Source organism: Corvus cornix, chromosome 2 (assembly GCF_000738735.6).
Source record: "Corvus cornix cornix isolate S_Up_H32 chromosome 2, ASM73873v5, whole genome shotgun sequence".
Taxonomy (NCBI): domain Eukaryota; kingdom Metazoa; phylum Chordata; class Aves; order Passeriformes; family Corvidae; genus Corvus; species Corvus cornix.
The window spans coordinates 128,608,485-128,752,663 of NC_046333.1; the positions used below are offsets into that span (position 1 = coordinate 128,608,485).

At 38.4% G+C, this 144,179-nt stretch overlaps 4 protein-coding genes and 1 long non-coding RNA gene across 8 annotated transcripts; 2 read left to right on the top strand and 3 right to left on the bottom strand.

The window, feature by feature from the left end:
* Positions 1-17,152: 17,152 nt before the first annotated feature.
* On the bottom strand, positions 17,153-19,998 carry LOC104692766. The gene is made up of 3 exons (XR_005601383.1): positions 19,929-19,998; positions 18,772-18,915; positions 17,153-18,625 (listed from the first exon to the last, which is right to left on the bottom strand). It is a non-coding gene; the product is annotated as an uncharacterized LOC104692766 (long non-coding RNA).
* OSGIN2 (oxidative stress induced growth inhibitor family member 2) lies at positions 19,464-39,236 on the top strand. Its single transcript, XM_039548286.1, has 6 exons — positions 19,464-19,595; positions 22,504-22,658; positions 26,656-26,792; positions 28,441-28,632; positions 29,247-29,338; positions 31,256-39,236. The coding sequence occupies exons 1-6, from the start codon at positions 19,552-19,554 to the stop codon at positions 32,301-32,303; spliced, it is 1,668 nt and encodes a 555-aa protein (XP_039404220.1). The 5' UTR covers positions 19,464-19,551; the 3' UTR covers positions 32,304-39,236.
* Positions 39,237-41,927: 2,691 nt separating this feature from the next.
* On the bottom strand, positions 41,928-65,123 carry NBN (nibrin). Of its 2 annotated transcripts, XM_039548284.1 has the most exons (16): positions 64,957-65,122; positions 63,263-63,396; positions 60,432-60,577; positions 58,981-59,140; positions 58,492-58,595; positions 54,222-54,339; positions 53,749-53,939; positions 52,581-52,681; positions 50,793-50,928; positions 50,082-50,345; positions 49,338-49,806; positions 47,273-47,359; positions 45,960-46,115; positions 44,838-44,951; positions 43,775-43,824; positions 41,928-42,145 (listed from the first exon to the last, which is right to left on the bottom strand). In XM_039548284.1, exons 1-16 carry the CDS (start codon positions 64,985-64,987, stop codon positions 42,115-42,117), a joined length of 2,292 nt encoding a protein of 763 aa, XP_039404218.1. In that variant the 5' UTR covers positions 64,988-65,122; the 3' UTR covers positions 41,928-42,114. The 2 variants fall into 2 exon arrangements, with proteins under 2 accessions (XP_039404218.1, XP_039404219.1); XM_039548285.1 differs by lacking the exon at positions 47,273-47,359 and having other exon boundaries at positions 64,957-65,123.
* A 615-nt stretch (positions 65,124-65,738) lies between these two features.
* DECR1 (2,4-dienoyl-CoA reductase 1) lies at positions 65,739-83,783 on the top strand. Of its 3 annotated transcripts, none has more exons than XM_010405002.3 (10): positions 65,739-65,789; positions 73,395-73,597; positions 74,500-74,557; positions 74,714-74,800; positions 77,155-77,302; positions 79,612-79,711; positions 80,944-81,016; positions 82,962-83,108; positions 83,425-83,487; positions 83,581-83,783. In XM_010405002.3, the coding sequence occupies exons 1-10, from the start codon at positions 65,754-65,756 to the stop codon at positions 83,638-83,640; spliced, it is 975 nt and encodes a 324-aa protein (XP_010403304.2). In that variant the 5' UTR covers positions 65,739-65,753; the 3' UTR covers positions 83,641-83,783. The 3 variants fall into 3 exon arrangements, with proteins under 3 accessions (XP_010403304.2, XP_039404617.1, XP_039404618.1); XM_039548683.1 differs by lacking the exon at positions 65,739-65,789 and adding an exon at positions 70,122-70,200; XM_039548684.1 differs by lacking the exons at positions 65,739-65,789; positions 83,581-83,783 and adding an exon at positions 70,122-70,200 and having other exon boundaries at positions 82,962-83,153.
* Positions 83,784-88,999: 5,216 nt separating this feature from the next.
* CALB1 (calbindin 1) lies at positions 89,000-107,589 on the bottom strand. The gene is made up of 11 exons (XM_039548685.1): positions 107,407-107,589; positions 107,034-107,110; positions 102,242-102,316; positions 97,529-97,612; positions 97,394-97,450; positions 94,352-94,429; positions 91,891-91,946; positions 91,753-91,792; positions 91,612-91,665; positions 91,408-91,479; positions 89,000-90,995 (listed from the first exon to the last, which is right to left on the bottom strand). Exons 1-11 carry the CDS (start codon positions 107,486-107,488, stop codon positions 90,882-90,884), a joined length of 789 nt encoding a protein of 262 aa, XP_039404619.1. The 5' UTR covers positions 107,489-107,589; the 3' UTR covers positions 89,000-90,881.
* Between the last annotated feature and the right edge of the window lie 36,590 nt (positions 107,590-144,179).

The following is a 144,179-nucleotide window of genomic DNA, read 5'->3' on the forward strand; positions in this document are numbered from 1 at the left end:
TATTATTTTATTTTCCGACGGAGAAGTGCTATCTTTCACAAAACTCATGGTCTGCCTGAATGTCACCCCTCCTTTCCACTCTTTTTAACCAATGAACCCTCAGAAGAGGTTCTGCCCCAACTGGATGTTCCTAGGATACTTCTCTCAGATGGGACACAGTGAGATCATTTTCACTGCCCTTTGCCAAATAATTACAAGCTGTTTTCTCTGGTGCTCCACTAAGGAATATGATATGTGGAAGTTCTCCTGCAAAGCACTGTCATCTCCAAACCCTGAAGAATTACAAGTGCTCATAGCACCACTTCAGTACATCTTCCAAGGTTTAATACTAAATAATATTGCTGATATTAATCGCTGTAATATTCATGTTACAAGCATCACAAAGGCCAATTACCCATCTGTACTATGTACTTGAAACTCTAGAGATTTCCCTCTTGTGGAGCACTTGGTCAGGTAGGGAGAGAATATATACCTGGAGCTTCGGGGAACAAGGATTAGAGGAAAATATTTGGTTGAAAGAGAAGGTATCATAAGAGAGATTTATGGGAAACCAGGGAGAAGTGGATTATAAATCATTACCCAAGTGGAGGAGGCACAGTTGTCTGGTTATTTAGACACAGACTGGATTCCCTACAGTGAACAGGACATTGTAGGCTGTTCACCTAGACAGTATGGACACTATTTCAGCATTGTCACCAAGAAAGACCATTGGTAGCAGAAGTGAAAAAGGTCAATGAAGATGAGGTTAACAAATGTTAGCAATGCTCATACACACTGATCATCATGTTGGGCTCCTACCTAAACAAAAATATTTAGGGAAAAGGTTAAATGCAACACCAGTAGCAAATCCTCCCCCACATAGTGATTCATAAGTGTTGTTTTAACTACAGTGCAATCAACATTCTTGACACATGGTGATGCAGACTGTACAAAAGCTAATCTTGACATCACTTATCCTCATTTTTTGATGTTAGGATCTGCTTTTTTAAAAAGCAAGGGTGTATTTTTAAGGGTTTCTATGTATTAATAATATATTTTATCAGACCAACTGCTATGAGTAGAAAAACAGGTCAGACTGTTGGACATGCACAATGTTGAAATAGCGTAGCCCTTATACATCCTTCCCACTTGCAATTTCATGTGCTGGAACACGCATTGAAAGATTTATTAGAAAAACAATCCTGTTTTGAAACAGGGCTCTCCAGATCCTCTCTTCTAATTACACAGGCCCCAGCCTCACTAAACCCACTAGGAGAGGCAAGTTGCCTGTGGCCAAAACAAACTAAATGTATTTAGGCCCTTCACAAGTACAAAACTCAACCAACATCTCTCCACTACCAGCACAATAAATATGCCTTAACACAGAACAATCTACTCCTACGCCTGTAATTCTGGGGACCTTTTGTCAGGTGCATTGAGTGCTCTCAGGGTAACCCTGCAGGTGAAACTAAGAAACTACTGGGCACCAGAGAGAATGAACACACACAAGTAAAGGACAGAAGTTCCCCAGTTATCAGGGAGAGAGTATTTCTCAGAAAATAATCACTGCATTTCGAAAATCTTAGGCCAGACCCTCAAGGATTCCTACAACATTTTCCAAAGAAAAACGTGGCTGCTTTCACAAATCTGCTGGCTAGAAAAACCCTTGAATTCAGAGACAGTGCTTTTGTGACAGAAAAACCTCCCACCTTCCCCTTGATGTATCTTTTCTTCAAACTCCTCTTTCTCTCACTGTTTCTTCCACTAACTTTCCCTTTGAGATGGTCTGAGCACAACTAATGAGATAAGACAATGCACTCAGCTTGTACTTAGCTTTGAAGTCTTCTGCTTCTATTTCACACCTGAAAAAGGACTCACATGCCCAAAAACTTGTCTAATTTTGACAGTGATACAAGCTGGTCTAATAAAAGATACTGCTTTCACCAAGAAAATCTGTCTTGATTACGTCTTTAGGCTGTCATAACAGCAGCACCACCACCATTATTCCTCATGTGACACAGTCAATCAGTAGATATTTTTTGTCTTTCCATAAGTGATCCATAAAGCTAAAATAAACCAGGCAGTGCATTTTTTTTAGACTGATGGCTCAGAGAGACAACTACAAATAGTACTCCAACCAGCAGAGCCATAATTCAGACAGAAAGTGTGTGTGGGAAAGGAGGGGGCGGGGTGGGGGAATTTGTGACTTCAGAAGACATATATAACCACCTGAATTAAAAAATTAAATTCAGAACCAGAGTAAGGTGATAACAGACAGATATGTTCAACTGATGACATCTAAAGGTCAAATAAACTCATTAACTAAATCACTGTTATTTGTGGGAAACTTCTAGTGTTGAATTAAACTGGTCATTATTCTTAATCAAACATTGAGGTTGAATACTTTTGCTTCCAGGTTTCTTTTTATTCCTTTTAAAGATTCACATCTATCGGGAGTGTCATTTTGAGAAGAAACAGAAGAGAAAAACAGATGTAACAAGAGAAGGAGATCATTTGCCAAACAAATACAGGGCTGAATACAAGCATAGAGTGAAAAAGGGCATAAGCAAAATAAGGCTGACAAGAGAGGCAGCCTGTCAGGAGTGTTTGAATAAGTACACTGGGGGAAAAGAAAATGGAGGAAATAAAAAACATGCAAATATTTTTAATAGATGTCCAAAAAGGCAAAAATTGGTGACTCTTAGAAACATGATGTAGATCAAAAGTGCCTGTGAAGAGACAGAGGGGAATGACGCACAGCTTGATCAACAAGAGATGAAGATGATTTCTGTGGCAGCATTGTAATCTCCATAAAAGTCCATACAGCAAAAAGAAACAGAACCAATAACTTTACTAATTTTGCATCAGAAACAGAAAATCAAGAAAGCTGATTTTGGCCCACTGTTTTCACATAATTTCTGTTATAAAACGTTAAAATTTAATCTCAAACTACAGCACATTATAAACCTCCATTTCTTCTAAAACTGATAACTGTTTCATATATTCAGATTAGTTTATTAAATTCCTGATCTGCTAAAGGTAAAGCAAACACTGCCACATCAAACTTCTTTCATTGACTTTTTCAGGGAGTAACAGCAACCTGTTTCCCAAGTATCTATTTCCTTGAAAAAGATGCCTATTTAAAGAAATGCGTGGGGTGATCTTCACATGTATTTTCAGACTTCCAGCTTGGATCCCTCAGAGTTTTAGTCATACAATCATTCTTCAGCCTTCTCTAAGGACAGTCATAACAACCAAACATCTGAATTCCAGCATAAGAATGTATCTCTACTGAGCATCATCTCCTACCCAGGTGCAATTGTACTCAATTGTCAGTGTTATAAAACTTGGATAAGTCAAGAATGCCTGTTACAGTGCTCCACTCCAGGAAGACATGGAACTCACAACAAAAGCTTTGAGATGTGCATTACCTATTGTATCTAATCTGTGCTCTTGCTCAGGGTATTTGAGACATGAGTCCTGAGCTCCCCAACACCATCTGAGCAGCAGAGAGGGTGTTTTGAAATAGACACTGAACTGAGCAGTGAGAACATAGTGTGGTGACAAAATTTTCTGCATTGGTTTTCCTCTGCAAGACAATGCTCCTCAGCTTCCCTGTTGGGGTTTCCTCTCACTGTTTCAGGTACAGTGACCTTTGTCTTTGATCTTGCTCCTTCTCACATATTACAAACTATGAGGAGCTTTTTCTTTTCTCATTTATATTTCTAAATTATTATTATTTTCTCATTTATATTTCCAAATACAAATCAGGCTTACTAACTCTCTTGCATCTCATTTACTTTTTAAAAGTTTACATTTTTCCTGTTAAAAAAACCCCACACATAAAAAGCATACAAAATACCTCAATCTTAATGTCACTAGACCAATTCCCCTGGGGACTGGATAATCATCAGGAAAGGTGCTGCTGAAATGTACAGAACTGAGCTAACCACACCAGGGGGTTAGTACAAACCACTCAGTTTTTCTCTCAAGAGGCTCAGCAATTGCTAAAGATACTGGCATGTTGCAGAGAAACATCTAATTTCCTAAAATAATGCTGTTATTTCTTGCATTCTGGTCTTTCTCTACTAATACTCTGCTTATGTGAGTATTTTCCATTAGAATTCCTGTTGGATTTTCTGGTCATGCTTTTAATTTTCTGTTCATGTAATCATATTAATGAACTACTTGGGCAGAAGCTTTCCTTCTCAAGAATGAGGTGTCAACTGAGTTCATTTGTAATCTGAAGTATGTCCACCTAGCAACCAAGCTTAAAATATGCTGCATTCAAATTCCAAACCTTGTATTCAAAATTCTGGAATTCGGCAATCACATCAGCTTATTACAGAAATGGTAAGTCTGATTGCATGATGTCAATCTAAAACTAAACTATTTTGGTAGATTTTGTATTCAAATTCAGACAATTTTTTACAAATATTTCATTTAAGTACTTTCAAAAAAAAAAGAAAAAAGAAAAGAAAATACCAGTTTTTTGCTTTTTAGTATCTCTGTTAATGCTGAGCATCTACATGTTGAACAGTCTTGTAATTTAATATTTATAGAAATTAAAGTAAAATTTAATAGTTCTGCCAATATAGTAAACTTTGTACTGTGCAACATTTATTTTTGTGATCATTTATGTCTTTAAACTGTGACATAAGACCTAAATAATTCAGGTCAGGCAACATGATAAAATCCTTTGTTAGCTAAAATTTGTTTATGTATGAGCTCTTTCTTGATTGACACACATTAAAACAACTAATGTATATACTTGCTCACTGAAATGCTCGTTTGTAGTGAGACTACTATGCTTAGGTCAGCATAAACAAGCACAAGCATAAACTAGCATAACAAAACCACAATAATGAATTCCCCATTTTTACCAAAAAAAAAGGTGAAGGTTTTGGGGTTCTTTTGCAAGTAGTGTCTGTTCAAACAGTCATAATGTGGCCTCTGATGAAAAGACCATTACACTAAGTCTGTGATTTGCAGTGGACACCTACTGCAAATACAAGAAAAAGGTAGCATGCAGTGGAATATGCCCTCGACCTCAAAATTCATCACTTTCTGTTCTAGGCTGAATTATTAGTAATACTTGCAGAAGAGACTTCTAAGTTACAGCTTTTCTACCTTCATTTTGATGAATTTATTGGCATGAACAGGAGTCTTAAATAAGATTTGTGGGCTAGAATCTGAAAACATTTGCACCACCAGCATATTTAGGTATTAACATTTGCACAGTTGCCATCTCATTCCTGTTTCTAAGCATGAGCAAACCTTGCAAGAATGCATTCACCAATTAGATTATATTTCTTATTTGAAATATAACTTATGATTGGGCTCTGTTGATGGGTGCAGACAGTTCACCGTTATCGAGTTCCTACCTAGCTGTGTCTGACTTTTCCACTAAAAGAGTGCTGTGCTTCTGCTAATAAAGTCTTCTGGAGAGCAGTGCTTAGACACAGTCATTATCCAACTGTTCTGCTTTCAGACCAGAGCAGAATTAAAATCTGGCCACAGAGACTATGAGCACAGTAAACACACACTGGTTACCACCTGCCTATCTGGAGATACCATTTTATTTTTCTACAGTGACAGGAGATGCCTTACGCAATATTCATGTTTGGGCTTTTTTTTCCCCCACATATTTGGCAAAACATTAAAACTGAGAATCAGCAAAATAATATTTTAAGTATAAAAGTAAAATAATAGGAAAATAGGAAAATAATACTGTAACTTCAATAAGGGCATCTTGTGCAAGCATAATAAAAAGGAAGGCTCATGAGGCCAATGAGGCTGATAAGAGGGAGAATCCTGGCAAAAAATGTAGTTGCTTAGACTAGCAAATCTGATATGGACATAGTTTTTATAACACTGCTCAAGTTTACACAAATAAATGAAGTTCTGGCAATATTTTTCACCTAGCCAAGGGTGACTTTCCACCTTCAGCCCACACCTTGTATTATGTATACTTATCATTTGATTGACTAAACAGTTTAAGTTATATATTAGTGGTAGTAAGTTTTGGTATGAAGCTATAATTTACCACTAAACTAAGCCTGAATGTAATTTTTTTGCCATTGATCTCTGCTCCAATTTGATAGCTCTTTTCAGCAGATGGCGTTTTTAGAAAACAACCAGATTCCAACTGTTTCTACCAAAAGAAGGTCTGGATTCAAGGGGGGAAAAAAAAAGGGTTGGCTAAATGCCAGTTACTACCAGCTCCATATCTGGTAATTTAAGCTGAACTCCATTGACTTGGATGAAGCAACAAATTGATTTACAGGGAAGAAAGAATTCTCACAACCCCCTGCTCCTCAGCTGGCCATTAGCTGCTAAAGTAGGGTCAAGGGTTTGGTGAATGGTTCTCCACAGGAGGGAGAGGGAAGTAAAATGAGAAAGAATTATATAAATTTTTTAGCAAAAAACAACAACAAAAAAAAAAAAAAACAAAAAACAAACAAACAAAAAAACCCCTGAAATTTAACATACAGAGGAATAATGGTTGGAGCAAAGTATGCTAAAATTTATTTGTAAAGTACTTCAGACAATAGCAGTGTGAACCTAGACTTAATAACAATGTCAACACACTGAAAACACAGGTGTGCTGACTGACATGAGGAAATGGAAGGACTTAACATTGTAATAAAAAGTACACAAAATACAAATGAGGATGTATGTTCTGCAGTAGCAACTCCACTGCAAGTAAGATGCTTCAATATGTCCCAAAACCCCTGTAAATTAACAAAGTTTCCTCTGCATAAAAATTATCTATTCGTTTTGCAGTAAGTGTTTTGTGCTTATTTTGCTAAAGAAATTAATTGAGCATTTAATCAAGTATGTGAAGTGTTAAAATGCTATATTAAGAACACTTTTTATTGGCAATTTGAGCAGCATGTATTACTTTGGTTTTCTGTTTCTGGGCTAAACACTATTTTACTTACAAGGTGAATGAGTGGTATTTGTGAACCCGTCAGTTGAATAGCCCTGTGATCATAAGATCAGAGATTTTCCAGTTATTTGAGTCACATTAGTAACAGCTCAGCTAATTAGCAATTTTAAAAGGATCAACTCACTAACAAATTAAAAGAAGTATCTGTATACAAAGAGAGATTGTTCGATTTGGCTCCAGTCTTGATAGTAATAAATAAAAGCATCTATTGTGTGAAAGCGGGGAAACGTCTCATCTGTAGTGATAGGGATTCATTTTGGAATGACACAGTCACAGTTTCTATTTTCTCAGTGTTTTGTGGGGTATGTTTTGGTTTCTGCTTATTGAGAGCGAAATTTAAGGTCAGAGGCTAAATGATGTCAAAATGCCTTCCAGTCATTTGATGTGACAAGGCAGCTGAGATGTTCAGGATGTGTCCCAAACGCCACAAATATGTGGCAATGTTTAATGGAACAGTGTTGGTGGACTTACTGTTTCTGCTTGCAGATAATTTTTCAAAAGTAAAGTTAACAAGGACATCTTTGAAAATATTGTCATGCCCCTCTAAAAGTGGAAATGCTTTTATTCTAAAACAAAGAGACTGCAAGAGAAAAAGTGATTCTAGAGGCATTGGCTGAATGCCCTGTTGCCCCAAGCACTGTGATGTCTTTTATGGATGCTATGAAACATCTCAGTTTGCCTTGGATTAGGACACTGGCAGTACAGAGCATGTGATCCCATCCTCAGCAAAGCATTCTTTCTCTTTGGGATACAGCTATGGAGTGATTTTTCCTAGGAGATTAGATGAATCTAGCCTGGGCATCTGCAATACTTTTTTCTCTTACATAATGGAAAGCTTTTAATCAGAAACGCGACACAAGCCAATAACAGAAGCCCTCTTGGTTTTCTCAAAGCAAAAGCAAAGACATCAAACAAAATAAAAAAAATCCAATGACCTTAAACTAGTAGCCTAAATATGCAGCAGAGAACTCTTATTACTCGGAGAAAACAAGGAACCATGTGTTCCAAAGTGTTCTAAAGCAAGTTCCTTGCTGGCATAACATTATCCTTGTATCGCAAATGAAAAAAATTGTTAAAATTACTTCAGAATTGCTAGTTTGAACATATCAGGAGTACTATGAACACAGTGCTCTGACTTCCAGGGCACTAGTATCAGGCACTGTGGAAAGAATAGATGGTCAAAGCCACAGGGCTTTAGTCTGTGACTATGAAGTCAATAGATTTTCTAAGTGAATGCCAGGACAAGTTGCATAGACTATAGCTCAGCAATTTCTGAGAGAAAGATCATGAAAATACATTGATTTTAATGTATTAAAAGCTCTAGTGATCTTTCATTCAAAAATCTCTGTCATGATCTGCCATCTCCTGAGATGAGATTTTCTGTCGTTGTTTCATACTGAGCACAGTAATCCACTGCTGCCATAAGAAACATCACACTAGAAAAGGTAAAATTTTGGCTGGTGGACTGTGGATGCTAAAAGGCAGGAGCAGAGAAATTTTCCAGCTCTGTAGCATTTGTGAAGTTTTTCCTTTCTCATGCTTTAGCTGAGAAACAGAGAAATCCAGCTTCTCACAGCTTCTCTGTGAAAGCTTTCGTTCTCATGAGAACTGGATGGATAACAGTTTGTAAGAATGTAAACCATTTCCACACCTGCAAGTTGTTGTGGGAACTGCAGAATTGTTTTCAGTCTTGTGAGAATAATATTTGGAAATGGGTGTCTTACTGCTCAGCCTATCAGCTTGAGAGGTGGTGAGTGAATAAGCCAATCATGTAATTTCTTTATTGTGAACTACACTATAAAAGCTGAGCTATTCATTAAATGAGGTCTTAGCTCTGCTTTGGCCGTATCATTTGACCTGGACCTATGTCGGGATTTCACCATTCTCTGGGAATAACAGCGACAGTGGATCTCCAAGGATTGATTTTAAACTTCCCAGGAAGAGTCCTAAGGAGAAATTAAAAAGAGTCCTGTAGGTCTGGATTGCAGTTGAAATGATATATAGTTATATATATATTCTGCTAAGATAGTCCCTTAAAGTGATGGAGTTTTGCTGTTCTCAGTTGAAGCATTGCTAAACAATATGTTAAATAAATCACAACAAATAAAAGCAAATAAAGGAACGGTATTAGCACAAAGAAAAGTCCTGTAAGAAAAGTAAGAGTTTAATAGAAGCAACCTGAATACTGATGTTCATATGGTGGTGGTCTGAGAGATGAAGGGTCAGAGAAAGGGTTTGGAGAAATTAAAATAGTTTTAAAGGAAGAGAAGAAGGAAAGTATATCTGACATTTAAAATAAAAACAGTGTCATAAGTATCTTCAAGTATTTAAACCAAAGTCATGAACAACTGAAGCTAAGTGGAACTTTTTTTTTTTTTTTGATAAATAACATAAGAGTGAAAATAAATTAGTGCATACCAGAAAAAGCAAAATCATATAATAATCATATAATAACCATGCAATCAAGAAACTAAAGGCAACCAAAACCATCTGGTTTTCATACCAAAAATTATCAAGAGGAATAATTTTAATTGTAACTAGTGACTCATACTCAGGAAAAAAAATCACAAAAATTAAATTCAAAACATATGAAACATTGCTTTTCTCCTTCCCCTGTCTCGAATTTATTTTACACCAACTTTTAAATGTAGAATTTACAAGCATGGGTACGTCAAGGACCCAAAAGGACAAGTGCAAATAAACAGACTACACTATTTACATCACAATTTGCTAGAAATCCTTTGCTCATTTATCAATGCCTTTGCACACCAGAAGAGCTGCATAAGTCTACACTAAATAGGAAAGATGATGCTTTTCCCTAAACCATCTGATACAGCTGTGGCAAGCACAACTGACTGGCTCCAGCTGATGCAGGCTGCACCTGACTGGGCTCTGCCGGCAGCAGCTAGAAGTCATTCCTGATTCCAGTGGGTGGAACCAGGTGGGTTACTGGAGTCTCATACCTTCCTTGCCCTGCCATATCAGTGTAAAGTGAGCAAGCCTAAATTCTGTCCTACAGTCCCTGGAGTTTCAGAAAATTTAAAACAACGTCTTCACTTTCATCTGAATATGTGACAGCAAAATTGAATTGTATATAACACATAGTTTTCCAAAGATGAGGTCCCCAGTACCGATTGCTTGGCAGCACGATTGCTTCAGGGCTAAGTATTCAGAGCCCACATTCCCAAGTAGTTCGGCTGTATGTGTACTGAAATGCTAAATGCTTGCAATTGTTTTCTGTAATATGCAAGGGCCAGTTGGCTGGCATGTAGAACAGTTAAGCCTTTATTGTTGCTAGGCTTAACATTTTCAGCAAGGTTGAATAAAGCTATTATCAGTGAGACTTCCATCTGTTGTTTCAGGAATATAGCATGGGGCTTTTCAAGCAAGTGCAGAGACCTATGCACATTACTGAGGCTGAGCCCAAAACAAAGGTACCAGAAACACTAAGCCACTTAAGAACATGCAAAATTAAGGGTCTTGTCTGCTGCTGTGCCAATTGCAACTTGACCCCATGGATTTTCATGCAATCCCAGCAAGGAGCTAGATGACTTTATTTCCATCAGACATTCATCAAAAAATACTCCTTGAAGATGCAAATCAGTAACATCTGGTCACCAGAAAAGTATATTTGACTACTGAGATAAATACTTCAGTGAGGTATAATAGCATCTGCTTTTACCTGGTACTGAACACTGCCTATTTATTTAAAATAGAATTATAAATATGCCTTTATATTGTAGTATTCCCAATGATTCCAATCCAGACTAAGTTATAACAGCACTGCATGATGTAGAAATGAAAAAAAAACATTACTTTTCCCTCAGATTCTGTAGAATTCAGTACTGTAGTGACAAAACAAAGGACAGAGTGATGAAGATCATCCTATAAACACTAAAGAAATAGAAACATTTGTCATAAGCATTTCAAAGCATTATTATTGTTATTAAATAGCCCTTAGATTTTGTTTCCCTACTTTTCTCCTCAAAGTAATTGCTGTTGTTTTCCTTCAGACATAGCTAAAGTGTTACTGTTGAGTGCAGGTAATGTGTCATGGTTCACTTTGATGGTTTGGATTTTCTTATCTAATTTCACCATCACTGTGTTACTCATGCAGATTTAATGAAAAAATCAGATAACCCCTTTAGGGTGGGGTTGCTTTTACCTGTTTCACTTTTTCCAAAGTGATTTGCTCTTCCCTAACTCCATAAAAAGTACACACGTTTCAACCGTAAAACATGTAAGAGGTGGCCAAATGGTTAACTTTGTTTTACAGCTTGCTGGAAAAAAAAAAAAGATTTGCAGTGTTGAGGCTGCTAATTTTGACAGACTGAACTGCTCTTCGAGGAATTAATGTTCTTATATAATACTGACCTTAAAGTATCTAAAGAGCAGTTTCTTTTAAGCTTTCTTTTTGGAATTCATCACAGCTAGGTGGTCTGTGACATGGTCAGTCATCTGTTTCAGAAACAGGTGAGCTTAGCAAATATTTCCTACTATTCTATTGTATCAAGGAATTGGACTTGATCCTGATAGGTCCCTTCCAACTCATTATATTCCATATTTTTGTCTTTGTCATATGGATTCTCTAGTTTAAAAGCATTTGCCACTCTTTACCTTTGATTTTAAATGCCCTTTGATGTAAAAAAACGTAACAATATTGGGTCAGGTAATTTGCTTGGTTTTTAACAGCTGTTTTAAAACATGAAGATTTTGAAATACAGTTTTAAGATAAAATTTTATAAAATTAAATTAAAATATTTCAAAACCACATCTATATCACACCACATCAGATGTACACATTACTTATACACACACAGACATATATATATATATATATGAATTCTCTTTTAGAAATTGTGATGGAAAATTTTACTATGTAAATCTAAGAGGGGAAACTGACAATATTTGGATCCAAATTTTGATATTTCCCAAGGAGCAAAACCACATGAAAAAAAATATGGCTCTTAGCATTTCACACCAAGAGGTCTGTGTCTACTCTCAAAATGTGTCCTTGAAGTTGTGATACATTCTGCATTTTCTCTAACATAAGTAAAGAGGAACAATCACATTGGAATCCATCACGTCTTATGCAAACTGCTGCTGAATTTATAGCAATGAGAGAGGCATAATCACACATTCAGGCAAATTATCCTTTAGCCCATGTGCAAAGAAATCAGAGAGAGAGAGAGACTTAAAGGAAAAGATTGTGGAATAATCCATTTACTCTCAGGAAAACATATAGTAAGTACCTATTTATTTATGTGCCTCAAATTGGTCCTTAAAAATGCACATCTAGTACAATACATACTTTCTTTAGAAAAACAAACAAGCTATGAGTACAGTTATTACTGGCAAATGCTTCCAAAACTTTCGCCAAGAAAAATGCCATTCTATCCTCAAGCAAATGTAAAACCAAATGCAAGCTGAACACCATTCCTGTGGTCTGTAAAAACAAGACAGAACGCAAAACAAAAGACTGGGTCACAAAAGAGTGAGAAAAGTTATGGTAGGCAGGTTTATAAGAGGCTTGATAATATATTTGGTACAGAGCAGAAAATCCTGTTGTTTCTAGAGCTTTCTCCAATACTTGTTAATGGGATGGTTTGCTTTTTGGACTGGATTTTGTTATTTTTCAGGACACCTATGTGTAGTTAAAGCACACACAGAGGCACATGGATGATGTGAACATGCTTTTGGTTCCCTTTCCTGTAACCTGCAGTCTCTGCTTTCCACCCACTTACCTCGTTACAGACTGGTCACACCTTATTTCATTCTTTAAATTCCAGGGTCCGTGCAGTCTTATGCCTTTTACAGACAGGAAGCAGTTAAGAGATGTGACAATTAAAATAGTGTGACTTAAAACAATGAGGCATGTTCATATGAACTGCAAAGTGCGGTGGAAGTGTTGTTGCTATGGAGGTGCAGCTATAACCAAGCTGTAAATGGTATTGGGCACCTAGAATACAGAAATCTAGAATTTAAAGAGAGAAAAATTTTGTATGGCTGTTCTTTTGTTTCCTTTTGTACCCAATGGAAGGGAAGGCAGAACATTTGAAATAAGCATGTGGTAGATGTTGGATACTGTGAGAAGTGACTTCCCTTGATTTTCAGCAACTGCATCTCCCATTCTGTGACAAAACTTCAAATCGCTGGCAATAGAGGAAAAAAATTCCAACACTTGTCACTTTTAATTATTATTGGTCAACTTTAGAAAATGAGAGTATTAGAATAAAAGCAGACACTAGTATTTTGATCATCTTGCAGCAGAATCAAAAAAGTACTGACAGTCTTAGCTACACTAAAAGTGAGATTGACCGCTACATAAGGCTTAGTGAAATTTCGTATCAGCAGTAACTGTAATTTTCACCAAAATATTTTCATAATCTCCTATTTTGTGGGATTTTCGTTCATTCTCACTTACTGAATTTGGTTTACTGCCCTAAGTTGAAAGCCCTAATTAGAAACAAGGCTCCAGGACAGAAGTGCCCAGCCAAGCACACACTGCTCTCTTAAGAATGCAATTAGAAATAAAACACTACAAATAGATGTGGCAGATACTAGGAAAAACAGGAAAGAAAAAACAGCTGTTATTCTAAGACCCAACAAGTAATCACATCATCCAGTTCAGTAATGAAAGCCTTTCTTTTCCTTTTTAATTAAATATCTTTAAGAGCTATTTTTTAATGCTCCATCTTTCACTACTTGATATCCTCTCTCCCATAATCTCCTTCACTCCCCCCTTGGGCAATACAACCCAAGTGTGATTTAAAGAAATGTATGAAGTAGCAAAAGCAATAGGATGTTTATGACAGCTGGATTTTGAATAGATTAAAAAAGGGAGTCATGCAGAAGTCACAACAAAAACCCCTCAGTAGGTTGGAGTGCAATGAACTTCAACCTACAGCAACTGAATAATTTCAGGTCTTTCAACCCCTGGTGTTTTGTCCTTGTTTTGAAAACTATTGTTATCATTCTTTATATTATTCTTCAAAACCCTTGGGCCTTTGTATATGCCAGCCTTGACCAGTTTGCTCGGCACACAATCTTCTCACCTTTTTCAAACACCTATGCAAGTACACGAAGCTTCCCCATGGATTTGGCACTATCCCTAAGAGATGCAACCTGACTTTCATAACAGGCAGCTTCAGCAGTGGCTGGGAACCATGTGTGTTTCAAAACAGAAGAACTGAGAAACATGAAATTAACATGAATCCAATTGCAATTTTGACACTTCTAGAACTATGTTAGCCTTCTTCCAACATCTCCTGTGAAATCTCACTCCTCTACTCAGTGAGAAGGCAGCACGACTCATGCACTGGACACTGTCAGGAACAAGCTGTACATTCTCACATTCATATAAAAATGCTGTTACTATCACAGTGCTACATTTAAAAGAAATCAAAGCAACACAATAGAGATAGGCCCACCTATTGAAGAAATTATAAATCAGACTTACAAAAATCTGGATTTTACATTAATTTATAGTTAAGGAGTTACTTCTGATTAAGTTTTTGCATAATCAGAAATATGATTATGTTTGATTAGTGAGACATTTTGCAGATTTCTGGGGGATAGAGGGCTAGACGTAGCCTATATAATAATTTATCTCGAGGAGCTGTACATTAGCAAAATAACAAGCACAAAGACATATCTGGCAGAAATCAGGAGGGGAAAATTCTATTCTTCTAAAAAAGTTCTTTTTATAAATATATAGAGAAAAAATCTGAGGTAATAGGAAGTCTTTCCTGATTAAAAATTGAAGAATGGCTTCCCTAGAAATTAATGTGTTCCTTGATAGTTACATGTGATATAAAGTAGAATTATTAATTGCTAGCATCAATATTGCAGTGATCTTAGATGGGATTATTTACAGAATAAGACATTAGGCCACTGCTCGGGAACTGGCTTGGCACTGGAGAGCAGATGGTGAACCGCTGCATTGTGCATCACTTTTGTATGTGTTTTTATAGTTATTATTATTTTCCTTTCCTTATCTGTCCTATGAAAGCGGACTTATCTGAACCTATGAGTTCTACCTTTTTGCTGATTCTCTCCCCCATTCCACTGGGGGCAGTGAGTAAGTGGTTATGTGGTGTTTTAGCTTCCAGACCAAGTTAAACCAATGGCAGAATTCTTTGTCTCTTCTTTAATCACAGAATACTACTACTAATAGACACCTTTTGGTATGTTCAGGCAAATTGCTCCCTGGGGTGCAAAAGGCCCATAAAACCCTCCTGTCAAAACTTCTATACTGTTAAGATAATTCTTTGACACAGAAATTGTTGCATCTTTATTCTCAAGCAAGTATTATTTCATTAGCACTTTGTAACATCTGAAGAGAACCACTGAAAACAATTTTATTCACAGATGATAAAAAGATCCCAGGAACCTTACAGACCTGCTCCTTTAAGCTTGTTTTATAAGTATCTTTTCTTGGTCCCTCTTGACAAGCATCTTGACTTTCTGGCAGGATATGTTACAACTGCAACAGAACTTCTTGACTGAGGTTCCCCCACTTTTACAATTTGAAAACAATTACAATTTTGCCTTGGCCAGGCAGAAACTTGTTCTGCAGCTAGGCTTCCTAGCTGCTGTCTTGCTTAACAGTATTGAGAGCAAATAAACTCAAGCCTTCCTAATCTCTCCTGGCCTTTCTTCAGTACCTTGTGCTTTGGGCTGAGTGCCACAGGCTTGTGGCAAACTTTCTATTTGCTCATCTCAGAAAATGTTACATTACACTGTCACTTGCTGGGCCTTGCAGTTCACACATCTTTTGGAGTCATTTAATGTTACAGGGAACAAGTTCACTCTTGATGAGACATCTGTCCTGGGTAAGCTCCAGAACTGAGATACTGCATTATTCATTCAGACAGAGTTGATCATATTCCTGTAGTGACATTTGAAGCCTTGCAGGTCTATTTTCTACTTAGTTTGCGCTTTAATCTCATATTGCAGTGGGTGGGGGCCTGGGAATCTTACCAGAATGTTGCAGTCACTTTCCTTGTTTCCCATGCTGTATTACAACGAGCAGGTTGTGCTCAGCACACAGTTGGTGTCATTCTCCAGCTACTCACTGACCATGCCACTTCTACAGAAGAGGATGAAGCCCTTTTTTTCCATGCTGTGTGTCATGGTTTGAGGCAACACTCTCCTCTTCTGATGCTCCACCTCACACAGGATTTTTGAGAATTCTGCAGCATTATGTCAGTATTAAACATATTCAGCTACCAGTCAGTTGATTGGGAGAAGCTACAAATTTTGTTTAAAATACCCTTGTGCTTAACAAAAAGCTGTTTAATGCATTTTCCAACATCATTGGTTGAGATAATAACTTCCTGAACATGTGGGGAAGTGTGAGAGATTGGTTACGTGAAAAGGGACGTATAGATTCAGGATATACAGATTCTTTGCAGCTTACTGATCTGAGAAGCTGGCTACGTGAGAACGGGCACATAGGCCCTTGCAGCTAGCTGAGCAAGGTCTCATAAGACAATGCACCACACATCCTGTGTAACAACTGAAGTTACAGAATATTACATGTTTCTTGCTCAGTAACTGAACCACCATTGAGCCTTACTGCTGAACTATGGGTTTATTTGCAGAGCCAGCAAGGTTAGGTTTTGGCAGCAAAACAATGGACATCTGTGGTTAGAAGGCCAGGGAAAAAGGCAGAACTGCTGACCACGAAAGGGGGTCTAAGGAGGGGTTTAGAATCAGCTTAGTCGACGTGAACCACTTAGAATGCGCTGTTACAAATATGCATAAAGCCTATTATTGTTAGTATATAAGGAGTTCTGGTACAATCAATAAATCGTATTCCTGCTGATCACTCATATTGAGCGTCTGGGTTTCCCCTCTATCGCGACAGGGAAGAAATATTTTCAAATTAAATTGATTTTGAAAAAAGATAATTCTTGAACAAATGCACCATTTTATTACCTAAATTAGTATAGTGAGTGTTAGCAAAAGACAGGAGATTTAAATCAGCTAATTGGCTAGCATGATTTAAAATGTAAAGATTTGGAATAAAGCTAACAGCCAATAACTGCCTGAATCTCTTTACAAAAATGAACTCAACAGGAAAAATACATCCCTTTAAAATGTGAGGAAATGTTTGCTGTGGCTTGGTGTTTTTTAGTCTCTTCCCATGTGTTCCAACTTTAGTGACAAGCAACTAATACAAAGGTACATCTAAAGAAAATACATTTTATTCTGAGACACGGATTTGAAATAAATCCCAACCAAAAAACGAAGACATTTGAAAAATCCAGGTTAACATGTAGAATTTAAAGGGAACAGAAAATTGTACTTCTGGAAGAAACATATAACTAATTGTAAATCAGGACATCTATGCACAACATCATTTCCAGAGAACTACTTAAGTACTTCTAAAGTACTTTTTCCAAACTACCTTTTTATATCACAAACATAAGGTCCAATATAATCTTTTAATTTTAAATGTGAAAGCATGCTGGGGAAAGACATGTCCCAATCTTAGAAGTGGACACAGGTGTGTTTGCTTTTCTCCTCAATTGTATGTACATGAAGATAAGAACACAAACTAGTAATAGTACCAGTATAGCTGAGGTTCTGTGTCATATTCTAGATAGCCAGGTTTATTTATGGAAGGAAATAAGGGCGGTACTTAAAGCCAAATATGTCCTTAATACGTTGATTTTTAAGTCAATGTCATCTGATGATGCCACCAAGTAGCTGGTGAAACCCCAAAAACTTTCGCTTGGTTATAGCTAGTTTCCTTGAAATGTGAGGTCCTGCAGACTTGGGAGTTTTGTATATGGGAGGAGGTTGTCCTATGAGCAAACTATTATGTGAAAAAAAATTAATATTTTCTGTTGTAGCTTTCTGCAACTCATTGAAAAGCAGAACATAACTTTAATAAAACAGTATGAATATTCAAATAGTATGAGTTATCTGATCAACATAAAAATCATTCACATAGTTTCCTGGACTAAAGGCAGTATTTTTGAGGACAGGGCAAGCTAAATGCAGCTTCATGTGGTTAATTCTGGTCTAAAGACATATTGGACCTGGTGCTTCACTTGAAGAACAATGTGTTTAACTGAACATGTTTCATCCTTTCAAAATACAGATTTTATATCAATATTCTGTATTTCCTCAGTGGTACAGCTCAGCTCCTGTGTTCTTTTGCCTTAAGCTTTTACAGAGCACATGTCTAACAAAGTCATCCTTTGTACTGGAACCAGACCAGATCTATTAAATAGTAATTATTCTCTGACTACAGACATGACAGTCTGTTGAATGAACAACCTTGAGGTGAACTGGACTGTCAGCTACCAACAGCCACCTCAGACCGTAACTCCTCAGCTTTGTGAGCTCTTGGTGTTGTGGATTTATAGAACAGATTCACAGAAAAGACATTTCTAATTGTCAAGCTTAACTCTGTGGGAAAGGCTATAACTGTTTAATAAACAGTCATAAATTTATTGGCATTCACTCATTGTTTGGTAGGCTTTGAGAGAGAAAAGCACTGTAAGACATGGGTGTCTCAGATAGCACACTGTCTATGAGCAGATGCTGAGAAAGCTGGGACTGTTCAGCCTGTGGAACAGAAGGGCTGGAGGGATCCTTAATCCATAAATACCTGACGGGAGGGGATGAAGAAGACTTCGTCAGAAGATGGGAGGGAACTCAGTGGTTCCCTGGGAAAGGCTGAGTCCATGTACACAAACAGAAAAGACAAGAAAATCCACCAAACATAAGGAAACATGTTTTCATTGTGAGAATTTTAAAAATACCTGAGCAGGTTGCTCAGGGAGGTCACGAATTCTCCATCCTTGAAGATACTCAAAACTCACCTGGCCATGCTTTTGGGCAGCTGGCTCAGGGTGGCCCTGCCCGGGCACGGGGTTGGACTGGGTGACCTCCTGAGGTTCTGCCACCCACAGTCACTGACCCGGGTGTGACTAGGGAAGGAATGCCTTCTCTCCAAATAAGCAGCCCTGCAAAATATTTATGATAAGACACAACTCAAAGCAACTAACTAATCATATATGAAGCGTTGTTCCGGAATAGGTGGCTGTTAGTCAAAAGGTGCGTCAAAAATTTTTTTAATTGTTTGATTTCTGTTAATTTCTTCATGTGCATCTCACGAGAAACCCGATGGGGCAGAGCAGGACGCTGCAGGCCGGGAGCCTCCCGCGACAGCTCCGCAGCCTGGTGTGAGTCTCCTCGGGGACGGCAGCCCCTCACGGGGCCGCGGAGCTGCCTCGTGCCGCTGCACCGCCCTCCCTCTCACCCTGCGCCGGTGCCAGGCCGGGGCTGCCCGGGGGAGGCGGCGCATCCCGCATCCTCCTGCGGGAGCGGGCCCGCGGGGCCGCGGCAGCGCCGGCAGGAGGAAGGCGCACTCTCCGCTCCTCTTCGCTTCTCTCCATCTCCTCCTCTCAGCTCATCCCGCTCGTCCCTCCTCCCTCCCGGTGTGGCGGCGGCTCCTCCTCCCGCGTGTGACCCGGTGCCGCATGTGAGCGGGGAGGAGGGACCGCGCGGCGCGGGCCCCACTGTGGCGGCAGGAGGAGGAGCGGGAGCCGGCGTGCGGTGTCCCCCCGCAGCCTCATCGCTGGGCCCCGCCGGCACTCCCCATGCCCGTGTGGTGCTGCCGCTGCTCCCTGGCCGGTCACTTCAGGTGAGGCGGCAGCGGGGAGCGGCGGGGCGGCGCGGGAGCCGGGCCGCGGGGCGGCGGGCGGGGGCGGTGCGGGCAGGACGGGGACACCGGCGGGGCTGCGGCCTCCGCGGGGCTGCGGCGGCGAGCGCGGCGCTTACCCGGCCCCGCACGGCTCCGCCGGGGAAGGGATGGCAGTGGCGGGGCCCGGGCGGGCGCGTCATGACCTTGGGCAGCGCCGAGGCGCAGCCGAGCCGGGGGCAGCCCGCGCCCGCTGATGCTCGGTGTTGCTCCGGGGTTCGCAGCGCTGCACCGCCCGGGATGCCGGCCCCAAGGGGCACCGCTCTGCCCGCTTACCTGGAGAAAATCCAGCAGTCTGGCAGTGTTAAATTCGCTTCTCGAAGTGTCAGCTTGAGACCAAATTCAGATTCCTTTTATATAACGAGTTTTCTGTTAACCGCCCACCACAGTCCGTTTCTTTATTTTTTTTTTTTTTCTTCTTAAAGTACGTAATGTATTCTAGAATCTTTCAAAACTGCTACCTGGAAAAGGTACCGTTTGTTTTAATAACCTGCAGCAAATTAGGTATTAGTTATTATCAAATTATTATTATTAGCTTTTTCAAATGGGAGAAAAATGTTACATGTACATTGTGTTTTTTCTCTTAATGGGTTTTTTACATTAAAAAAAAGCAAAGCCGTGGATGCACACGTCGGCACATGTTTAGAATCTGGGCTATTGACAGAATGTAGTTCTCCAGCTTATTTGGTGTGACCAGTATAAGATAGATTAAGCACTAGTGTTGTAACTGACTCATCTTGTGCCCACTTGCACGTCTGCAGGACTAGAGCCGTAAGTAATTGTGCCAAATCCCCACCACTGTGAAGCTGTCTACCGTGAGTTTTATCAAGATAAAAACTTCTAGTAATTGGTGGCTTTCAGTGTTGTTCAGGGGTTATGAAGATGGTGGCCCCTAACTTCAGATCTTGCTGGGTGCTGGTATGATGTTCTTGCAAAGGAAGAGCATGCTCCTGACAACAGTCCTGCATATGCACTGCACTTTGTGTGTGGATGTTCCTGTGCAAAGAACAAGAAACTGCACATTGTGTGCAGATGTTCCTGGGCAAAATCACCGGTTTGGTAGTTTGTGATACACTAAGCTACACAGAAGCAACGTTTTTATTGTTAAAAGATCCTTTTGTAGCCTACAGCATTGTGCATATAGCCGTTAAAAGAAGTTTTGAAATGTTTCTTTCAGTTTTATGTACCACCAAGCCCAGCAAGTGTAATAAAACCACACTAAAGCATGCATGCTGCCTTTAAGACTGTCTTTTGCAAAACATAAGGTAGTATTGCCTTAGTCAAGTTTGAGCAAAGGCTGGAAAATAAAACAGTCTACCTGTTCCTTTCTAAAAGCAGAGGTGAAAAAATTAGGACGATAATTAGATATCCCCTCTCTGACTCTTCATCTAACTCATGCTGTTTGTATATTAGGTGTCTGCAAGAGTTAATGGGCAGCAGTAATCAAACAGTAAGCGTGTAATTTTGTTATTGTTGTTGTACTGCAGGGAATAGTGGTATCAAGTACTTTCCAAAATAAATACAGCCTCAGAATTGCTCCCCACCTTTTTTAACAATGCCATCAGAGAGATGTGTTACAGAGTTTCCTAATGCTGTTGTTACTGCCCAGCTCTGTCTCCGGTTTACTTCAGACTTCCCCATTGAGGAAAGGCTTTTGAAAGAGAATCTTGGGTGCTGTGGGAGTTGAGGCAGTACATAGTGTACGTGGCTTCTTGAAGGCCCTGGGAATTGTATCAGTGTCTTACGGTTTTGGTCCTGTGTAGAAAATAATTGCTGAAACACTAGAATAGCTTTAAGATATGCAAATTCTTAGGAAATATATAAGAGTACTTTTATTTATTGTTAATAATTAACTATATTTGTAAAGAGAAACATTTTTAGAACTGTTGGTAGGGGTATTTTTAATTAAAAATTGGTTGTCCTGACTTTACAAAAGACTTGACAAAATATCTGCAGTAACAGACTATTCTTAATTTGACTCTGTCTTTCTAGCTCGACTGATAGTGTGTGCTTCTTCAATGACCTGGAAAGGCTTCAGAAAGGGCTCCTAAATAATTAAACAGAAAACATTATAAAGCAAGTCTTTGTATTCTAGAAGCACATCTAGATGGTGAAGAGTTACAAGAGAAACTTAAGTAGACTTTGCAGACAAAGAACTGAGAAATCTAGAAAAATGGCTCATCATGAAAGCAGTCTGCTGTGCAGGAGCTGATCTGACTGCATGGCAGTTCCTTCTGTAAAAACTTTTAACAGTGGTAGGATGGGTTATGTCTAGGGCTTAAAGGGATCACTTCACAAGGATCCATCCTCACACCACTGCCGACTTTAGCTGGCCTCACTTCTGTCTGAATGGGAATTTGTTGAGGTGAAGTCTTGTGTGCAGCTCAGCCAGCAGGAAGGGATATAAATGCTGCTGTTGTACCTTAGCTGCTCCTTCAGGATTTTTCTGGCCTTAATGTTGTTAATTGGCTAGGCAGTGTGTATCTCCTCATTTGATAAGGATAATGAGGAATGAGATCTACTGTGTGTGGGATCAAAATAATGCTTTGGTTATACTTTGGCTTTGTATAAACTGAGATTAGAAATCTGCATTTCTGCAGAGCCATCTGTGCCTTTTTGTTATCCTTCTGTAGACTTGCTAGGAGAAAGTGGACTTTTAAAAATCTTCTGTTAGAAAAGCTGTGCTGAAGAGTAAAATTGTGTAGATTGGATAAAACGTATTTGTTTTGGTCTTGATTTTGCCAGTTTCTAACTCTTGAAGTAAAACATCAAAAGCGATTTTTGAAGAGACTGTTCTGACAACAGTTCACTGTTTCATTTTAGTTTTCTCCCATCTGTCCTTCTTAATTAGAACTTACAGCGGCACTGAAACTGAAGGACAGCTTTTGAATTCCTTTGTTCAGTACTTTGGTGACAGCCTTGGGAGGAAGATTAAAAGAATGCCTTTAATTGAAGAAACTGTTCTGCCTGGGGACTCCCTTCTTACTCTGCCTGTAGTAATAATAGGTGAGTTTTTTCACTTTTTTAAAGATTCACTGTCACTGTCATTGCCTTTATAGACCTGCTGCATGAAATAATTTATTATTAAGTATCTAATGCTTAGGATCCTTAAAATGAAGATGTTTATTAGAGTAATACAGTTGTTATAATTAACAACAGTAGCATGAAATTATACTAAGGGACTGGTTGGAGTATATTTGAATTCAAATTATGCTTTGAGAAAATGAGCTGCAATATTTGGCAGCAGATACGGGAGTATTAACGGAAGAACTGTATTGATTCTAGTGTTGATGACATGGGGTTCGATTAATGTGATATGTCTATTTCAGGATGCGTGGAGGTTATCGATGGTACACTGGTAGAAATCTGTGGGGTCATCTGTGGGGAGACTGAAAAGCATAATGTAAAGTGTGTGTACTGTATGTTGGTTAGGTGCTAACCTCTCATTAATTGCCTTTTTCTCTGTTGCATCCATCATTAATGTCTAAATATTCTCCCATCTTTTCCAAAATGAATCCAAGTCAATTCAGCTAGTTTAAAACAATAAACTCTAGTCTTGACTGAACACTTAAAGGCTTGTATCTGTAAAATGTTGCTGAATGACAGGATAACAGAGGGAGGAGGCTCCATCGGTACACAACTTAATTTAGAGTGCCAGCATGATGTGTATTGGGCCAAGGTTTTTCAACAACAGCTGGTCACCAGCTCATTATCACCATGACTTCATGAGGGGATAAAGAAAAGATCTGAAGTAAAGAAGGTTTTCAATAATCTAGTCCAAAGCTGTTGGGACTAGAGCAAGTACCTGCAAACAAGCAGAGATTTTGGAGATTGATGTTGCAATATAATTGTGTTCGCAGTAAGTCTCCACAACTTTGAAAGACTGGTGTTTGTACAGGGCCTGTTCACAAACCTCTCTTTATGATAGTTTAAAATAGTGCTCATGTAACAGACTTACGTGTATGTGACAGACGTGAATCATTTGATGATTTCTGCATCACAGTTGAAGAGAACAGTTTTCTAGCATTTTGTCAGCCTTAGTATAGCTTTGCCATATGAGTTAATGACTCATAAACTGAGTTAATGACTCAGTTTCCAATGTTTAGTTTTGCAAATATGCATTATGCAAATACCTGTGCTCAATACTTATTTTGTCTAGAGAGCCTTTCTAGGTGCTGACACCAAACGCAGCTGCCTTGACCACTTCTCTCTCCATCGTCCAAATGCTTTTTCACGGATATATTTGAGACACCTTGCAAGCTGATCTTCTCCACTGGCAGCCTACTATCACTGAAGAGCCTTTGAAGGGATCTAAAATGATTTGATAATGTAGTAGAAGAGTATGAAAATAATTGTCATCCTCCCCCATATATAAACACTGTTTTCTACTTGTTTAATAACTTCTGTGCAGTACCTGTGTTGGGAAGAAACGGATACATTCCATTGGGGTTGAACAATTTCATGCTGAAACTCTTAAGTTTAGAGCGTGTTCTGTGCTAAACATTTTTATCTTCTGCACTAGTTTTGATCATTACTGTGTAGACAGTGTTGTCACTTCTCATCCAAACGACAAGGTTGTTATGATACTTGAAGTTGAATATTTGCTTTAAATTTAGACACGTAGTGTAAAGGTGGTTGTACTATAGTTTGCTGTTGATCAGAAGAAGATTTTGCTGATATTCAAACTTCTAACTGCTTCTTAAATGAACAGGGCCATGGGGTTTTCAATTATATTGATTGTACAACTAAAGTTTGTATAATAGTAATATCTCTTAATTGCAGTCAGAGCTGTTATTGGAGGTACTGTGTGTAAATAAAGAACAAACCTCTCAGGTATTAATTTCTCATTTCAAAACGATTTTTTTCTCTTTTTCCCAAGAATTTCTGAGAAAATTATAGCAAGTCTAATTGCAAACCTTGCAGCTGAATCTTCGTCTTGTGTGTTCTTGACAGCATATCCTCAAGGGAATTCCTTTCCCTTGGACTTAGTCTGCTTAAAGAATCGGAACTGGGTTTGGATCAGCTCTCTGGATGGTCCCAGAAAAGTTCAGGGAGCTCAGTGACAGTAATTCACCTTAACGTAATCCCATCCTCAGTAATCTCCTTGGCCCTTGCCAGCCTTTGTTTGGGCAACATTTGTTACCCATTAAGTTCTTTACGGCTTATCCAGTAGGAATGAACTTTAGCATGGCATCCTTGGCCAAGGCACACATTTTCCCCTTCCTATTGTGGACTAACTTTGTTTATACTCCAGCAGGAAAAAAAAGCTAGCTGTGCACTTGTAAAAAGATAGAAAATTCTTTACTGTGTTCAAGTTAAAATTCTAAAAACAGTTAAGAATTTACTCAGCCGTGGGAATGCCTGTGAGCTATTGGTATAATTAAAGTGTTTTCATAATTTCATTTGATTTTGATGTGGCTAGTTTCTCTGTATTGGTACAGGTCTCTCACATCCATTTCATGGCAAATGGGTGACAGGAGGAGCTTGCATCTTTAAGCTTTAAATTCCTGGACTGTAGCATATCCAGCTATCTTGTGTTGATCAGTTTGTGGGAGGGCAGAACAGTGTGAGAGTAAGGAAGAACTTTTTCACTGTCTTTAGATTCTTTAGATGATTTTCTTGTAGTCTATGGTTGTGACCAGTCTATGTGCACAGCATTGTAATAAAGTATGAGATACCCTGCCACTGAGGACCAGGTGAGTATAGCCTGCTGAAAGAGGAAAAAGAGATCCAATGTATGAGGAGACTGGGAATGAACAGGATCTCAGCGAAGTAATGGGGGATTTAGGGACTGAGGAACTGGAAAAGGGAGAAGAGACAGGCATTGGAGAAGTGGGATTGTTAACGCGTGATGAAAACAGTGTGTGCAAAGGCGATGGGGAAAAGTAAATGGTCTGTGAACTCCTGACATCAAGAGCTGAAATGGTTAGAAGTAAGAACAAACACTCTGCTATATAAAAGTATGAATAAATTTGTAACTTGAGCCCAGAATTTGCATAGGGTGTGTGCTAAATACCATGTGTGCAAAAAAAGACAAAGTACTCACAAGTGCCTCATTAGGAGAACACTGTGCTTTTCATTCAGTTTATGAGGAAGAGGAGCCATAGAAATAACAATACATAGCCACATATTTAAATTCTGTATCCTAGCACATACTTTTCTGATTTAGTTTTTGATATCTGACTATGCGACATGAATGTTACTTCTGTATTTGCATGTGATAAATATGGTCCCCTACTTTGTTTAATACTAGTCAAATAAATAGAAATGTTTACCTTACGGTAATGGTTTGGTCTCATCTATCTCATACCTTTAATAACATTTTAAAAATGTCTATTAAAATTGCAGCAATTCCCATATACAAATTGAAAATGCTACAAAACCGATAAAAGTGTTGGACTTGATACTCTTGCTGAACAATGAATGTGGTCTTACATGAGTTTCTTGTACTTTACCACTTACCTACAGGAGGTCTGTGTTCACTTAGCTTCTATGTTGCTGTTTTGCTGTGCCTGTAACTTTTCATCTAACTTTCAGCCTTAAGCTTTCTGCTTGTCTCTTTCGTCCTTTTATTTTATGGACAGACCTGAAGATCATGTATTCCAGATTGTCTTTCTGCTCTGTGTTGTACAGTGCCTATGGGAATGCAGTAATATTCAGATATCACCATGACTGACAGGCAGACCATTATCTGTCAGGACATTTTTACACAAGAATAGTGAATTTGACATACTAAATTAGGGAATTTCTTTATATGCATTTAGTTTCCTGGTGTAAAAGTCACAGATATGTTTCTTTTTACCTGAAAAAAATTTTGCTTTGTTTATTTGGAGGATGGCCCTATAAAAAGCTCTATTTTACTGCAAAGTTTATAAGTTGCTTTGAGTCAAAACAGACTGGCATTATACTACTTCAGTACTATTTTGTCACTGTATATTTAGTGATTAACAAACTGTAGATTATAAACATTTTTACTAAAGCAGTAATTTTTTTTCTTTAATAGGAAATGGACCTTCAGGAATTTGCCTTTCTTACCTGCTCTCTGGATACAGGCCATATTTGTCTCCTGAAGCTATACACCCAAACCCCATTCTACATACAAAATTAGAAGAAGCTCGACATCTTTCCATTGTTGATCAAGTAAGCTTTGGTTGCCATCTTGTCTAGGTCTTTTCCTACTGCGAGCATTAATGCATTAATAAGTTATTTTGTTACTCTGTTAATTTAAATAGAATCAACTCATGACCATTGGATCCAAACCTGGGTTGTGTAGTGTTCTTTGTGGTTCTTGAAGGCTTTTAGTTTGTAGTGTTCTTCTGTTTTACAGTCTACTCTTTGTTGTGTTCTTACTACCTGCCAGGAGTGTCTAAAGCATGACTTGGTCAGTGGCTGATGCAGGACTTCCAGTTGCAGGACTTCCTGGATGTTTGGGCACTATCACCAAGGAACACATGCTACTAACATACTTAAAAGTACACATAGTTCAAGTTAAAATATTCGCAAATACTACAGTTTTTACTAAGATTTGATTTTTAGTTATGTGGGGAACATATATCCTCTATCAACACAACCCATTTTTCTTTTTGGAACAGTATGCATCCTTCAGTGTTTGTGTTGTATTGACAGTCGCTCTTGTGCTGTAGTTGTTATCCTTCTATGCATCCAAGTTTTCTGTCTGATTTGATTGGTTAAATCTTCTCCAGCATTTTTCTTTCCATTTGTCCATTTGTTTGCCATGTTAACACTGTTTTCCACTCACTGCACAGTACTCCTGATGGATTACTGACAATGCTATCACTGTATTGCCTTTGTGAGTAATTTATTTGAAATACAAACATGGATTTATGTTTGTAGGGGGTGAGTAGGGGTTTGTTTGGCTTTGGATTTTGGAGGGTGCTTTTGTTTCAGTGCTGTGCTATTTGCATGTAATGTTTACCCTAGGTCTCAAGGTCTTTTTCTTTTGCAGGAAAGTAAGCTGACTAAGTTTTGGCTACAGATGTTTCATGTATTTCATCCTCCCCTGACCCCCTGATATTTTGCCTAATTAGGAAGCTAAGCTGTACTGTCTTTGTCAGCAAAAATTGGTCTTATGTCCAATTCTTTCTTCAACTCTCTATTTTCTCTTCAAATATTTGCTATTGCATAATTTTTTCAATTATTGCAATTTTTAGAACAAGACTGGTTAATAGATGCTGAAATGCGAACATTTTATAAAGTTCTAGAAATTTTGCTCAACATTAACTGCTGTGTAAAATAATCCTAGTTTTAATTTTTAAAAATAATGCTTATAATATCTCCATTATTTCAAAATACAATACAGTTAGTGTTGGAACTAGCTAAAAGCTGTCAAAAGAGCCTTTTCTACTTGATGTTTAAAGCTTAATGTTTTTAGATTCCAATTTGGCTTTATCAAAATGGGGCTCCTAGAAATATTAGCAGTCCCTTGTTAAAAGCAATGTTCTTTCTATAAATACAGGTGTTACTAAGTTGCTCTGATCTCTATTTGTCTACATACTTCTTGTTCTACAATGAATTTTAAATAGTGACTTGCCCCAGAACTGCTGTTATTAACATGTAATTTTTAAATGAGTGAGGTGTATTATTCAGAGTTACACAGAACTGAATCATAGCAGTTATTTCTGAAAAGTGTTGTGATTGAATCTCTACATTAAGTACCTTTACCTAAAGTGCAATTTGAATTAATTTTGTTTTCTGTTGCAATTCAACTTCTGTACATCAGAATAGCATGATGCTGCATGAACATTTTTCAAAATTTGTCATCCTTCAGGATCTGGAGTACCTGTCAGAAGGCCTTGAAGGACGCTCCTCAAACCCAGTTGCAGTGCTTTTCGATACGTTGCTTCACCCTGATGCTGACTTTGGCTATGACTACCCACCTGTTCTGCACTGGAAGTTAGAACAGCATAATTATATTCCCCACATAGTGCTTGGAAAAGGACCACCTGGGGGGGCTTGGCATGTGAGTAAAAATTTCATCTCACTCCTAGGGTAAATTGATAACTCTGTGTTTTGGGATTTTTCTTACTACCTAGGGCTTTTAGATAGTAATGCCAGTTGCAGTTTCAACTGCTCACTTGCCAAAGCCCAGGTAAGTGGGGGATATGAGAAAGGAAGGAAGAAATTGCCCTCTATTTGGGTGTTTGTGACCATGACTGCTGTCTTATATTACCAGGTTTTTTGTTCGTTTAAATTTAATGAACTATTATGAAGAGTATTTTCTATAACTTTTTTTTTGTCTGCACTGTTTCCAGGTGCTTTTGTACAAAATCTTAAATCTCGATGTCTTTTTATGTCACTTTCACATGTTTTTCTTCCTCTTTTGTATTTTAAATAACTTGCTTTTAGTTTCACTTGCACATGCTCTCTCGTCACCTTCTTCTTTATTTGATCATATAGTTGCTTATTATCTACATGTAACACAAAAATGGTTCATCAGTTCTTCATGTAATGTCCTGGTCTTATGTTGTGTTCTGGTATTTTGTTGCTCTAAGTGAGTACAATAAGAAGACCTTCACTGGTTTTTATATAAATTTGAAATGTGTCTGGTCATGCATCTTCATGTTTTCTCCATAGTCCATGGAAGGCTCTATGCTAACCATCAGTTTTGGAGACTGGATGGAATTGCCTGGCCTCAGCTTTAAGGAGTGGGCAGCTAGCAAACGCAGGTAAAGATACTGCATAATCTGTTTGGGAATCCTAGTTGCTATAAAAATCCAGATAACTGGAAAATATTTAAACTTCACTGTTCACAGAAGGGCTTCTTGTTTTGTTTATTAAATTGCCTGATGGCACTGGAAAAAACTGGGCAATGGTCAGGAAGAATAATTGCTCGTGAGTGCACCAAAAGCAAACGTACAGGAAACGGTGTGTTCCAGTAGCATTTGACAAAGAGTCACTTACTGAAAGCAGTTCTGATTAGAGGTGAGGGAAGATGGAGGAAGGAATTTCAAATCAACCGAAGTATTGTAAATTCCTCTTTCAACACAGATGCAGCTGAAGTTGCTGCACACCCCAGCTTTCTTGTAATTCAGGAAGTTATGTAGTTCAGTATTTGCTTTTACAGGCAAAGCTGCAGCATCTTAAATCTATGAATTTTAAGAGAATAATTCAGTATTTCAGTGTTAGTTTGTAGCAGTAAGTTTCTTGAAAAACTTGAGAAGAAAAGTTACTTTTGTGCAAGCTCACTGTTTTTACTTCAGTTCATAAAGGTCTGTGTCAGCAGATGAATCTAGGAACACTCTACATGAGCTTTTTCTAAAATTTTAATTTTTTTGACTTTGCTCTAGCAAAATTAAAGGAAGTTGGTTTTGTACCATGTATGGGAAAAGAAGAAGTAGAGTTACTTGAGCATATGTCTTTAAGGGCGGACTGTTACTCATTTCAGGACAACCCTTGAAGTGAAGAAACTGTAGCTTTGTTCTTTAATCCTTTTCTTAGATAACCCCAGCAATCTTGCCTCCTTATTAACTGAAATCCCATAAGCTGCTTATTATCTGAAGCTATATATTATAGTTTTCAACAATGCTAAAACCAGAAATGCTGACCTGTTGTACTACAATTAAACAACCTTCTTTAAAAGGATTGATGATAATGTAAACTTCTAGTCATGTAGAACAGTTTCCTAAGTTTCCTTGTAAGAGGTGTCACAGTCACATTATCCTCTTCCAATAAATATCTCATGAGGATTTTCAGAGCCGTAACCTGAGCATTTAAAAGTACATATGCTATTATCTTGTTAATCTAAGAAAATGAATAGCCTGATTACTTGTAGATATGATTTTAAGTGTAATTTAGTGGCAATCCTGATGTTCAGTACTGTTTATTTTGCCTTCTTCCTAGAGCTTACTTCTAAAGAAGCAGCAAAATTCATGCAACTGTTCCAAATAATTACACTGTCAGCTATTTTTTCTTATGAGACTGCAATAATCACGAGAAAAGCACAGATGTAATAGCAGGGTTGCAGTGCAAAAATATTTTTTGTTGAACACTTGAACCTCACAATCCTATTTACATAGTTGCACTAACACTCTGTGTCATGTTTGCTTTGCTCACTCATGTGACATAGAACTACTTCATTTGATACTTAGTGAACTTAACTGTACCCAAGGGAGAGGTCTTTTGTAAAGTATAATGAATACTTGGTTCCAGTAACATTGAACCTGGAGTTTCAAAATTAGCACTTAACTATGACATTTAATTAATTAGATTGTAAGTAAGTGTATTCTCACTGAGTACAAGTTTAGCCAGTATTGTACTGCTGATAGCTGTGATGTTAAACTTTGTAAAATACTTCCATATGGAGCTGACGTGATACTCCAGAGCTTTGTTACACCTAATTTGTCAAACACCATAGCACTTTACATTGTATAAAGACTTAAACCTGTATTTTAAAAGTTAGCTTGTCTTGTGTATCAGAAAACAAGAGAAAAAATAAATGCCTTTAAAGATGATGAACTCAGTGTCGGTTACACTGAACAGATTCAGTCCTCTTAAATTTGATCTGTCATGTGATATTTCATATCTGATATTCAAATTACCAATAAGGTCTATTTATTAACTGGAACCATTTAATTTTGTTTCAGAAATATAAAGAGTGATCGAGTAATGCCAGAGGAAATAGCTTGTTATTATAAAAACTATGTTAAAGTCATGGGCCTCCAAAAGAATTTCAGAGACAATGTTTATATAACATCAGTGTCCAGGCTTTACCGAGAAAAGGATGATGAAGGTAGCAGTCAACAAAATGAAGATATTTCAACACAGCATTTGGAAATGGAAGATGGACAGAAATCACTTATTAAGAGAAACTGGGAAGTCAGAGGTTATCAGCGAGCAACAGATGGTTCTCATGTGCCCTTCTGCCTCTTTGCTGAGAATGTGGCTCTTGCAACTGGCACCTTTGATTCTCCTGGCCGACTGCAAGTTGAAGGAGAAGACTTTCCTTTTGTCCTCCATTCCATGTCTGACTTCGGAGCTGCAATCAGCAAAGGAAAGTTACGTGGGAGGGCAGACCCTGTGTTGATTGTGGGTGCTGGACTAACAGCAGCTGATGCAGTACTATGTGCCTATAACAACAACATCCCAGTAGTCCATGTGTTTCGTAGAAGAGTTACCGATACAAGCCTAATTTTCAAACAGTTACCTAAAAAGCTTTACCCTGAATACCATAAGGTCTATCATATGATGTGTACTCAGTCTCATACCGTGGACTCTAATCAACATTCTGCTTACACTAGTTTCCCTGAACACAATGTACTTTCCTTCAAGCCTGAAATGAAATGTGTTCTTCAGAGCGCCTCCGGACTGAAGAAAATTTTGAAGTTTTCTGTAGCCTTAGTTCTGATAGGTTCTCACCCAAATCTTTTCTTTTTAAAGGACCAAGGACATAGCATAGGTCATCACTCTAATCAGCCTATCACATGCAAGGGGAATCCTATAGAGATTGATCCATACACTTACGAATGCACTAAAGAAGCCAACCTCTTTGCTTTAGGGCCTCTGGTGGGAGACAACTTTGTACGGTTTTTAAAAGGAGGTGCACTGGGCATTGCACGATGCTTGGCAATAAGACAAAAGAAGAAACATGAATTGATTGAAAGTGAGGATGGAGGAGGTGATGGGGTACCATAAATGAGACATTAGAAACTCTCACATCCAGGATTACAGATGTAGTCTTAACAGAAAACTCACTGGCAGCAAAAGTTGATAGCAGTCACATTTCTGTTGTGTACAAGTAACCTGCGCTTGTATTGCTTGGTAAAGGATGCTGATACTACAATATTTCATTCTTTAGAAATACAAAAAATTGATCTGCTATTTCAACTGATTTCAACTGGAATTGCTTCCAGATAAACAGAAAATGAGACTAACTTATCTTGGCCTGCCTGCCTGTCATCTCTTGCTCAACTACAAGAGCAGACTTCGTCTGTGAAAAGCAATGCCTACCAGAGTGGCTTTACATTTTAGTGTCAAATGTGACAAAAATACTCTTACCATGAAATTTAAATAACTTCTAAAAGCAGAAAGCTTGTTTAGTACAAAATGATTCTTTGTCCCAAAGCAAATTTGGAGCCTTCTGCTTGAAGCGAGGATTTTATTTATTTGCCACAGTAATACTTGGAATGAGCACTTAGCAAAGTGGTTTCTACTGTAAGAAGGACTTCTGTAAGCAAGAAGTATTCCTTAACGGTTTTAAATTATCCTGGTAATTGGAATAAAAGAATAAGCATTCCCATTTAATCTTTAATAACGATTTGACACAATCCATTAATGTTTCTTCACACTATGCCTAGAGTTGGGTGAGTGCACAAAGACTAACATGAGATGTTCCCCTACAGTGATATGTACATTTCTGAGAATACGCATTAACATAAACAATAAAGTACGCATATAAGTGCTCTTATTACAGTGTCAATATAATGAGTATCTAGTGTACTTCTGAAAAATTAAGTACATGAGAAAATTAAGGGGTTTTTGCTTCCAAGCTCAGGAAGACTGAATGGGATCACTTGGCTGATGAAGGTGGGGTGGGTGATAGATATTCTCATCTCCCATTTGACCAAAAATTGGTTCTCTTTTTTTTCTAGAGCAGCACATGATAGTGAAATATATTGGCCTGCAATTTTTGAAACTTAAGAAAGGCTTGTATCTTACAGCCAGCTAAAAAATAAACCAATCTCAAAACAAACATGCAAAAGTTCCTTTAAATCTTAAAGCTTATGAAAGACAAAGACTTAACTTGTACCTACCTCTGAATCCAAGTTTCATCTTTCTGCTTCATAATGTAAGACCTAGATTTCATTTGCTGGGTTTTACAGTAGTTAGTTTACCTAAACACACTCATAGGTTTCGTACCATAGTGAGGTTAACTTAGGAAAGTGAACACCCTGAACTCTGAATAGACAAAAGTGATTGGTTTTAACTGGTTTTTTCCCAAATGTTTTAATTCAGGTCCAATGTGATGGAATAGATGTTATTTTTCTGTTTGGGTTTTTTTTATGTTAAAGAATGTCATGTTAATTTAAGGTATTGTGTTCACATGATTAAAAAATCTCCGTATTAGAACTTCAACAGATTTTAAAAAGGAAGTTAGGCTTTGTGAAACTGCTAGTGCTTGCTGGTTTCCCAGCTGTCTTAACTTTCCTAAGTTGTAGACAGCTGTATTCAATAAATGCCTGTTTTCTGTGCCTACTCAATTACAGGGTTCTGTGGCTACTGCAGGTCTTTATGCATCTGAGTAAGTTACTCAGACTTTGGACATAGAAGTTGAAAAGGTACAGTATGCAAGGATTAAAACTACTATTTTCAGTGGAAGTCCAAAATAATTTATGAAATTATGCTACATACAACTAATAATAAATTTTAGTCTAGAGCCACTTAATAGCATAAACACAAACAAAGGAGCATTTCTATCAATTTCTGCATTGCCCACATGGTTGGCTTCAGCCACACATTGTCAGTACCAGTTAAGATACTTTTTTATACTGATATTGAACTGATTTTAATTCCACTAAAGTCTAAGCTTGTTTTCTTCATATTTTAATTTGAGATTCTACAATTTACCTTCTCTGGCAGAAACTGTGTATATAGAAACCAATTCTAAACCTGTGATACCTAATAATTTTAACTGTTAAAAGTGCTAAATACTTCCTTATAGGACTTTATTGCAGTTAAGTTATTGGGAATACATCTGCACTGTGATCAAATTCCTGCAGTTTTGTATCAATATAAATGTCCAAATACAACATATGGCATGTTACTGCTTTTTCATTTGTCACAGGAGACTTTTAAAATGCCAGCAAAACAAAGATCTACTTAGCAGTTATTTTGCAAAAAGGGAAAAAAACCTTTAAATGGCTCCATTTCTAGCCTCAGCTGCTGCAGCTACTCGCAAGCTGTGTGTGTTGTAGTAACAATTTTGCAGCAGAGATCTTTGACCTATTATTACACAAGTATCTTTCACTGCAATCTTACAGCACCTTGAGGTTTAACTGCTTTTTTTTTATCAATCTTGCCAGTATTTTTGAGATAAAAAGTTGCATGCAAGACCCCCTAGTTGGGCAGAGACATTTCAGTGGTAATGTTTATTAAGCCAGTATAAAAATATTTTTTCAACCAAAGCTTTGCTAAAAGATCATCTTTTGTCTTCTAGGAAGTGCTAGATTTAAAGTTGTAGCTGGACTTTTTCACTTTTGCCTTTCTGATTTTGAGAGAAATTTCTGTTTCTCTCCTCTTACTTATTTTGAGGAACTAGGTGATAGAAAACTTCAGGCTTTGCCTTAAGATAGTTTTCCCTACAGCACTGCATTTATTGTGAATTAGATGTTGGCACTGAATAGTGTCTTTTGGGGAAACACGTTGTTTCTCAGATTAGAAAAAAACCAAGCATTTGAATTTCCTGTGTAATATAATAATTTGCAGAAGGGAGACTGCTTCTTTCAGCACTTCTTTCACTGAGAAGGGTAAACTTTTAAATATCATGGATTTTAAAAGGATACTTAGTACTTAAGATCTATTACTAAAATACAGACAGGAAGAACATAAATTTTAGCCTAAGTAATTTAATTTGGATTTACAGAATTTGTAAAGTTGTGTTAACCCATACTGTGTAGTTTCTAATACGCTAGTGGAAAAACATCTTTTACATTTGGATTTGGTTCTTAATGCTGTGAATGTGTCTCCTAGTTAAATTATGGCTAAGAGTATTTTAAGTAGTATCCAGATGCTGAACTGGGAGTTAAGATTTCTCCTAGTAGATTTCCATAACAATCTGCCTCTTTCCAGTGTCTCTTCTGACTGAATTGTGCTTAAAATTTTTTCCACAAAGGAGTAAGCCTGTTTCACCCAAGTGAGTTAACGCAGGACTCCTTTCTGCGAGTAATCCAGAGAGAGTGGTGATAACAACACCAGATTCTTCTCTCTCTCAGGAAAGTGCTTTGTTTTGGACTAGCAGCCTGGGTCTACCAGTGGCTGCATGAAAAGAGTATGGCTCCCAGAAACAGTGGTTATACACTGAGAAAGGGACACCAAAGTGTATCCCACAGCTCCAGGTCCCTAGTCCTCAGCACTTAGGGAATTGTTGAAATATTCTTGTATTTTACTTCTGGCCTGGGGGGTGTAGGCAACTTCTTTTTAATAATTTCATAGAATGATTTTTGCATAATGAAAAATACTAATTTTGTAGAAGGAGGTGGCTGTAGCTTCTCTCACAGCTCAAGAACTGAAAAGAAGGCTAGAGCTAGAAATCCAGAGTATTTACTCAAAGCTGTAGGAAACCAAACTAAAACCTCAACTTCTAGACAGGCCTGACCTGCACACCCAGTTGAAAGAAAAGGCCATTTTTAGACCAAGTGCTCTTGAAAGAGAATGAAAGGGAGTAAAATTTGCAAACTTGTAGTGAGTGTTCATTGCTGACAAGTGATGACTAGTGAGGAATGATGGGAGGAAAGCTGTGAAGAACGCGTGCAGTGTGAAGTGCAAACGTACAGGTGCTGAAGTGCCTCCGCGCAGCGTCAATAGGCCGGGGGTGTCCCCATCCTTTTGGGTCGAGATCTGGGTCTGTGGCAAGAGCTCTGCACAGGAGCTGTTCATCCAACACACTGCTGAGTATTTGTAACTGGCTGTTAAGTACACTGAATGCAACATGTACGAGAAATTGTCTTTGCTGACTAAGCTGTAGGACTGGATCAGCAACATGGTGTGCCAAGAGATAAGGCTTTGTTACTCTGCTACCATAATTTCTACTTCTGGAAAGCAAGCAGGTATCTTCATGTAATAGCAGGATCTGGGCTGTACAGTGTTCCCAGACATTTCTAAACTAGAAGAGGTAGCACACATATGCCTTAAAGGCAGCTGACTACTCAATTTTATTATCGTCCATATAGTAATGGTTTAATTTTGAGTAAGTTATGGAATCAAAAATGCCAAAAGGTTTATACTGTTATACCTTAATTTAGATAATGCATTAGGAGCCTTACAATAACAATGTTCTGTCATCATTTTTGGACTCTTATTTTAAGGTGAGAGCAAGACAGGAACACTCAATGGATTTGAGAGCTTTTTGTACAAATATTTCCCCCATTTCCCCTTGCCCAACCTGAAAGAAAAGTTTTGCTTTGTTTGAAATAACTGTAACACTTGATTCTACTTAGCAGAAAGAATGGAAATTGAAGCACCTTTGACAGAAAAAGAAAGGCTTTGGTGACACTAGGGGTAGAAATCTGAAGTAAGGATGTTGAATTATAAACAACTCTTTTCCTGAAACAATGTATTTTATATTCTAAATGGTACACTGGGAGTTTCAGTTTAGTTAATTTTTTGAACCTTGAATTACACAGAGAATTAATTGTGTGGTCAAGGATGAATTTGGTGTAAGGAACAAGGATTATGGGCAGGGAAAAAAAGCATTTCTAGTGTTACTTGGTAGCTATAGAGAAGCTAAGCTGTTTTAAAGATGGTTTTGTCATTGTAGACACTAGAACAATTCAGCTCAAGCAAACCTTGAACTTGAGTTCCCATTATACCTGTCTGCCTGTTAGCTCATTTTCTAACTGGCAGTTTTGTACGTTCAGGGCATAATAAACCAACTCTTAAAACCTAGTGGTAATCAGTAGTCATCAAACCAGGAAACAACTTGTTCTGGAGGCTAAGTAACTCTAATTTGCACTTTCCTCCTCCATCTCTTTATTCTGAGATCACTGGCAATGTGTAAGTACCAGCCTACAGTGGATGCTTCAGTAAACTAAAATGCAGCTTTATGTCCCTAGACACCCTCTGTAGACTTACATGCCAGCAGAAAGAAAATTACCAATTAGGTTTGCTATGTATTCACAAAATACTATAGAATCCTGGCATTTTTAGGTTGTTTTTTTAACTAGATATACAAATATTTTTCATCAGTTTGCATGCTAGGACCAGCTTCTATGTGAACAGTGAGCTATTGTTGTTCAAGAACTGATCCTGCTACCTTACATCTCCCTGGCACAATATACTGAGTCAATACTTTGACCTTGGCCATTTCTCTGTTAGACCTGGTATGCTGGTTGTATGCTGGAATTCCAGTTTGAAATAAGATAAAGGACTATATTCATCTACCTATGTGTTTGTTCACACACAATGCACCTGGACTTGGAGATTTTGTGTATAAATATAATTTCTTTGTGTGTGGCAGTGCCTGTTTCATCTTTTGCTGGAGTATGCTTGGGTCAAAACTTTCTTTTTTTCAGATAAGCAATGTAAACTAGTACAGAACATTTTGTGTAAGCAACTTGTGAGCTAAACCTCTGTTTTGATTAGATGATAAACATTCCTGAGGTTTGCATGCTAGGCTTGCTTTATCTTAATGTGTGAACACTTATTATAGACTGAAAGCAAAAAATTAAAATAGTGTCACCTAGAAGTCAGTTATTTTGGTTTTGAGAAGTAGGGAACTCAAGTCAAATGACAGATCAAACTGTGGAGGAAAAGGAATTCAGAGAGCTGCAGTGTTCAGAATGAGGAACGTGTTTTGCATGGATCTGGTGCTGAAACCAATGAATAACAAAGATTCCAGTAGTAAAATCTGCAGCAGAGCAGTACAGGCAGAGTGCTAAAGCCAAGTGGTAGAAAGAGTTGCTAGTCAGAGATATCTGATATTGTGTAGCATTTTGTAACTATCTCACTGGAATGTGGTGATGGCAATCAAAGACTGAAAGAGGAAGATGAGGAATAGTGGTAAGGAAGAGGGTTAATTTTTTGGCACATTTGGCTTGAATTATAAGGAGATACCAGAACAACCAGAACACAATTGGAATCTGGAAATCAAACAAAAACCAGTTTGTGAATTTGTGACTCCAACCAGATGTGGCCAAATGTAACTGAGGATTGATTCAAGAAACGGAAAAGAGCAAGAGAAGAGGGTGCAAGACTCCCTCCAGTTTTATGGGAGATGGAGAGAAAGGAAAAATATAGACTGAGAAATCATTTGTATAACATGGACTGGAGCAAGAGGGGGGAGGGGTTTAGGCATGGGTCTACAGTAGAGGCTTCAGCTACTGTATCAGGAATGAACATAGGGAATAGAGCTTATCACACATCAGGAATAAAGGCAATGGAAGGGGACTTGGCATTTCAGAGGAAGGAGATGGGGAGGATGGAGGAACATAAGCTGACTGCAAACACACTTTCTGCATATAGGTGCAATGACAAAGGAGAGGCCAGCCCTCACACATAACCCCCACCATTCTGGGAGAAGATGGGGGAGTAAGGGTAGGAGAAAAATGTACAGACTCATAGATATGAATGGACAGAAATAGAAATCACACTTCAACCATGAGAATATCTTGGCAGTCTTCCCAAAAAAAACCTGTGGCTTTCCCAGCTGATGTAGGAAATGGGAAGTCAGCTGAAACTGGTGTGAGTTAAACTGAAAATTAAGCATGTTTTCATGCAGGGATACAGCACCTATCCATGGTTTTAGTAGTACATAGAGTAATTCAATCTGCTTTAAACTGTTTTTGTCACCTAAGCTGCTGAATGCAAGACTGCCTGTTAAGAGCCTTGCTAATAAAAAGTATATTTAGTTTATATATTGTGTGCATCTCCTTCCTGTGAACAGTGTGAACAAAGATAATAAACGCTACAAAAAAAGCATCCCAAACAAACCCTCAAACTGTGTTATATACAAAAAAATGCAAGAAACACGATCTGAAGAGAAGTTTCTGCTTAGGTATTTTTAAGGTGAAGAGCATAATTTTGTCAAAAAGATGAGTATACTTGCAGACCGTGGGTGTGGCAGAGGAAAGAAACCTTAGATATCATCTCTGATTTACTGAACCTTCTAAAGAAAATCAGCACCACACAAGTTCTCCCAGAAATTGAACTTGCTGTTGAAACCACAGAGTACATGCTCTGCAGTGAAAATGGAGCACACAGCAAAATTTCTGAACTGCAGAATGCTAAGTTGATTGCCCTTGCTTGTGCTCACAGCTTTTGCTTTACCTATAAAAATGCCTCAACCCATGAGCTTTCCCCTCTTGCTCTTTTCTTATTCTGTAATTTTCCCATCCTGCTGGGGGAGAATGTGTGAGTGGGGCTTAGCTGCCTACTGGGGTTAGCCTGTAACAGTATGTTCTGTACAATAAAGGAAATACCAGGTGAAGTTAATGCACTAGCTCCAGGGATAAGGTAGATACTGATGCAATTTATCGAATGTTCAAATTTATTGGATCGTGTAATCATGTCCTTTATCATCTACCTCAAAAATTTCAGTAACAGAAGGCCAAACCAGTAAGCCAACAAGCATGTTTCCTCTAATGTCCTGAGTTGAAAATCATGGCGAAAATAAGTTAAAATGGAAGGAAGACTTCAGAATTATGAATGGGACATGTTACATGAATTTAGAGTTACAATTTAAGCCATAGCTAAGAGGTCTGTATGTCTAAACTTTTTAATGCAAGCATAATTTTATACTGAAATAGCAGAAGCTCAGGTGCACTAATGTGGCAGGCTTTTCATCAACTGGACAGCAGCTGAAACTGTATTACAAACCACACTGTATCACCTACTAGGGACCCTCAAGTTAGAATATTCTGAGCTGAAACTCTTAAACACTAAATTAAAAAAATAAAAGTATCAAAGCTGGTAAATTCAGCTGTCTGGGAAACTGGATTTGAAGAGCCCAAAATCATAAAACATGAACAAGAGTGCTCTCAGCTATATCAGCAGGGTTGCTTGAGCCCTAGCTGATTGCAGTCTGAGCAGCAAAGGACTCAGCCTTTACTTTCTTGTAGAAGGCCCCTATACATTTCATGTTTTGTCCTTTCACTTCAGAAATTATCCAGTTGCTTTTTACAAAAACAAGGCTTTAATTACAACCTTTCTGAAGAATCTTGTCCATTGATATTCTGCTATCCAAGCTATTTGCTTGAATTTAGTAACAACAATCAAAAACCTCAGCAGTCTACAAGAGCTCTGTTGGACCAGGTCTTCAGCCAGAAAACCTGGAAATTCTCAGTGATAGTAGAAAAACTCAACTGAGGGTGCAACAGTCAGTACATCTCCTCCAGAAAGAATTTTAACTGCTTAAGAACAGTCTTTTTAAAGGTATTTGGTGGGTAAGATTAGATGTACCCTCATGCAAACATTCTCACAGCTTTTGTGGAACTCAGAAGTATTGGGCTACAGTTTGTGTATCACTCTGGACATTGCTGATCAGCAAGAAGATGCCAAGACAGACATGAGAAAACACTGGCTTTGGAAGACCAAATATTTTCTGCATGGTTCAACCATGTTGACTTCAGCACATTTGCTATCTTGATATACACAGATCTCGCAATGCTGCTCTTTAGATCTGATACACAATGGAGCAGCTTCAAACAGTGCAGCTCATCTTCCTTATATGCTCAGAGGTCTTGGCAGAGGAAGAAATTTGGTTTGTGTCAATTCAATTACATCAACCAGATTACTTCCTCACATGAAGAAAGAGATCCTCCCTCTTGAAAGAGGATGCAATAAAGCTACTGTCCATCTTTATTGCTATGTGATGGCTTCATACAGCTGAGCAGGAGGTCCGGAAAGTTTTTTTCCCTGTACTTCCAGGGGAATCTCACAAATTGCAAGTTCTCAGATTACTAAAATGAGCTCTTCTAATCCACAAACAAGCAATTGTTTCCCTGTTAATTGACCTATTTTGAAGGCCATATTTTTACACAGTGATTGCAAAAAGTAAAGGCACGAAAAAAAGAAATAGGTCAAATAATTTAAAATCCCAAATTGGAGTGCAACAGCTCTTTGAAGACTTTGTCTGGCTTGGAAGTTCATTTAACAAATGAACATTCAACCACACTGATTTAAAGGTGTAAATGAAAGTATGTTTAAGCAAAAAACCAACAAAAAGCTGGGTTTTTTTAGTTCCAAGATCTTCTGTAACAGTAACAATAGTACATGCTCTACATAATGAACCACGGAGAAGTGATTCATTATGACTCATATCATGATCATATCATATCAACCATATCATATCATGATCAAATACCAGTTGCATCTCACCCTCAATAGATTTTCAATTCTTAATATAACACCCTTGAAAATACCCAGTTAACAAAGCCTTTCTGAAAAGAGAAAAAATAGCCTGATGCTAACTTCCTTTTTCTTTCCCAATACAGTAGTGATAAACAAACATTAGAAAGAGCCTAAAATGAAATCCTAAGTATCTATGGTATTTTACTAAGCATTACTCTGAAGTGAATAATGGGACGGTCTTGAAAATGTGCAACCTGTAAGTACCAAGCAGTGAAAGGAACTTCTCTTTTTCTTTAATAAAAGCAAGACTTAGAAAACATGTCTTACAATAATACATAGTTCAGATGGTCATATATAGGAACGTCATACACACTGTAACCAGGAAACCTAAGGAACAGAAAACAGGTTTTGCCAGAGAAACACTGTAAATCCAGGTCACAATTTATCTTCTTCTTTTCACGTTAGGATCGTATCTGCAACAAAAAAATAAAATTTTTCACTAATACGTAAAACAATGATATTCAAAGTTTATATAGATCTAGATATACAATGTGATGTAAATAGCTTTATTATATATTCATAACAAGAGAATGGCCAAGTGTTCAGTCCTTTCTCTGACTACACTCCTATCATTAACTGCAGTTACTACAAGTGGACTGAAGGATGCCTAAGGTAGAACCTGTGTATGAACTAGAGATAACCTTCAGTAAAATTTTCGTATTTCCTAACTACTTACAGCCTTTAAATCTGATGTATGAACAAGCTTCTCCAAGCCTTTAATGTCCCAACACTAAGTTCTTTACTGAGAAAGGACACCAAAAAAAACAAAGAGGAGGAAGGGGAAAGGGATCCTGTAAGTTTACATTTATGTACATTTGGCCACAACTCATTCAAAAACCTTTCTGCTGCTTCCTACTCCTACATAAAGCAGATCCTTGCCCTACCTTCCCCTTTATACAGCTTCTGATTGACTGTTAGAAATTTAGAGCTACTTTCTGGATATACTAAGTAGTTACCTGATTTACTGCAATATGCTTATAGTTTGACTCAAATTGACATTGCTATCCCTTGGCCATTTCCATTTGTGCTTTGTCTCCCAAAATCCTGTCACTTCTTTGGAATTCTGATGTGTTTTGTATTCATGCATGAATAACTTAGACACAGCTGAATGATCAGGCAGTTTTACTTTCACTAATTCTGCTCTTATTCATCAAGATTCTTCTCTTAGACAGGAAGATGTGACAACTTGTGAGCCAAATTACATCACCACACAGCTAGAAAGGTAGTAGAAATCACTGTTGTTACTATCCAACTCAGTCTTCAAAAATTTAATGTATACCCTTTGAAAGAAATGCTCTATTATTAACTGTTAATTAACAGAGCAAGTTGTTAATGCAATAGGATTTTCTGAATGGCTCTTACAGGTATTGATATGTAGTATCATGTTTGTTTGATAGTGATTCAGAAAAAAAAAATCCTTCACAATATACATTTTTCTACTGAAATGCGCAGCTTTTGCTGTTAGGCAAATTCATGACAGGTGAGAAGTCAAACACCGGTCACTTGCTTCTTCACATGAAAAATATAGAAAGTAGTGAAATTTTTGCTAAATAAAATGAGGCCCCTGTATTAACTCTCAAAACATCTATTTGATTTTATTGTTATAGCATTGTAACGCGTTCATTCTAATGCTTAAATGTGTTCTGGACAGCAAATTCTATGGAAGAGGGGGCAAGGGAGGAATGGGGAGATAAAGCAGATAGGAGCAGGGGATGATACATGATGGAAACCTCACACCAAAACAACAGCAGCTTCAACCCTGTCTGTGACTCGCTACAGAGATGCTGACACAGACAGTCATGAACATCTTTTCATGTTATCTCTTCCACCTCACCTCCACCCATTTTCCATGTTAAATGAAGCCTGGATAGAGTTTGTTTTCCAGAGAAATTACTGAATCACTTTGCCTATATTCTATACATGGGTATACATTAAATTTTGAAAAGAATAGTCAAAGTAGTCTTTTCCAAAATCAAAATTTGTCCAAAAAAAGATGTGATGCAAAAAATAAACGTTTCTAAGTACAAACATAGAACTCTTACCTAAAGAGGTCCTCAGCAAGTGATTCTTCTCTTGCATATCTGTCCTGTTCCTGAGAAAGTTTATTTAATATTTGATTGTTAAGGGTAATTCTAGTGAACAAACTAGAAAAACAATATTCCTGCACTAACAAAGTTTTACCAAGGAAATAAGTTTTCTCTAAGGACTCCATTTAGTGCATATTCACATTAGACAAGTTATTTCACTACTCGAATTTCGCTACTGATACCAACTAATTAAATGGAATATTTTGTGAAATATGTCAATTTTGGCCAGAAATGTGGGGTTTTGGGCTTTAAGCCCCATTACAGAAGTAGAGAAATTTTTATCTGATTATTTGTGTGTAAAGGGAATTTTAATTAGCATTATCTATATTCAGGGATTAAAAAAAAATGAGATAAGAAGTGTTGATGCAACTGGATCTCAATCAGGCTGTGGAAACAATATGAGTCATCAGCAAGTATTTTTAAGGATACTATCAGAAAATGAAAGTGCCAGAGAACTGCCACGATAAAATATTTTTTAGGACTTCTATAGATAAAGGTGAGGATTTGCACAAAACAAAAAATATTGAATTTATTCTTATTACATCTCTTCTATTGGAGTATACTCCAACAGAATTTTACTCATGCATTTTCTGTTCTATTCAAGAGTAGACTATCAACTGTACTGTACAAGTATTTAAACACAGCTAACCATAAAGAAATTATTTCTAGCTCCCTGTCACACTTTTACAAGTCACAAGTTTACACAGCACTTATTCCACTCATCAAAAGATCAATCTCATTTAGGTTATTGATTTCACTTTATATAAATATTTCTGACTAGATGAGTGTTGCATGCAAAATGAAATTAAATAACCAGATAAAGATGAGTGTTACCACTGACCTCTGACATTCAGTGACTTTACTACTGTACACGTTCCCATGAGCATGTGTGGATAACTAACTGAGGTTTTATTTAAAAAATAAAATCCTGAAGTATTTCCGTAATGATCACAGGTTGGTATGACCACTTACATTAGTCAAGTTTTTATTTGATCGTATTCAAAAAATAATTTCTTACCTCCATTTCTTGCCTTAACCAGTCTTCTAGCTCTGAATTCTTTTTAGCATGGTGGGCAATCAAATCTGATCCTCCAATAATGTGTGGAAGTTGTCCTGCCCCTGGGTAAGCTACCTGTTGGACAATAAATTCTTACAACTACAAGGCAAGCATAGTGCAAGTAAAAGATCCATTTTAACAAATTCAGAAAGTCTATTCAGATATCACAGAAGAAAGTAAGCCAGTCTTTCTTTGAATAACACTCAAAAATCATATTCAAAAGTGACTGAAATTAAAAAACCATTTACAGAAAGCTGTTAACTCCCTCCTTTTACAAAAAGAAAAACAAAAAATACATCTCATAAGTTAAATATGCTAAATAAATTTGATAGTGCATTAAATGGAGTTTGAAATATCGATTAAAAACTGTTTATATTTTATTGTCAGCCTGCATAAGCATCTGTTACAAAATGGTGGAAAATATTATCAGAAAATTAAAACATTATTTAAAAATGAGAGTATACTCCCAGGAACTCCCAGGAAGTAGTACTATGTAATCACATTCTAGTCACACTTATTTTACTAAAATGCCTTTCTAGTCGTATCATATGATTTTCATTTTTATTTTATTTTTAATATAAGCTGAAGTGGTACTTTTACACTGACCACTAAGAATCATTTTGCAATTGTCTTCCGGACCCAAGCAAGCAATCACCTTACTTTTGTATGATACAGATTTAGTTCTATGTAGAAATGCAAAATTTATTAGTTAAAATGGAAGGTTCTCAATCAGCCTACACTGTATGTATAGGTCTTTGGAGAAGTGGAATTGCTAGCTTTTGGAGGTACAACCAGAAGTTATGGTAGCCATCACTAAATGACTTATTCCAAGTAATAGCTTGGAATAAGCACTACAAGTATCTAAATAATGTAGCACAGGGTAAGCCTTTGTCAACCTGGTACTTCTTCAGTCAATTAACAAAATATCTGTTTACAGTATAATATGGTATTTAAATTGTTTCTTTCTTTAGTTATTATCAATTTATAAAAAATCTTTAGTAACATATTTCTACAATCTGAAGGCAACACTTTTTAATATTTTCAAATAGTGCCATCTTGTGACCATTTAAAATACACACTAACCTTTCTGAACATTTTGAAATTTTTCTTTCCCCCATAGTTGGTATTTCCAGTAAGACGACTGTTCTGTCTTGGATGGCTGACAACCAGAGATCTAAACTCAGTCAACAGAAGCCTGCTAGGGAGACTGCTGGAGTCATCTTGCAGGTTGCTGTGGTTCTTATGTGGGAAGAAAAAGGAAGAAGCATTCAAGTGTGCGAATAGACATACAGCGTATCTAACAGTACAAACTGTAAAGAAATTATTGTGAGCAGAGCTGAGCAAAAGTTAGGTTTAAGAAACAGTGAGGAGAAATAGCAGTAGTGCTAGAAGCTAAGAAGATGTATGAACTTCTCAGCTTTCTTATATACCATGAATAGAGTAAATTTGTTTCTCATGTATTTAAATACTTCACAAAAGACAAGGCTGAACATCTCAATTCTAGCCCACAGTTACCCGGCCAACTCTAGGGCTATAAGCTGAATTTGATCAATGCATCAAATTATTCTTGTCCATGAGAATGCTCATATGCGAGCAAGTCTGCATGAACACTTTGCTGCCTGGGACTACAACTATGCAGATTCAAAAGAAGTCTGGGTGCAGGATAAGCTCACAAGTAACATTAAACTATGTTCAAGGACAGCTCCAGCCCATATGCAGTACAGTGGTTTTATAGCAAAGTATAACTGTAAGTCCTTTAATCTCAGCTGACCCTGCACTGTGGTATACCTCTTCTTCTGCTGTTTTTTGTATGTAGATGAAAAAATATTATTGTGCCCCTTGTTGACTGGCTACACTTTAATATCTCTTCAGAATTTTTTTTTTCAATTTCATTCAGCCTAGTCTCCTTTGCCTCACTGCCACTGCAAGCAATTCTCTCCTTCCTTCATCTCACCTACAAAAAATTAGCACACTATCTAATGTTAATCACTGTATATCACATCCATTTTCCCAATGGTCCAACTCCTCCATTCTAGTTGTGATCTTAGAGCAGACAAAATTACATCCTTGGCAGGTCTTTAAGAAGTAATCTAAGAAAAACATCAGTACAAGTATTAACCACATTGAAGGCTTAATACAATTACCTGTAGTTTCAGTCACCTTAAGTATCCACCCAAAAGCCATTACAGAAGCACACAGATGAACTACAAATGCTCTTTTTTTCCCACGGTCTGTAAGTTAGACTGCACTATTCAAATTTACATATGATTACATTAACGAGTACAATCTTCCAAACCTCCTTTACCCTGAAATAGGATCCAGAAATACTATGTTCTTAAAATCAAAATTTTGATATATTTTTGTAATGCTTCTTAAAGTTCACTGTTCAAACTTACAATCAGCTCGCTCCTTAAGTCTGGTGACTCTTGCTTAATATTACTTCTCGTTTCTGAAGTTAGAACTGATCCAAGTTCATCTTCTTTCTATTTGATTAAAAATTATTTTAAATATAAAGCTCAAATGAAATGGAAATTTAATTACATAAAATTGTTTTCTGCTCTTTACGGTAGAGTAAACATATACAAATCAATATAAACATTTAGACAGAAGAGAAACTGCCCTGTACTTTAGATTTTTTATGATTTTACGCACACTGTAACAATGGTTGGAGGCTTTCTCTATTAAAAAATCACTATTATTTGCTCACTTGGTTTTTTTTCTTTCTTTATTATACACTAGGAAGTTTTGTCCATCTGTACAATCTTCAAAGTCCTGTCAGGTTCTGGAAAACTATAAAAGCTTTTGAATATAAAAAGTAGCATTTTCAATTTGATATTTGAAGTGTACATGTGTGCAGAAAGGACATTTCATTACTAGGACAAGAAAGTTCTGCAGGTTGATTCTGTCCTATAGTTTAAAACCAGATTGGCATTACAACAATTATTTTCAATAGTTGATAAAATATCAAATCAGCTTTATGCATCCTGTAGGTTTTGAGTCAACTGCTAACATTCTTTGTCTTGCCAGATACACAAGGCACATCTACACTTAGAGAAAATATTCATCAAATTTGCCTGGGGAGCTTTATCATGAAATCTCCTTCCTAGTCCACTGGAAATATATTTCACATTAATAAAGTAGGTCATTATTAAACTATTAGAAGACTGCTTTTCAGCAGAAACTTTAAGTGCATTATCTGCTAAAGTACTAGTTAAGTTGCACAGAAATTTTTTTTTGTCCTTCAGAACCCTGACAAGAAGTTAGACTAGAAAAACTTTCCAAGCCACAACAAAATTCAATAGACTATTCCAAGCACCAATTTTAGTCTGTCAGTATGGTCAGACCTAACAAAAAGTACCTACTCTCTGATAGTATAAAAAGCAAGAAACGTAATTCTCTAAATTATAGGACTTGTCTTTCAACGTGTGCCTCTTAGTCGCACACAACAAAAGAGCGTTATAATGAAGTTAAAGTTCACACTTCACCAGAAGCAAGCTCCAGTAAAGCATCAACAAAGTGTCAAGCTGGTTTGACCTAAGGATGCACAGACAATTACTAATTATCATGTGGTCCAAGGAATTTTGCAAATCCAGTTAATCATGCAATTAAACTTTTAAACATTTAAACACTGCCTACACTGTAAATGGACTGGACAGTAAGGTTTAATACATATATTTTAAATAAACCAAAAATAAACCTGTTCTTTTATTCCTATGGTATTTTTAATAGTCTAAATCTCTCAATATTGTTTTGCTTTACAAACCCGCTTTCCTTTTTTTTTTTTTCAACAAAGTAACCACTTTTGACTCAAGGGGTATTGTTTTCTTCATATCTCTTAGACAATTCCCTTAGTGTCAAAAACAAAACCAGAAAATTAATCACAAAAACACAAGCTGTGTTTTGGGTTTGCTGTTGTTTTGGGTTCTGTTTTAAAATTTCTCATACAGGAATTTTAACAATCTTTCACACAATATCAAAAGATTCTGACTTGGAAGATCTTGGACACTACTGTGGTTTTCAACAGAGGAGGTCAGCTAGAAGTTTCTTTAGAAAATTAATTACATAAAGATAATTTAGTAGTATCTTAGTATAAATAACACCATTATAATTAACACAGCAACAAGCAATATGAGAAGTTTTTCTTGGACCATTCTGCTGTTCTACTTACAGTATATAAAGCGGAAAAAAAAAAGAAAGCATTCAGAATACAAGCAGCTCTCAATTCACAAAGAAAAAATGTCCAGAAGAATGAAAAAACATTTAGGTATGTGTAAAACTGCAACGTTCACATGTAACAGGTTAGTCAGTCTGAACCACAATGGATGTATGAGATTTAAGCAAACAAATTTTACAAAGCCACTTCCTGTATGCCGGCAGCCTCCTCCTTAAAAAAGCTAACTGCATCCTCCTAAAAGAGTTGCAGATTTCAAGATCAGGCACACAAGAAGATATAAAACTTACCAATACTTTATTCTCCTCTCTCTGATTTACATTTACTTCTTGAATCCTGCTTCCTTTGGCTTCCAAACATTGTTTTTTTCGTGCATTACCTTGAGCTTCCTGGTCATGATCTGCCATTTGATCTTCCCAGTCTAGATCTCCACTAAACACAATTTCTAGTGCTTCTGTATCTTCAGATGTATCATCTAATTCCTTTCTCTTTTTTGGTGCATGATTTTCACTAGAAGTGGTTTTAGTGTCTGTTCTATCACTCGTTAGCTTGCCACTTTCCCTCATAAGCTTTACACCCATGTCTTCTACTGCAAAATTTGGGTTTGGGTCCAGGATGTTATTTTTCTTTTGATGCTGTTTTGCTTCACTGTTGCAGATTGATGAAGTTGTGGATTCAGTGCATTTGGAAAGAGGCAATGACCTTTCCTCCAATTTTGCTAGTTTGGGTACAGATGTCTCTTCTTCTTCAGCTCTTTCCCTTAGCCAGAAATAAATTACAAAAGAAAGAAATTACAAAAGCATTTTTGAGTATGATTAGCTGTACCCACAACATAACAGCTTCTGGGGTTTTAGAGACTGCATTGTGAAATTTAAAGTTCCCTCAAGGAAAACCTTTTCATTCTAGGAATTTGATCTAAAAATTACCTTTTTAAGTATGTGTCAGATTGAAAGTACATTGCTTGAGTTGAAATTTTCCAGAAACAGCACCAACATACCAACAAGGGAAGTAATGTCAAGAACACTTCAACGTACCTTTTTCTAGCTACCTGGAAGTAATTTGTAATTGAGTTCGACTGGTGACGTGAAGCACCCTCACGAGGTTTGCCAGCTTCTGCAATTTTAGATGGTGAGACAGGCTGACTTCTTTCACTTAACCCAGATGTTCTGTTCCCTCTAGGCATCGATGTTCCTGCACTTACACTGCCACTTGTGCTACTGGTTTTCTTTATGGCAGTTGTATCCTGGAAAGCCATTTTCCCTTGTCTATGCACCTGGGAAGTATTCTCTATCTCCATACTAGATTAGAGAGAAAAAAAAATACTAAATGACACAGAGGAAGTTACCAAAGACACATCAAATCAGAGACACACTTTTTAAAAAAGCTATACCTGTACTTTGAATAAACTTACAAACAATGTGCTAAAACAAACTGTAAAATCTGCTATGATCAATATATTTTTATGATTGTGAAATGGTTTGAAAATTTTTGACAGTTCAGAAAGTCAAGACAGATATGCAGCATCTACATTTGCATTTGAAAGAGTCATCGAAGTCCTATGGGATGGTTTCTGTAATCTAGCACTCAAAAGCAAAAATTATGTCACTGCAGACAAGTGACAACAATTTAGTAAATGCCATTTTTAACACTGTATATCTTTGCCCATGGCAATGATACAGTTCCTCTGCCACAAAAGATTGTTTTATTTGCAAGTATTAGCTTAGAAATTTCTATGAATACTTTACCATGTCTGCTCTTCTGTATCAGCTATGTAAAATGTGCTGCTATCTGCAGCAGTTGGCATTATGGTTTCATCCACAGCCAAACTGTGGGAAATGGTTTGGCCTACAACGGCTGATGCAGGAAAACTTTCAGATACAGCTGCAAGACCAACACAAGAGAAGAATTAGAAGGTTAATGTCAAAGCTGTGTTTCTTTGCACGTGATATCACACATTACTACCTGATCAGGTGAGATCTTTGTAAAATGGTCTTAAAGCAATTTTAATTTAAAAATAAGCAGATTTATTAATTAAAAAAAAAACCTGAAAAAATAGTTCTAAAGGACCATATTCTGTAATTCAGATTTAACTAAATATTCCACTGATTAAGTAATGGAATTATGCTTAAATAAAAATGAAGCATAAAGGGAAATCATATATCAGTATATACAAAATGTACTTAAAAAATCATGTGGTATACATTTCATGCAAAAAATAAAATATATATCCTGCGATATATAGTTTATGCAAAACTGTCAGAGCACAAAATTCCTTTTACTTACTCTTTTATGATCTCTAATGTGATTATTGTATCTGGGATACGAGTTTTTTCAACTGTAAACACAGCTCCCTTTAAAAGTCTGATATACAGTCTGTTTACGCAATTTCAGACAACTTTTATCCAACTGAATCGTTCAGACTGGAAATAAGAATCAGCATTTCTGATTCATGCAGTGTCTGAAGGATCAGAATCTTAAAACTTAATCTGACAACTAATATTGTGATATTTTCTAAACTAATTGGACAGGCAATAGATCATACGCAAGTTATTCATACAAGAATATCAGTCAACCAAAATATTTTTCAGGTCTCTGGAAGTACTGCGTGTATGTGTTTCTCTGTTCAAAATATATTTTTAAGTAAGTAATAGTCCTACATATAAAGACAAACTTATGGGTTTTTTCCTTTGCTTTTTAAAATAACGGTAGGATTTTCTACCTGATACAACATTTTGTAGAACAAAAACAATCTATAAAACATAATTCTGAAAATTTTATAGCAACAAAATATAGAACAACATGAAGAGGCATGAAAAGAGAATTAGACAAAAACCTTTTTCTGTCTCTCAAAATGTCTGTCTGACTTTTATTACTACTGCATTAGCAAATATAAGCTTCAAGTCAAGACTTGGAATGTCCACCCCCAAACTACTACTTCAGCAAATGCAGCAATCATGTCTCATTGCCTTAACTTCTTATGGAAAGATTATTTTTAGTTTTGAACTGTGTGGGAGGTAATTGTATTTTCCTAAAGCAAATTCTGTTTTGTGCAGAAGGAAAAAAAGAAAAAAAAGCAAGCCTTAATAAATTAATTCCATTCTTATTCTCTTGATTTCTAACTTTCACCTTTTACTTCCCTATTACCCCAGTCTTTTATGAAAAGACAGAATAGCATGGAATTCAAACTACCACATACATATGAATTCAGTGGTCACTAAAAATATGAACTTCAGATGTTTTTCAAGTACCTTTCCTTTCAAGGTCACTGTTCTATGTGTCTGCCTTTTAGGCTAGTTTTAGATCTACTTTTTTATTTACATCTAGGAGTCATATAATCTTCATTGCAATTTACTGCAAGACCATTAAAGACCAATTACCTCTTTGGAGTCCTATACATTTTTCATAGAATGTCACTCTTTTTTAGTGGTCTTGCAAAACAGAACAACTTTAACGTTAGTAATTGATGCTCCTACACAAAAAGAAATACTGCCTCTTTGAGGCTGTTAATTTATTACTACCCTTCTTCTAATTACCTTTGGAAGCAGGCTGCTTTTGAGGGTTGCAGTATTTTTCCGTAGACATGAAGATAACTGCCAATCCAATTTCTGCCTCTGGAACAGCCCTAAGATTCTTGCTGTCAATATAAAAATTAAAACAAAAAAGTTTTTCAGTACAGATTCAAAGACAAATAGGCACATGGGCACAGGTATGGCATAGTACAAAACTGTCCATTCCTCCTCCAAAAAAAAAAATCAGCCTACACTACAGTTTTTCCCAATACAGTAAGTCAGCACAATTATCCTTCATTATAGCCATGTTCTACATGTATGAACTCCCATGTTTCCTGCTGCTGTAGCCACTGTCTAGCTCCAGTAATCTGGCCAATACACTCTTCTTTCCAGATTTTTAGGAATTTAACCAATTATACTCTACCTCTAATTCAAAAATGTGTGAAAAGAGACTTGAGACCATTTCTTACAAGTCATGCACCCTGCCCACCACCCCCCATCTTCTGTACTACAGCCATGAGGAGAGATTGAGTACCATCTTCTCTACCCAGAAGGAAAATTGAGGGGAACTAGGTTTATGTGTTAAGGATTGAGATTTTGTTTCACTGTTTTAATAAAATGGCATCATGATAATCCTAACATCTATAATATATGCAGTCTGCCCTCTCAAACAAAACTTATCATCAAAACAAAAACTAATTTTCATTATACAGAAGCTGTTCTTCAAAAACACTGTATACAAATAATTACATAACAATGAACCACATGACCTCAAGGTGCCATCTCATCTCTTTTTGATGAAATACATATATTTAAAGCAATATCATAAATGATATATTTTGCATTCTTATAATATATTAATTTTAACTTATTTTAAATAGTAGAAGAGAAACTACTTGCTGTCTGTAATTTTTAAAGCAGTTTCATTACAATGAATTTTTGTAGAACTGAGTTCTACAAAAAAATAATAAAAAGAAAAGAAAACAGAAATTCCATCAAATCCTCACGAACTGCCAACTCCTTTCTTTCCCACTTCAGGAAGTTTTAGTTACTCTGCTAACTACTTAGAACAATGAAAAAATGTCCTCTTTATAATCAGTCTCCTGCTTAAATATGTACGCAAATACCACGACCAAGTCTCTGTAACAGTTCTGAAATTACTGCACTGCTGTACAAGAGAACAATGCTGTACCTTTCCAAGATAGTCAGAATGGAATCAGTCCAGTTTCTCAGAGAGTCAGATCCTGAGATCTGAGAGTTTGTCAAACCCACATCAACTACACAAACTTCAGGAGAAAGTAGTAAAGGCATTTCTTTTCTTCCTTCTGTCATCAACTTTACTTCTCCTCCTCCAAGAATAACTGCCGGACCCAGTTTCTTGTGCTAAAAAAAGAATGCAAATAAAAACAAAAATCTTAGAATGCAGTCAGTTTAGAAGTATCAGAATACAGAACTATCAGCACAGGGCTTCTCACTGAGGCATTACTGCAGATGTAATGTGTTCTGTTTCTCCTCTATATTTTATCTTGCTTAGGCCACTGTACTGTAGGATAAATACACAGAAATCCTTCTTTCCTGATGAACCCAGAATGAGTATGATTTCAGAGTGAACAAATCTGTGCTTAGCTAGCCCTGCAATATTTTTGCAATGTAAAGCCTGATTACCTGCTTGGCGGTTAGAAATACGAAAGTTTTTCCACTGAATATTTTTTTCCTTTCATGACGCTCAGATAAATCCAGGTTTTCAGTGCCAATGGAAGGCTCATCAACTGGAGGATAAAAGCTGCAAGAACAGAAAATGAAAGTTACAAAATTCACATTCACTTATCAGTACTGACTCATAGTCCTTTCTGGTTTAAAGTTCCGAAGTTAAAATACTGTGTTTCTCTCTTAAAACTACTTACAGAAATAATTTTCAAGAGATTATTAAGAAGAAACAGAGCCCCTAATTTCTCAACATCGAAGATAAGACCAAGACTTCAGTAACTTTGAAAACACTTTTAGGAATGTATTCAACCAAACTGCTGTACACATAGCCACATTCTTACAAACAATACTGACAAATGAGACTGCCACCTCATTTTGCACTTACTCCAGATAACAGTAAAACTCCACACAAAATTAGTCATCTTGCTTCCTCTACCCTCCACGTGGTGAGAGCAGTCACCCCTCATTCTCTTCTACTGTGTCAAGAAATTGTGTAACGCCACACTTGAGAACAGCCTATAGTATGACAGCAGACAAGTACGCTTGCTGGTGGGATAGAGAACTGAAGGGATTAATCATGCAGATTCTCTACTGCTTTGTCCAATACAGGCAAAATGAGAAGGAGTTTAGCTGGGAAACATTTTAGGCAAAAATCAAATTCTATCCTGAAGCTCTAAATTTTGTCACAGCCTGTGACCACAGCTGCAGTTAATGATGGCATGCCCAGAGCATGCAAAGCCTCTAGAGTCAGGATATGCATCTAACTGATAATTTCAAGATACTTACAGGATCGTTGAGCCACATATTCCCTACCACAGCAGTTCTGACAGAGCAAGGGGAAGGCACATATCAGGAAGGAGGGAAACTATAGGTCAATTTTAACCAAACTATACCATATCTGTGCCCAAATAACTGTTTATGTACATAGTTTGGCTGATCACAGAACTACTTATCTTTATTTTGACTGCTGATTATACATCCTTCTCATACTACTATGCAGGAAAAAAAAAAGATGCTGAAACACACCAATGAAATTCAGTTTAACAGCAAAGATTGGCAGATTCTAAGCAAGAAACATATTCCATGAAATGCTGAAATACTGAAGTTCTGGGAAAAAAAAAATCGAGTATCTGTAAATAAAAAGACATTCCTCAAACACTGCGAACATTCATATATTTCAAACTGAACACAAGAATAAGCACATAAATTTTCTCCTTCATCCAAATACCCAATTCAATTATGATAGGCTAAAATGTGCTATATAGTTACAGGCTTTTCAGTAATCTTCGTTCTTATGTCTTCTTCACAATCAGTTCTTGAAGCTTTATGTACACAATGAAAATTAAGCAACCTAAATCCACCAGATTTTGAAAGACGAGTATTTGATCAGTTTCAGCAGCTTGTTCAAAGCTGTTTACAAAAATATTGTTGCACTGAAATTGAATAGAAATGATAAAGCTTAGTAACTTAAGGTAGAAATAGGGCAATTCAGATTTTAGTTATTAAGCCAGAAGACTTCTGATACCAGATCCTATAGACAGTGATTAACCTAAGATAAATACAAGGGACAAAGTCATTGCTAAAGATGAAAGGATGAGTAAAAACAGAAAAACAGCAGTTTTCACTACTTTGAAACTGGAGTATAGTTTCTTTATAAATATATTTTAAAAGCTCCATTTTTCAATTTCAGAAAACAACTTTAACTGATGATTGTCTCCAAATAATACCCCAAAACATCAACCTTTGATTTTAATTATAAACTCTTATCCAACGCTGATCTAAGCTCAAAAGGCAATGGTCTTTTTCAGTCAGGATTCTGAAGTGCTCCTCATATTCTGGCCTCATAAGCTGTTAATAGTAACACTATCATCCAGAAAAGATCCTCTACAACCTTGAATCTCTCAGTGAATAGATTTTGATTCTTGGTGAATTTCTGTTAAAAACTCTGTTACTTTTCTTGTTTTTCAAAGCCCTGCACTATTGACACTGGACTGCAGTAATAAAACACGTTATTTCATACAGGACAGCACTTATGCAGCCGTTTGTGAAATCTTCAGTTACTGTTCTTCCTCGCATAGGTTGTCAGAGAGTACCAGAGGACTGGGGTAACACCGTAAAAAATTCCACATTCACATGGGAACTGCAGGTTTGCAATTACATGAAATCTTACTATAAACAAAAAAGATACTTTAATTGTTTTTTTCTTTTGAACTTTAAGACAATGTTTCCCTAGATTTTTTGGGAGGGACGAGCTCTACAGTAATAGTAAAGATTTAATTAATAGTGTCACCCAGTATTGCCATCTCAACATACTTTTCCTATTTCACACCCAAACTAGTATTGCTCCAAGCTGTCCGGGGCCCTGTGGATATACCAGCTCAGGTCAGCTCTAGCTACAATGCACAATATAGAGATTCCCTATCAAAATTAGAAGTATTTTTTGAAATTTAATGAAAACAGCTGATAAGTAAATTTTCAGTATCTTCCCACAAGCTACATCTCATAAAACATGACCTATTTAAAATACACCAATTGTTTTAAACATAGATCTGTGTATTACATCAGCTGTTTCATCTAGCTTGATGCAGAACTCTCTTTGAAAGCTACATAATGTATATACTGCTAGTGTCACTAACTTTTAGCCGGTTCAGCTCCTCTCAGGATCTTGAAAGTTAGCAAAAATATTTCAGAAATGTAAACATACCCATCTGCTTCTTTTTTAGGGAGAATTTAAAAGCTCAATTGTATTATCACTTCTGTATTAAATGGACACGCCCTGGTTTCAAGAGACAAAGACACAGTTTACTCGTTCCTGTAACAGACAGGAACAGCAGCATTACCATCAGGTAATATTCAACCAAACAAATTTCAAGTTGCACAACCAATCACTAGCTTTTGATGGCTTGTATGATCTGCTCTACAAAAGAAAAAAAATCTCCCAGGAAAGTATTTCAGAGAGTACTAAACAGTTTGTTTAGTTTTCTTACATCCTTAGAAAACAATGCAGAAGTAGAAGGGAAAGTTACAATTAATTCAGATTCTCCCTTTCTTCCAAAAATGAAGAACAAATGAGTTTTAAGCCACTCACAGATGACTGATTTGACATATTACATAAACCCTGCTAATGTAAAGTAGCATCTAGAAACTAAGGAGTATTTCCTTCCAATTGCTCCAGATTGGCATCTGTATTCTTCTAACAAGGTAGTGTCACATTCTGTGAAATATGTTTTACCACATAATAAGCACAGCTCACTGTGAATCCTCTCCAGTTTTGTTTCTATTTCCACATGTGCACCAGCAGTTTGTTTAGTATCCACCCAGCCTCAGTCTTCAAACTACTCTACCTATGGCTACCACCATACTCACTAAAGAAAATAAATTGCCATTTCCTAACATATATGCATATTTATGCACATATGAATGTATATACACAGCAGAAATTTCTTACCTGCATAAATCATGTGTTCGTACAATAAAAAACCAACAACCACAATCCCCAAGCAAAACACCACTGTCTCCTTTTCAAGGTAAAATGAGTAGTAATATGGGCTCAGATGAAACTGTCACATACAATATTCAGACTATTTCACACTTTCTTACATCAAGAAAATAACCAGAAGAGCTATTCTGCAGTATTTACTGATTCCAAATTAAGAATTCCCTTTTGAAGTTAATTTAACCATGAAAACAATAAATATTTTATTCTAATATTCTATTTATTCTAATGCATATTAGTATCGCTTCATCTCTTAACAGATAATTAAAAACCTCTTCTATTTCAGGGAATTCGAGGGTCAGGCTAACTCTGTCTGATCAAAGTTTACAGTAACTCAGTAAATAACTGCACTCTGGGAAAATACATCTGCTTAATGAAATAAACTTGATACAATTTCTTTTATAAAAGTGTAATTTCTTTATTTTTATGTATCAGTTCCCGGAAGTGTTTGAAGCAACATTTAAATACTAACAAAACAAGTTCCTTTTTAGAGACAGTAACATCTCTAAGCATATAGTCAATTCCAAGAGCTCATTTTATAATTCTAGGGATGAGAACAATAAAACTGCTAGAATATTAAAATGTCAATCATATTAAGCATTTCTCCACAAATAAAATTACTGTGAATCACATATTATGACAAAAATTATCAGATAAATGTGCAGTTATTTATCATCTAACTCCCATAAATTTCATCTGCAACACAGTAAATATGATCATTTGGCAACTTACCTTCCATGATTTGGCAACTGTTGCCTGGACTGAATAGCTCTGATTAATTCAGAAAAAAACTCTGGTTTTATAATTGGTCGAGCACAAATCAAAGCACATATAGTCTGAAAAACCAGAAAATACAAATTTACTGCATGGAAAAAGTTCAGATAGAATATGGTTCAACTGACATTAGCTTTTTAAGATCTGAGATGTGGAAAATGTCACAAACAAATGCACAATAGTTTATTTTTGCTTCTGGGATTGTTTTGCTTCTAACAGCCTAGCTTTTAATTGGTGTCTTGACTAAAGTTATGAAAACGTAGAAGGCAACTGATGAAAATCACTAAGTCTTCAAAACTGTTTTTTTTGTTTTCTTGCCCTTCAACTTCCCATTGACACACACATCTTCTGAACTTGGAAAAAGAAGAGTTTACCACCATTTTGTAGAGAAAAAACTTGAACAGGTCTAGAATTTAATTGGCATTAGTGGGAAAACTCTCAACATACCTTAACAGTAACTTTTACTGATACCATTACAAGGTGGGTACATTCTTTTGTCCATTCATTCACTATAAGACCTCCAAGCTGATGGATGGCTTGATTTAAAGCAGTTTTCTGAGCTACATCTAAACATGAGGAGCAGACAACCAGAGGTTCATATTCCACTCTGCAAAGAACAAGTAAAAGAGAACTGCTTAAGTTAATTCAACCAATCATTGTGATGAACAGAGCCGACTTAACTATCACATTTTTATCTCAGGGAAATCTGAAGGAAAAAAAATAAAAAGACCCATACTCTAATCTAGATTAAAGTAAAATCTTCCTGATTTAAATTTTCCTGAAGAAAGAAAATACTAATTTTTATTCAGAAAAATTAATGACAATTTGACCTGATGTCTGAAATATTTCTATGGACTTGTGGGTCTTTTACAGACTTCACACAGAATTAGCACTTCAATAGCACAAGGTCTAGGAATATCAAAAGAAATTTGAGTGTGTGTCCCCAAAAGCAAAAGTATGCTCAACAGGACAGTTCAGCAACAGATTAGTACTTAAAATATACATGTCATAGAATGCAATTTCAAGTAACATTTCCTAACATTGCCATTATCCCTGCCCATAAGCTTTACATATATTTTAGATCTTCCACATCAAATTCAAAACATATCAAATTCCATTATTTCATTTTTAGAATATTTAAATTTCTTTCTACTTTGTAGACTTCCTAGTACAACAGTCACGATGTATCTGGTCTCGTGGTATGATGCCTGTATCATATTTCAGTATGTTTACCTAAAATATTAAAAAATAGTTTTGTAGTAATTGGAAGAGAATGCCAAGCTTTTTATAACAATAAATAATACCAGAAGCAGTGATCAAACTGAATAAAATTTTAAGGCACAAAGTCACCTTCTGGTTACTTTAACATTGATTTTAATGGTCATTAGACTTTTTCTATTTATCTGTCACTTCATTTCCAGAACTGCTTCCCAAAAATAAGCAGACAGCACTGGCTACCATGTTAAATTTGGAAAAAAATAGCAGGTTGGGTTCACATTCTCCTGCAATGTCAGTTCTTTTCTCATTACATTACAAACAGCTAACAAGGGCTGAGACAGACTCTAAACCTTTCTCCCTTCTTCTCATCTGGTGTAGGACTTTGTTTTTTGCCTAAAGAGAGCCTGGAAATACTCACTGTACATGACACATTATCTTCTAAAATGCCACTGCTTTTCTAACTACAATTTTAACCTCCCAGTGTCAAAACAAATTATATAAAAATAAAATGGAAAAACTATTTCAGAAGCAGGTGTGGAACACAGGCAAAATACTAGTCACCTCCTTTGCTTTCTAAAATTTCATCATTGCTGTATCACTTGCAAAGTTGAATGATGTGCTAAAATACTCTTCTAAAAAGCCCATTTTTTTACTTGGTATTTTATAATCAAAGCACTTACCTAAACTTGCTCTCAAAAACTCCAAAGTTGATTCTGTCACCAGACTGCAAAGACTTTGAAGTACCATTGAGGTTTGATCCGTTAACAAAGGTACCATACTTAGATGTATCTCTTACTGTTAATATAGGTACTGAGAGAGACTGACTCTGAAAATAAACATAAATAAGCCATTATAGTTTATCAGAATGAGATAGCTTCATCAGAAACAAGTTACTATCACTGTGGATCAAAGCGATAGATAAATAAGAAGCAGCCCACAAAATACCATCTTAAATAAAGACTTTGGACAATGAGGCTTTCTATATGTAATTATTCATCTTCTGCTTTTCACTGTAAAGAAATGAGAGAAAAATACACATGTTTTTAGCTTTAGAACTTTTGTGCTTCTTACACTTGGTCTTTTTGGAGATTACACTTTGTCTTTCTGGAGACCGTGCATGGCAGCCCTTCATTGGCCCAAAGCCTGAGCTAGAGCGATTTAGCAAGGCTCTGAGATTTATTATTTATGTTTTTACCTACCACTCAGCCCTATCCTGGGCTTTGGGCTGAATGGTAAGTAAAAGCCTAAAGTCACCTGAGAGCAGTTTTTCGCATTTCCTTCCATGAGGAATGCTAGTCTACCCCAAATTGCAGGACATGGAGACACCAGCATCTCTGGTTAGACACTGATTTCCAAAGCAGTTCACAAGCCAGTGAGAACACTGTTAGTTTGTTTTTATGAAATTGTGCCATGCAGTTACATGCTATTTCACAGAATGGATAAGGTTGGAAGGGACCACTGGAGTGATCTAATCCAACCTGCCTGTTGAAGCAGGTTTCCTTACAACACATTACTCAGGATGGCCTCCAGGCTCCTTTGGAGTATCTCTAGAGATAGAGAATCCACAACCTCTCTGGGCAATCTGTTCCAATGCTGAGTGTCGTGGTTTTACACTGGCCTAATGACAGGCACCCATGGAAGTCGCTCACTCACCCTCCCCTGCCACAGCTGGGCAGAGGAGCAAAAAAAAATTAACAAAGGGTTCATGAGCTGAGATAAGGACTGGGATAAAACACTCCAAGGGCAAAACAGGCTCAGCTTAAAGGTACAAAGTAAATTTATTACTAACAAAATCAGAGGAGGATAATGAGAAGTAAAATAAGCCCTTAAAACACCTTTTCTTCCCCTAACCCCTCCCTCCTTCCCACCACCAGTACAGGGAGACAGGGCATGGGGGTTTGGGTCAGTTCGCCATCCTAGGTTTACTTTCACTGCTCAGGGAAAGGAGTCCTTCCCCATGTGAGACCAGTGGGGTCCCTCCCACCAGAGACAGCTCTACACTAACTTCTCTGGCAGGGCTCCAACCTCATGAGCAGCAGTCCTCCCAAAACTGCTGCAATGTGAATTACCTCCACAGGCAACAGTCCTCCAAACACTGCTGCACTGTGGGTCTCTCTTTCCACAGGGTGCAGTCCTCCAAGGACAGGCTGCTCCAGCCTGGAAGCAGGGCCCTCTCTCTCCACCGGGTCTCCCACTGGACCACAGCCTCCTCCAGGCATCCACCCGCTCTGGCACGGGCACCTCCCCCACGGGCTGCAGGTGGATCTCTGCAGCCCCGTGCACCCATGGGCTGCAGGGACACAGCTGCTGCACCATGGTCCTCACCACAGCCTGTAGAGGAATCTTGGCTCTGGCATCTGGAGCACCTCCTCTCCCTCCTTCTTCACTGACCTTGGTGTCTCCATGTTGTTTCCCTCACATGTTCTCACCTCCTCCTCTTCCCTGGCTAGAAAAACTGTGCCCCCTTTGTTTTGATTTTCTTCTTAAATATGCTATCACAGAGGCGTTACCAAACTCTCTAATTGGCCCAGCCTTGGCCAGTAGCATGTCCATCTTCAGAGCCATCAGGGATTGGCTCTACCAGACATAGTGGAAGCTTCCAGCAGCTTCTAACAGAAGCGACCTCTGTGGCTCCACTGCTACCAAAAACCAGGCCATGCAAAACCAACACACTCAGTTACCCTCACAGTAAAGTTCTTACTCATGTTCAGGTGGAACTTTCTGTGTTCCAGTTTCTGTCATTGCCTCTTGTCCTATTGCTTGGCACCACTGACAAGAGCCTGGCTCCATCCTCTTGACACCCTCCCTTCAGATACTGACAGACATTGATGAGGTCCCCTCTCATTCATCTCTTCTCGAGGCCTAGCAGGCCCAGATCCCTCAGGCTTTCCTCACAACTGAGGTGCTCCAGTCTCCTTATCATCTTCATAGCCCTCCACTGGACTCACTCAATATTTGCAGTATTAAAGGAAAAAATACATTTTACATATTTTATTTTACATACTATAGAAGGTTACATAAATGAAATTTCTGCCAACTGGCTTCAAAACATCCATAAATGTCATAACAATAAATTGCTGATTGTTAATTCTCCTTGGTACACTTTTCTGTGTCCTAAGCATATAGAGAATTAGTGATGTGAAATGAAACAGAAACTAAGTCTGCAGTAAAACAACTGAAGCACTTCCCAGAACCTAAAAGTAGCCTATGTAATAAAACTCAATTGCATAATTTTCCTGCAGTGATTATTTTAATACAAATTCGCAGTGAATCTTCACTCTGGGATAAAATAAAGCTTGGACCACTAAAATTATGCCTCTAAATTCCTCAACAAAAGCAAACAAACGTAAAGGAAATGAAATAAACTTCAAGATTTAAAAAAAAGACAGGTTATCAACGGTTCTACTCCAAGCATAAAACTGGTAAGAGCAAAATGAGAGTATGCATGGTCACAGCAGCCTGAATTATCCCCACAGTGCACTGATAATGCAGTAAAATGGTGGCTACTTACAGGACTTGTTTCAGGCTGACTTACGGTCAGAACTGCATGACTTCGACTGATAGACTGATCATCCTGAATTAAAATTGCGCAGTTTTTGCGTCCAACAACATATTCTACGCCACTTAAAAGCCGATATGGCTCTCCTGAAAATAAACAAAAACCAGAAAAATATCAATTTACAAAAAACACCGAAATACCTGAAGCACATAGGAGAGACACTGAGAAGTGAGTAGCACATCTGAGTCTTAGCTTTGCCATGCATCATTTATGCTCACAGCATGGTGCTAATAATGCCAAGGTTGTAGGTTTTATCCCCATCTGTGCCATTCACTTAAGAGCTGGACTCAGTGATCCTTGTGGGTCCCTTCGAACTCAGAATATTCTGTGACTGAATTCTGTGATGCTGATTAGGCTGATTAAAATTATGCATTTACCTTATAGAGAAAACCTCTTTCTTTCTTGCTCCCTTGCTCTGTCCACTATAAAAGGATAGATTTTACCATAAATAAAGCAGTTTCAAAAGTGGCATCGCACTTTCTTCAAGGACAATATATTTTTACCAATACTTTCTTGAAGATTAAGTGTGACATTTGGAAGAAAAAAAAACCACAACACAATGTAAGACAGGTTTTCTAAAACACCTTTGCAAGGGTACATAATTTTTTGAGGTTATATTATTTATTCACATAACAGATTAAGAGGTTCAGAGGAAAATGTCCTCCTAATGAATGTAAAGAAATATGCATGTAAATCAAATTGATACTTAGTAAGTTCAGCTTCTGACCAATCTTTATGCTTTAGCTTACGCTTTGTACCTGTCACCTGGACTCCATGGTAGCTTCCCAGTGAATGGCTTGACTCCCTCCCAAAGGTGTGCTACCACTGGTCAACAGAAACAAAAATGTTTCTTGATGAAAGTGAGTACATACAGATAAATTCCAGTTATCAACCCTGGGCAAATAACTTTCCAAATATGAACTGTGCAGAAATGATCATTCTGAATAGAATGACGAGTGTTTTGATTCATTCAAGAGCTCTCCAGGCAGTAAGTCAGTTCATTTCAACAAGATTAGGTGTTGTTGCCACCAGGAAATAAACATCCAAAATTTCCTCCCAGTGAACTAGGAAATACAGAGTGGACGCAGTTGTTTTGTGTCCTTATAAATACTTAGGAAAAAATGTATGTATTATATGATACCTATTACTAAAGCTCATATGAACAAGGAAACGTGAAGTATAGGGGCGACTTAGTTTCAAAACTCTGCACCCAAGAAACACCACGAAGCTCAACAGTTAAGTCTTTGAAACATCAGTACAATAGCTAAACATCGTTTCTGAGACTGACTGCTGCCTCAGAGCTCAACTCTCCAGGTATTACAATGCAGGACTCTGTAACCTGCAGCACCCTAAGACATCCCACACAGGTTCGAAAAGCCCAACTAGATTTAACAGGCGCTGCGGTCTGCAGTGCTCCAGGGAAATACGGACGATTCGCCGTGGACGAATGCCCAGGGCAACGAGGACTTAGATCACCACTGGCCCGAAGCAGCACGGACACGCAAGCCCGGCTGGAGCCAGCCCTGTGGAAGCCAACACGCCGGCACACCCGGGGAGCCGCGCAGGCGCCGGTCGGGGCGGGGAAGAGGCCCGCGGTGCCCGGGCCTAGCCCGCCGGAGCGGCGGCGGCATCTGGCGCTGCCTCACCTGTTCCCGAGGCGGGTACCAGTTTCCACATCCTGGAGCTCCGCCCGGCACCCCCCGGCGAGCCGGGACGAGGCCGGGCCAGGGAGAGAAAATCCCGGGAGCCGCTGCCGCCGCGATAACGCGCGCCGGGCCGGGCTAAGGGGAGGGACGCGGCGGAGGGCGCCGCCTACTGGCCTCGCGCAACCTCTGGAGCGGTGGATCGGCGCGCGTGCGCGGGGCGGGGCGGGGCCGAGGCGGGGCCGGGGGGGCCGGGGCGGGGCCGGGGCGGGGCCGGGGCGGGGCCGAAGCGGGGCCGGGGCGGGGCCGGGGCGGAGCCGAGAGTGGCCGAGGCGGGGCCGGGGCGGGGCCGAGGCGGGGCCGGGGGGGGGCTGAGGCGGGGCCGAGGCGGGGCCGAGGCGGGGCCGAGGCGGGGCCGGGGCTGAGGCGGGGCCGGGGCGGGGCCGGGGCGGGGCCGGGGCTGAGGCGGGGCCGCGCCGGGCCGGGGCCGGGCGCGCTGCCGTGGCTCACCCATGTGCCCCTGTCCCAGCCCGTCCCCTCCGCCCCGTGTCAGTGTGGGTCGGGGGTGGCATCTCCGACCCCGGGGGCAGCTGGGGACTCCTGTCCCTCTGTGCTGCCCTTCTCAGTGCGCTAATATGCCTAACAAAATGCATTGCATATGGAACAGGAGATGTTCTAGACGTTCATCTCTTAACAGGAAGTGACTTCTGGGTACAAGGAAGAAATAAATAGAATTTTAAATAAATGAAAAAACACTGGGAGTTCGAAGGCTATTCAGCAGCTTACCAGAGACTTGTCTTATGCTGAGTTTTCTGGAAAGGAACAGCAGACGACAGGTATGGGGAGGCCATACGTGTGTGACTGCATTCACACACATCTGAGGTATGGCTCAAAATACCCATTTCTGCTTGTGCTAGGCAGCTCAGAGGAAGCATTCCTGATGTCCATGATCACATCAGCCACAGCTGGAGAGCAAATTTCTTCCTACCAGGCAGTGGGCTTATTCTCAAGGAATGAATATTGGTAATTGTTTGCCCCCTAACTTTACAAAATAGTGAAATCTTTTGGAGTTATGTCCACAGTTAAGAAGTTTTAGCATCAAAAAACCTGTGGAGTTGAAATGGGCTGGAGAAACTCAGGATAACTTTTTTCTAATAGAAAATACTAATCTAAAACATACAGAAATGTAAATACGAGCTGCCAGAAATGTACTTTCTGTAGGATCATAATCTGTTTAATTTCCGTGTGTTCTATGACTTCCGTAAACGTTCACTTAGATATCTTTTTATATTTTCCTCCCTATGCTTCTAAGAAAAATGGTCAATCTCCTTAATCTCTTCTATTATCTATCTTCTTTGCTTCTTTTTTTTTAGTCCCTCATAATTTTGTCATTTCAGTTTTGAGCTAAGGTGACCAGAAGTATACAGTGTATCTTAAATTAGACTATTTCTTTATTTTATATAACTGTACTTAAATATTCTCTGTATTGTTGTCATTATTCTGTCTTATTTATCCTATTGGCTTGACTCATGTGATCAACTCACACGACAAATCATAATAATACGAAACTGTATGAATCATATAAACTTCTTTTTAATGTTTACATTATAAATTTTCTTGCATTCATCCAATTTTATTTTATTTTTCTAGAATTGTGGTTTACCATTCATTTACCTTCTAGACTTTGTGAGAGTGACTTGCTGTCTCTCTGATCCTGACTGACCTAGGTGTCTGTTCTCTAATACTTGTGGGTTTTCTACTTGTTCCCTTTTTCAGTTCAGAAATAAATGATTCATCAGAGTCCAAAACTTAGAGATTATCAGAACAGTAACAGTATCTAAACAAAATATCAAGGTGTTCTGTCACTAAACTTTTGCTCTTAACAGAAATTTACATGTGCGTTATGTTCATGTTTTATTCCTGACCTAGGATTTTTTGTTTTGTCTTAGTAATCTCTTGTATCAAAACTCTCTTGGAGTATTTTTAAATTTTATCATCAGGTGCTGTGTGTTTCTTTTGACAAAGTAGTTTGAGTGGCAGAAACAGCATCAGCATGCAAGTTTATGATGAGGACTCAGGCTGAGCTCTATGCTATGCCACCTGGCTAAATCCTTGAAAGTCAAATTATACCTGCCAGCTCTTATATATTCATTATCTCTTAGGCATTTCCATAAGAGATGATTAAGACATTATTACCTTTTCAGAAGACTAGCTCTAAGCAGACACTTTCAGATCTTTTCACCTTTTCTAGGTGTTTCATTTTTTAATTACTTTTTCCCCCACAGATATTACATTTACAGTCTTATAATTTCTCATGTTATCCCGGAAGATTTTTTTAAAAAACTCCAGATATTTCCTGCACTTTAAACCTCCTGACATACCTTGAACTAGAGACCGGACACTTCAATATTTCAGTTAGGCTGTTTTTAAACTCCCCCTAAGCTTGTAAATATGCACCACCCAAACTGAAGTGGGATTTTGTAAAGTGGAGTAATAGCCTATTAAGCCCATTATTTTCCTGTGCAAATGGGTGGGTATCAGTAAGATGTGGGTAGTCTGCCTTCAGTAGTATTTTTAGATTGTATGGCATTAAGGTGTTATTGCAGTTTTAAAAATTTGTCCACATCCCAATCTTGGAGACCATTTTCTTCATATTACTAAAAAGTAACAAGTATAGGATAGGAATTGCACCTCATAAATGAAAGCTGCTAGAAAACATTTTCTGAAATTTAGTTCAGTCATATCACCTTGTTCACTCTCACCATAGAAATATAATGATTGTTTCAGAGGTAGCTGTTTAGCCCATTTGTATTTTCCAATGTGTAGTTTGTACTTTGTTTCCTCTTGTTGCATAGTTCCAGTGAAGCTTTCTAAATTCTGTAGTATTTGGCATTTTAAAAGCTTCTCTTGAACAATATTCACTCTGTTTCTCCAACTTTCTTTTTTTTTTTTTTTTTTTTTTTTTTTTGGTGGTTATTTCCTGGGGTTCTTTGTTTGTTGTTGTTGTGTTTTGTTTTGTTTTTGTGTTAAGTGATTACAGATCCCTTGAGACTCTGTGTGTTTGAATTAAGTTATTGTAATGGAATGTTACTATATAAATCTTGGAGCAACTCTTTAACACCTACCAGATACTCCACGTGCTACTTTAATGATAAACGTGGCAACTATTGCCCAGCAGTGTGACACTATTGTTTCAATGCCTGCCAGACGGTGTGCAGAACTTATGAAGATGTTACCTACTCTGGAGCTTACTGTACCAAGAAAGCATCAACCATTTTTTTTTTTCCTAAATGTTGAACATGTAGAGAAAATGGCTGTTTGGTCATTTTTATACAGGGCAATGATGACTAAGCTGTAGGATTTAAATTCTGCTTCCTCTGAACTACCACAGCAGTGTGTAAGCAGTTTGCCTGGAATTCTAAATTCAAAAGTTGATAGTATAGACCCACTGATAGATTTGTTGTCTTTCATGCCTAGTTTTGTAACTGCATAGATTCATCAAGTATGGTGTCCTTCCTGGAAAACCTGCAGCTTTATTAAATCTGTAGGTTCTTACAGCTAGTATGCTGCTCCTCCACCCCCTTATCCTCTCCTTTCTTATGAGTAGATATGACTCTGCACGTTTCTTTGCCTTATTACAAAGGCTGTGCAAATGGGTGGGTATCAGTCAGTCATTACTTTTTCCATCAGCCAGTCTCTGGGCTCAACGCAGATAAATCAAGTGTCTTGTTATCTCAACATAATCTCCCGTAGCTGAATACGGTCTGATGTTCACAGACCACTTAGGCTTTTTCTGAACTCCATTAGCAGTGTTGAATTTGAAATGAGGACTCTTGATCTTTCTGGTAAACCTTGTTTCACGGCAGTCAGCCACTGTTGGTGTGCGTGGTGGAGCCAGCATGGAGCCTCTGTCTGCTGCGCAGGAGTGATCTGTGAATGCACAATTTCACCTCAAATCAGGCCCTGTGTTACCCATTCCATTTGAATTCCTATTTAGCAGACAGGTAATATTCTCAACAACCTCTTTTCTCATATTTCTTAAACAAATCCTCTCCCCCCAAAACACATGCCAAGAACTGGCCGCCATGCAATGAGTAAAGGGCACAGCAATTCCTGGGTGTAGATACCACAAGGGAAGCAAACAAACAAACAAAAACACCAAACCCCCCACCAAAGAACGTAGTTATTTAGTATCCTTTAAATATCATTTAGTGAATCATTTTCAGTAATAAAATTCCAACCCAGTGAAGCAGATAGACTGAACCAAGCATGTTCCAACCCTCGCAGCTGGAACTGGAGGTACCACGGGGGTGGCAGTGGGTGAGAAGGTACCCCTGTGTTGCTCCAAAATAGGTTCTTTCACCTGGTGTTCAAGAAGCCAATCCACATTTGATTTATTTACAGTTCTATGCAGAAAGGCATGTTGGGTGACAAACACACAAAGCCGGCACAAGGACAACCAGAACTTTTCATTATTTAAATGTTTTAGCAAAAAGGGCGTTCATGGTCATTGGCTACCAGTTACCTAGTTCTGTTATTAATTAGGATTCTATCTTCTATTAGTTAATGATTCTCTCACTTCTCAGGCTGTTTAGTCCATATGCTCAGTCGTTCTCTTCTTTTGGGTCAGTGGGCAATCTCGCCCTGTCAGAAATACCTTTTACCCAGTCAGAGCTGACTTGAGCGAAGTTGTTGTGTTGCCTTTATTAGTTTTTTCCTTATCTTGGGGATTCTGCCATATGCCCTTGTAGCCCATAAATTCTGCACTCTTTGTGTCCACTGTCAGTGGTACATCCTTCTTCCCAAGTTTTGTTAATCTCCCTCTAGGTCTGAGATCATTGAAACATGTCAAGCCCTAAACCTTAACAAGGCAATTCCATCAACAAATAATTTGTCTTTCACCTGGACATTCCTTAGAGCTGGTTTGCTCCTATCTTGTTGATTAGGCTTGAAAGTATACAACGATCAAACATCAAAGAATGGCCTTTCTCAGGAAAATTTTTACACATCCTATATTTTGCAACACCTGTGGGGGGGTGTGGTGGGGCGGTCTCGCCGGTTCCCCGCTCCCCACGGCTGCCGGTGCCGGTGCCGGGCGGTGCCGGTGCCCGTGCCCGCCCGGTGGCGTCCGGCGGCGGCCGCGCCTCCCCGCGGAGCAGGCGCAGAGCGCGGCGGGGGAAGATGGCGGCGGCGGTGGGGCTGTGGTGGCGCGGGGTTCGCGGCCCTCGCGTGTCCGGCGCCGGGCGGGTAAGGCGCTCCCTGTGCTGCCGGGGCTGAGGGCGGACGGACGGCACCGCGGGCGGTGTTCCGCCGCCTCCTGCCCCGCCGCCCCGGCTCTGCCCGGGCGCCGTTGTCGCGTCAGAGAGAGGGCACGGCGGGTCTCTGCAGTTCGGGCTGCCGGGACTGGGGAAACAGCCAGGAAGGGAACACCCCTCGGTTCTCCTCAGCTCCCGGCCCTGTCCGCCGCGGAGCCCCCGCAGAGGTGCGGGCTGACACGGTCTCCTGCCCCACCGCCGGGCGCTGCCGTGGCTTCCACTTGCGTGCTGTCGCCCTTTGGCCCCAATCGCACAGCTGCGCACGGCCCTTTAGGAATGTTGCTGTCCAAGCAGTGGTGTGGCTTGACTTGTGACCGAGTTGACCTTATTGCAGCCTTCCAGTACCTGAAGGGAGCCTACAAGAAATCTGGAGGGGAACTTTTTGCAAGGGCATGTAATGACAGGACAAGGGGGAATGGATTCAGACTGTAAGATGGTACTTTAGATTAGATATTCACATGTTGCCCAGAGAAGTTGTGGATGCCCCGTTTCTGGAGGTGTTCAAGGCCGGGTTGGATGATCTCTGGGCAACCTGTTGTAGTGGAAGGTGTCCCTGCCCATGGCAGGGGGCTTGGAACAAGATGATCTTTAAGATTCTTTCCAATCCAAATAATTCTATGATTCTGTGACTATGTGGATGTTGCTGGAGGTCATTTTTAGTGAGTTCTCCCCGAGCACGGTGCTTCTTGCCAGTGACTGCTTGTGTGTTTCTGAGACGGCTTTCTGCAGTAATTTGACAGTTCACTTCCACCCCCTGGGCGAGGGTTTGTTTTTTTGGTTTGTCAGTGATACGTGTGTTTGTTGTTTGACTGTTGGTTTTTTTAAAGCTGTTTACTGACTTTTTTATATCTCTATTTACACCCGAGATTTCATTTAAAACCTCAGCCTTAAGCAGTGGAATGATTAAATTGCATGGATGCTGTCATAGAAGCCTCTTGTGCAAGCCAGTAAGGAGACGATAGCAGTCTGACTAAAAGATTGCTCAATTATACCAACTGTACAGGCTGGTTATCATTATCGTACTTTATTAGTCTTGGTGCAGCCTTCTGCTCTGCTGTGGCATGTCCTAATCTTCCCTGCTCGAGTAGAAACACTGCTGCTTGCAGTGTTTCTTTCATGGAGAGCAAGAAGACAGAGCACCTGATCAGGGAGTTTCAGTAATCTCCATATCCTGAAAGAAGGGGGAGTCCAAATGCTGTCTTGATTTGCAGTCTCTGCCGTGAGCTGAAATTCTCCACAGGGAGCATTTCTCCTGAAGAGAGATGAGTAGGGGACTACTAAGAAAGTCCCAAAAGAGAACCTTCACATTTCCCTTTCCTGGAGGCTTAGTAGTATTCTGGTACTCCGTGAAAGTATGCAAATTTTATTTTCACTGGGGCAATTAAAAAGCAGCAGTGTTTTTACAGATGTGATAATTCCAGCTTTAGTTCAAGCTTTGTTTTTTCAGTTTTGTTCTATGTAGTGCCTCCAACTCTTCTTCAATTTTAGTTTTTCACAGAACATTCTGAGTTGGAAGGGACCCGCAAGGATCATCCAGTCCAGCTCCTAAGTGAATGTCCCATACACGGATTGAGCCCGTGACCCTGGTGATAATAGCACCATGCTTTAAGCTGCATTAAATTGTCAGTGTAATTCCATGATTGTTATCTCTGTTTTCACCTGAATTGCTTATGCATATGTATTGCCACACAGAAAGATTCACGTGCACACTTCTGCAAGCGAACTTTAAGCTCTGTGAAACCCCCTGCATTGTAACTGTGGGATGTACAGATTAATCATCTACCACTAAAAATGTTGTCTCTTAATTTTAGTGTTTAAAATGTGAATTAATAGTGTCCAAAATGTGAATTAACACAACATAATAATAAGTTGTAATATTTTTACTATTTTAAAACTACCTTTCTTCTTCATGTCAGTCTAGTGAACCATTGCATGGTTTTATTAACAGCATCATACAAGAGTGACTGTTCAGTCTTCTTTCACAAAATTATATTAGATTTTTTTTGGTATGAAAATAAACACATTAAAGGATCAAGTACAAGTTAAAATTGGAGAAAATAAGTATAGTTTACAGTCTTCTAATTTTTTTGCACATCAAAAATAACGCAAACCCAGTTTTGCCTTACTTGGAAGTGTTTGGAGCTTCAGGTTAAGGTAACTTTTGTATTTTAAATAAGGGAATTTCTGAATTATTAGTGTAATGCTGCTGTCCCAAGACATTTAATTCAGTATTTAGATTAGGGCTTGACTTAGTGTAGTGGATTAGGATGCTAGAAATATCCTGTTGGCTATTTTTGCTGCAACTTTCTTGGTGACATCACAAATTTCTCATTACATTAGTGGGGTGTTTTCTTACTAGCATAGTTTGCTAGATGTAATACTGAATTTTCTTCTTTTTTCATGCATGTTTTTAAACATGTTCCAAGCATGTGTGTTTTTGCAGGGACCAATCCTTCAGAGGCTAATTTACCGTAGATGGTACTTCTGCTGGGACAGAGTGTGATGCTGATAACATAACCTTGCCCAGTTTTGTCTGGGAGATGGCATTGATTTCCTTAGCAGTTTCTGTGGCCATTAGGGCAGGTCTTGTGAAGATTGGTTCTGTCCTGTTCTCCAGCAAAGAAGGTTTGGTTGGATGCAGTAGTAAAGGGTCAAAATCATGAATCTATTGCTGAAGATTTTAAATTTGTAAATACATATGTATATAACCTGAAATCACATGGTTTTGTTTATGCATTAATTACAGTGCATATATGAATATGAAGCCCAAGTCCTTCTCTCATTAGTTGTTAATGGTTTCTCACATGCTTTAGTAAAAGTGATAGATACAAAAATTGCACAAAGTAGCAAGAATCATGACTAAAGTATTTTTTCAGTAGTTCTTTAGTTGCAGTAGAGTATCTAAAAATATTTCAAGTGCTTTCCTAGTCCAGTGTTAGCATTTAAGTAAAGGCCCATGTGTGTTGCTATAACGCAATCTAGTCATTCTTATATTCATATATATTTACTTATAATAAGGCAGTTATGATTGTGATCTCCACTGTCATAGGAAAATCTGATCTTGCATAACAGTCCTGAATACAGAAAGGAGAAAAATCTAACTTTTCTGGGTTTTTTTTCTTTCAGTTTTTCAGCCGTGGGCCAAATGTGCTGCATCAAGACAACAGTGCACCACAAGCTGCATTCTTCTCACCTCTTCAAAAAGTGATGTTGCCACCAAATACCTTCCAAGGGAAAGTGGCCTTTATAACTGGGGGAGGTACTGGGATTGGCAAAGGGATGACAACAACTTTGTCCAGTTTAGGTGCCAAGTGTGTTATAGCAAGCCGGTAAATATTAATGAAGATGTTTTAGAATTTTCATTTATTTCTGACTGCTGATGAGAACTGTTTTCTTCTCTATAAAAAAGAAAAAAATTATTCTATTTATTCTGTTGCAGTACACTTTTAAATTACAATGTCATATTGTGGATTCTAGAAACTTGCAGATTTCTCTGCAAATGCTTAATGGTATAAAAATCAGTAGGAAGAAATAAACTAAGCACATTTTCATGAAATGTGGCAGCAAAATAAGCAACCTCAAATAGTAGACATTAATTCAACTAAAACCTTAAAGGGAACAAAAGTTTGCAGTGGGCATTATTGAACATTATTAATATGTTATTACAGGTGTTCTTGATACAGATTTGAATTACAATACAGAATTAAATCCGTTCCTCTTCTGACTTTGAACAAGAGCCTTGATTTTCCTTTAATGATGATTTTCTACAGCTCTCTTAAGTAGTGCAGTAGAATCTAGAAGCACTTCAATAAAGTCTAGAAAAACAATCACATTTTAAATCAAAATAAACAGAAGTGTTGTGATCCTAACAGTAGTTTAATTGTTTAGTTTTAAATGTGAATATGTATGTCTCTTATTAATTCTAGTAGAGTAGTAGCTAAAACTAAGTTTGTTATGATAGTGTGCTTTTTTCTGGCTTATCACATGTTGATTAGCTTTAGAGTCTCTTACCATTGTCACTTCTGAGATGTTTTAAAGTAGCACTAACCATAAATTACTTAGTTTTCTTTCAGAAAGTTAGTGGATAAACATAGTGTTAATCTTAAAGCTCAGTTTTCATGAAAACCAGCAACAGTTTTAGTTCATATTTGCTCAGAAAAAAAAGAGATTTTAGTAGTCTGAATTGTAATTGCATTTAACTGACATAAGGTGTGTTAATACTTATTTCTAGGAAGCTGGATGTTTTGAAGGGAACAGCGGACGAAATTTCTTCTAAAACAGGGAATAAGGTAATTTTTTGCAGAATTGTGAACATGTTATGTATTATACTCTACATTTTATTGGATTTTTTTTTTTTTTTTGCATTTGCGTGCTTCTATGGACTTGTTAAATTTTTGAATGATATAGTTTTTAAGTCTGACAACTGCTTTTCCATTATTATTTAGGTTCATGCCGTCCAGTGTGATGTGAGAGATCCAGTTTCAGTTAAGAATGCTGTTGCTGAAACAATCCAAATGGCAGGACATCCTGATGTAAGTCTTCTAGGGAAAGGAAAGAACTCATTCTTCATTACTGAAAATACTTTGCATAGTAGGTATGAAGAAAGTTACTAAGATAGAAAGTTAATGGAATCTAAAAAGACACTAGACAAAACAGTGGCAGTACTTCAAGGTAAAGCTAACAGTAAAGTTACTCTATTCCCGTAATTCTTAGAATATTTAGTGGCCAGGTAGACAAAACATTTTTATCCTTACTCTGAGGACTAACATCTTCTTTTAAATAGTGGGAGAATTCTGGAGGGATTGAATTAAGGGAAAGGAATATTGCCCTTAAATCATCCTGAAAAGGTGACTTACCTGTGTTTACTGAATTACATCTTAACACAAGGCCTCAAAAAATAGCAACGAAAGTAATAATAAATGTCTCCTTTGGTCCTTGCTTAGCTTATTAATATTCACAAAGAAGGTTCCAAACTGAAGATTAAGTTCTTATAAAATGAAGAAAAATCTTCAGTCAAACCAAGTATCTGTTTTTTATAGTTTGGCACAAAATAACAGCTCTTTACATCACATTGTGAGGGGGGTGATCTGGTGGAATCTGAAGGATGATAACCACCAAATTCTGATTTGTTTGTGAGATTTGGATTTGTGAGAACTTGGATTCTGCTAGCTGATAGGAAGTGTGATGATGTAGCATTGTTGTAAAGGACAGTCAGATTTAAAACTGTTTACTGTAAATTTAAAACTGTTGTATGTGTATTGAAGACAATTTGCACTCACCAAGAGCTTCCTACAGATGTGGTAGAGAACCTACTGAATTTTGAGTATCGTAAAAAGTAGACAAATTGTATGCTATGTAGCTGTATAGCTGTATGCTATAACAGTGGTAGAAATAAGACAACTCACTGTCCTGATTTGTTGACAAGATTCTCTGGATATTATTTTGACTATTTTTTAATGGAGTTTTTGACCAAAGTCAAAATCACGATCTTCAGGTTTTACATGTGTGCAGAGAGGGAGGAGATTTCTTCCTGTATAGTACATTTTTAGAACACGAATAATTTTCTGAATAAATGTTTCCCATGACTTGTTCTTTACAAGCATTTGCCTCCTCTTCAATTTCACATATTTTGTGTTTTTAAGATAGACTGCAGAGTAAATTGAATATTCAGTTCTTTTTGTCCAGCTTTTCTCTTAGTTGCAGACATGAGATGTCAGTTTATGAATCCTGGGTGTCACTCACTGCCACCCTGCATGTGAGGTGAGATCTCAAAGACGGAAGTTAATGGCAGTAGCTTGAAAGTCCTTCTGGCTTTGTTTTGTTCATTCCGTTCCCAAGCGTGTTACTCCCAATTAGAAAGCAATCATTCTTTTGTCATGGCTTATTTTGGCAGTCCTACATACCTCAAAGATCATACTGTGCAGTCCTTAGTTCACTAGTTTTATTATTGTGTCTTTCCTATATTTATTCAGTGATTCAAGTAACCTCAGTATCTCAAGGTGTTTGGATTTTTTTTTTCCTTCAGATTTCAGGGAGGCCTTTAAACTGAATTTGCTGTCTATAATTTATGGCTGTTGTGTATTATTAGTTTTACATTCATGTAATATGTACTGTGCTCTGTTTTGTTATTGAAAATTCTAATACCTTCATTAGAATTTAGCCCAGAAGTTCTTCAGGACAAAGAATTTGTCTTACGTGCGAACCTACATGAACTGAGGCGCCATTCCATAAACAGTACACCATTGTATTGCTTCAGCACATTATATTATTAAATATGCTAGATCTGGCTACATAATTTTTGGTTTAAGTACTGCTAATGTGATGCTTACTCCCCTTAAGAAAGTGAAAGTATCCTCTACCTGATTGTTGTTCATAGGAACTGACGGATGTACATCTATTCAACAAAAGTTTTGTAGTAGCTGTTTGCAGTACACTGTATCATAATATTCTCGTCACGAATTATTTGACTTCCTGTTATGCAACAGTCACTTCATCCAGACTTTAGTTATCAGGTTGCCTTCTTTTGCTTTTATTCCCATTATATTAAATATATTCCCAATATATTAAATATTATATTAAATTGGAATTTTGTGGGGACAAACTTTTCTGTTAGGATGCACTTGAGACACTATGGAAAATAGCCTCTACATTTTACAGTTCCTCAGTACAGTAGTTTGGAAATACAGCTCATTTTCTGTTACTGATACTTTATCTATGCTGCAGCTGCTAAAATTTCGGATGGATTATTCTCTCTCTTCCCCTACCCCCCATACCTCGTTTGATGAGGATATTTTTACTTTTGTCCCTGGAAACACTAAAAAGTTCCTTGTAAATTATTTACTTTTGTCTCTTATTTTTAGTTAACTCTTTCCTTTATATGTTTCAGGTTGTGATAAACAACGCAGCTGGAAACTTTATTTCCCCTTCTGAACGACTTTCTCCTAATGCCTGGAAAACAATAACTGATATTGTTCTTAATGGTACTGCTTTTGTAACTCTGGAAATTGGAAAGGAGCTCATTAAAGTAAAAAAAGGTATCTTAAGTATTGTGACATATTATTACTTGCTTTCCTTGCCTTACTGTTACTATAGTCAGTTTTGAGAGTTCATGTGAGAAGAGAAATACAATTTTTAACATTCTTCTAGAAAGGAAATTTTTCAGTGAAAGCTGTCCTTAAGTATCACACAGTAGATCTGGCTAATAATTACTTCATTGTAGCATCAGGCCTTACAATTGGGCCCAGAGACCAACTGAGGTTGAATATAAAAATCTAATTTCAGAGTTCTAATTGCAGAGACATTTTTAAAATTAAAAAAATAAGGTTTCGTGCTGATATTCCCACATTAAAAACACATCCCCAATTATGACTTACTATATCATTATGGCAGACCATTGAAATAGGTTGCCTTGTGGTCTTCTAGGTGCATGTATTGTACCCACAGAGTAATGTGAAATACTAACTCAAACATGCTTTTGTTTTTGCTATTGTCAAATGAAAAGCTACTTTCCTTACTTCCATCCTCAAATTTGGTAAAATCTAGATGCCATTCACCTTCATGTTGTCTCTCTTCCTTTCACTTCTAAGCTTCCAAAACATGTGAATTTCTTTTGCTGTTACTTGCATGTCTTCTTTCTAGGGGAGTCCATCTGTAAATAAGACTTTTTGTTTAAGGCTTCCTTTAAGACATGTTTTTGCAAGTAAGTCAAGTGTACCTGTTTGTCCTCTCACCTTCATTTTCTTTTTACTTACTTGATTTTTTTAGTTTGGGCAGAGACCTTAGTTTCTAAAGTGATTCTACCTAGTGCAAATATTTTAGAGCAGTCTGTGAGGATACTACAAATCTGTCAGTTTCTAGAACACTGAGACATCCTTTAGGTCTGCAGTGTGACCTACACTAAGTCTAATGTAGTAAATAATAAAAGTTCTCTGCTTTTAGACTGCAGGTTTGTGCTGGTATTTAAAAGGAAGTTGTAATCTGCTAGTGTGTTACTTATTTTCACAAAGTGAGAGGAGTTAATTGGTCAGTTATTGTCCATTTTATGAATAGGCTTTAGAAATAAAAGTTGTGTATGAGTGGAAGCGTTCTTTAAATACCAGAGCTGTCAATCTGTCAGTTACTCTTGCTTCCATGTTAGGTTCACCTAACTTGCCTGTATTAAAAAAAAAAAAAAAAAAAAAAATCAGTGGTTTAATTCTGCAAAATGTGTAATTAACAGTGACCTCTAGATAATTTCAGAGTTGTTCTATAGTTTTTTTGCCTGTGTAGATTTTTCCTTTCAAAGTGTGAAGACTCCTTTTTTATAAACAGGGCCCATGGTTTCTGGATATCTGCTGGCATTTCAATTAGTGCTTGTTTATGGTTCTCTTTTGTTTCTCTGTATAATATTACTGTAATTTTTTACCTGAGTCTCTACTTAAATCTATCAGTAGTGTACATTGTTTTAGAAATATCCCCTGGGCAGCTATTCTAATGAAATTATTTTAAAAATATAGTAAGTAGAACAGTTATTTTAGTTACTGTGATGTAAGCAGTGAACTGTCATCCCTTGTCCTTCGCTACCCAGCTACAATAAGCTCATGCCAGTCATTGATTAGACAGAATTTGCAGGATTCTATAGAAGAGAGATTAAATAAGCAGTTGCAGTTTCCATTATTTTTCAGAACATTTTTTGCTAAGTCTGTTATAAAATATAGGATATAAAAGAAAGTAGTTCTTTTATAATGGAGTTTGTTGTGATAATAATAGGAAAAGTTATGCAGGTTAACTCTGTAATAGGCTCTACTGCAGAAAAAGCTTCTGAAAATTTCTTAAAAATTTTTATTCTTCTGTGTAAACTTTAACTCAAGCCCTCAGCTGTTAGTTTATGCCAAACCTAACTGTTAATGCTGATTTTTTTCCTTGATTTTCTTTTTTTTCTGCTTAGGGATTGACGAATTTAGGGCAAAGTATCTGGTTAGTGACAACTAGACTAGGGCTTCTGAAAAAACACTGTAAGATCTTCAGCCTTCACTCCAGTTAGAGTAATTTATGCAGTCATTATCAGTAGAAGTCTGAGGGCTTAGACCTTCAGAGCCTAATCAATAGCTATTTGCACTTACCTGGAACAAGTCTTAACAGTCATGCAAAAGAGGGAACTGAAATAAAAAGGCTTGAAAAAGTTTCAAAGACTATATTTTTAAAATGCCTTTTCACTACCCAGAGTGAAAAGGTATCCCTAACACTTGAGCTGCAAACTTCTGTACCATTTAGCTTGCTTTTACCTTAAGTTGAGAGTTTGATCTTCAGGGTTGTTTGATTTGTTTGGTATGAGTGGTTTTTTAAATGTTTTTGCAACTTCTAGGAGCAGCATTCCTGGCTATTACAACAATTTATGCAGAGAGTGGTTCAGGATTTGTGTTGCCAAGTGCCTCTGCCAAAGCTGGTGTAGAAGCAATGAGCAAGTGAGTAATACAGCAAAACATGTGCTTTAGTTTTCACATCCTTAAGATGGAGCTTGTTAGTGTAGTCCACCTATTCCGCTGTACCACAAGAGTTCAATCCAGGCTCCAGTATCCTAGCAAGAAAATAGCATGCTGACAGCTTCTTATGGAGGGAAGCGTTAACTGTTACTGTTTTTATCACAAGACCAAGATAAGGACAAGTAGAACTACTTAGTTTGGCAATTACAAGTTCCAAAGTTTGTTGTATGGACTTTTGATAATCAGATTCACTTGCATTCTCATAGGTGAACCAGCACTTAAAGACAGCTATTAAGGGAACTGTTTGAGATCTGTAGCACCTTCCACATTCTTTTGTCTGAGGAAAATATGTGCTTGTTATTTGGGTACAGTATACTGTGGCTTCAGCTCTGTTTATATTAATCAACAAATTTGTTTCCTATCACTATTTAAAATTAAGTCTGCAGTTCTACTTAGTTCAGAACAATATCATGTTGATGTATCCATGCTGCTCAGCAAACAGAAGGATTTCTCTCATTTTTAACTTCAGGCTAGTCCTTAATAGCACTTAGATCTTCCTCTGCACTTCAGCAGAAAGAATTGAATAGTTTGGCAGCCTTTTAGTAACTAGAATTCTTTATCTGGAAAAAAATGAGGGACTGAGTAATGGTCTTGATTTCTGTTCTACAGAGCTGTAACGGAAATGTGTACTTTTCAGAGACTATGACTCAGCTTATTCATTCACCATAGTAGATCCGAAGTACTCATTATGCAGAGAAAATGTCATAAAGAAAAACTATTTTAGTGGTCCTATTTTAGAATGTATCCTCTGTTTTGTGTTACTTCAAAACATGTAATGTGAGAGCTATGCTGCAAATGTTAGAAATGTATACTTGTGGGATAGTCTAAATTGCCAGAGAAAGGAGGCCTAACAGTTGTTTGTTAAGGAGTTCAGGTGCCAACACCATCCGTGATTTGCAAAGGAGAAAGAATTGCTCCTTCATGCTGCTTTATCTATGATTCATCTATTAAATCAATATTCCTCTGTTTGTGAATGAGATTTTTTCTTGCTTCACTCAAATTATTTTGTTAAGCACAAAAAAACCCCATAAGCAAAAATGTCTGTTTCAGGATGTTCCAGTATTTACACATTTGACTAATTTTTTTTTTTTTTTCTGAATAGGATTAAAATACTGTGTTTAAAATATTGATGCACTCTGTTAATGAATTTTTAGGTCTCTTGCGGCTGAATGGGGTAGATATGGCATGAGATTCAATGTGATTCAACCAGGTCCAATAAAAACAAAGGTACATGGCATGAAGTGAAACACAGCCTTGATTATGCTTTGTAGTACAGACTTAACTTTACAACAGCCTAACCTTTCTGTAGCCGTAAATTCTAATATGATTTCCTTGGTAGTCAAGACTGCTGGAATATTGAACACACTTCCCTCTTAGTCTTTTTGTAAAACAGCATTTCTTGAACTTGTGAGACCTGCCACTGTCCCCTCTACTACACTTGATATAAAGACCTTTTTTTAGTGTTTCAAAGAATTGATATATTAAAGTACTTACTGCTGATTCTTATCTCTATGTACCTAGTTTGTCAAGTGGAGTGAATTCTTACACTTGGAGTAAAGTTCCTGTTTCTGCCTGAACCCCTAATTTTTAAACAAAACATCTCATCAGTTCCAAAATCTTAGAATCTCTTTTAGGGATATGAGAACAGAATCTCACTAGTTTTGTTGAAAATCTCAAAACTAGAAAGAGAAAAACTAAGTTGGCAAGGAAATGAGAAGCTTTGAAGTGAGTGAGAAGGAGGACTAGAGAGTTTGAAGGAAGTAATCCAGAGCAGCTGGAACAGGAAGAATAAAGAAAGCAGTCCTGCAAGAAGAGAAAGGAAGATCCATTTCCACTGAATCAAATTATTATGATTATGAGCACTAATAATGGTATTACTTCTTCCTGTAAAATATTTCACAGTTGGTTTTGCTGTTGTTTTGGGAACAGGGGTGCAGAGTTGTTTCTTTTTTACTTGTTTTTTTGTTTGTTTATTTACTATTTTTTCCTTGTTTCCTCTTGCCAGTTTTAGATGCTACACGGGAAAACTTAGTTTTAACTCTTTTTACTATAGAGAAAAATAAGTGGCAGAATTAGCAGAATTATAAGAATGTTGAAACAGCATTAGAGGATCACACCAAAAGTTCTACAGGCATTGTATCTTGTGTATTTTTAAGAGTAGAAGAAAAACATCTGGCAAGTTAAGGGATTTAAATGTCAATAGTGCTAGCTCCAGTTAATATTCCTTTTTTGAACTAATAGTGTATAACCTGCTTGAGATACTGTGTGTTCTTAATAAGATGCTACATTTGGTGTATGGTTCCAACTTAAAATTTCCCTGAAAGCATAAAAAGGCAGACAGCATATTGCAAAATCAAGGTTTTCTGCCTTAGGGGCAATATCCATGTCTTTAAAACATACTGTTGTAAGTCATGATGGGAAAAGAACAAGGCATACAAGCACAACACTGTTACACTTATAAACTGGCAAATAAAAATATGGCAATAGGAGACTTAAATGGCATGATTACAGCCATGATTACATGAATTACAATGTGATTTAAATCATAACTTCAGTGATTTAACATAAATGTTACTGATACACTTCTCATTTTGAGTGAGGAGGTTATTTCCTTTTGGAGGAGCCAGGAAGAAAAAATCCCTTTTATTTCCCGTGCCATTTTAAGCTATTCAAGTACTAAAGCTCCCGGTGACTTCCTTTAGTCTTAGCAGTTGCTGCAATTTAAGTAAATTTGATTTTTTTTTTTCTTCTCTATTTTATTTACTCTGTCATGTATAACTTATTTTTGTTTACTTTGCTGTTCCTCTTCTCCCCTTGTTCCTCTCCTCTGTCCATGCAGCAGTTGAGTCTTGCTTATTTCCTCAAATGTTTATCAAGGGTGTTTGAGGAAAAAGAATGATTAACCCCTTTTGTTTTTCATAGATAGATGGTGGGTGACTATCCCAAATGTGCTAAATTCCAACTTATCATCAGTAGATGCATATCAGTGCAAAAGGGATAAATTGTTTTTTCTTTTCTACTTCCTTCTTTTCCATGCTACTGACAATGAGGGTATCGACAGCTTACTGACAAATACTAACTTCTGTATTGTGTATGTGGAGTCAAATCTCTGCTGGATTTTATTTTCTGATGTAGTTATAACTTTTATTTTAATGTTTATTTTAATTCTCAGGGTGCTTTTAGCCGCCTTGACCCAACAGGCACATTTGAGAAGAAGATAATTGAGAGGGTTCCCTGTGGTCGTCTGGGAACTGTAGAAGAAATTGCAAATCTTGCTGCCTATTTCTGCAGTGACTATGCAAGCTGGGTTAATGGAGCAGTGAGTTTTGGTTGATCTTGTTTGTACAATTAACCCAATGATGGTGTGAGTATTGTTGATTTTTTTTTTAAAGACCTGGTTTCAGAAATGAAACAAAACATCTTACTTTAAAATTGTTTACAAGTATTAATCACCTTTTAAGTGTAGTGCATGGTTGTTAGCACCTTAGAAAGAACTTCTAAAAGTGGTTGAATTGCATTATTTTGAGTATGGGCTTTTCTCACCCAAATCAGTAAAAATTACTTTCACAGTTCTTAACAAGTGAATACTACAGAAATCCCACTATTACTAAAAACACTGTTTATGCTTTTTCTAGGTTATTAGAATGGATGGTGGAGAATATGTATCTATGGCAGGAGAATTCAATGATTTGAAGAGGGTATTAATTTCCTTGCTTGCTATTTTACATTCAGACACTTTGATGTGTAATTATTATATGAAATTCCAATAAAATTCTCTTTTCTTTTGATAGGTTACCAAAGAGCAGTGGGATATGATGGAAGCAATGATTAGAAAAACAAAAGGTTCCTAAAGTACATAACTGTATGGTGGAGATTCTTGGAAATGAACAACTACTTTTTCATTAATATTTAGAAATAACCAATTGAGAAATAGCCTTCAAAATCTTTTGTATGCTATTTTCAATAAAATATTTTGAAATGGTTGTATTTTGAATATAGTTTGTATATTTTTCGAATCTAAAATCTATTGTGTTGCCAATAGTGAACAAGTTGGTCACTAAAATTTTGTTGTTCTTTAGATTGTCTTACATAGCCATGCCATGGTCTACAATCAGCCTTTTTTTTATCTTTCTGAGGATTTTTTTTTCTCAGATATATGCAAGTGTCTCTTAATATTGTAATTCCAATAGCATTTCATTGCTATCATAACTGAATGTAATCATTAATCTGGAGAGAAGGTCCTAATTTTCACATTTCAATAAAAAGTTCTAAACTTGCAAATATAGTTTCAAGTTATTAGCAGGACTACATACACTGAGAAAGGATGTAACTCTTGTGATTACTTAGGAAATCTTGAAATGCATAACCATCTTGGTCTCATCTCTTGTGACATTTTCAGTCTGTTAATTATCTTATTCTGAACTTTAAAAATGGCATTTACGGACCTGCAATGCCTTTCTAAGGAGCTTGCTCTTTGTCATGATGAAGTTAATATTCTTGAAAATGACAGACTGAAAATCATCTGTTACTACGTGTGTGTGACTATGGGAGCTCTCCATAAAAAGTGGTTTATTTAAGGCTAAAGAGATGTTGGTAAATCGGGACTGAAAGTGTTGAAACCTCATTTGTTGAGATTTACGAAAAATCCCTAGGTTTCACTTGCATTTACAGGCTGGTACTAAGGAAACTTTCAGATGGCATTACTTCTGAATCTAGTCAGTTTATCCATCCCATATATGCAGATGATAAAAATATTGCTCTCCCTCTTTATCCAAATTTATGGAGTTGGTAGTTTTTGTCCCTTGTGCCTCAGACAATGGTTGGAATTCCTCAAAGAAATTATCAACCTCTGGCCTTTACAGCCTGAAATCAATGCCTTTTTCTGTGTTTAAAAAGAGCTCCAACCTGTCCCCATGTGTGTCCTCATGCTTGTGCATGTACATAGTTTTATGTGCTTTGAGACTGATACATTGATGTAAGAGTCAGGACCATAGAATCAATTCAAGGATGTCCTCCTTCAGGTGCTGGTGGCAGTCATGTATTTTTCCACATAATCCAGGACATACGTAACATATGCCAACATCTGACTTTGAAGTCGCTTGATTGTCTTATTAGAAATCTGAAGCAAGCTGTGTTCTGCTGAAAGTGTGGACTGTGTTAGTGGAGGCTTCCTGAGCCTTTCTCCTATGAGTAATGGTCATGTGGGAGATTGAACAGCCACTGATAATAAAACAAAGCAACTGTGTTTATCGTAGCAGCCTTAAAGGTGTTCTTGAGCATAATGTAAAGGTTTTTTATGGTAACCTCTGTTTAGTAGGTGTGTAATCAAGATCACATTCTGACATGACAGCCCTGCCTTTTCCCCAACAAGTGATTTAATTGAGAAGTTAGGCCCATATATACTGGTTTTTGCTCATGATCAGATGCAGGTTCTGCTCATCATTGATGCAGGTTTTAGAAATGGCATATAATGTTTTAAGAGTTACATGTTACTTAACTTACAAAATGTTTGCTAATATATAGACTTAGTTAAGTGAAAAAACATAACTCTGTTCTTGTCATCCACTGCTGCAGGAGAATGGAATAGTCTGACTGGGACACATTTCCTTCAGTAAGAGTTGTTAGACTTGGTAGGGACAGGAAAGGAACATTACTATGAAGACATGAATCCTAAACATCTCAAAGTTTATGTTTTACCTAAATACAATATAATACTGAAGCAGCAACACATGCTATCTGAACTCAGGAAAAGAATAAGATGAAGAAGCTTTATAGCTGCTACCTAACCCAGGCAGTGTCTGGTTTGGAAATTCCAAAAGAAGCTGTTCCTAAATGCTGATGAGGATTAGACTGTCCTGAAAAAGGCATAAAATATCGCTAAAACCCAAGAGGTGTCCAATCCAAAAGCATGCTCCACAGCTTTGCATTACTCACAGACTGACATAAAGCACAGTCATCACAGCTACTGTATTCCAAACGTAGCTAAACTGGCAGGAGAGATAGTGTCCATGCTGTCTCAAACCCTGAGATTATTACATTTCTCACCCTGAGATTGCCAGTGAGCCACAATGTAAAGGGAAGGATGAAAAAAAGTACTGCTTTGTGGCATAATGATTTTATGAAGTTGGAGGGACAGGAGGGTGGAGGAATGAGTCAGAAAAGGTGATGGTGTATATTGGAGATTGCAACAGGAATCAGTAGGGTTGCAGAGGCAGTTTAATTTTCATGAATCACAAGGATACTTCCCTAAAATCCAAATACTGTCGCGATAGAGGGGAAACCCAGACGCTCAATATGAGTGATCAGCAGGAATACGATTTATTGATTGTACCAGAACTCCTTATATACTAACAATAATAGGCTTTATGCATATTTGTAACGGCGCATTCTAAGTGGTTCACGTCGACTAAGCTGATTCTAAACCCCTCCTTAGACCCCCTTTCGTGGTCAGCAGTTCTGCTTTTTTCCCTGGCCTTCTAACCACAGACGTCTATTGTTTATACTGCCAAAACCTAACCTTGCTGGCTCTGCAAATAAACCCATAGTTCAGCAGTAAGGCTCAATGGTGGTTCAGTTACTGAGCAAGATACATGTAATATTCTGTAACTTCAGTTGTTACACAGGATGTGTGGTGCATTGTCTTATGAGACCTTGCTCAGCTAGCTGCAAGGGCCTATGTGCCCGTTCTCACGTAGCCAGCTTCTCAGATCAGTAAGCTGCAAAGAATCTGTATATCCTGAATCTATATGTCCCTTTTCACATAACCAATCTCTCACAAAATACCTTTTTTAAAATTTCTTTTGCATGATCCATCAGTCAAAAGTATTGTCACTTCCATGAACTCAACTTGGAGACACCCACAAAGGGGATTCTTTGTTTTCAACTGAAAAGTGCATCTTGTCTGCTTAATTAAATCTTGAAATTACCCTTTTTATTTCTGCTGGTGATTTACTGTCTTTGAACCTGTCTGTTACAATTTATTAGATTAATTCAGTGCTGCAAAAGTGGTCTTGTGCTATAGTAGGGGCTTATCAACAAGTTATGAAAATCATTTAAGGTTGCAAATGAAAGAGATCTGTGGTATTACCTCTTCACTATGATACCAGAACTTCTGTCAGTCTTTAGTTCTCCTAGTTCTGGGAATTCTCTCCTCTTGAATATTTTAATTACTGTTGAGAATATTGCTTATATTTCCCAAATTGAGAATTTGCTTCACAAACAGAGGATGATACTGTTTGAGGGAACTGTGAGTTCCTACCTGTCCATACTGGCTTCCAAGTTCATGGGCACACGAACTGCTCATTTATATTTACTTTTTTTCCCATACTGATGACATGTAACTAAAGACACTAAATTGCAAGAAAGTTTGTACCTTTGTCTAACTCCATGGAGCATCTTGTGATGTAACTGCTAAATAAGTAATGCCACTTGAACAAAGGTAACCCCACAGTCTTTTATGTGATCATTTAATATGCAGTAAAATAAAATAGTCTTTGGGATTTGAGTGCACTGACCTGCTTTTAGTTGCTGTAGAACAACTTCAGTTGATTTCAGAGGGAATTGGAGGTGCTCAGCACTTCAGAAAATCAGGCCATGTACATTCAGGTGCCTAAGTATGCATTCTGTATCTTCTCAAAGACACAGCAAGTAGGAGTGGATTTCAGTTTCCCTCCGTAACCAGTGGCGATAACCATGAATATGATGAGGGCTTAGTATAAACCAGAAAAAGCAAAACTTGTATAAAGAAACAAAGCCTTAATTGAGGTTTAAGTGGAGCTTGCAGCAGTGTGTAGGTATTTTGTTCATTGGTGAGGTTCATTTTGCATAAAATGCTGATGACTTTCAGCACCCTGGTCTGTATTCAACATTTGCCCATGAAATACAGTGTTTAGAAATTTCATCAGCTTGTGTGGATAATCTTTTCAAAGGTGGGTAACTAAGTTGTAAACAGGGAGGATTAGATCAGTGCTATGATGCATGAACTGTTGAGGATAGAACAGTGCAGCAGTGAATGAAAGAAAGCCAAAGTACTTGCTTCAAGAGCTGTGTTCAATCCTGATTAAGTTGTTGGTGAAAATTCACATGATATTCTCCATAATGGTCAGCTGGGCAGTGTTAGTGGCCCCTGAGGTGCCCTGATGGATGGTGGTGTGGGCCCAGCTGGAAGCAGGCACTCACTCCACCTAATCTGGTACTGTTAAGGTTTACTTCTGTCAGGAAACACTACATTTATAATGCCAAGGGTTTATAAAGGTTCTCATAGTTACTGTTGTTATTATTCTTTCAGTTTGCTGGTTTGTGCTTTAAAATTACTAGAAGATCACCTTCTTTGATTTGAATACCTAGTGCCATGTTCAATTTTAATCTGTACACATTTAAACTAGAAGAAGCTAAACTAAAGTAGTATGCTTCTATTTTATAGTATACTTATGATTTGTAGGATAGTGAGTTTTGGTATTTGTTAGCTTGAGTGCTTCTTTGCATGTTTATTAAATTATGTATTTATAGGCAGCAAAATAGTTAATAGCTTCAGTAAAGGGGTTCCCAAGGAGCTCTGTCTCAGTTTCTGTGTTTAGCTGGAGTATGGTGTACCTGCACTACATCATGTAATTAATCTTTGTGCATGCTACAATTTAACTTTTCTTTGGTCACCAGATGTGTACCAGAAGAAAGAAGAAATCTTCCCTATCATCACCTCTCTTACGATTCTCTGCCTTGTTCTGCCCCAACCCTGACATTTTAAAATCAGTCTGCCCAGGAGTGATTTAGAGTATAAAACCTGGAGGTTTTACAGCAGTTTGACCTAGCCATACTTGTCACAATTTGCTTTGCACTGACAGTAGGCACCTTTGCTAGAACTGGGGTTTTAAACCGCTGTCTTTTAATCCAACTTTTATTTAAGAGAAATAACTGCAGGAAACGTCCTGCTTGTGGGTGACTGAGACCTGCTTTCTGTGTTGTGCCCTGCAGCAGAGCCAGCTGGTGGGCAGCAGCAGTAGCAGAAGAGCTTCAGTAGCTTCAGAACGGATCTGTGACAGTAAACTTTACTCATGTTCAGGAAGACAGATTTCAGTTTCTGTGGTGACTCTGTCAAAACATTTTAAAAGCTTTATCTCTCACTGTAATGATGTAGCAAACATATTTTTACACACAAGGTTTGGGGTTTTTTCTTTACACTATTAAAATGTTAAAATAAGGCAAAATCCAGGATTTCAAGTGCACAGTATGAACAATATCAATCATTTATTGTACTGATAGGCAGATTCACTGTTCCTTCACTTAATGTACACAATTGTATTTCACATTGCATAGAGAAAAGAGGAGACAAGCAGGTAAGACGTTAAATCACTGTGCATGGAGTGGGAGTAAAACAGTGAGAATGAGCTGGCTTAACCTTATTTTAGCTTTTTGTGTGGTTTTCTTCCCAGAAAGATCCCATCCAACACCACCTACCCCTTAACTTTCCAAGGCTCAGCCTGGAGAGAGCCCAAGGCCATTAGGCCATTCCTGAAATGGTATTTAGTTGCTTGAGTTCACCTGAGGAATTGAAAGATTCCTTTCAGTGGGAGTTCATTGACTGTAATCTTGAAGGATTGAGCCTCACTGTTTGAGACGTGTTTCAAATAAAATGCTTTTACTTCCTTTTGTTAAATAAGACACAGAAATGTATCTGAGAAGTTGTATATAGCTAATCTGCTAACCTGGATTTGCTTCTGAAACAGCTGTACATGGAGGCAGCATAGGTTTATTGGCTTTAAGACACAGCCCAATTTCCTTCCTTCTCCAGTACTTACTGGGAGCAGTGACCTGGACATTCCTGAAGTTGTCTGGCATAAAACTGGTGTAAAGTAAAAAGGGAGCCAGGCAAAAAAACCCAAGTATGCAAGAAGATAGGGCTGCTTCATAGTATAGTTCCCATTTAAAAAATACATCTCTAATATAATAAAAAGCAGAGCCCACCATGTAAACTAAATTAATAAATTGTTATAAAATCTGTACTATTTTTTTTTCTTCATTTAATGTCAAATTTTAATGCTAGTGATACAGACTAGTAATTCAGTGTAATATCCAAGGAGGCACGTTTTTTTAAAATAGTCAGTTTGTCCTTTACATGGTACAGATACAAGAATCCAGGAGATACACAAACTAGACACCAATAATCTTAGGATATTAAATTTAATTATAGATTACACAGAATATGATGTAAAAACAGCAATTTACTAGAATAATTATAACCTGCAAAATGTGAAAATAGTTTAGAAAATGGATTGTCATATTCTCTGACACAGCAATAGTCATGAAAGGTACACTTATAATATCATATGGTAATCTGTGTATTAACTATACTACCTGTCATTTAGCCAGGATTTCAAGACAGTTTAAAGGCATTTATTTCTGAAGTGCCTATGTTTAAATTCAGTAAAACAGCTAGATTGAGACCACTATATTTTTATCAACTACTGCATGGAGATCTATTCCAGATAAATGCTTTGTCTATATGCTATGAATTCGTAATGAGAAGAGTAATTGTAAGACTGCAGAGAGTACAGACCTGTAAGTGAGTGGTTTGACAACTGAAAATATTTCTTAGTGCCTTATTAAATTTTTGAAAAAAGACATGCCAATGTCTCTTTCCTATTTCAGACCTAGATCATATTTAATCTGAATTCATGTTATATATTTTAAAACCCGACATTTATTTGTTATGGGAAAGATATGTGTAGATCTCTTTGTTACGTAGTTCAACAAGAAATGTTGCAAGTGTCAAAGGATATGATGACCACAGCAATGTTGGCAGGTTTAATTTTTCTCCAGCCATGTTTATGAAAGCAAGAAACCCAACCAAAACCAACCCTGACATATTTAGTTTCTTTTTGAATATACAGACTGGCCCAAACACTGACATTCTGTTTATCGATCTTATTGTTACAAAAACTGTACATTACAAACAGTATAGAAACAAACTGAAAGGAATGTGCCACACATCCTGGCTAATTTTCTATATGCAGTTTAAAAATACAGCCTACTCCCTTATAGTGCACAGTTATTGTGTAGAGTACATCACTAGTTAAGTGGACATGACAGAAGAGCTCTAGTTTTCCTCAGCACAGAGAATAAGAGCCAGTTCTGCTCGGTAAAGCTTTCCTCCATCAGACAAGGCCATGATGCTTTTCTTGTATGTTGCAAGGTTGGTAATGTCTAATTCCTATTTAAAGAACAGATAATGCTTTATAATCCTGTTTAGTTATCAGCATGAACAAGTTTACTTCCAATGGCAGGAAAGGAGAAAAAATCCCAGGTATTCTCAGCCTGTCTGACAATACCACACTAAAATGTTTTTATATATTTGTATGTTATCCATATGACAGCCATATGTTAGATTGCTGCTAGCTGGTGTCTCAGAAGCAAGCAAGCTCTTGATAGTGTCACTATGTAATCACAACTCCTCTAGTTCAGGATTTACACTGCTATTATTTCCACCACAATTTTTAGTTGTACTTTGACTTCAGGAATTATGACTTAGAAGCTCTATATTTATCTTATTAGGGTGGATTAAAGTGTCCTTAAAATCCAAATTAAATCTAATCTCTAAGGAGAAAGAAGTCCTCTAGGATTACCTTTTTGTTCTTTTCACAGAGATCCTTCAGTAGGGCATCAAGTTCATTTTCATCTATATAGCCATTGCCATCCTGAAAAATACCATTAAAGATAAGTATAAAAATTTATTTTTAATTCCAGAGGTTATGGCTTGTTTTCCACAAATTCAGAAAATAAGTGCCAATAAACTACACAGTTAATAAAAACATTTTTTTAAGACTTACTTGATCATACATCTCAAAGGCATTATTGAATTCTTTTGCACACATTTTGACACCCTAAATGCCAAAAGGAAAACAAATCCATTAATGACACCAGTTATGTGTGATGGTGAGAGGTTACCTGAAGAATGTGAATATTCATACCTGAAATTTAATAAGAAAATTTTCCTGTACAGGGAGTAGTCTTTGGAGAAAAAAAAAAAACAACAAAGGTCAAAACATTTAACTATTCCCATTACAGCACTTGGTACATGACACTTGTAAAAGAAACAGAAGACATACCTGGCCAGTTCAGTAAGCTCCAACTTTCCATCATTGTTTGCATCAAACATTCTGAGCTGCAAGAATATATAATTTTACATTGCTAATCAAAATTAATTATCCTAATGAAGAAAACACTTATTTGGAAAACTTAAATCCAATTAACTTTATCCTGAAATGATGTCCCCAGGTCACTTTTGCTATGTAATACATTTATTTTAAGTACTGACTAAGTAATTTAGAGTAATTAATTCTACTGCAAAAGCTTGATAAGAAACCAGATGAGCAATTCTGATTAACCTGTAGTAAGGTAGGTCTTAACCTGCCTTCACTGACAAACAAATATCCTGTATGAGAAATGTGCATGTAATTATTTATAAATGAGAGAAGTGTTGATGTGGTAACATTTTACTTTTGACTTAATGTCATGATTGGATACTAGAATCATTATTCTCTATTAACAAAGATGAAAAAAATGTTGGGTAAAGTGCAATAGAACCCAAGGCATTCAATTCCCTACACAGAAAACACCAGACATTTCATTCAATTGACTAGGTCTAAGTATTTAAGTAAAGACAATGTTTTGTCACAGTGATACATTTTCTTTAAAAATGAACAGATGTTGCAGATGATCATATTTTCTTGATGGTATGCAAATGGAGAAATAAATCTTTCCAAATAAACATTATTAAATTATAGCTATAACTATGTTAATATAATTCCACAAAATAAATGATTACTATTTCTAATAACTTTCAATAACTCTACTATTAAAGTGTTTTCTTTTGAGGCCTTGAAAGGATGAGCTCCTGCTACTTGAGAGGCACAAACAGCTTTTAATAGCTATTAGAAGCAGATGAAGACATTGCTCCTGCATAGGACTTTCTCTTCCAATATTTATGTCTGTATGGTTCCATTTTTTAACTTTCAAACATTACATTGCACTTGCTGTATCAGACTCACAAAAGCAGCGGACTACAAAACATTGTATTGAAAGCACCATCACCCACACTCCATCCCATCCCCTGCAGTCACAGTCATTTTAGATGTAAGTAGTAGGTAAAAGGAAAAGCAACATCCTGTACTGACATAGATACATAAATGTATATCCTTTTGAAGAGGGAACTAATGTAATGCAATGAAAAAAGACCTAATTTCACTTTGTTAATACACAATAAATGACAAAGGATACCAGAAAAAAGTGACGTTCTACAAATGTTTATTTCTACACAACACCGTGGTTCCTTTTAGCACTTCCTTCCTTTGTATAAAAGCATCTGCTTTGCATGCATTTCCCATGAAAGCAGATTTGCATTTGGGGGAGGTAAGCAGTGGCAGCTGTGAACTTATTTTGTATTTTGATGAGTTGTTAGTGACTGGCTCTGCCTGCCAGCAGCTGCTCAGGACTGTGCATTTTCTACTATCCTTCTGTCTTCTGAGGAGATTATTGGAGAGCTGGGCTTATCTTTTTTTCTCTTATAGCTACATTCTTTGTCATTGTGTGTCTCAGCAGAGGCCAGAACTTACAGCATACTTCAGGATAGAGGTCAAAAAGCTCCCTGAATGAAAATGTTATCTTCAGCTGTGAATGAACAGTGACAATTCTATGTAAATGGCTTATACTGGTACAATGGAACCAGCAGACCTTTTCCAGGAGAAACACAAGTTTTGTTCTGCCAATCTTAAGCCAGTTTGAGGGCTAGTACATCTACCTAGCACATTTTTGATTGTTAAAAGTATTTTAGGATGAAAACAAGCTGGTAAAACAAAAAATGTAATGTTATACATTTGCTGAAGACCAGAGTTCTGGTCTTTTTTTTATTGAAAAGCCCATGCAGAAGCTAGTACTGGTCCTTACCATGAAGAACCATAGCAATGGGATGGATGGATTGTTCCAAGGACGGGCTGATTTGAGGCCAGGGAAGCAACAGTTTTGCTATAGTGTTTATCTAAAACATCAGTTTATCTTTTGTGAAGCAAGGGGAGAAGGAATGTGTGAGATGTCTGTAAATCTAAGGAAGCCACCATGCAATGATGGCTTTTAAGACAAGAGACAGACACCACAGCACTGTAAGAAGGCAAAGCATAGAAAATAACACCAAATTAATTTGATCTAAATATTATAATATAATTATGACAAGAACAGTTTTGCTCCCATGAAATGTGAAGATTTTGGTTTTGGTTTTACAAGTAGTGGCACAAGGAAGCAAAACAGGGAAAATACAATGGCATGGCATGATATTATATAAATACCCAGAAGGTTAAAAATTCCTGGGCTTTTCTTCTTAAGCAGTCCTGCAAACTGCCCATTAAAGCTCTGTAGCTGCAGAAATACTTGCAGGGATAGGTGCCACAGCTGTCTCTCTCTTGCAATGTCATAGTCTGACTGGGACCTGGAGGGTCTCCAAGTCATTTGGAGCCTTCCACTGGCTAATGATAAACAGAATTTGGATTAACCCACTATGCCTGTAAATAACCTTACCATTATTTCTGTGTATTCCGTTAGCTTTGAGTCTTCAATCTGCTTATTTGCTTTCTGTAATAAATCTTTCAAGAAGCTCTGTTAAAATAAATAGAGTAATAGGTGAATTTTTATCTACAGTATAAAATGTTTGATTTGCTAACTTCAGATTAAAGTAATGGGAAATACTATTTTACTTCCACTTTAGTATTTACTACTGAAGTTCCAAATAAGTAGGAAAAAAATAGTCATCAACAACTAAGAATACATGTTTCTTTTGGTAAGTTCAAATATATTGCAATTTGTTTGGAAAAAGTAGCTAATAAAACTTCCTGCATTATATGCCATTTGTTGTATTGTGAATTTGGAAAAAAGTTTGGCTTTCAAGTATACTGCTTCTTAATCAGCTCTATCAGTAAACTAAACTAATTAACCTTGGGTCTCCTTGAAAACTTGGATGCCTAATCACTTTTGCAACATAGGAACAATTTTACAGAAAGGATCAATGATTAAGCAAGTTTCGTCCTTGCCTATGGCAGTACCTGAAGCTAGAAGTGAATATTTCTTCCTACCATGTATTTTAAATATGTGCAGCCAATTTCATTGCATTTTTGAATGAGAATTTGATGACATATGACTTAAAACACCAGCCATTTTTACTTAAAAAAATAAGATGGTTTCCACCCATTCAGTGTTTTAGATTTCTGTACTAGGTCTGTGACATCAAAAATGAAAGATACGAAACTGTATAGCAAGGGCATTACAGGACCTGATAAAGGACCTAATTCCTGTCATCAGTTGGAGTGTCATTATCTTTGTGGAATTTCTGGCCACATTTCAAGACAGAAAATGGGGGAGCTTATAAGAAAATATACTTGTATTCCTGAACCTGAATGCAAGCATGTCAATAGTTGTATGACTAACACCCACTATAGTTCTTCTAGTCTGGCCCCCTCCATGCTGGAGGCCCTTCCTGGTAGCTTGTATAACAAAGAACACGACTGGAATGTTGTGAATGGATGTTATGGAAACATGTTTAATGTTGTGTGCTTCAATGGAAAATAAAAGTGGAAGGGAAATTAGAAGGCTATTCAGTCCATGTCTCAAGAAAGGATCCTATGTCTCAAGAAAGGATCCTATCTATCTAAACTTCCTGAATTACTCTCTGATCTGAGCTATTGCCAAACCTTTCCTAATACCGGCAATGATGAAGAGTCTGCCTCCCCCTTAGACAACACATTCTACTCCCATTACTATTGTTAGAAAGTTTTCCTGATTTCCAGCTTAAATTTCACTTACAAAGTTGTAAGTGGGTGTACTCCTCCCATAGAAAATACTTAAAAATGTTCCGTCTTGCCAAGAAATACTGATCTAAAAATAAAACTGGACAGTTATGTCTTATTTTTGGTGTTAAAATGGCCTCTTTCTCTGAGGCAAACAAAACCTCATAGCACAAGAGAGATGGACCATTAGAGATTCAGTTAAAATACCTTCATTCTTCAGCTGGTCCTCAATCAGCCCTGCCTTTTAAAAGTCTATTTTAAAATATAGCAGTCAGCAGGCATCACCTAACAGCTGGAGAGTTCTCAAGTGCTACCTTTTCCTGATCCTATCAACTTTAAATACACCAACCTGACACAACCAGTCAGCAGAAGAATGGGCTTGTCTGCCTGAGGGTTACCCTAAGCTTAGATCCCCAGCAAATGTCACACAGATATCGAACTCAAAAGAGAAAGGGAAAAGGAAAAAAGATGTGAATTTTTGGTCGTGGATTCCTTTTCTGAGCAGAAAAACTCTAAGATTTTGGACAGTTTGATCTCCTGGTGCTTTATTTAAAACTTACGTAACTCTTCTTTATATCACATATGAGCAAAATAGTCCAAATTAGATGGATAAACACTGCTAGATCTTTCTCTTGCTTTGAATTGCTTTGATTCCTTTGAATGTAAATGAATCAAATGCAGTTGAACTGTGGAAAATGGCACCTTTCTACTCAGAAAGCTGTTGTATATGAGCATCTTTCCTATGAAGAAAGGCAGAGAGAATTGGGACGCTTCAGCTTGGAGAAGAGGAGCTTCAGGAGAACATCATCATAGTATATAAATACTTCAAGAGAGGGTGCAAAGAGGATGGAGCTAGGCTACTGACAGGACCAGAGGCAGTGGCCACAAAGGTAAACACAAAATGTTCCCTCTGAACATCAGGAAACACATTTTCACTGCAAGGATGACAGAGCACTAGCACAGGTTGCCTGCCCATGGAGGCTGTAGAATCTTCATTCTTGGAGAGATTCAAAGGTCATCTGAACAAGGTCCTGGAAAACTGGCTCTGAGTGGTCTTGCTCGAGCAGAGGGGTTGGACCAGATGACTTCCAGAGGTCCCTAACAACCACCCTGTGATTCCGTGACACTAACTCAGCATTGACAAATTGATGTTGGTTGTATGACTAGTGAAATAAAATCACTCTTGTTTTATGATTTCTTAACTGTGCAAGGCTGAGATGGCTAATGGGATAACCTAGATTTTGCTCTTATTTGTGCATATTAAAGCTGATATCGAAATCCTACTAGGTTAACCAAGCAGAGGCAGCATAATTCCATTTGTGTTAGTCTAACAGTATTACAGAGGAAATTGTAGGGTTACGTGGTACTTGAGACAGCATAATCTGCCCAGCACCATAGTGATTAATAGTAGTGATGCTCTTAAGAAAAAACACAACAAAGCAGCCCTTTTCCCTAAGAGGCCAAAATAATAACCAACATAGCTGTCAGAGACTCATCTTGCTTTCTTAATCTTTCTTACTTCTAAGCTACCTAGTACTCTGAGTCACTTGATACCAACACTGATCTGAATTAAAACATGGCTTAAAAAAAACATTGATCAGATTAGAGTTTCACTTTAAATAATTTACTGACGACAAAAAATCAGCTAATTGTATTGCATTTTTGTCATGTTTGAAATGCAAAATCATGCACAAGTGGGTATCTGAAGAAAGAGATAGCAGCACAGGCTGTGATCCAACACCTGTTCTCATGTTATGCATGCTTGTAGATACTGGTTTACCTTAAGTTCCTCAGAATCAATGAAGCCACTGTGGTCGCTGTCATATTTCCTCCATGTCTGCAATCAGAATGTGAATGCTTTAATGATACGTTTACGGCAAGCAGGTCTTACAACAGGCAACTTTTCACACTGTACCTGCATGAAATCTTCACTTGACTTTAGCTGCTGGCATCTGAAGAACAACAGGAAATTCTCTTCCGTTGGCAATACCTGAGCAAGCTGTAACAGAATTGAAGAAAGATTAAATTTTGGCTCTTCATTAGGCCACCTCAGCCTGTAATAGAGCATGATGATTTTTAAAAGCATATGAAATTCTTTGTGCTCATACTGCCGTATCGCGGCCCCCTTGGAAGCTTCATCCTGCTAGCTGAAGTGTCTGGAAGATGCCTCCGAAAGGCTTCTGGCTTGCAGCTTTGTCATAGTCATCAAGGTCAAACAGAATTGAAGTCTGAGAGAAGGGAGTGAGGTAACACTTTACCAAAAGGGTAGCTGGGGAAAGCTGAAAAAAATTCACCCATGCAGAATTAGAATCTGTGTTAAAATCCTTTGAATCAGCATGAAGGGAAAGCTTAACACAGGGATTCACAGAGGATAAATGTGAAGGACCATGAATTAAGAAACTGAGAAATACAGACTACTCACAGATACCAAGGAAGAGGAAGAAAGAAAGGAACACTGACATGAAGAACACATGTTTAATTTAAATGGCTAAATATAAGGAAAGGCCAGGAGAAAAAAAAGAAAACAGGGAGGGTAAGGGCAGGCAGTTCTCATTTGTCAGTCACAGAGATGTGTTCAAAAAGAGCTATAAATACCAGAAAGAAATCAAGAGGGCTTTTAGCCCTGCAAAACCAGGGATAGTTCTTCCAATGCCTCTTCTCTACAAAAGGCTTTTTTAAAATCAGACATTATTGTACTGATTATTGAAAATGTTCATTTACTATAACTCAATTTTGGCAAGTGACAAATCTGGAAGATGGAAAGTATGCTGTATAATTTAATGTAGAATCATGATTTGTTTTTAACAAAAGCCCAATTTTTTTTTTCTGTCCTCAAAATGTATGAAATGTGTTTTGATTAAAAAAACTTTACTTGAAGAATAGACCAGCTGTGCTTACTATGGAGAAAATGGAGAAAGACAGATTTCTTAGCTGCATACTTTTATGTAAAATGACATCTGCAGACTTTCTGGAGTCCCATCTTAAAATTTTGATTCAAATTTTTGTTTTTCTGCCTCCATTTCACACCCTCAAATCTTTTGTTCTGCCTATTTCAGTGCTGTTGCCTAATTGCTGAGGCTTTTTTATTGGGATCCAGCAGAGCCGTAAGTGACTTCAGCTCCCACCCCACAGACACAACAAAGTTATGGAGACATATCTCTTGTTTCTCTTAAATCATATATAGAAGGAATCAGTTAAATTCTTCAGTGTTGGTACAGATGAAAAGACACATCAGAGCACCCTCCTTACAGAAATGGCGCAGCTGATGACAGGCTGTCAGGCCCACCAGAGGCTTCTGAGTACTTTTGCTAAGTGGCTGAACACGAAACCAAAATCGACCTAAGAAATGCATTTTTGTCAGCAGCTTTCAAAACCTACTCCATTATAAATAGCATATACACTTGTGGGTAAGTATATATTTACGTGTACGCAGAAGCTAAATGTGTGTAACTTGTCCTGATTTATGAAAAAATGTCTTTATTTCTCTCATGACAGAAAAGCTTTGATTTTCAGTGTGCGCTCCTATTTAACAGCAAATGTTGAATGGAAGAACTGTTTAGAATAAAAAAGAGAGTTTGAGAGAAGTGACTGATTATAACAATGGGAGAGGGTTTGCTTGTGTGGAAAATATAAATAAGATGTCATTCAATGACATAGCTAACTCCTGTGAATTTTGCAAGGGCACTGTAAAATAGTAACTGTGAAAGGATCATTAACAGCTTATTAGCACTAACAAACTGTATTTGAGGTACAGAATATATTACCTCTGGAAGAAAATTACCTTATTTTAAGCTATACCTCTCACCCCTTGTAAGTCTCAGGGGAAAACATTAAATTGCTTTTTGTGGAAAACTGCAGTACTGAGGGATGAGTGGATTGTGTGGAAACTGGTTCGACTTCCCAGTCCCAGTTTTATACCACTACCAAGAAGAAAGACGGAAACCTGCGGCTATTTTAAATGATGATTTCTTTGTGCGGATAAGCATAGGTGGACTTTGTGAGCATGTTCAACGAAGAGTGCAGACCACTGTGAGTCTGCTTATAGCAGCAATAGTAGTTTAGTTTAGTAAGCCTTGCTGCTTTTATGGAGAAGGTTGGTTATCTCTGGATCACAAATAATAGAGGACAAAGCCTAAGACTGGTTTGTCTCCTCTCTGGTCAGCTGCAGGGTGAGGTGTGTCTTTATAGGTTACCTAGCAGAAAAAATACTCTCGGTACCTAAAACAATATCAGAACTTTTTCCTAGACATTGTTCTCTAAGTAAATTCAGTTGATATTTAATGCTATTTAAAATTCCTTTCACCTAATAGAGTGAATTTGCTTTTTAAAATCCCATAATAGAGCATGGGAGTACAAAGAATATTCTAGGCTAATAAGTAGTCAATTTGAAGATTACAGCAGTAATCTTCAAATAATTTGAATGAGAAATTGCCGCAGTTCTGAGTTTTGAAACCTTGGGTTTCACAGCCACATTTTAGTAAAAGCATTGGTCTCAATGAGTACAGAAGGTGAATTAAAGGTCTATTACACAATGGCAAGAAAGTGGGCAGGTCAGGCTCTGCCTTTAGCTGGAGGACTCTGGATAATAGCCAGCGAACTAACTGCAGTCTGCTTGCAAAGACAGAAACAACACTTAATCTGAGCTGAAAATCCACTCTTTCCTCTATGAAGCCATCCAGGCCTCCTCTTTATCTCAGTCAACAGACCTTTCCTGAAAATTCATTATTCACTAGCACATTCTTCATCAAATGCTGCATGTTCATTATGAGAGCTGGGAGTCTGAACGGCTTTACGTAAGGTTTTTTAAACAGCATTCACACAATTTTCAGAAAAACTGTTTGATATACTATGTAAACAGGAACAATCTGGAATTACTGCATACTTTTTTTTTTATAAGGAAGGAGAATCAAGCCCAAATACCAACTTTGATATCATACTGCTCTGCATGTACCACACATTTCACGAGTCCCATCAGCAGTTTCCAAATCAAGCATCATGCTGATGTAAGGGAAATAAAATATAGCTATTGGGTTTGGAAACTGCTATATTAAGGGAGAAAGTCCCTTTAGACACTGAACTCCATACTATCACACTATTCAGTTGCTTCCGTGGATGCTGAGTATGTTTGGCACTCCACTGGGGGTGGTGAGCCATATCAGACCCTATTAGATTTGCTCATCTTCACTCATTAAGTCAATATCAGAATCAGAAATAGAATTTGAAAGGTAAAACTTCCAGTTATCTTTCCCGAGTGAAGGACCACAGTCTTTTTCAGGCACTGTTCACACATTCTTCTTGCATCCAGTGCTTGCTATATTCAAAAAGACTAAATTGTTCAATAACAAATAAATACGCATCCGTTAGTCCAAAACCAAAAAATTTGTTGTACCAAATAAATACTACTTCTTTCTAGATGCAAAGCTATTCATCAATGCTAACTATTGTCAAAAGATGCACTTTTAAAAATCAGCTGTGGCTGCAAGTGAAACAAATTGTTCATATTTCTATGGTAGTTTAGTCATAATTACATATGCCTTTAAACAAGTATATAAAATTCAGACATATGACAGAGGAGAAAAGGTATCTTGAAATGATCTATTGCATCAGCAGCGATACTTTTATTGACTTCTGCAGATTCTATTCAGTCCTCTGTTTTAAAATTAGATACTGACCCAAAGCTGGTCACTGTAGCAATTTTGCAGGACTGGTTTGTTTCCAGCTGTTTCTTAATTAGCTCTCTAGGTCAGATTTCTTATTATCAGGAAAAAAAAATAGTATCATTTAATAATAAAACTGCAGTCTCACTGCACTCAGAGTGACATAAATGAGTTGTTAAGCTCAGAGAAGTGACTTCTCAAACTGTAACCCCATAACCCCACAAACTCTCCTTTTTGACTTGCAGTGCTGAAGAGTTAAAGTGAGAGAAAACACAAAGGTTCCCCCCTTCCTAGCAAGTTGTCTAAGTTATACAATTGTTGAGCAGCTGAATGAGGAGAAGTTGTTGGTTATCTTCGGCCTCTTTAGAAAATGGGAGTAAGGAGTGTGAGAATTTTCTGCCTGAAGTTCTGTTAAAGTTCAAGAAAGGAAATCCTAAGAAATTCTTTCTTTGGAATCACAATTACTATTAAAATTTTGTTTACATTTATCATGATTAACATGCTGACTTGCCATATGTGTTGTTTTTCAGAATAGACTACATACAGTGACTGCTTAATTAAGTTCACTCGGGTGTTATCGAGTATCCTAATATCACTATTAGGAATGGTGACAGAGCATTAGCTCAAAATCACAGGCAGCACTACAGCACATCACTCTTCATCAAATTACCTTTTAAATTTAAATTTCTAAAATGGAATTTTTATCTACCTTGTAGAAAACTAAATTGCTATTGATGCTTATTTTTATTTAATAATGAGAGAAAAGTTAAATTATTTGTGGTGAAAAGTCTGGAATGTGGTAAGGAAAACATTACTTTTTGTTAATGAAAAAATTTTGTTAGTGAAAAGAAAAAAAGGAGAGGAAGAAATATTCTGTCTATCTAAAAATCCTAAGTATTGGCATATTATGCTCACATTGTTCTGTGCTAAATGCATTTCCTTCAAGTAAATTTACAAAGTAACTATCTTACCTCAACTATACCTATTTTTCCATCAGTAGTCTTCCCGTATTGGTCCACAAAAGCTTTCATTTCAGGTGTTAAATCCTAGAAAGTCACAATGATAGAATCATTACTTTAAAACACAAGAAACATACGTAAACTTACTTGAATAATCTATTAGTTGTCAAATAATATTCCACATTTAATGAAGGACTCACACATTGCAGCTACACTCGTCAAGTTTAAATGAAAATGAGCATTGTGTTTTGTCATAAATAATGCCATTCTGATAAATTTTACTTCCTAGGGAATTATATTATAGCCAGTGGAAATGATTGGCATCTAAATACTTAGAACTCTTATTTTAGTTTACAGAACAAAAAAAAATTACAAAGACAGATGTGTTGGAAGATGTGTCTAACAGTTCCTTTGTTTAAGAGGGTGACAGTGAAGTTCATAGGCAATTATTAGTCCATTTTTTCAGTTTTCATTTTTAAATTAGTAACTCGAAGGCAGTGCGGAATCTTTCAAAATAAGGAAAAAATTTCAGTATAATACATCTGAACACCAAAATAGTTTTTCCACGTCTTTGAGTGGATTTCTCCTGAACAATGGATGCTATTTTAGTCTTAAAAGAACTCATCATAATGTCACGTTTTTCACTGTTTAGTATTTGGTTATCATGGAAACAGAGTCAAAATGTCACTGCTTAAATGTGGAGAGGGAGATTTAGGTGGGAGAAAACTTTAAGAAGTACCTTAAATCTGACAGAATAAAGCCATCATAGTTGTCCGCATAAATTATGGTCCCTGCTATACATCTGTTCTCTAAAGACTATCCTCATTCTAGGTTATGCCAAAATGTGCCAGCCTTGGGGTAAATATCTAAATATTTGATTTCACACTTCAACTTAACCTGCCTTGCTTTGATATGAGCTGTCATCAACCTTCAATACTGATGAAACTTCTAATTTTCATTGTATTTCTTAGAGGTGGAAGCTAGTGAATCATGCAGCAAAAACAGGGTTACAGTCATGTTAAAACAATGGACAATTCTACAGTTATAGATGAAGTTACATCAGACTTTGGAAATTAAAGGTTTAGTTGTTATAATAGATCTGATTATATGGGACCTAAGTGATTTTCTCACTGGAGACACAGTGAAATCTCAGTTGTACAAAGTCCATTGTAGCTTGTCCCAAATTTCACCTGCCAAAGCTAACTAAAATGTCAGTTCCTTGTGGCTGATACAATCACGGCCTAGTATCCTATTTCCGTCAAAGTCATCCATGGCAGGTTAGTAATTTGCCATGGCTTTAATTAGAGATGTGGTTATTAATAAAATGGACTTCAAAGTCACCTTTCATCTAATGATCCCAAAGTGGGGACAAGTTTTCTTAGCAGATAGAATGGAGAATTAGACACTCAGATTTTAATTAGTCCTGGTTAAATATTTTACTAATCTTTCTAATAGCAGCTCTGCAGTTCCAGACAGTGTCCAGCCAGTTGAAGGAGGCATAATTGATTACAGGTTAAACAAAACAGGAAACTTGTCCTCTAGTTCATTATTCAGAAATGATGGTGAATTTTTGGTGTTCAGCCAGTTGAAGGAGGCACAGTTGATTACAGGCTAAACAAAACAGGAAACTTGTCCTCTTAGTTCATTATTCAGAAATGATGGTGAATTTTTGGTGTTCAGCCAGTTGAAGGAGGCACAGTTGATTACAGGCTAAACAAAACAGGAAACTTGTCCTCTTAGTTCATTATTCAGAAATGATGGTGAATTTTTGGTATTCTCTTCACCCTCTTATAAGCTGCTTGAAGAGTTATTTATGTTATTCAAATAAATATTTTTGGTCAAATAAAAATGCCTAAATTTAACCAAGACTAGTCCTAAACCTGATACAGACGCAGTACTCAATTTTTGAAGTGAAGAAACTAGCCCCTCACGCCTCAGTCAGACACCTCAGAAAAGATACTTGTCCAACAACTGCAAAAAAATAGCTTTTTTTGATATGATTTGAAAATGTAAGGATAGTTGGCACTACAGAAACACTTACACGACTGTATTCATAAAGTATGCATTTTTGTGCAGAAATGTCGTCATTATCTATATAGGCAGGGAAAGTGAGAAACAGATGTGGAACAGCTCAGACAAGATCCACCTATTGACACTTTATCAACCTCTGCATTAGTCATTTACACCCCAGACTTTCTTTTGGCAGTTGGTGCACCCAAATAGAGAATGTATTGCATAAATGTGGGTCACAATAAACGGAAGCTATGTTTATATACTTTTGTAGCTTTTGCCTTTAAAAAGAGGCAGTTCTTTTAACATGGCTGAAATTATATCAGATCAATTCAGTATCTACCATAATGCATGAAGCAAAAAGGCCTAATGTTACCAAAGCCCAAGCACTAAAACTTCTAAGTAGACATTCCCCCCTTTCAGGGGGGCTAGCCTGAATCAAGCTGCATGCTACCTCTCTGTCTGAGAAAAAGCAGCTGTGAAAGTACAGGCTTACTGAGTGGATTAATACAAGGATTAGCATCAGAACATAATTAGAAGAGTTCTGTAGTTGGGAAGAATATTGGGAAATATTAAACCTTCCTATTCAATGACAGCATCAATGTGATTCTTTAATGCATATGGCAAGACTGATGTAAAATCCAGCAATGAAGAATGCATAATTGAATATTTCAAAAAAAGTGAGCAGAAGAGTGACCTGAAATGCAGAAGTTAATGATGACAAAGAAGCTTTGGGGTGTTAAAAGAAGGACAGACAAGGAAATGACATATAACCTACACTAGTTTCTCAATGTGTCCCTTCTGGCTAAAGAATAGATATTCAAAGGTACTGAATTAGTATCCCCTGAGACAAGAAATTAACTAATGAGATGCTTGTTTAGCAAATGAGCCTTCAAACGCAAGAATCAGGTTAGATTTGAAACCTAAGATGACATACAGCCATACTCCAGAGCCCACAGACCAGGTGCTGAATTTGGTGTTGCTACTGTAGATTGTTCTTTTCAGCAGAACACTCCAAAGATAGGTTTGAATCAGAGAAATGGGACAGAAGAACTTAAACATCTGAGCATTTTTATAATACAGTGTGAGATAATGGCAGGGGTTATTTAAAAAAACCCATATATATTAAAAAATTTGTAGCAGATAAGAATAATCCTGAAAGGTTTTCTGTGTTGCTTTGAGTAGGCTATGTTTTAAAGAGATGCACACTTGCTTTGAGAGAGAAAGATCCTGATCTTAAAATTACAAATATTTTTTTCCTTGAGCTTCTGATTAATTTTTTAACTACTCAATAATATATTAGCATTTCTACTAACAATGCCATTCATGCTAAATATAAAGAGGCTTTAATATCTTCTTTCTACTGGGCAAACTTATGTTTTCTGCACTTTAGTATAGAAGAGACATTTGTTCTCTTCCAGTATTTGAAACGTATTGAAGTTGTTCAATCTTTTTCTGTGAAAAAAAATAGACTTTTTCCCTCTAAAAAACCCACATTCCTTTCCCAATTTTCTGTTTAGTTTTTTTGGTTTTTGGGTTTTTTTAACTTTTGTTTTGTTTTATTTTATTTTTAATTTTAGTTTGAACTTGCACTCAGGAAAATGAGAGCCTACAGCAATGTCTCTAACAGGAATTAACTGGTACTTAGACTGCAGTAACATTAGAGGCATTGCTGGGAGACAAATTTTCATGTCTGTAAAGTTTGTACTCATACAATTAATATGATACAATTTTCCACAAAAACAATTAAGATATTAATGTTTTAATAATTAATATTAATATTATTTTTTTTCTGTATTTAGTCTTAGATATACAGGAACTTTCAAAACAAAGTTAGTTATTGAAAAGCTACTTCTCAATTTGGAGGCATTCTTATTATGAACTATTAATGTATTTCCTCCCTGCACACATCATCCACTTAAACTGTAAATTTTTTTTATTTCTTCGGAAGTCTTTTAGCATAGATTCATTTAGACCGATTCCACTAAGTTATATGCTAGAAGTGGCTGTATCTTTACATGCAACCTTTAATTTCATTCTTTCTCCCTTTTCTTTTCCCCCCATATGGGTATAGTTTGGAGGAAATTATTAATTAATGTTTCGATAACTCACATGCAGAAGTGTTTTGACAACACTGTCAAAAACTTCGCTGTCTCTCTGAGCCATTTAAACAGCCAGGATTTGGTACTCACACTCTCGGTGAAGAGCAGTAAGTGTTTAGGAGTCATCTGCAGATCTATTTAGTGACCACCAAGGGGCAGAAACGCATTTCAGCCCGTGCTGCCCATTAGGCATGAAATTAAGAGTCCAACTACCCTGAAGTGTTGGTTTTCTCTCTTTCTCTTTTTTCTCTTTATCTTTGTTTTCGTCCTTTTTCTATTTTCTTCCCTTCCTTCCCCCGCCCCCTCGCCAGTTTTAATGAGTATATATCTGGATCAGGTAAGATTAATTGCAATGGGATAAGGTCCCTTCCAAGATAAAAAGACAGCATCCACACATTTCTTGACTTTTCTTTTTAAGCACTGTCAGAAGTACCAGCTTGTAGCCCGGCAAGGTATGAGCGGGAGCTGCTCTTCAGGGAGGTGCACCCTTGTTTCACCTTCCCAAAGCAGACTATTTATCTGATTTGCAACCTGCGCATTTCTAACCAAGCTATTTCCCTTTTCCTGGCGCGGCAGGTGCATGAACCGTGTGATGGCAAGGGAGAACGGAAGGAATCGGGGCACTGGAGTTTGCTCAAGAAAACTCTTCTTTCCCGAAGAAGACAGGAAAGTGGGGCGAAACATTAACCTACCAAGCCTGCCTTCTTCCGTGCCTGCTGCAGCTCCTGGATGAAGTTTTGTAGCTCCTTCCCATCCATGAACCCATTGCCTACAACAGAAAGAGTTACGGTTGCCGTCACCGCTCCCTCCAAACTCTCTGTCCGCTCTCCAGCGCCGGCAGGGGCGTCTCTGACCCGGCTGCTCCCTCCAGGCGAGCGGCTCCCCGCGCACCTCGCCCGGCACCGGTCCCAGCCCCTGACGGCTCCGGGGCTGCGCCCGAGGCTGCGGGCGGCGAGCGGGGACCGAGCGGGTTTCGGGCGGGCAGCGGTGGGGTCCCCCCAGCCTCCCGCGGGCTTGCCCCCCTCGCCCCCCGCGCCCCCGCCGCCCCGGGGGGAAAGGAGTCACCGTCGGAGTCGTAGTGGTGCCAGATCTCGAAGAACTGCGCGGCCGAGATCTCCACGCCCTGCAGGTGGGTCTCCGCCGTCATGGTGGGCGCGGGGCGGGGGCGCGGGGGGGGCGCTGTCCGCGGTCCTGACTCGACTCTGACCGCGGCCGGCGCGGCGACGACGGCGGCTCCGACGGCTCCTCCCGCCGCCGCCCCGCCGAGGGCTATTTATGAGGCCGTCCCGGCCGGGCCACTCCCCCCGGTGCTGCCCTCCCTCTCCGCGGGCCCCGGCGCGCCCTCCCCGCCCTGCGCGGGGGGGCCGGGGTCTCCCTACGGCGGCACCGCGGCTGGGGCAGCCCGGCGGCGGAGCCCTCGGGAATCGACACCCCTCGACGTGGGAGGGGTGTGTGGGTGCCGAGCGGGGAGCCCCGAGCAGAGAGAGCAGCGCTGAACGACCCACCCAGGAGTTACCGCGCATCCCTTGCTTTGGAGAGCGCGCCCATGGGACGTGGGGACAGAGGATGAGCACAGCCTCCCAGATTAGCCATGAGGCTTCCGTGTGGAAGAGGGTCCTGATTTTAGAGCGTGGCTTGTAGCACCTCAAGATGTCTCGGTACAAGAAAAAAAAATCACTTGGGGCACCATGTGGGGTGCAAGGAATCCGTTTTTCACTGTTTCATCCCCAGTCCAGACCTCCAGACAGCTTTGCACAGAGCTGATCTCTGAAGAGCCGCAACCCTTTAACTTGATATTCCTTCTGAGATATAATGGGATACTGAGACAGCCTAGAAACAGTGCAGAGGCATGAGGGACACTACCACAGTCTGCTCTGACCAAGTAAGGTCTTTTTTTGATAGACCAGCTTTGGAGAGTTGCTGTCCTATAAGCAGTGAGTTGGAGGGAGGGGACGGAACAGCTTACAAAAATCTTCCTCCAGTAATGGGGAAACATGGTGCTGTACTGGTAATGCTGACTAAGTTCCTTTTGGGATTAGTCATTTTAGTCATTAGGGCTACCTGGGTACTCTGAAGCACTGAAACTACCTTTCTCCTTCCAGCAGTACCCTTGAGATACTACATTGAGTTATGATGGTTTGATGGTCAAGATGACTGGCTGACAGGACATTGACAAATGCAGTAGGTAGTACAGTAAGGATGAGAGATGCAAAGAGCTGGGAAACCCAGGAATCTCCATGTGTTAAGTGATCAACATGACTAGGACAATAGTATGTTAAGACTCACCTATAGCATGAGCATAAAAAAATAACAGGATAATGCAGAAAACAGCAAAATGCCAATGGGGATGGATAACCCATCAGGATGAGAGAGGGATGTTTAGTTAAAAGCTGACATGTTGTGAGAGGGATTTCAGTAGATTGGGTGGCTGAAATCTTGTATGCATTATGGAACAAGATGTGGACATAGTGATTAAGTAATCATGAGACCTTATACTTGATTCCTTCCATCTTTCCATTCTCCTGTTTCTCCACCTGTTATGTGCAGCCCTCTCTTCTTGGCACTGCTGTTTGCTTGTGAGTTCTTCAAGAAATGCACCAGGTTGGCCTGTGTTTTGTTAGCTACTGAACAAAGCAGCAGCTACAAGAAAAGACACAAGAAACTGACTATTAATCTCTTCCATTCGAAATATTCGTATTAATGAAAAATGTTTAGAATAGTTTTGCAGTCACAAATACCATTATACTTGCAAAAGGACTGAAGAAATTTTAATATTTCCTTATAATCAGGCTCTGTGTTTCACCATGTAAAAAAGAAAAAAAAATTGTGACTGGGCCGATTTCCTATCTAGGAACCACTTTTGAGGGATGGCTTTCTCAGAGATGGAGACTTCAGTGGGAACCATACCATGAAACTTTTATAATCTGCCTACATCTTGTCATGAAAATAAAAATCTGAACCTAACACATTTCCATAAAGTAGCAATAATGACCAGAAAAGAGAGAATTCATGAGGCTTATTTTTACAAGGATCAAGGTCATGGCAGAGCTCTGGCCTTGACAAACGGAAGCACAGTGAATCAAGCCTGGGATTATTCTTTGTACTTGGAAAAGACAATGGAGTGCCAGTGACGCAAGGACACTGGAAGGAGACAAAGGTGGAACTTGCATTTCCTTCATTTTTAGATAGAAGATGTCTGTGCCAGTGAGGCAACTTCTTCTACACCAAGCATATTGAATTACCCTGTCCAGTGCAGAATTTCAGCTTCCAGCAAGCCTGCAGGAAAAGAAACCAAGTACTGAACCTGTTTCAACAGACCTCTGACTTGCATCTGATGTTGATTTCCTCCTTGCTGCTTACCATTTTCCAATGGCACATCACATCTTGTTCTTGTTCCTTTTCCCTGACCCAAAAGACTGTAGCTGCATGGGAGCGAAGAATTTAGCATTGTTTGGGGCCAGCTCAACCTTGTTCATCTGACTGTTCAGACTTTTTAACTAACAGGATCTGCAATGTTTACATTTTCAAAAGTTCTCAGAATAAAATATTTTACATAGGTCATATGTGGCCAGGAGGATTTAAAAGAAGTCTCACATGAACTTTTTCTGCTTCTCCCCATAGCTGTAAAATTGAATGCAGATGCTTGGACATGCTGACCTCTCACTATGCTAACATCTACAAAATCAGTATTGGCTACAGAGCATTTATGCATCTTTGTGTGTTCTTTATAACACAGTATATCAAGGTGAATGGGTTTCTAAGTTCTCTGCTGCACTTGATATGATCCTTCTGCACAGGCATAAAAGTAGCAGACATTTCCGTGCAAAAATAATCACTTACATAACTAACTGCACACCATATTTTTATGATTAATGAATAACCAAGCCAGCATTCATATTTAATCCCACTGGACTCTGCTTATGCAAAACTAAATCAGAAACTGGTCTTTTCAATTCAAGAAGCTATTAATTTCCATTGAAAGAGGAAGCACTGGAAAAGATTTAAAAATGTAGATATATACAGGATATGATCCATAACCCAATGAAGCCCATGCAAATTGTCCCAGTGATTCTAGAGGGCTTTATGCAAGGACAAAATTCTTCCTATTTTCAGAAATTATATGTATGGTGATAAGTATATATGCAGATTGATTAATGAATTACTTTACTGAGAAGCCCAAGCCTTGTCGTTCATTTTTACTAGAGCTACGTGAGCCAGATCCATATCTGGCAGAAATCAGGAAAGCTACACTCAAGCCAGCTGGAAGCTTGACCCCGTATCTAAGTGATGATGATTTTCTTTGAAAACATCTGTTGTTCAAATGCTTTTAATTAATTTTTTTTTTTATAGGTGGCTTTTCTGAGACTTCTTAACTTTGACTACCAGACTTCTCTCTTCATTCTCAGGAAAGCACCTAATGGTAATAGCCCCAGGGTTTCTCAAGATGTGTGGAAATCAAACATGCCAATTATAACTTACAGTATCCCCCAAATAAATAACAGGGCAAGTAATTCTCAGTCAGAAACCACAAAAATTTAAGCATTGTGTGAAGCATCACAAACTTGATTTTGTTGAGCTGAGATCAAAAGAGATGCAAAAGTAAGAACTTTCAAATGAACATGTCCTACACGAACAACACAAAAGCTCCACAAGGACCACAGAGGTTGTTTACTTAGCTATTCTCAGTCCATCATCAGAAGTCATATCAAAGGCAGAGACTATTTTGTCACCTCTCTTCTGAAAGGCCACATTCTTGTGTGATCCTGAGGTGTGGCTGGATTTGCCTTATGAATTTCTTCTTTCCTATTAGATCCTTGGTGACTATTAGCAGCACAGTCATTCCTGAAAGATGTGGAAGGAAATTCTGGTCTTTGGCTGTAGTTGCTCATATGGTTCTGCTTTTCCATAGGGAACCATAAGAGTAAGAAGCATTTTGAAGCAAGTGATTCCCGAGATTTTAATTATAACCATTTCGTGCCACAGAGGAGGTCTCTCTTGCTCTTCTACACTGTAACTGTAAAATACATATCTGAAAAATATCATAACTAGAAGTCTTTCATAAGAGAAAAAGTATGAAGGTTATGTTAATTCTGAAAAGGGGCAAACACCTGTACCTGTACAGAGAATAGCATAGCATAGCATAGCATAGCATATCCTCCTGTTGTCGGTCTTACTTGTGACAGGTATACAAACCAGATTATAGATAAGGGCTAGTGCTTTATAAAGTGATCCTAGGAACCCAAAACCTTGGAAGTTTTTTCTTTTTAAATCTTTGATCCAGGTACTCAAATAAGATCCCCAAGCTTACTCCTGTCACATAAACCAGGCAGAGAAGCTGGAACAGTGTTGGTACCTGGTTTGGGCTGTAGCAGAATTTGCAGAAGTAGTGTTGGGCTCTAGAATGCAGCTCGAAGATGTGTGCAACTGCCACCAAGTATGGCTACCTATGAGTGGAGGAACATGTATTCAGAATATTTGGCTAATACTACAGAATAACTTACTGCTTACTTTTTCTTTATCTACATTTCAATCAGTATTTGTATTTTTAAAAAATGACAAAGAAAATGCAGTATTGTAATGCACTCTCTGTCTTAAGCTGCCCTTGGATTATGTGGTTATTATGGTAAACCACTACTGGCACAGGAAATACATTATGTAAATAGTGAAGTACATGAGCCTTTACTGTTTTTTACAGACAGTATTATACAGAAATATATTTTTCAAGCACAAGACAGAATTGTCCAAAATAATTTTGAGGATTTAAAATATATTTTGATAGAAACTGAAAATTAATGAGTCACTTGTGAATTTAGATTGCAGCATAATCAAAGCCTTAGCCTTCTGACAGGTGAAGCTAGTGCCTAATTAATCCCTTTCTAATCTACTTTATATCTTTGCAGTTTCATGTGTAGCTTTCCTAGAAGCAGCATAATGACAAAGCAATGCTCAACAACAGTTTTGTTAGCATTAGAAGGCCCAAAGTCTATGCAACCACGCTTTGCCATGTCTTCCCACCCTGTAAGATCCTCAGAGCCATCAGAACATTTCATTCTTTACTTTGCAGCTCCCTTCCTTCAAAAACTAAATGGATGCCCAGCACAGACCTCATGGGTGGCACTAGCCTGACTCCAACCCAGCCATTCCCAAGGGCTGGGAGCATGATAGCCTGTGGCTCCAGATATGAGGAAACAGCTTTTTTGTTTGAAGGAATACAAGACCATGTTCATGCTACATATGCATGAAAGGTTGTACTGGGTTGTCAGTGTATCAGTACCACCAGAAGTAGTGCCTGATGTAGGTGGGATCTGTTTGATGATCTGTTCAATTCTATAAACCAACTATAGCCAAGAAGAAAACAAGTGAAATCATGTATTTAGCCTCAGCTTTCCCAAGATAATGCCTAACTGTGGATTGTCTTGCATTTTGATGGTAAGTAACTGCCTAACTAGGAGATTTAAAAGAGCCTTAAGGATGACCTAACTCATACCAGTAGAAAGCAGCTTGGGGAGGACCTAACTCATGCCAGGAAAAGCAGCTCCTCTTGTCCACTTGCCACAATCCCGTAATACCTTTACACTGGCAGCATGTGAGGTGTTGTGCAGTTACTCCTACAGCCAAAGCTACTCCTGCCACAAGGAGACCTTCAGCTGTTGCCTTGAGTTCTCTCTATGGCACAGACTGACGGGATGGGCTGCAGATCACTGGACCCAGTGCTCTCTCTGAGAGCTTGATCCAGTGTTTACTAACATCAGTGTTCATCCTTGATTTTCAGTGAGCTTCAGTGGGATTTTTAGGGGCTTATGTTGCTATATGACAGACTGGATTTTTATTTTCTTTTTGTTTGGATTTATCTCCTGTTCCACTGTTTGGATAATGTATATTTGCATGCAATTTCAAGCAAATTCAGCAGTTTAATTGTTTAGCAAGGAATTATCTTGGATGTTAGTGCTACTAATAGTGGTGGTAGTTACTAAAGCTTTCAGAGACTCGCCTTGTGAGATGTTTTACTGGAAGACAGCTGGAAATTTAGAATCCTTATTTAGAAGGTTTGCCTGCCTCTCTGGAGGATTTTAGAGCTCCTTTTGAGTATTTAGGACTTTCACTTCACTTCCTGGAGAACTCAGACTGTGTCTAGTTTACAGGGCAGTATGCATGCTTTGGCCAAGCATTAGCTCCGCAGTGGGAGAGATCTGGGTGTATGTCAGTGGTCCCTGTTCCCATAGTCCTCACTTCCTGAGCACTGACTTTGTTTTGTTGCAAAGAAACTTGAGCTGACAGCTGAAAGGAAAAATAGCACGCCCACAGGTCCTGCCATCCTGGTGAGGGGGGGAGCAGGGCTGTGGGGTGCACCCTGGGGCGCACCTGCCCTGCAGTCCAGGCTCATCTATAGGGCACTGTTCTACTTGGGGGAAAAGCTGATTGTGTGACCAAAGGTGTGGAATTTAGGGGTGCATTAGATGTGATGGGATCCCTGTTGAATGGTTTGGTGGGTCAATCCCCTGTGGACAGAATGAGAGATCAATCTTCCTCTCTATTTTCTTTGCATCAGCTCAACTGAACTCAGTACTCTTTAAGAAGAGCATGCATCATGAGAAACACAACCTGTGTCCCAGAGTTGTTATGTAGGATGATCACATACTGTTAATTTGTAACTAGGAAATGCAGTGTTCTTCATAAAGGTTGCATTAAAGGCTTAAACCATAGTTTTTCTTGTTTGGGTTCACAGCACAGGCCTATCCTGTCCAATCTGTGTGCTGCAACATAACAGGTGCTTGAAAAAGTATTCATTTTAGCAAAGTTACAGAATATGAAGTTGTTTAATAAGTAGCTTCAACCTTTTGTAAGTAATGGAAAAACTTGTGTTATCTCATTCCAAATTCTTTTATTACAGTTATAGGTCAACCCACACAACTTCAAAGCCATAAAATTACATGGTGAGAGTCTCAAAGGGTAATATGGAAAAAACAATAAATAAAGCAAACAATATTATAAGGTGAACAGGTTCATCTTCCAACTGTGCTGAACTCAAAACTAGCTCAGCAAAAGTGACGTAAGTGCCATTGTAACAAAAATTTCAGTCACTGCGTGCTGCTGCACAGTATTGTGAGCTCTTGGTATGGACAAAAATCTGTGTGATCAATTATTACTGCACCTAGAAGTCTACAGAAGCAGGCATGTTTACTGCTTACTTTTTCCACACAAATACCATAACTGTAGTTCAGCTGTAAAGTCCATTCTTATGCACAGCTCTCACTAAAGATCAGTGGCTGGTAATCCTGTATATCAAAGGGAGAATAACTCTTCTATATGCTTTTTATCTCCCAGATTATATGCGCTCTTTTTACATAGATTGTTGCATTCTTCTATTTTTAACTTTTAGCTACGTTTCATATTCCACCATCTTATCATCTTTCGTATCTACAGATTAAAATACGTGTGTGGTTTTATCAAGAATATAGAATATTTCACTGTGAAAGCAGATTTTAGAACACTGTTTTCCATCCCCCTGATCTATTTTTTTTTAAAAAGTTCTTTAGATATTCAAATAATTTACTTTGTAGATGAGTTCAAAATTAGAAAAGAGAAATTGGAAAAGGAATCTCTTTTTTAATTCTCTTAGGCATATTACTTCTGAAGGGAATTCACAGCTTCTTCTAAGTGTCTCCTGGAAATGACTGCAGCATCTGATAAGCAGAGCGGCTTCTTGGAACCTGGTAAATGATACATTAAAAAGCATTTATTTTGTTTTATTTCAGAATTCGATCCATTCTACATGCCTGCACTCAAGTTCAAGATTAGAAGCTTTCCTTCCAACAATTCATAACATAACCACTTATCAAAATTGTCCAAGGTTTGCAGTAAAATCATAATTAGAAGGTTTGATATAAAAGCTGGACCCCTTTCTGAGCAAAGATCAGGGCCTCACCTCATGATTGTGGAAAGAAATGACATTTACAACAGCCAGAGAATGGAAAATGTTAGCAAGTTAAAGCAAACAGAAGCTAAACGTTAGGCTTTCACAACACAACAGTGCAGTGTGTCCAACCTGTTATCAGTTTACAACTTTAGCCTCACAGTCCTCTTTCCAAACTCACAAAGTTCTTTGTTACTTTTTGATTGAGATCGACCTGGATTGCACGGCCATTCCCACCGTGCCTCGTGCGGCACCGCTGCTGTGGGAGCCAGCAGAATCGTAGGGGCTGTTCAGACCAACCTGCTGCATTATTTCTCATCAGTGAATGTGAGTATTTAGTACCTTCTGTGGAAAGATTTTGAGGAGCTTGCTTTCTCTTCTCAACCAAGGACTAGCTGTGGCCACCAGCAGGGCTTCCAGCTCGACCAACTGGAAGCAACGTAGATCCAGAAAAGTTCATCCTATATTTAAATAGCTCCAAACTAAGCAAAACAATGATATTTTGCACTCAACCATGCAGGAAAAATGTATCATTCATACTTCAGTTGGTCTCTGTACTTTCAGGGCACAAACCTAACTTGCCCAGGTGTTTTTGTCTTGGTCTCACCAACTGCAACACAAGACTGACCTCAGGTCCAGGTTTCTAGTCCCACATCCATTTGTGCGAGAAGCATAGGGACACTTCCAGAAAGGCTCTTGTCTTCCACAGTCCCACCAGCAGGATTTTTACACAGGTTTTCTTTGTGATTAGCCATTAGCTGTAGTAGGGCTCTTCACCTGCAGCATGGGAATTCCACATACTCAGATGTTTGGGCTGTCTCTCAGATGCCAGTTTGTCTTCAGTGAACCTATCCCAGACTTGCTGGGAATGAGAATAGTAGCCAGAGGTTTCCCACAACTTTTCAGCAACGTCTCACTGGCTGTATCAGTCACTCAGTTTCAGAATGACTATTTTGAAATGTCTGTCCCTCTGCTTCTCAGCCTGGAGGAAGGTAAGGGAGTACTTGGCTCTGTGCCATGGAAAAGCATGGAAAAGACAAAAGCGACTGATAAAAGCTGCACTCTTAAAATGAGATCCTCTTCAGCCTGAAACAATATGTGAATCTGTGCCCAGAACGGACAGAGGAAAATGTCCCAAAAACCCACAAGAAACTGAATAAACCAACTGAGAAGTAGTGGAACTTGTGAGCTTTAACACCAGCATCACTGCAGCCTGACAGAGCCTGAGTTAGACCTGAAGGAGGACCCAAGAAGGGATTATTCTTCTCCCTCCACCTGTATGGGGGGCGACTTTATCCAGCCATGTGTGAAGATGAATTACTCCTGTTCTGGTGCAGACAGCTCCAGTAGCTTCTCTTGAAGTCATTCTGATGACTAAAGGACAGACATACCAGAAAGTAAATATTTGTTCTGGTGCTGAGCTCCATTAAATCCTGAGCTGCATTTACCTCATGGAGCATATGCTTGACTGACCAAAATCTTGCACCGTGGGTACCTCACATACTTTAGAGCAGGCTTATTCTGATTTTCCATTCAAAACTTTATTGTTCCCTTTATTTCATGAATACCCTATATGCCTTTTGGGCTGACACTTTTCGTCTTCTCTCACTAAATATTCTCTAGGGTACAAATAAGTGGAGGAATAAGGAGCGTTTTGCAATGGCTGCTCTTCAGATTCTGAGACACTTAGAGCCTTTATCTTTGAGAAAAGTTTTCTAACTTCAGTGAGCTTTTCCAGCACTGTTTCTAAAGACTTAGAACAATCTCTTTCACCATACATTTTCCATTGACAAGCCAAGTTCATGGAGTGGGATTAATATTTAATCTTTATAATTAATGTTTCAAGTAACCTGAAGATGTATTTTTAAGTACTGCAAGCCACATCTCTTCCCTGGATGCCAGGGCAGGACTTTTTTTAGCTCACAATGCACATGTGTGTGTCTGGCTTGTTGATGCTTTGCATGTTGATATAAAAGCCATAATACTTCTCCAGTTTCTTACACAGGACTCATATTCTTCCCTTTTGCTACATGTACAGCTTCAAGGTCATTTGTTCCCAAGACTAATGTACAAAACAGATACAATTCAAGAAAGTGGGAGGAGGCTTTGATTTCACAGGAGGCATAGTGGGCAGGCTGGATTCTTTAGGCAACAAAGTCGGCGGAAGCTTTCTCCATGGTCACTTCTTCATGGGGAGAACACCGGTAATTGCAATTGATGATCTCCTCTCTCTCCATATCATTAAAAGACAGTAAAGCACAAGCAAACAGCAATAGAGTGCTCCTAAACTGTTGGCAACCAGAAAGTATCTGGAACTTGCAAGTTGAAGACATGGCCCAGGAAATCCCACCAGAGGTGACCCCCATGGAGCAGCCCGAGCTCATGCAGGATCTTTGCACTGAGCTAAGTCAATGCCCAATGTGATTTTCTGTTCTTTGAACCAGAGTTGTTAACAAATGCTAGAAAACAAGTAAAAATGTAACACTTCGCAGCTTGTTTTTTCAAGCGGATCTTTCTTTCCCCTAAGAGGAGGAAAGTTTGGCAAGAGAATAATACGTATTGTTTAGTCAGATTGCCTGATAAAGGCAACACAGTTTAGAGATTTATATCTGGCTCCAAAGTCTCTATTTAGGCACCTGTGAAAACACTGTATGACTTTCCAAATCTCAAATGCACACAAATCCTATAAAGACAGTGGAAGCAGCAGATACTCACCATCATTTCCTGAAGGCTTTTTCCTGAAGGTAGAAAATATTATCATCCTCATCAATTTTAGGATCTTTTGTGGTGTGTACTGTAGCTCAAGATGGAAGAAAGTTAATTTCTTCCTAAACTTCCTAAGTGCAATAAAATAATTTTTTTTGATCAGGACCATAGATAATTTATGATTACAACTGCAAGGGCCACTGAAACATGCATAACTGTGCCTGAATGGTCTCCATATTTAGGTGTCTGATGTTTCATTTAACTCCACTGAGCTCAAGCTATAAGTTGAAAAGTCCACAAATTTCCTGTATCTACAATTCAGTGCAGGCTACATAATGATCAAGACATTATATCAAATCTTCCCAGCACCAGAAGAGAGGAGATGAAATGAAGTGACCAGTCTAAGATAAAACTAGTTGGATCAGATATAGTTAACTTGAATTGCTTGTGAAGATCTATTTTAAACTTAAGATTAACAAGTTTGTATTGCTGCGGGCATCACACTATCAGACTGGTTAACACCAGTTGCTCTCCCGGACATGCTCTCCAGATTAACCAGGCATGAAGTAACAGAAACTAAATATAGGTTTCTATTTTTGTTAGAAGGTGTTATCCTTACCAGGTAAAATTTCTCATTCCTCCTCTTAGTAGCATACATGGTTTTTATACAGTAATTTTCTTTAAAGCAGAGACAAAGCAGCTATGGACTGGCCACTTGTAAGTATTTTAAATTGGCAAATAAAATATCTGGAACCATCAAAGGGAATTTGGTGCAATTGTTTTAGTAGTTCTCCTTGATGATGTTGAAGTCTTTCTAATGCTTTTAAGCATAGGGCATTTATAAAAATATGACTTAAACCACTGCTCATGCAAATGCTGTTAGCTGTCAGGGAGTGCTAGTCTGGGAGAGATGTACCTTGGCTTCAATCTCCACTAGCAGCCTTTCTGGTTTGGTTTATTTTTTTTTCCTATCTTTCTTTGGACTTGAATTATTTTCTAAGCAAATATTTGTGCATTTGTATATAATTCAGAATATTCTGGAGTCTTTTTTATCTTTTTAGGTTGTGGGGAAAAAAAAAGCTAACAAAAACCTTCAAATGTGTCAGTTTCTGTGGTGTTAGAAAACAAGAAAATTAGTTGCTCCTTTTAAGAATTTTTTTCCTCAGGGTTTTATTTAGGAGGCGGTAAGGAGAGAGGTCCTTTAAGCTTTAGCAGGAAATACCCTTGTTTTACCAGCTCCTGCAGTCTTGGCTCAGTAAGGCACCTTGTTACCAGTACCAGGTCATCACGCTCAAGAAATTTCACACCACTGGAAGGAGTCCCAAATACTGTTGTCCAAACCCTCCCCCAGCTCAGCTTTGTATTGTCCACACAAAGCAGCCCTAACATCAGCTTAACTGCCTCCAGATGATCCCCAGCTTGGGGAGACCCTTGGTACCAAGAAAAATCAGTTTGACAACTGCCATGGCACCTCTGTGGACCAAGGCAGCTGGGGTGAGCGAATGACTCTCAGCAATTAGAGAAATCCTTCAGCAGCTTTAATGTCCAGGCCAGGACATGGAGGGGAGGCTAGGAAGAGGGTGAACACCCAGGTCAGAGGGCATAAAAGCCACCTCAGTGCCTCCTCATTAAAGTGATGAGCAGTGCCACATGTCTCTATAGCTATATGTCTGTGTTAATGCATTGAAACTTAAATTTTTTTATTGCATGGTGGTCCACATTTGCTGTTGGATTAGTAACTAACCTGCTTGAAAATGAGTTGGGCAATTTCTTGCTCCCACTTATGCTTAAAAAAAAGTGGTTCTGGGAGGGAAAACCAACTCCTGTGGAATAGAGATAATAATCTAATAAAGGACGGGAATTCAGAAATAGAGATAAGTGGGAATCATGTCAGTTGCTGTTATTTGTATTTTCTTGACATTTACAGATTCAAGACTTGTAGGGTCAGTGTTCAAGAATTTTCCGCCTGTGTAAATATGCCTCCAAAATTGATGCATCCCACTTTTCTTCATTTGTATGTAGGCAAAGCTTAGAAATACTTTGTTTTACAAGGTGTTAGCACAAGTGCTGCCTCCAGAGCAAGAGTCTGACCCAGAAGAAAAGAATCCCATTTTCTCCAGAGGGATTTGAGTGAAGCTTGAAATGCATTTGTATTGAAAATAGTGGTGTGCAGATTTGTCCCAGTGTTTCTAAAAGTATCTCCTAAAGCCATCCAAGACACTATTTCATATCTAGTTCACTTGGGTAATATGAAATGCAAGAAAGGATTAATCAGTCTTCTAAGATGCATGACATAGAGTTCATTATTTACATGGTACACATAAAAAGTTCCAGTTTGATTAATACAGGTTTGAATTAAATTTGTATTGTATGAGTGAACTTCTTGGTGCTCTGCATCTGATGAAGGACACAGAACTCTTTCCATGCTGGTTCTGCTTGCTCATAGCCCTGTTACCAGGGCGTGTGGGGTGATGGCCAGGTATGGCATAGATGTGACAAATTCTCTTTGTCCACAGGAATCTCTTGTCTTTCATTTCTTCTGCATAACCTAAAAATCCAGAAGGCACTTGAGTCTATGACTCACATTTGAAGCTAAGTATATAAAGAGCACAGGTACATTTTTCAAGGAATATTTTCCCATTTTCATGGGTGATTCAGAGCTGAATAACCAAGGACTACTAGGCATGCTTTTACTGATGTGTAGAGTGGATGACCATAAGGCAACCATCAAGCTGGGGAACATGGGTCCTCTTCTTCAAGTCTCTTTCTTCAGAGGTTGTCAGATCTTCTGCTGAATGCCAGATCTTAAGCCCTAGTGCTGCTTGTCCCGGGCTTGTGACACCTGCTACTGCAGCCCTAGATGTCACCTTCCTTTATTTCTGTTTCCCTTAAATCCCTCTTTTTTTGGTAGGGGTATGCTGAGCTCAGGAGAGGAGAATCATTTCCCAAACTACAGTTGCTCTGAATTTCAGTGGACTCCAATTCTTGTGGACCCTGGTGAGGCATCTGTCTTGCTCCAGAATTTGTACCTCTCCCTTTTCTCCTCCTGCATCTCCAAAACTGTAAAGAGCAGTTTTGCCCTCTCCTTTCTGCCCATGACTCAGCTCATGGTGGGGTACCTCAGGCTGGGCTTCTCTCCCGTCCTCCCCTTGCAGCTGTTTGACACTGTGTAGCTTTGTGTAGCTGCGTGTTCCTTTGTCTGAAGAGAAGGAGCACCGTCCCAGATGCTAGGCACTCTCCTGAACTAAAGGAGGAGAGACACCTGCTTTCCTGTCTCTGTGCAGGCATTAACAGGAGGCAGGACAGAAACAGGGATGTCCCCTTGCCCAAAGGAACATCTAGAGAGTAATGCTTATCTTCTGGCCAATTAATATTTAATCATCCTGTATAAAATGAGCAGCTCCAACAGGAAAAATTGCAAGTGGGGTTTTTTCCTCCCTCCTACCCGCAAGAATATGTTATAACCTAAAAGTGAGAGCTTTTCTCCCCTGAAAAGTCTAAGGCACCATGAGTTCAAATCCTTATGGGCAGAGTAGCAGGGTGTAATCCCAGCTCCCAGACCCTACTGAACACTTTGCTCAAGTTCATGGTTAAAGACTGGGGTGTAGAAGCTTCCTTTTTTCTGAAGTCACTGTCTGGCTTGTCTTGTATTATAGCAAACCCTGACAAACTTTTCAGGCTTATTTGAAAAGCTCAGTTCTGTGTCTGCCCCATTCTTGTGTTCTTTATACTATAAAAGGATACATACCTATTCTGAGGAGAAATGCTTTAAAATGCCCCATTATCACACCATACAGCGGCATTTAGGGCCTGGGCGGCCCCTACCAGGCTGAGCACTTTGGAAATTTCCACTTGGTTTGTAAGAATCTTCGTCCCTGCCTTCGTCCAGCTCCCAGTTCTAGAGGCAGAGGTCAGAATACATGGCCAGAATATTTACTGGTGCAATGGCTGGGTTTTACAAGGTCTGTGCTGAGGATTAAAAAATGTATACTTACAGTGTGGAAAACTTAGAAACTTGCCATCTCAGAGTATTTTGCTGCCTAAGTAGGAGCATGATAAGACACATTGTTTACTTTTATGGTCAATAAAGTAAAGCCTGTTCTCAGTTGCAGGGCTCTTAAGTGGCTGTCCATTGCTAACATGAGACTTTAGACAGATTTTATCCTTCTGACGTTCAGTGGAACAAATATCCTGTAGTTTGAAGATAAGGATCACTCCAGGATCAGTTTCAGTTCGACACAGTTGTTTCAAAATTCACCTTGGGTATATTTTTTCCCTTCAACTTTATCTAAAAAACTAATCAGCCTGGCTAATGAATTAAAGGGGTCAGAGGAATCAATGGTCCTTATTTGCGTTAATTTAAATTAATACAAACCTGTTTTATTGAATAAAGAGAGACAGCTCTGGCATTCATAAATAACTGATAGAGAATGAACATAATTCAGTAAAAATATTCTGGTTCTCTTGTTATGAATTAACATGCACTGAAAATATAAGTATTTTTTTAAATTAAAAAGACTTATCATGTGAAAGTGATCTCTGGACAGGTAAATGGTGCAATTGAAAGGAAGGATGATTGAATAGCTGAGGTCCTGCTGTTAGACTTAGGAGGTCTGGACTCAGCGCTCCCTGAACCGACTCTCTGAATGGCTCTGGGAGCTCTTTGGATCTCTGGTGCTTCAATTTCCCATTCATGAATTTTCTTTCTTAGAGTAGTATGGTGAAAATGAATACCTGAGAAGCTAAGGATGTCAGATTTTCAGTTGTGCAATATGGTAAGAATAGAAGACCAATACAAAAGAAAAAAGGTCAGTCTCTTCTGAATGGAATAAAGAAATGTAGTGGGAAAACTGCAGGGGCTGACAATGCTTTTTTGTTAAAGTCCCTCTTGTTTTTCCAGGACATGTAAGCTAGCTCTGTAATATGGAAGGCTATAAGAAACCCTATTTGAAAGCACAAGGTCTGTTTCCAAAACTGTACAGTTCCTAACCATTCTTGAGACCTCTGGAAAACTGCACTGCATTCTTCTGGAAATTATTATATGCATTTAAGGTAATTAACTTGTCTGACTTCAGGCTGCAGAGTCAAAAAGACTCATGACTATTCCTGTAATATTTGCTCAGAAGAAAAATATTCTGAATTTAGGTCCCACTCCTGCTGAAGCATACCTGCTTTTCATTGCAAGGACAGGGGATGTCAGCTGTCAGGACTTTATTAGTCAGTGAAATGGCTCAGGTGGGAAACACAACTTTTCTGAGCAAGTCCCCTTTATGCAGAACTTGCAGACAGTTCAATGCCACACAGTTCAGTGCCATGCAGAGAAACCTGAACCATTCCTGTGGCTCTAGCTAGGACCACAGAAGCTGGGTAAGCTATGGCAGCCAGTGTGAAGTGCTGCGCTAGCATGGCCCCGTTGAGGCAAAATGGGTTCATTTGCAGTAAACACTAAAGGTGAAACATTTTATGCAACCCATTTTAGTTCCTGAACAGTTATAAAAATTAACTCCTCAGATTATCTGTGGTAATCTTTTATAGAAAATCACCTGATATATTGAAAATCACCCTGTAGTAACTCTTAGGTGTCTTATTTCTCATATAAACTTCCTCAGCCACTAGACAGAGAAAATGTTTGTTCCCCTCTTCCATGCGAAAATGAATGGCTTTTCTGGCAGGGAGGAGATGTCTTTTCTGCAGCCCACAAAGAAGAATGGGGCTGGATGCGTAGACAGGGCCCTCTCATGCTCAGAGTTCAACCCTGTTAGGACAAAAGAAGAAGCTAAATTCAGATCTCTGCATCTAGACAGCTGCAGACACCAACAGGGGAAGCAGATCCCCGTCAAAGGTTTGAATGAAAGAGTTGTGTCATAATCAATTTAGAAAAGAAACAAACTTGGAGCAAGATTCACAAGCATTGTGGCACCAGTTCGGCATTAACCAGCACCCAGTGTAACTCCTACAGTCAGAAGGTTGCCTGCTATGACGCTGAGTCCTGAAAGGCCACCTCCGTTTCCCAGAGGACCTCAGTGCTTACCTGTATGGGAGGAGATTTTGAGCTAACAGTTGCAAAAAGGGAGGATTTAAAAACACCTCTTTGGGTCTTTTCTGCTTTGCTGACTTAGGTGGCTTTCCCCTAGGTTACCAGTTTTGCCTATCTCTTTAGAAATGCTGCTCTATTTCCAGCCTGTGTAAGCCAGGCAGGCTCCCTCCCAGGGCAATATATCGGAGGGCTAGAGGACAGCTGTCTAAGATCCCTTGTGTATCTAGGCTTTTCTTAATATCAATAACAATAGTTCAAAACTGAAGGCATTCAAATCTTTTCTGTATATAGAGAAAGAAATGAAACAAATATTTAACTTAACAGCAGGGCAGGAAAGAATGTTCCACAGAGCTCCATGATGTTCTATTGACTTTCTCTGTTCATCATGCTTTTGAATTTCTTCCCTCTTATTTGGTGAAAATGTAAGCATAAAACTCCTCAAGTTTTTTTATCTCTGCAACAATTTCTGGTTTTAACAGGAGTCATTTTGGGGGTACTAGAGAAAGAAGAGGGAACATTGGACTCTGGGGACACGTTTCCATAGGGTAATGCTATTGAGCGGCTTGATTTCTGCACAGCATTCTGCCTTGGGATTAAAGCTAGGAAGATATTTGGAAAACTACCTTCTCACTCAAGTTATTTGGTTGAAGTATGCTCACAAAGTACTCATTTGTGTTTATAACAGCTCTGTGCAGATTTTTGGCAGATGTTGTGCTGTTAGTCTGAAATATAGCCCTTTACTCTCCTTAATGATCAAGAGCTGTTAATACCATGCTGTGTTTCTGATGTCTTTTTGTTGGTCAGTACTCTCTGCCCTCTTTGCCCCAGCAGAAACAGGAATGGAAACAGTGGCAGCAGACCACTGCAACTCCGACTTATCTGATGTTACAGGCTGGCAAAGTGAGTAGATGTCTGGGAGGAAGAGCCATTTTCTTTTAATCAATTATTAACTGGTAAGTCACTCCAGCCAATCTTTGCTCAGCAGCTGAGTGAAACTTGTGAGCAGGTTTTTGAGCAGACCAGGCTTAGCAAACCTAGTGATAGAAAAATAATATTCTGGGCAAACCTACTGACAAACTTTGGAGAAAATGAGAGGATGCTTACTTATATTTATAGAAGTGTTCTCATCCTAAGTATTATAAAAGCTCTTTAGAAACCTAGAAATACACAGAGTGCATGAGGACTGTTTAGTTTTACCCCTAGAAACAATAAGTGAATGAAAGAGGGCTTTCTATTACCTCACATGGTAGCACTGCAGTGAAGAACACCCTGCCTAGTAGCAGGTTATGTTGGCCAAATATAACTACCTAGTACCAGCTTGGCACAGTGTTGTTACCAGGGCAGCTATTTTTACTGAGAGTGATATAGCACCTGTAGCTAGTAGATGTTGTCAAAACACTGATGATGTCTTCATCACAACAATACCCCTTAAAATGGAGAAGTGCACAGATGCAGTACAGAAATAAAGCTCTCATTTAAACTCCTTTTTTTCCCAGGGGAAAAAATGCAAAGCTACTAAATTTTTGTGTTTTCCTCACAATAAACGCTAATTGTTAATATGATATAAAGAAAGATATCTCCAGTTTAGTAGTCACACAAGCAAGGTATTCTGACAAAGGTCACCAAAAGATGCATATCATTTAAGGAAATAGGGTCAAAGTTTTGGATTTGCAATGACATTGGAAGTAAAGCAAGCACAATCCAGATTAAGGGACATCGTAGTAAGTGTCCAAGTTGACCTGCTGGAAAAAGTAATTACCCTAAGTTTTCTGTTTAAAGCTGATATATGTTCTCTACCTCTGATTCATGGGTGACAGGGCATACAAACCTGGTCACCTTTTAACACCAGGAAGACTTTTTATGGATCTACAATTGTAGCTTTCTTGGAAGAAGCCCTCCGTGACCTCAGATTGCCAGTCCTTCTGCAACTGTGTGCTACAGAGTTTAAATGGGGACCTGAAGTAAACAAATACCAAACATTTGTTAGAGGTGATTAAATGTTCTCAGAACACCAGATTCTCAAAAAAATGCAGCTGTGTATAATTTTTATAGTTGTTTTCAAAAGAGAACTTACGCTACAGCCACAGAGGTGTATCGTTAATGAACAGCAAATTAATCAAAACATTCTTCTGATAATGTGCTTGTCTTCAACTTACATAAGCATTACTTTCAGCACAGAATTTGCTAATGAGTTTCCTGCCACAGGAGGACATACTTAACAGAAAAAAATGAGCGACGCACAGAGAGAACTATGTGAGGGTATAATGCTTCTAAATTATCAGAGCTATTCAAACACAGTCCTCAGAGCAGCTCCAATGTGAGCTGGCTCTTCTATATGTAAAAAAATCTGCTTTATATGCTTTTTATCTACTTTAACACACTATTTTGTATCAGAACAGTGTTTTGAAACAAATGTCTCTGCTAGTGATTACCATGCTTTGGTTCCTGTCATGGAACAGTTTTTGAAACATGAACTGGATTCCTTTTGCATGAAACTAAAGGGGAAAATGCTCTCTAGTAGTGTAGCTAATGGATTGCAACCACACACAGGTCTTCAGTCTATGGGACTGGACTAGAGCTGCTCTGGAGAAAAAGGCAAAACAAAACCCTGTGACAGGTGCTGTGTGGATATTTGGTTCTCAGGCTCTTTGCCTTTATAAATCTCCTACTGATCCACACAATTAAAAAATACAGATGGAGGTTGTATCATCAGTTCTTGCTGAACAAAACTAACAAAGCTGCTGTTTGGTTTTGTGTGTCACTTTACAAGTTTTCTTCTAATCCAGTCATGTTCTAGTCCATTCTTACGTATAATCAACAGACTTGCTTAATGAAATGCAAACAGTAACATTTGGCAATCCCACTGAAGTAAAAAAGGTTGCAAAGGTGTCACTCCAGACTACTTGAGATGCCATGGAGCCCATACACGCAGCCTTATTTGACCTTGGCTGCCTTATTAATGCAAGTAGGAATAACATTTTTAGTAGTGAACCCCTGCTGAGTTCTCCAGGCTGTAAAGCATGTACCTTATGTGTATAGGTAAGCTGGTACAGGTAGATGCTAGCAGTACTACTTTTAGAGAGGAGAAATGGAGTTGACCTGAAGAAGAGACCCAAGCTAGAGATTGGAGATGGATTTTAATGCATAATCAATGGACCAAGAGACAGCATTCATAAAAGACTAAAGCTGTTTGTTTACTAGAGTTCTGTAATTACTTTCCCTGTTAGTTCCTAATGTGTGGGTCAACCCTTTTGTCTACTGCAGCTGTTAAAAATAATCCACCTAGCATCACAAGGACAGAGCCAGAGCCCATTAGAAATGAGCAGTTCCCTGACAGGCAAATACCATCACGTATAAACTCTAATGCACTCACCACTGGCTTGGTGATAATATATAAATCTCTATATTAGCTTTCTATATCTCTATATATAAATGAAAATGAAACCAATGTATATTTCAATGGTAGTAGTACCATGATAATATTTTAGAAAAATCCTAAACGTGTGTATATCTTCACAACAAAAATTCTTCAGATTTTTTATAGGATGGGCTTTGGCTAATACCACCCTGTGATGTATTTATATGCCTTAGATAACAGTCTAGGTTTTCAAACTGCAGAGGGAGGTGAAACAAGTGTCTCTTTTTGAGTTAATTTCACTTCCAAGCCAACTCAGTAGTGCTACTAATGAATTTCTGTCTCTATGTATATGATATTTCTGAATGTCTATCACCAGGGTACCCAAATGTCATTATAAATTTAATGAACAGCTGCTGCCCATTAAAAGTAAGCGTAACTTCTATTGCTTAAATTAAACTAGTTTAAAGTAAAATGAGCATTTAGGTTAGGCAGGTGTTGCTGCTATTTATATCCAAAAGTTGAATTTCTCCTAGACTGAGGGCTAGTTTCAAATTGTGTTTTTTTTCTGCCAGTGTTATTTCACCAGAAAAAAAGCCCCATAAATTAGTATCTAAACTACATCTCAGCTCTGGTCATCTCTAAAATATAAGTAATCATGGCAGAGGATTGAATGATACTAGATGAGGAACTTCTAGCATTTGCTTTTTATATTGCCAGTTGAAGATATTATGCTGAGGTTAATTGGGCCATTCAATCGTGTTCTGCCACTTTGTCTTTCCTTAAATGATTCAGTAAGATTGCTTGCTAAAATTCCTATTATCTCTGTAACAAATCTTGGTTTTGCTACTGCTGGTCTAAGAGCAGAGAAAAAAGATTGGGGCAGTTTCATAGTAGAATTAATCAGTGTCTTTGATGCTCTTTTGAATACTCGATTACCAGAGTTCACAGGGGTGTCCAGAACCAAACTTGGTCAGGGCAAACATACCAGGACAATTGCAAATTCTCTGCCAGGTAACTAATAGCAGCAAAAAGTGCCAGGTTCAGTATGTCTAGGCATGCTCTTCACAAGTGACTGAGCAAGGTTCAGTCCCAAATCACAGAGCAGTGCTCTGTGCAGGCAGATTGTCCTCCTGCTAGCTCTCTCTAATTGTAGGAAATCTGTTTATTAAGGTGCAGAAGATGGAAATAATTGGAGGGAAATATGCTTCTGCATAACATACATGCACAAATATTGATAGCATCTGTAAGTCAAGAGGAAATAATGTTGTAAATAAGCCATTTAGCATCCTTCCTCTTCACCAATGAGTATCTCTTATCACCCCACTTTACATGTCGACCCCGCCCTCTCCTCAGCTCAGCTCTTCAAAGAGGAGCTCTGTGAAGATCATTTTGCCTGTCTCGAGTCCTCAGGGAGCTTTTTGAGTCCAGCTGTGAGCTGCTGCTCCGTAGCGATTCAGCTGACTGAGGAGGCTGAGAAAGCAGGACTTGATAGTAGAATTCACTGAGTGGTGCTTTCCATCCCACCTTCTCTCATCTGAAGGGTTTCCTGCAGCGTTTCCTCACAGAGGGTTTGCCAGCCTGGGGAGCAGCAGTCAGGGATTGGCCCGGCCATTTAGAAAGGAATGGAGGAAAAGGGAAGGTGAAGGCAGAGCCCACGAACCCCTTTGTTCTTGTGGTGACTTCCTAAATGTTGCTGGAGGAGATGTTATCCTGTGCCCATGCCCAGGAGGTGCCTGATGTTTGGGGCTGGGGCTGCCCCAGCTGCCCTGCTCCCTGGCTGGGGCACTGCGATGGTTGAGGGCTGCCTGGCTCTGCCCTGCCTTGCCTGTGGGCAGCCCCTGAAGTCCCCAGCCCTGAGCAGACCCTGTCTTGCTGGGAATTCTGTGAAAGATCCCACTCTGACTGTGTGCCTGCAAACATTTCCAGGTGTTTTTCTATGCATAATGTTAATTATCAGAAACCTCAGAAGATTTTGACACATCTGGCTGAGCAGATCCTCAAACAAATTTGAATGGAGAGTAAACTTTTCATTGTCTAGTTACACTGGTTGGAGCCCATATTGTTTTGACTGCACACCTGCTTTAGCAGAAGTCAGGTGGAGCAGCTCTTTTAGATCCTCACTGGCCGAGGCTATCCCAGGTGACAGCAGATCCAGCACAGAGGTCCTCTGCACTTCTCCAATGAGCAGGCATCCATTGAATTCACCATCTTATTCAGGTGGTGGAAATGTAATCCTCCTCTTCAACAGTGCTACTGTCTCCCTTGGATTTTTTCTGCTCTGGGTATCGAGCTATTGCTGGCCTCACTAACACACTTATTTCTTCCTGCAGTTTTCTGCTTTTATTTTGAGGAGAAATTAATGCACTAGGTTTCTTTATTAGCCTAGTGAACTCCTTGAGTAGCAAAAGCAACACAATGCCTCTGCAATTTTTTAGTTTGCTGGGTAATTATCTTCCCATCCCTATGAACTTTAAACTTGGCATTTACTGTATTGCAAGGGAGAAAGGGTGGCTCTGTGAGATGGTGCCTAACATCCGACCGTGGTGCAATAAAGCAGGTGCAGGTCTCAGTAGGGCAGTAACGAGTTCATGTAGCACCCTGCCTGAAATAAAAAAGGGAAATTCTCAGTGTCCAGGAGATCTTTTTCAGTGCTGTGTTATTTTTATGTTGTTCTTTGCTGGATTTAGAGGACCACCTCAAAGGATGACATCCAAAACACAGGTAAGAAGGTTTCAGAACATACCACATCCTGTATGTCAGCCATTGCGTCAGTCACTCTCACAAATTCTCTCTTTTAATTGTAAGTAATTCAGTAACAGCTGGGTTTGGTTCATCCTTTACAAGTAAATTGAAGTGAAGAAGGAAAACAACCGAATGATCATCAACAGCAGTCAAGCACCAGCAGCATGCATCTTGTATTTTAATCCCAGCAGAGGGGCAACAGAGGACTAGAAGCAGAAGTTAATTTACCATATCCAAACGTCCTTCTGTGACATGAGAAAAAAAAAGAATCTTTTATACATCCTGAAGCTATTAAAACAAATGTCTGAAAGCAATAATTTTGAGGCACATTGTTGATGAATGGGACAGTTTGATACAAGAAAAAGCCATGCTGAGGGAAGGCCTTGAGGTGCTGTTGTATGACTTGGAATGCAGGATTTGGAGGGTTTGCCCCAGTTATTTGGGAAAACTGAGTCCAGAGTTTCTAACACTCTTAAAAAGACTTAAACCAGCACAAAATCCTTTTTTTTCAAGTTTCCTCTTTTGGTGGCTAACATTGCATAAATGGGTCTTTTCAGAAGGTTTCATGTGTGTAGCCTCCTTATTCTGGAGGCTTGCTGAATTCTGAATACGAAGACCTCGAGGTCTATTCCAGATGCCATGTACAACAGCAGTGACTTTTAAAATCATGTATGTATTCATTCAATCATAAAAACCTTGGTTGGAAGGGACTTAAAGATCATCTAGTTCCAACCTCCCTGCCATGGTTGGGGACACCTTCCACTAGACCAGGTTGCTCAATGCCCCACCCAAGCTGGCATTGAACACTCTCAAGGATGGGAAAACCACAGTGGCCCACATGATGCATACATGTACACGTACATTACAGTTCATAAGTCACACTACTTCAGTGGAAGTAGTCATGCAAATATATATCCTCTCCAGCCACTGAACTCACTGTCAGCATGATCTTGTCAACATTACTGCAACATCAAAGTAGAAGATCCTAATGCCAGTTGCAAAACTACTGTGTATATATATGTACACACATATACAAAACAAAAAAGATATAATGAAAATGATAAGGAGCTCTGTTCACTCCCTCCCTAACAGACTCACTCTATTCTTCTAGCAAATATCTGGTTAATTAGTAGACTAAAGAGAGGTAAAATGCTGTACAGAGTCACCTCTTCCATGAGAAACTGGTTAAAGGACTACGGTTTGAGGTCAACTAACAGATAGACAGAATATTTATTTTTTTTTACCTTCCTCATAGCAATAGGATTTTCTTAATTACAAAGAACTGATTATGAACAAAATGCTGGCCAAAGCATGGCTTCACCACAGACAAATCCTGCCTGAGCAACCTAGGGGCCTTCAATGATGGAGTGATTACATCAGTGGACAAGGGAAGAACTACAGTTGTCATCTATCTGGACTTTTGTAAGGCATTTGATGTGGTCCCCAAAACATCCTTCTCTTTAAATTGAAGAGAGATGGATTTGTAAGTTTGTCTGTTTGTTGGATTAGGAACTGGCTAGATGGTCACCAGCTGGTAGTGGTCAATGACTCAATGTCCAGATGGACACCAGTGACAAGTGACATCCCTCAGGGGTCTTTTTTGGGAACAGTACGGTTTAGTATCTTCATCGATGACACAGACAGTGGGATCGCGTGCACCCTCAGCGAGTTTGCAGGTCACACCAAGCTGAGTGCTGCAGTCAAGACACCTGAAAGATGGGATACCATCCAGAGGGATCTGGACAGGCTTGAGAAGACGGCTCATGGGAAACTCATGAGGTTTAACAAGGCCAATTGCAAGGTGCTGCACCTGGGTCAGGGGAACCTTTGGTACAATACAGGTTGGGGGATGAAGGGATTGCAAGAAGACCTGTGGAGAAGAACTTGGGGAAACTGGAGGAGGAAAAGCTGGATATGAGTTGGCAATGTGCACTCACAGCCCAGAAAGCCAGTTATGTCCTGGTCTACATCAAAATGTGGATGGACTTCAGGTGGAGGGAGATGATTCTCTACTCTGCCCTTGAGCCCATTTGGATTACTGTGTCCAACTTGGGGGTCCTCAGCACAGGATAGACATAGACCTGATGGAGTGGGACCAGAGGAGGGCCAGGAAGATGATCAGAGGGATGAAGCCCCTTTCCTGTAAGAGAATGGGGACAGTTCAGCCTGAAGAAGGGAAGGCTCTAGGGAAACATTATTGTGGCTGTGAAATATTTAAAGGGGGCCTGTAAAAAAAATGGGGACAAACTTTTTAGTAGGACCTTTTCATATAGGACAAGGGGTAATGGGTTTAATCTAAAAGAAGGTATATTTAAACCAGATCGAGAAGAATTCTTTTACAATGAGAGTGGTGAGCCACTGAAAGAGATTGCCCAGACAGGTGGTAGATGCCCAATCACTGGAAGCATTCAAGACCAGGTTGGCCAGCCCTGTCCAACCCAAAGTATTCTATGAATCCATGATTCAAAGCCTTCTGGGCAGCCAATTGAATCCTGTTTAGTACCAACCTTGAGGTGTTACAAGTAAGTGTAAGGTACTTCAGAGCTTTAAATACATTTTGCTGCCTCATAATGTAATTGATCTTGTTTAGCTCCAGAAAGGTTTGAAAAATATGGTAATATTTTTCGCATTGCAGCAGCTGCAGTGGTGTGAAACATTAATCAGTTCAGCATGATTTTTAATTAATGGTCTTCAGTCTCTACAAGTGTACAGTGGGAGTAGTTTTCATTTGTGCTCTACTACTGTATTTGTCTTCCTTTCAGAAAACATAGACAGTCTAAGTCTGGGACACTGTTTAACATGAAAATTTGGCTCTTTAATTTTAAAGCAAAACTACAGTTAACTCTGTGGATCTGCAAAACCCTTAGTCAGGGAAGTGACATTCAGAAATTCATGTCTCAGTCTTGATTCCTCAGGCATCCCATTTCAGAAAAGTTAGTCATTTAAAGAGCACAAGATCTCTCCACATCCCTCTTAAAAAGTAGAATTGGGACACTAGAGATGTCATCATCAAGCAGAACAAAAGCTGTTAAAACAGCAGCAATCTGCTTTAAAAAAAAGCAATGCAGTAGAATTAAGAGTGCATGTAAATTACTTCTTGCTGAGGACACAAGTTACTGGAAAATCCTTTCCAAGGGATATTATGCTTTATCTTGGACATGTGTATTGCTGCAATTAGGTAGTTTGCTCTTTAACTTGGAAGCATGAGGTGTCTGGACAGTATTATTAGAGCTAGTTGTATTCTCAGGGCCCTGCTGCACAGTCAGCAGGAATAATTTTACCATTCTCGTTTATGAGCCTTTGGAGCCATAAACACCTCCCAATTTCTGTGAGGAGCTCTGTAACTGAATAAGCAGTAAGTTCATTAGCAGCCTGGTTGCAGAGAAGATGCAGGAGCAAATGTACTCCTGCAGAAAACTGTATGCCTTCCATGTACTAGCTGGTGCAGCCTTCTAATGAGGACTGACAGCAAATTCCTGCTTCAACACCACCATGTGAAAAATTCAAGGAAGGCAGGTGGAGATCAGATAAACAGAATCAATCAAAGTTTTTCGTCCCCTTTAAACTTATAGATGTGTATATAACTAACCCTTTGTTCCTTAATAACTGGTTCACGTCCAGGTCTTGCTAGCAGTATTTAACACTGGCACAAGATAATTGCTTGGATTTTAACTTCTGTGAGATGTTCCTTTCCATGTGGATGGAGACTGATATTACAAGTTCCATGACCATAGCTGGCCCCAAATCTGATAGTCTCAGCTAGAGCCCAGAGCTGTACCAAACCTCTTAGATTAGAGGTGGCTCTTTCTGCATCAGGGTTGGTGGGAACTGGTGGGTCTGCCTATACAGGAGCTGACCCTGATGTCAATATTCAGAGGTTAAGTGCAAGATGCTGGTCGTCTCTACCATTTCCCTATGAGTGTTAAATTTCCTTGAAATTATGAAAAGTGTGTTAGAGGATTGAATGTCTTGCATCTTCAGCTCTGCAGAATTTTCTGCTGGCTGTGGGATGGTGTGAGGAACGAACTCTCATATGTGACAGGTTAATATAAACAGATTTTTACATGTATGACACCCCCACAAGTGGATCGTGAGAGGGAGTAGTGCATGGAGCTTTTTATCAAACTTCTTGCAAGGTAGAGAACTTGTGATCTTAAATGCACACCTTTTTCATATCCATTGTGTAAATCTGACATGGCCCAATTCTGTGGGAACACACACCCTCACTGAGTAAGCATGCAGCTGGCTTCCTTGCAAGTACCTTCCAAGTACCTTCTTCTTCCTTCCTTCCTTCCTTCCTTCCTTCCTTCCTTCCTTCCTTCCTTCCTTCCTTCCTTCCTTCCTTCCTTCCTTCCTTCCTTCCTTCCTTCCTTCCTTCCTTCCTTCCTTCCGAATTCCTTCCTTCCTTCCAAATTCCTTCCTTCCCTTCCTTCCTTCCGAATTCCTTCCGAATTCCTTCTTCCGAATTCCTTCCTTCCAAATTCCTTCCTTCCTTCCTTCCTTCCTTCCTTCCTTCCTTCCTTCCTTCCTTCCTTCCTTCCGAATTCCTTCCTTCCGAATTCCTTCCGAATTCCTTCCGAATTCCTTCCCTTATTTTCCTTCCTTTCTTTCCTTTCTTTCCTTTCTTTCCTTTCTTCATTCATACATTCATTAATACCTTTGATGCCTTAAGAGGCCTCCTAGAAACAGAGACTAGACAGGAGTAAGGGAATAAAAGTAGGTATTTATTTGAAAGGCCTTCAAAGGTACTCCCTGGGGGCCAGAGGCTATTGCCAAGATGTACCCCAAGATGGACGACAGGTCATGAGTTCTTCACTCTTTTATAGGTTTGGTTCATTTGCATATCAGGGTTAATTCTCCAATTAAAGCTTCAGTTAATGATGTAAGTTCCCCTCTGCTTGCTCCCCTTAGAAGGTCTTTGGTTTATACTTTTTGGGCCTAGGACGGTCTGGGTGTCCTTGAAGAGCAGGCCCGGAGAGGCTTTGTTATGTCTACCTAGCATGAGAGAGCAGAAGTTAACAGGCTACAGGAAACTTCAGAGTTACACACTAAGCAGTACAGAACTTGAAAAATATAAAAGTTAAAACCTAAGTCATTGCCTTGTTAGACCATGGAGAAGGATTCCTCAGCAGCAGGGATGAAGGGACAAGACAATTTTTCCTCTTGTTCTAATGGATGTATACATTTCAATGATTTTCAAGTCTCGTTATTTAAATCCAGCTTGTCTCTCCACACAAAGTCTCTTGAAGAAAAGAGATAGGAAAACAGGAAGAATTTCACCATGAAAGGTAGAATTCCCAGTTTTACAGTTGGAACAGCGATACACTGAAGCCACACATGCTCTCCATGGACCTCTAAAGAATGGTTCCTCTACTGGCCAGCAGCTAACACTGCAGTGTCTGTGCTGTAAAATGGTGTCAGGAAATGTCACTGGACAGTAAAATCTTATTGTATACTATGCTAGACTGTTAAAACAGCCCCTATTGCAGCCCAGGCTAGCTGGCACTCTTCCATACAATTTCCAAAAAATCTCAAAGCCAGTACAAGCTGGGCACTATTGCCCAGACACAGTTTGTCTTGGAGGCGAAGTTGAAGACCATGGCCACAGTCTGTTTGGTGATGGAGAAATGGCATAACTCTAGTGTAAACCTAGCTGGCTGTAGAGCAATATATCCCTCAGTCTCTATTAGAAGATGAGTAGTAAAATTATAAGTAAGATATTCTCTGCTCCTGGCATAATAAGTTGTGTTCCTGTTTCTGAAGGAGTAGTGGTTTGGTTTTGGGAAAAGCAGTTGAAGTGCTGAGTTTGTCACTGGGAACAGTTTTGTGGAGAACTTTATGAGGGTTAAAACTCACCTGTTCAGAGGGTACTTGTGGATGAAAAAGGGGCACTGTGATCCTAAACATAAGAGAAAGTTGGAAGAATTCCTTCAGGAAAAAGACAAAGGCTGATACCAGAGAGGGTGAGCAGAAAGAGGTTGAAAGTGCAGGGACATCTGGCTTTGCTGAAACAGCAAGCACACCATGACTTGTGATTACCTCATTAGCTGTGTCATCTGTGTGACCCACAGAGACTGAGGAGTGCATGGGAGGCTACCCTCCTCCTCAAGAGTTTTCCACACTGGTGTTGGCACAGGCAGACCTTGATCCTAGGCAGCACAACACTTACAAGCCATTAAGGAACACAGTTAGACCATTGCTTAGAATGTTTAGAATCTTATTCAGAATCTTACACAGAGTGTGATACATGACTCCCAAAATTCTTATTAAGAAATAAGTCATAAGGTGACTGAGACCACTTTGGAATAATAGAATAGGAGCTGAATCAACAAATGAAATATGTCTAGAACAGAGAATATGAATTTATGCATCCAGCCAGTAACCAGATCTCTGTTCCTTACCCACTCATTAGTCTCTTTTCAGCAGAAGTTTCACACTAAAAGGGATGACTGTTTTAATCACAGTATCAATGAGAAAAATAGGCTTAAGCTCCCTTTTTTGGCTCCAGCTTTTGTTCTCAAGCTGAAGCATGTGCAATCAGGATGGGATGCAGGGTAAGGCAATATGCTGGGGAATGCAATGCCTTATTAAGGGATTTGTGAGTGAAATACTTCCACAATCTGCACACATTCACCCTGTGTAAAATAATTGTTACATCCTGAAAGTAAATCAACACAATGAGATAGGGAAGCTGAGTACCAAGTTATTTATGCCCCTTCTTGATGTAAGATTTTGGGAGTCCAACAGCTGTTGGAAGAGATAACTCCCTGATTGCTTTTAATCTTCACAGCTAAGGCTGATTTCCATCTCACCTTCTAAGGCAAAGTTTCATGCTGCATTGCTAAAAGAGTTTTCAAGGTTTATGTACAGGAAACTGATGTGTTTGCATTTTGTATCCCCACCCTGATGTCTCTTTTCAGGGGGAAAAACAGCTGCAGTATTAGCAGAGTAGTTACAGAGACTGCAGATATAGCATGATCTCCAAAGTTTAGGTTAGCTAGGTTAGCACCATCATCAGAGTCATGAGATGTGAAAAGAGTAGGGGAGAGGCATTACAAATGCAAGGTAGTGCAACAGAAGAAGGTATTTTGATCAGTGGCCAAAGCTACATTGTTTCTTCTCCTAGTAAATTAGTCCAGTTCTTCTTTTATTTTGTTTTTTTTTAGTTATGGAATTCTTTGATTCTGATCTCCAAGTGCCATGTCTGATTTTTAGTATTTTTTTCCCCAAAACAGGAATGCAAAGGAGTTAATTATCGCGAGCTCCTGTTCTTTACTAAAATAATGCAGCTTCTTCAAGGAGCTTTTTGGATACGAAATCTGTGGGTCTTACTTTCTAACCTACTTACTTGCCAAAAAGGATGAAGAAATTTGTCTAGAGCACGGTGAATACTTTTGGGTGATGGTTAAAGCAAAGGATTTCCTATATCTTTCACATTTAGATTACTTGAAGTCTTCCAGCCTGAATCCTGAGATTACATGTATAGTTTTCCAGGTCTTTATGGGATCTCACAAGACTGCTGCACAGCTGAACTGATAAGATTTAAAGTAAGCTGAAGTTTATAGGATACAAGGGCTCTGCTCTTGAACCTGGAGGACAAAGCCCACTTGCTTTAAGTCCTAGTTTAGCAGGAGGAGAGTTTGCAAATCAAATTGGCTCCTGACCTTGTTGCCCCTGATATTATGTTGATATGCACAGCATGAAACCCTCTTATAAACAAGAGGAGATATATACATTATATTAAATCCAATGTTTTCCTGAAAGACTGGAGAACGGGAGATAATCAGGATTGCTTCTATTTCTCATTTAGGAAGAAAAGTCCATTTTTGCCTTTAAATCTCCTTCAATGTCCTTTCAGTTTTAATCAATAAATAAGAGTTATTGAAAATAGGAAAAATTAAAGAGAATTCTGGTTTGTTTTGATTTTGGATATTTTTATTTTGTTTATTTTATCCAATGTCCCTCTTGTATTTCTTTGTGAATGTGACCTCTACTTTTGCCTTGACCTTCAAACCTTTCACCCTCCTTTGCAATTCTGCAAGGCTCCAAACAAACCTGCTGGTGTAAAATGGACATGGTTTCCATGCAGTCTGAGTCTTGTAATTAGGACTTCAAATGCTATTCTTTTAAAGTAAGTTAATCAAATCTGATCCAGATTGGTCGCAATCACACCTTTCTATCTTCTAGACGTTGTCCATAAAGCAGTGTTAAATGCTCCTTATTTCCTTCCTGACAGAGAGTGCCTCACCACAAAAATGTCTGACATTATAAGTAGCTCTTTTGTTGACGGCTCCAATGGAAAGACGCAAGTCAGAAAGAATGAGAGGCCAGACTATCTTAGCAGCAGTGAACTGCTTATTAATTGGATCTGTGGTTAGCCCAGGGCTTTCCAGGCGAGGCAAATTCAGATCTCAGATGTACTGAAGATTTAGGTGTCCGTGTGGTATCTTGTATTCAAGGGCAGCACACCTGATAGCCAACGCTGCTCAGACCTGGTTTCTTTATGCAATGAAGAGAAATGGGAGCTGGATTCAGGCTGCCCTCTACAGCTATGTAAAGTAAGTGTTTAGCATGAATTGGACAGCTTACCATGGCCATGCAGCAACAGGGCTCCCTGTGCAGTCATGGGGCTTCCTAGGCAGTCATGACAGTGATCAGAAAGGTCAAAATAAGGAAACAGTGTTGTGTCTGACAGCCCAGACTGTCACCAACCTGGATGTCACATGGTCTACATCACCTTGAAATGGAGTCTACCTCTTGCCAGCAATTGAGACACTCTGATTCAGGTCCTAGCTGCTGCTGTGCTTGGCTTCAAATGCCTCTTGCCAGAGGACAAGTAGTGTTCTGCATCTGCCTCAGTGAAGAGGGTCTTTGCTGAAGGTCACCTTGTCCTTCAGTGTAAGTTTAATTTAAGTTAATAGCTTCAACCTTTTGGTCATCTCCACAGCGCTTGTCAACTGTGGGTTCTGCATAACTCTGCCAGGCCAGGAAACTACATCCAAGTGATATAACACTGAATGTAATGCCCTAAATAGCATAGAAAAAGGTCTCTTTTCCTAGGAAGTTATTAATCCAATTCACTGTAAATCCCATTTTCATGGGGTCCAAATCTGTTGCTTTGTCTTTCCAATCTCAATATACGTGACATTAATAGAAGTCAGGAATAAAAGCATTTCCCTTAAAGCATACTAAAATCCATCTTTTTTCACTCTATACACAAACACTGTTATTGTCCATGTTTGTGTATGATTGTGGAGTATTACAGATTAGGGGGTGTGGGTGTCATTCTTTGCCTAATGTCACTCTCTGGAGAGCTTGATTTTTATCTCTTTTCATGCTTCCTGATTTATCAAGATAAAGATGGCATCAGCTGTTTAAAATGGCTCAAAACTGCTGTTCTTTGACAAAAAGTGAGTCATTCACAGCTAAAAGGAATAAGATTAACGTTTCAAATTCTTGCTCCAAACAATAAACAGGCACAATAGCAATACTGATTTTTCTGTTCGGTGTTTTTGCTCTCTGTTTTTTGCTTTATTTCAACCTTCACAGCTTGGGCCTGATCAAGGAGTATATTGAGCATTCACAACACTTTGACCAAAGCCTGCACAATTTATGGAAATCCAGTGTGTCTTTAACTTCAATCCTGATAAAGAAATTCAACAGGATATGCAGAGAAATCTATTTTCTTTGCATAAACTCCAGCTGAAGATTTTCACTCCCCACTTGAGACGAGTCTTTAACAACTGTACTTCATGTCATGGATGCTTGTTTTTATGCAGTAAGTTTGGTTTGGGGTTCTGTGTTTAACTCTGACATGCTATAAACAACCTCAGTGCTATGCTGAAATCTTGTTTCCCACGTCCAGTTAAAGCTTCAGTGAGAAAGAATGTGGGTCTGGTTACGTCCCAGCCTTGCAAGATTATAAATACTTCTCAGCACATTTTGGGGCAGAGGCTCTTAACAACTCAGTCTTTTCAGTGTTCACAATGGTCCCTGCCTAAGTCCACAACAGGATGAAATATACAGGAAAGTCCAGACACTAGTTTAAAAGTCTCTTTCAGGATGTTTGTGGCCATGTGACACTGCTGTGGGGCAGTGAGTGCCCACCCTCCTGGCTGCCCCTGTGTGAGCAGGATCTTGTGGGGTATTTTACAGTATACTCCAGCAGCTAAGGTTATATCTGCTCTGGTGAAGTTGCTTCCCACCAGGAGTTTTTATAGCTTTCCTAGACCAGGCTTAGAAAGTTGAATTCAATTTTATAAACAGCAATAATTTCAGATGGATTTTTTATTTTTACAACAAAGAATCAAAGTTCATTAATGATACACAATAATCCTTTTTTTTTTTTTTATGGAAAAAGAGTAGAATAATTTAAAAGAGATATTCAGTGTCCATTTTATATTTTCTGACATATTGAAATAAAGTTAAAAATCTGTTAATTGTGACTTAATTGCTGAGGTTTAAGTTGGCTTCAGAATAATATACTGAGTCTGTGTGTTGGAGGGTTCATTGACAAACAGGCTTTAAATGTCCTTTCTAAATTTAGGGTTTTTTTAAATATATGTGATTTTTTAAAATATTCTGTAGGAATGTAAGCCAAAAAACCCTGTATATCCAGTATTATCCTGCATAAACCTGTATTATCCAGTCTAACACATTCACCACAGTGAGTTTCTGAATCATATCCAGTATTTTTTAATGAGTGATAGTCCAAGCCCTAAGATCTGAATGCAAATCTACACCTCATGTCTTTAAAAGGTTCTTATCTGGATGAGGTTTGGTGTTACTACCATCAAACTCCACTGTGAAATCAAGCTGTTACTGAACACAGAGTTCAACTGAACATCTCAACAGATTTTTAATGTTACATCTGTATGAACAGAATTAAGCCAAAATTGGCTTTGCTGGAATCTGCCAGTTCAAAAGAAAACTTGTAACAGGAAAATCCCTATTGTGTACTACACCAGTTGATAAGTCAATAAATGAATTTGCAAGAAACTCAATGTATAAAAAGATCAATGTGTCCTTGGGTTCTTAACAGCTTCTCTTGTCAAGAGACTCCTAGTACTTAAATGCCTTTAGCCTTCACTATAGCCCTTACATTTTCTCTGCTATGATGTACATGTGATAAATATATTTAGGATAAGGTAGGATCTCAAGATTTCCTCCTTGTATGATGGGTGAGTAGGGAAAGAGAAGGATGAAATTTTACTACCAAGACAGATAAAACATTTTTGGGTAAAATTGCTAGCTAGAAAACTGACAGGACTTTACTCAGTTTACTCATTTAGGCAGCTTCAAGTTATGGAGAAGGAGGATCAATGAATTTCATTCTCCAAGCCGACAGACTCTGACTCTTATGAAGTCTTTCAAGAGGGAATGGTGGGACACTCAGGTTAGACCACTGTGTTTTGACAACTGGATCTCTTAATGGAAGGTGCAGGAGGTCCAGGGATGACAGCCCTGGACAGCAGCAAGCTTGGATCAATAAGCATCAATCCTAGATTAATTCAATTCTTTAACTCCACCTCTGCGTTTCGTATTTACCAAACTTCTCACATGTAGTTACCCTAGGCACCACCCTCACCTTTGCTGCCCATCTGTAAAAGACATACAGATTATATTATTACTGACTCCTCTCCAAATGCCAGCTAGGATAATGTTGCCAAAACCCAAGTCTTATCACCAGCAGGCTCTATGCTCCTTCGCCTTGTATTTGGACAAGAAATTTGCAGACAATACCAGAATTTGAGTCACATTGCAGATCTATGGGGCTCATCATCCTTCTCTGATGATAACCAACACTGGGAAAAGTATACAGAAGGGACAGGACTATCATGTCCTCCAAGACCTCTTCAGCTTTCTGAAAATTGACACTCAAGTATTTTCTGGACCACGTTGTTTAAATACAGTGGGTTCCTCTTTTATTATCCATAAGTCTATGTTGTGTGGAAATAGAGCCTAAAGCCTGGAGACTGTGTCTGTCTTTTCACTAGGCATCAGGAGCAGCCTGCAGGTCATTCTCACAGGCAACGAATTCAAAAGCACCTGCCCATACAACTCCCACCGAAGCAAATGGCTCTGTCCACAGTACCCAGAGCAGTGATCTGCCTGCCACACATCCACACTTGCAGCTGCCTTGAAGCCTGCCCAAGTGCACGGCGTGTGTGTGGGAATATGGGACCTCTTGGGACGCTGGAGTCCATTGGTGTCTTCTAGTTGCCCAGGAAGACAGATTTGCAAAATTTCAACTGGTTTTCCTTGCTTTCCTGGGGCAGCCATTAACACACAAATTCAGAAATGTCACTAGATACTGGGTTTGTAAGTGTCTCATCCTAAATGTACCCTCTGTACAGGAAAGAAGTTGATATTACCTTTTCTACCTGCAGTACTTTGGAGAGAAAAAACACTGTTGGAAAGGCACACAGCTGTTTCAGTGATAGGCAGGGAAAGAATGGGAATCCTAGATCTGGAGCCAGATTAAAAAGGTAGCAGATTGACTCCCAGCAGCATTGCAAATGCATTTGTGGCACTAATTGATTTACCTTCTAAAGGACTTAAACTATTTTACTATCTCATTTAGACATGATTTGAGATATTCTTTGTAGGATGCAGAGAAATCTCATAATTCTCTGCAGCTTTCAAAACAAACCAGGAAATCCCTCTTGCATTTTTCTTTTCTTACAAGTTGTTCTGGACATGTGCTTCATCAATGCTAGCTGTCCTGGTGTTAAAATGTTGACAATTCGTATTGCTTTTTCCTGTTAGAAAAATAATATATTATAAAGATGAACACAATTCACTTGAGGCTGTCCCCACCATGTCTGGTTCTTTACCTCTGTATAATAAAATATTACATTTTTGTCATTACCGCTGTCTCTTGTCTGTTTTTGTGCAGGTTACTTGGGGACATCCCCACGTCTTTGCTTTCTGTTACCCAATTTAGCCCCAACTTCACCAGTGGAAATTCTAAGGATTAGGGAAGGATTTTTTTACACATAGCAGCTTGTGACATAACTTACAATTTTCATCAAGCCTAATTCAGAAGGAAGTGCAAAATAAGCCAATTGCCAAACTTCTTCCATCTCTGAAGATCTCCCATTTCACAAGAATGGAGGGGTTTAACATACATAAAAGTTGATTAGGAGACTTTGAAAGGATATTCAGAATACCACTAGAAAGATTATCTCACTATAGGACAGTCAAAACTACACAGTTTCATAATTTACAGATTGCTCTGCTTTGTGGGGCTCTAAACTATTTTATGACTGAGACTTGTATGTATTCAACACTGAATATATTCAGTCAGTTTTGTAGGAACATATTCAGAGTTGTCAAACTGTAAAGGCCTCACTCAGATATAAGGAAACAAAGTAGAGTGTAGGAAACAATAATTAAATATTGGCTCAAAAAAGCATTTAATGTGAAATAACAAAACACTGGCTGTTAGTGTTTAATGCAAGGACATGTAGATTTGGCAAGTGTCAGCAAAACCATGAGAAGGCACTGAACTACTGAGGAGAAAATTCATTTAGCTAAATTTAGAACCTCCTCGAAATGACAGAAACTCCCATTAATTTCAATAGAGCCAAGATTTCATGCAGAGCTCCTAAATTTAGTACAGAAGTTGAAACATTCATAATTAGCAAAATGGGAGTTCTGAAATGTGGGAATGGCTTTATTTATTTGCCTACTAACTTTTATTTCACTGTAATTTGAACAATCATTCATTAGGGGAATGGTTCACATGTTTCCCGTGTTCTTTTCTTAAATTTTCAGAAGATTTTTGAGGGAAGATTCCTCAAATCTTGTGCAGCTGATAGGACTTTAGTGCACTTCTTGAATCAATAAATGGTAAGCTTCCTTCAAAAATCTGTTTTGATTTTCAAAGAGCTGACGACAGGCTGTTCCCTGCACTAAAGTAGAGAAAGAGGCATACATCCTTTGTCAGTGTAAGAAAAATGTAGATCTACATTTTCATTCATTCATGCCTGGCTTCCACCCAAACACCAGAAAGGATTTCTTGTTTCCTCCATCAATTGTAAACCGGAACGAGCTTGTATCTTGTTCCTCTTGAGAAG

What these genes read in the sequence shown, in the direction of transcription:
- OSGIN2 (XM_039548286.1), top strand. Translation starts at nt 19,552, where the DNA reads ATGCCCGTGTGGTGCTGCCGCTGCTCCCTGGCCGGTCACTTCAG. An exon ending in TCCCTGGCCGGTCACTTCAG is followed by an intron (nt 19,596 to 22,503) that starts GTGAGGCGGCAG and finishes CTTCTTAATTAG; the next exon opens with AACTTACAGCGGCACTGAAA. An exon ending in ATCTTTCCATTGTTGATCAA is followed by an intron (nt 26,793 to 28,440) that starts GTAAGCTTTGGT and finishes GTCATCCTTCAG; the next exon opens with GATCTGGAGTACCTGTCAGA.
- NBN (XM_039548284.1), bottom strand. Translation starts at nt 64,987, where the DNA reads ATGTGGAAACTGGTACCCGCCTCGGGAACAG. An exon ending in ATTCTGACTATCTTGGAAAG is followed by an intron (nt 52,682 to 53,748) that starts GTACAGCATTGT and finishes TTATATTGACAG; the next exon opens with CAAGAATCTTAGGGCTGTTC. An exon ending in ACTTAAGGAGCGAGCTGATT is followed by an intron (nt 46,116 to 47,272) that starts GTAAGTTTGAAC and finishes TTCCCACATAAG; the next exon opens with AACCACAGCAACCTGCAAGA.
- DECR1 (XM_039548683.1), top strand. Translation starts at nt 70,135, where the DNA reads ATGGCGGCGGCGGTGGGGCTGTGGTGGCGCGGGGTTCGCGGCCCTCGC. An exon ending in AAATGGCAGGACATCCTGAT is followed by an intron (nt 74,801 to 77,154) that starts GTAAGTCTTCTA and finishes TATATGTTTCAG; the next exon opens with GTTGTGATAAACAACGCAGC. An exon ending in AATTCAATGATTTGAAGAGG is followed by an intron (nt 83,488 to 83,580) that starts GTATTAATTTCC and finishes TTCTTTTGATAG; the next exon opens with GTTACCAAAGAGCAGTGGGA.
- CALB1 (XM_039548685.1), bottom strand. Translation starts at nt 107,488, where the DNA reads ATGACGGCGGAGACCCACCTGCAGGGCGTGGAGATCTCGGCCGCGCAG. An exon ending in GCACCACTACGACTCCGACG is followed by an intron (nt 107,111 to 107,406) that starts GTGACTCCTTTC and finishes TTTCTGTTGTAG; the next exon opens with GCAATGGGTTCATGGATGGG. An exon ending in GAAAAATAGGTATAGTTGAG is followed by an intron (nt 97,613 to 102,241) that starts GTAAGATAGTTA and finishes ATTCTGTTACAG; the next exon opens with CTTGCTCAGGTATTGCCAAC.